Source organism: Tasmannia lanceolata, unplaced genomic scaffold (assembly GCF_043159265.1).
Source record: "Tasmannia lanceolata isolate RefF3 unplaced genomic scaffold, GAP_Taslan_0.1 ptg000013l, whole genome shotgun sequence".
In the NCBI taxonomy this organism is placed as follows: domain Eukaryota; kingdom Viridiplantae; phylum Streptophyta; class Magnoliopsida; order Canellales; family Winteraceae; genus Tasmannia; species Tasmannia lanceolata.
In genome coordinates this window covers 20592637-20736815 of record NW_027518690.1, presented here as the reverse complement: position 1 = coordinate 20736815, position 144179 = coordinate 20592637, and the positions used below count along the sequence as shown (strand labels likewise).

General features: G+C 40.1%; 2 protein-coding genes and 2 long non-coding RNA genes across 14 annotated transcripts; 1 reads left to right on the top strand and 3 right to left on the bottom strand.

Moving 5' to 3' along the window:
- Positions 1 to 36796: 36796 nt before the first annotated feature.
- Positions 36797 to 37237, bottom strand: LOC143891065 (zinc finger BED domain-containing protein RICESLEEPER 2-like). The gene has a single exon (XM_077395717.1). It carries the CDS (start codon positions 37235 to 37237, stop codon positions 36797 to 36799), a length of 441 nt encoding a protein of 146 aa, XP_077251832.1.
- A 9033-nt stretch (positions 37238 to 46270) lies between these two features.
- On the bottom strand, positions 46271 to 58837 carry LOC143889940 (protein MEI2-like 4). Of its 5 annotated transcripts, none has more exons than XM_077394348.1 (15): positions 58522 to 58837; positions 57510 to 57705; positions 57211 to 57256; positions 54642 to 54998; positions 53971 to 54410; positions 53712 to 53870; positions 52624 to 52740; positions 52391 to 52542; positions 49960 to 50057; positions 49367 to 49813; positions 48164 to 48824; positions 47868 to 47952; positions 47696 to 47764; positions 47333 to 47512; positions 46271 to 46969 (listed from the first exon to the last, which is right to left on the bottom strand). In XM_077394348.1, the coding sequence occupies exons 2-15, from the start codon at positions 57588 to 57590 to the stop codon at positions 46817 to 46819; spliced, it is 3045 nt and encodes a 1014-aa protein (XP_077250463.1). In that variant the 5' UTR covers positions 57591 to 57705; positions 58522 to 58837; the 3' UTR covers positions 46271 to 46816. The 5 variants fall into 5 exon arrangements, with proteins under 5 accessions (XP_077250463.1, XP_077250464.1, XP_077250465.1 ...); XM_077394349.1 differs by lacking the exon at positions 58522 to 58837 and adding an exon at positions 58255 to 58461 and having other exon boundaries at positions 57510 to 58081; XM_077394350.1 differs by lacking the exon at positions 58522 to 58837 and adding an exon at positions 58255 to 58461.
- An 8476-nt stretch (positions 58838 to 67313) lies between these two features.
- Positions 67314 to 73211, bottom strand: LOC143889939 (uncharacterized). Of its 6 annotated transcripts, XR_013255006.1 has the most exons (5): positions 72465 to 73211; positions 69187 to 71937; positions 69017 to 69087; positions 67851 to 68920; positions 67314 to 67712 (listed from the first exon to the last, which is right to left on the bottom strand). It is a non-coding gene; the product is annotated as an uncharacterized LOC143889939 (long non-coding RNA). The 6 variants fall into 6 exon arrangements; XR_013255008.1 differs by having other exon boundaries at positions 67851 to 68373; positions 68557 to 71937; XR_013255004.1 differs by having other exon boundaries at positions 67851 to 69087.
- A 33839-nt stretch (positions 73212 to 107050) lies between these two features.
- LOC143889938 (uncharacterized) lies at positions 107051 to 126797 on the top strand. 2 transcript variants are annotated; one of them, XR_013255002.1, is made up of 3 exons: positions 107051 to 107619; positions 116128 to 116606; positions 125417 to 126797. It is a non-coding gene; the product is annotated as an uncharacterized LOC143889938 (long non-coding RNA). The 2 variants fall into 2 exon arrangements; XR_013255001.1 differs by lacking the exon at positions 107051 to 107619 and having other exon boundaries at positions 115691 to 116606.
- Positions 126798 to 144179: the final 17382 nt, after the last annotated feature.

The following is a 144179-nucleotide window of genomic DNA, read 5'->3' as shown; positions in this document are numbered from 1 at the left end:
AATTAATAAATGAATTTTCATATCAGTTGACAAATACGACAATTATGGTTTCCATACGTCCAGTCAATGACGTCATTCTCTCCAGAGATACTATTGGAGTTCCACGCAAAAGCAATAGTCCCACATCGGACATGTCACATGTGAGATGGATGTGGATGGGTTATAAGGGAATGAGCACCCTCCCTCTAACGGTTTGATTCCCAATAGCTTTTAGGGGCGAGTTCTACCCGGTTTGATTCCCAGTAGATACGTATTCACAATGAGATTTTTTATCATAAAGGTATGCCTACAGGTGTGGATGGAACAATGAAATCTAAAAAAATGAAAAACAAAAAGAATATGCATAATGACATAAAAAGGATGTAAAAAGACAAACAACCTAAGTTGTGCATTTGAATGCATTCACATCTAGACTGAAGGAGCAAGGAGAATCTAAAAGAGTATTATACAGAAAAATGTAAACCAGAAAAGAAGGAATCAAAGCAAGATATTTGATAAAAAGGTAGTTACTAAATAAAAAGAAGATGAATAGTTGCCCATTGTTTGACTCGTAGCAAGATACATGGTTTTGGATCATATGGACATCCCCTAGCAGAGACTGCAATGGGGCATTGACTCAACACATATGGGGCATTGACAAAGAAGATGACTAGTTGCCCATTGCTTGAATCATAGCAAGATACATGGTTTTGTATCATATGAACATCCCCTCGCAGAGACTGCAATGGGGCATTGACTCAACACCTGAAATGAATGCATTCACATCTAGACTGAAGGAGCAAGGAGAATCTAAAAGTACTATATAGAGAAATATAAACCAGAAAAGAAGAAATCAAAGCAAGATATTTGATAAAATGGTAGTAACTAAATAAAAGGAAGATGAATAGTTGCCCATTGCTTGAATCATAGCAAGATACATGATTTTGGATCATATGAACATCCTCTAGTAGAGACTGCAATGGGGGATTGACCCAACACATGAAACATGCAAAACCTATGGTCATGGATCAGATCCCATGGTAGCACGTATGAAGTATACTGAAAAGAAGAAGGAAGAAAAGCAATAGCCATTCTCAAATGTAAGGTCACGAATCAGTCATCTTAGAATTTGTTCAAAACCTAAAGAAAATCGACCCTTGAAACTCCCATCTCAACCCCATTAAAATTAAACCACCTCTCTTCACCCCATATTTTAGGCTATGTTTACACCGTCTTCTCAACGATTTACCCACCGAAAACTTCTGTTCTTAGTAATCCTCTTGCCACCCGAAAGACATCTTTATACGGTCAATTAAACATTCCCAACCTCCATATTCTCCTTTCCCTTTAAACAGACAAGAACTTCACCCAACACCCAAACCATTTTCCATCACATCTTTAACCAATTAACCGATTAGCCACCTCACACCTTACGTTAAACCAACCCAAGAATACTTACACCTTTGTTAATTGAAACCTATCTAAATTTGTTCCCATTTTTAATTAACTGAATTCAATTCTTGATATCTTTAACCTCCTAACAACTTTTCGTGATTCTTTTAAAAACCTTCTTATTAGTTTATCCATAGGATTCCCTACACAACAGCTTCCCTTTAATAACATTAGTTTTGACCCCATTTTCTCCTTTTCTAGCCCTTTCCCCCATCCCTTTTCCTTTTCTCACATAACTTCTCCTTCCCTATTCCTTAGTTTTTCCTATTTCCCTTTCTTTCTCTCAAGAAATTAAAACTTCTACCACGAGATTGTGCATCAGGTAGCAGAGCTTCTGTTACTATGCTACCCTGCGCCAATTGGTATCAACGCTTCCGCATCGATACCCTACTATGAATTAGTAAAATTAATTGAAAAACTTATGCACATTTTCTGCCTGGTTTTATGATGCACAAAAACAATTTAATCTAGAAAAGTTGCATAAAATCGATCGCTACACGTATTGCTCAATTACATTCTGATCTCTGATTAATTAGATCCAGTCTTGGCTGTTCATTACGTTGATTGCCGATGACAATAGGGGTTTTAATGGACCCAAACAGTCAGATGGGCTCTATGATCCGAACTTGGATGGGCAGTGGCACATCAATGGCATTTGTAGTCACATTATGATCCTCATCATAGGATCCCAAATGTTTTTTGATTGGATTTAGAAAACTCCATAGAATCTGTTGGATAGTTCCATATCCGATTAGAATATGCTGATTTGCCAAGGGACCATCATTTTGTTTTGGGAAATGATTTCTGAACTCCAATGTTTTGATATAATTAAGGCGCTTCAATTTTTATCGTGTAGTATTTAAAGGGCTGTCAGAGGAATATTATGGTTTTCAAAAAGCTCTGAAAGACCTTTAAATACTACATGACAAACAAGTGGAGCGCATGCTTACCAAAACAATGGAGCGCTGAAATCATTTCCCTTTTTTTTTACATTAATTATTTTTTCGAAGGGTTCTTTTGTAAAAGTAAACCTTATAGTATACTAAAACACCCTTAACATCAAGTCTCCCTCTCCCTCCCTCTCCTTTTCCATCTTCCCTCCTCCTCTCTTGACGCCATTTTCTATCTCCTCAGAGAGCTTGCCACTCGTTGAAAATACCTTGAAATAATGTATTTAAAACCTTTGTATTGCTTCTTGGAATATTCACCTTAAGGCATATTGCATCATTCAAATAGGCTAGTTTTTGAAATGAGTTGATGAGATTGCTTTAGGATATTGAAGACGGAAAAACTGATCATTATTTTTATAAACCCCCTTTGGATGTCGACGAAATTGACGGCCATGTGTGAACAAAATGAGGTATTTGTAGATGACCTTATTTGGTAGTATCTGAAACAACCGAATGTCGAAGCAAATAGACCATAAAATGTTGGCACCTGACAGACAATTAGAGTCTAGAATTCCGATTTTTTCAAATACCTAGAGACCACAGTCATAAAACTATGTAGGGATTTGAGGATGATGTATATAGATTTCGTTCTCTCGGGGATTCCTAAGCCTAGAAGGATTTTACGTTCACCGCACTATTTAATTACCTTAATTATTGTAAATCTATCTTTATGTTTAAAGAAATGTATATAACTAAAAGAGATTGTTTAAATACCTTATAAATGTATTTTTTCTATAAATATTAAATACCATATCCGAAAATCTATATACTATTAGGAACTATAGCATAGTGTGGTGAAATGAATGCAACTAAAAGTAAAAAGGAAAAGGGAAAGTGGCTCTAGGCCGATGTCTCATGTTTATAGCCAGATTCATTGATATGATGAACAACAATGAGCCATTCCATTGTTAAAAAAATTTTCAAAATCAAGTGTTTTGTGGTCAAAACAAATTTTGGAAAATATTTTCTTTTAGATGTTTTGGGAAAGGAAAAACTATTCTTTGAAAAAACTGCTTTTTGCTTTTGCTTTTGGAAAGAGTGTAGAAGTACATTGAAAAGATAGTTCCACATTGCCCCGGAGAAAAGTTGGTGATGGGCATACATTAGTTCACCCATTTCTTTCTCTTGTTTGTGTGCATGTGGGGTCTTAGCCATGGGTCAAACCACGGGACGGTACAACGCACCGTCCGCGCTCGCGCACGCGCGGCTTGGGAATGGGTTATAGGGCGCATAGTGACGCTTTATTGGCGCTTTTTTAGGCGCACTTTGTACTTCGACACTATTCAGGGGTGCTTTTCACACTGAAAAGTCCCCAGAGGCTCAATAAAAAGTGCAGAACCAGCCATTTCAAGATAGAAACAAATTTTCTTATTTATGGGTAATTCTCAAGACTTTCAGTACAATTATACTCTCTTTCCTCACTCCCACCAAATTTGTTTTTCATACTGTTTTCATTATTGTTTATCTAATTACCGTTATACTGCAGTAACAGTAATTAGGCTGATTCTCTAAGGCTTGTTATTCTCTAGGGGCATTTCGAATTTGACTCCGCTTGTGCTTAGCGTCGTCAAATATAGTAGGACATTCCTACTAGCTTCATTGTATCTTGGAGGCAGTTCGCCGATCCCCTTTGCACACTTTTAGTGGGGGGAAAATCTGTCTTAAGGAAAGCGATTTTGTACCTTGAAGCAAACCGGTTACTATTCTTTCTTCTCCAACAGATACAAATTATCCCCAACAATCTTAAGACAGATTTATCTTTGCTTCAATGGCGTTGTTTTCAATCTGACAAATGTCCCAAGACATTGTCAAACTAGAAAGTTTTAACGAAGGAAATTTTAATCGATCGTAAAAGAAGGTGCATTTCATCCTTACTTCGCTCAAAGTTGTTCAAGTTCTCACAACCCCAAAGCCGGCAGCAGTTGAAAATGAGACATTAGCGCAGGCTCATGCAAGAATGAAATGAGAACAAGATGATTACATCTGCAAAGGGCACATCCTTAACGCTATGTCGGATACTCTATTCGACATATATCAGGGAATGGTATAGATCATACATCAACCAATGGGTGGATTTTCACCCTTGGTGGGGGAGCAATCTCCTGGGCCTCTAAGAAACAGACATGCATAACAACTTCAACTATGAAAGCAGAGTTTATAGCTCTTGCAGCATGTTGTAAAGAGGCGGCATGGCTTCAGAATTTGTTACTGGAAATTCCGTTATGGCCTAAACCTATGCCATCGATTTATGTCCATTTTACCATCGATTTATAGCCACCATTGTGGCGCTTCCAGTGCAATTATACTCTCTTTTCTCACTCCCACCAAATTCTTAAGAACCCTGTAGGCAGGGATGGAGCCAGTAATTTGCTTCACGGGGGGCAAAGAATGGCATTATAGCATGTTGGAGCCCACCATTTTACACTTCAAATTTTTGTTGGTGGGCCCACCATATCCCCCTATCCCATGCATAAGGTGGAGGCCATAATTTAAACCTCATATTTTGATATAATAGGGCTCAATATTTACACCTCATGTTATGATGAACAGAGCCTACTAATTTACACGCATGCATAGCATAGCCCAAGAAAAAAAAGATCTCTTTCTGCTATGAAAATCCAAATAATTCTCCAAATTTTATATGTTGCCCACACATGTAGTCCAACATTTTTCAAAAAGTACTGAGTCCACTTCATAGGATGATCCACACCTTTCATTTGTCGGGCCACAACATAAATGGGCTGCAACGCATAAATAATCTCCATAGGATGATCCTATGAAGCAATCACATTGTAGATCGGAGCTTTAGTATCATCCTATGGAGAAGATTCAGGGAGTGCAGCCTATTACATTGTGGCCTAACAAATAAACTATTTGAATCATGCTATGAAGTGGGCCACAGTGCCACACAATAGTTTTTGAATAACATTGGATTTCACTTGCAGACAACATATAAAATTTCATTAATTACCTATCTCAGTTATGAGTTTTGTGTTAGGATGTATGGTCCACCATTTAACAAAAAGGACTGTACAGCCCACTTCATGGAATGATCCAAAACCGTTCATTTGTTGGGCTCACCCATAGATAGGTTGTGCCCCAAAACTCATTTCCATATGATGATGATTACCCTCTGATCTGTAGAGGTTGTCCCTTTTAGATTGGAGGGTTAGGATCATCCTATGAAAATGATTTATGGGGCACAAACTATTTACATTGTGGCCAAACAAATGAACGATTTGGATCATCCCATGAAATTGGGTACAGTCCTTTTTGAAAAACATATACCGTCACACAATATAAAATCTCAATTATTTCCGCTTTTGGCCCTTAAATTTCTAAGATATTTATTTGTTGAGAGAGAGAGAGAGAGAGAGAGAGAGAGAGAGAGAGAGAGAGAGAATGCTATAATATAGGTGCTTACGAAAAAAATGCTTAATAAAACTCACTTCACGGATAAGAATCCTGGGATTTACCAAAAAAGGCTTTTAAAAATTTCCCAATTTTTAGGGGAGCAATTGCCCCCCGTGGACCCCCCTTGGCTCCGTCCCTGCTCATAGGCTAGTTTTTCAATTTTTCTCGGATTTGGAAGATTTTTTATTTTGGAAAAATATTTCATGAAAAATAAGCATACTACCAACCACTAGAAAATTCATTTTCCAAGGAAACAAAATTATTAGAACAAATTTTCCATTCAGCTAAACACCCCCCCTCCCGTCTCACTACGCAAAAGGGGGGTTCGGAGGACTACAAATTGGAAGAGAGTTGAATAACACGGCCATGAATTGAATTATTTTCTTAGGAACACTATGGGTATGATCACAAGGCTTCTCATGACGCCTTCTACTGATTTTTTTTAGGTGCGTAACTGAGGAAAGCGAAAAAAAAATTCTGAAAATCCTGTTCGTAAGCATGACCCGAAAAGCTCGTTTCCATGGTTTCTCCTTTTTGGGAAACTAAATAATGGGATTCAACAGAGAGATTTAGAGTCATCTCTGCAGATTCTCAATAATCCCCGTGTGTTATATATGGAAAAAACATCTTCTTAATAGGGAATGAAATCTTATTAATTATGAGATGACATCTAATGAGAATCCCTTAATAGGGCCTACTATTGTATGATCTTGTCCACTCATCGAATGGCCCCACCAAAGCAATGACATACCTTTACTAATTACACATGTTGCACATCCCATTTTAATATTTAGGTACAAATATTCTTCCCCTTTTATTGTACTCATTCTATTGCAAGATAGCAATAGGACAAGACCAGGTGCCTTGGACGAACTTGGAGCATATGCTTCAACTATTCACAATGAGCAAGTCGACTGGGGGGATTGAGAGAATGGAGTATTTATTTGGCCCGAAACGGCGGGGGGCAACATGTTGGGGGTAAAATCCGAGTCAACCTAAATGCTTGGCTGACCACCAACATTGATCGAGAATACTCCATCATTGGCCGAACACTATCGACTGAGCACCAATGGCCAAGAACCAGTGGCTGAGCACCCTCGCGCGACTCCATATGGCCGAACACAATTGGCCTAGACCAGATGTCCGAGCACCATTGGTCGTGCACCATTGGCCAAGCACGTGGCGCTCAGGAATATATTCTCAGTTGAGTATCATTCTATAAACAATTACATATTTATGGACATCACAATTATAGAATCCCCTGATTAGGAAAAATCAAATAAAGAGAATATTAGCCTAACTAAGTAATAATCTAAAGATGGAATATGGGAAACTGGCAACAAGCAATACAAGGCAATATGCTATACAAGGAAATCTATCCTTTGCTTGCCGTTAACACATACAACCCTCCTGGCTCAGCTTGACCACAAAAGTGACTTTTTCCATACTAGGTCGGGTTTTCAGGCTTTGATATTTAGGCATGAGCCCTACGTGGGGCTGTTTATTCGGGGTTTCCATATGTCTTAGTTCACCTTTTAAGTAGGGGTGTCAACCGATCTAGTTAGGATCGGATCCACCTATGTCTTAGTCACGATTTGTTAAGATCCCATATCGGTCGAATCCTTTTCGAGGTGCTTTTCGGATCTTACTTTTTTGTGTCTGGGTCACAATACATTTCGATTAGGACCCTCTACCAGAGTATCCTAAGTCCTACTTAACTTGTACACAATTAGGACTTAAGCTTAAAGTAGAGAATGTAGGAGAATCATAATCAAAACAAAAGGCGTTTGTTTTGAGTTGGGTATTCTAATGTTAGAACGCAACCCTTATGACCAAACATAAATGAACAAAATATGAAGGGTATTTTTTGTACCTTGGTCTCCATTCGGATCTACGACGCTCCATTGGATTTTGAGGCTACTTTGAATTAGGATCCAACCTTAGGATATTGATCCCTTGAATACATTCGAATCCAACTGCTTTGACCGAATATGGACCCATTGGGCTGTTTGGTTTGGGTTCCCATTGACAACCTATATTCTTCCCTTTTTGTTCGCTAGGCACCCTCGTGTAGTGTAAAAGAGCGTGGAGGGGGCTGGACTAGGGAACAAAAGGGGATAGATATATTAACAAGCCGACTTCTAACATCTATTTATATGCCAAACTACAAGTTCATTTTTGGCGATTAGGGTTTTGGATTTCCAAGGATGGGAAACCCTAGTTTCGTAGGTATGTGGAAGAAGAGGTGTAGAAGAGAAGAAAAAGGGCGAGCAGGTTCGTTTAGCAAAACCCTCTTCGTCGTTTGTTAATCTCCTCATTTTCTTCTTATCGTCGTTTCTCATCCAGTTTTTGGTAGTTGGGTTTCATGTTATATCTCTTTCTATCTAGGGTTTCATGTTATATCTCTTTTTCTCTCCTCTCTCTCTATACAAAACCCTAATCAGTGTACATGCATGCTATGAAACTTTGCTAACCCTATTTTGTATTCGAAACTCCATGTCTCAAATCGTGAGAGACCAGATATAAGAGAGGGAAGAGGAAGTGCGAGGTTATATTTGTTTCTGCATACATCTATATGTTTCTTTCTCGATTTCTGGTTTGTGTGTGCGTGTGTGTGTGTGTGTGTGTGTGTGTGTGTGTGTGTGTGTGAGAGAGAGAGAGAGAGAGAGAGAGAGAGAGAGAGAGAGAGAGAGAGCTTTTGGTTATCCTTGTTTCGACGTACCTCTGTATGGGTTTCTTTCATTTTCTGGTTTAGGTCAGTTACCTATCCAATATGGTCTATTCTTTGTTTTTTTTTTTAAACATTTATCTCTCTCCCCCTCTCTCGTGTTTTGCTCAATAATAATTTTCTATTTTATCTGGATTGTTATTTTCACTTTGGCTGTTCTTTTTTCATTGATGTATGTGGAGCATCTACTCTGTCTTTGCTTCTTCATACCCCTCTCTCGCATTGTGTATTAAGTCGATTTTCTGTTCTACTTAGGTTTTTTGGAAGATTAATGTTTTTAGAACAATTTAAACGATGAAGCTCACAAGATTGTATTGTTTTCGATGTTCTAACAAGCAGGTACACAAGATTATAGGCCTGCAAAGTCATGTATGCCAAGAGTGAAAATGGAGCAGGTGCAATTGCTCTATCAATGGAATAGGTGCAATTGTTCCATCAATGGGATGGGTGATATAGGAAAAAATAAAGGTAAATTCCTAAATAAGATTGTAATGTAACATTTAATAAACTCGATTTTGCAGTTATTATACGGGCTTTGTCTTTTATATGTTTTTTTTAACTCATGCTTAAAAATAATTAAAGTTGACACAAATTGCCCATATATTGTGTATGTATACATCTATAATATATATACTAAATAGCTAACTTTCCATGTATCATTCATTTTTTCGAAGAACAGTTTTTTCTGTAAAAGTTATCCTCTTGAAATTCGGTAGAAGTATTTAATTAGTCGGTTTTTGAATTCAACTTCATTATGTTAAATCAGTAGTTACATGCGAGAAAATGTCACCCCTTAGTCGGTTTTTAAATTTTTTCCTGCATGGCTGGATTGAAATGGGAAGAAAAATATCAAGAGAACAAATCTCCTGAAATCTCATTGATATTTTTAAGTTTGTGCAGTTACGTGAGAGAAAATCTCGCCGCTTAGTGGGGTTTTTAAAATTCTCCCGTGGCTGAGTTGAAATGCAAAAAATCTCCCCATATATTAGTTATTACTATTTTTAGGTCTCTCTCTCTCTCTCCCTCTCTCTCTCTCTCTCTCTCTCTCTCTCTCTCTCTCTCTCTCTCTCTCTCTCTCTCTCTCTCTCTCCCATTTATTTGACTACTAATTTCTCATACCATTAGTCATTGCGGTATTTATTGCGAAGAATATATATTTTTTGGAAACTTTTTTCCTAAAAACTCACTCACTGCTAATTCTGCTTTGTTCAACTAATTTATCTTGCCTTAATTACAGGATTTATTGCCCCACTAATTTTACTTGCCATTATTCACGGGATTTATTGTTAGACATCCTTACCTTACCTTCCATGCTTTTTGGCATTTTGGCCATATCAAATTGTCACCTTCCTTCAAAATTGTCCTATTCCACTTCTTTTTCCCGCTCCCAACAAAAGCAAAACATCTCTAACGATCTAAAAACCCGAATCTTAGAAGATGTAAAACTGCTGAGAAAAATAATGGGCAAACTTCAAAGCTTAGGTTTGAGTTTTAGGTTTGCTCTCTTCTTTTGTTGTGATATTTTATATTCCTATCTATAGGTTTGCACTCTTGTTTTGATGTGATTTTTTATATTCTTGTCTATAATCTAGAGACATCTTTTTTTTTGAATGAATAATCTTGAGACATCTCTCTCTTTCTCCTTCCGAAAGAGAGGGTCTTTTGCTTTTAAAATTTTTTTGACAAATAAGAAATAGAATATTTGTAGGGTGTGTTTATTCGAATATAAATGAATTGGTGGGTTAAGGCTATGATTTAGCCGACACTTTGAATTTATTGCAGACACACGTGTCCTGCCATATGCCCGACATAACACACGTGTCCACAAGTGTCTGCACTCCTTTGGACACTTTTAAATGCACTGTTAGGAGTTTTCTTAATGTGGGAGTGTAGACACGCTTTTGTTCCGTGTCAAGTATGGCATTCTATTTTATTATTGGATTTTGTGTTTACCTCATTTATAATTAACTCTTCTTTAACTAATATTTGTTATATCCCCTCCCCTAAACTTAAAACCCTAAACAAACTCTTATTCCAATGCTATATTCATTGTATCATATTCGTCTCCCTTTCTTGCTATATATTGTAGACAGAAGAGAACTAGGTTAAATTGGTAAATGCATTGTTATTTGATTATCTCATTTTGTTTTAGATTATAGTTGATTAATGCTAAACTTTATTAGTTTATTAAATGCGTAGGATATTTATATTGTTTCGTATTATGATAGTAATGAATAGTTTTATCCATATGCACATGTCACCATTTTTAGATTTTTAAATGTTTCCATATTACTATATTAGACAACAGACAACCCGTATCCATATTAAAACTCGACATGAATCTGTATTGACAAGTTATGATTATATATACTTTCTATTTTATCTGTGTCCCCGTTTCTAAAATTTGGGGGGTTACTGTGTCTGACACTCCTTGTCAGTGTCGACACGCGATACTCATGTCCATGTCCACACATCATTACCAGGCTAGGTCCCACCCAGTCCCATACTTAGGCGGGCCCCCACTTAGGACCGTAACATACCACCACGCTTCTGAATCCGCCGTCCTCGGTGGCCCACTCTGTGATGGCTTTCACTCTGGCCTTTCCAGGTAGCCCTTTTCACAGATCGCCCCTTCCGTGACTCGAACACGGGACGTGGTGGTTGCTCGGATACCAAATGTTAGGTACCTTACCTATACGCGAAAAGCTCCAGAGCTGATGGAACGCGTTAGGCAAGACGCTTTAAACCTTTGCCATACCAGGCTGGGTCCCACCTAGTCCCATACCTAGGCGGGCCCCCACTTAAGACCGTAACATACCTAGATAGATGGGTCCCACTTAGAGTTGAATAAATTAGGATTTAGCAATATTTAAACAGGAAAAGGATTGTACGCTCGAGCGTACCAAGCTTATGGTACGCTCGAGTGCCCAATCACATGGGTCCCACATTTTTTGTGGTGATCCAAAGCATTCATTTGCAAGGCCTTACCATAGATAGGGTGTGTACCAAAAATTAGCTCCATTGAATCATCCTAACCCCTCCAAAAGTGGAGGGCAAAAATGGGCAGATTTGTGGACAAACAGTGTCTGTCCATTTTGACCTCCACAAATGGATGGGTTAGGATGATCCTATGGAGCTGATTTTTGGTACACATCCCATCTATGTAAGGGCCTTTCAAATGAATGCTTTGGATCATCCTAACAAAGTGGGCCCACATGTGATTGGGCACTCGAGCGTACCATAAGCTTGGTACACTCGAGCGTACAGTCCTTTTCCTCTATTTAAATTGGCTTTTAATATTAATGTGGCTGCTAGCAATATTTTTAGCCCTTATTTATATTTAGTAGGATATGGAGATTTGATATAACACTTAGTATATTGGCTACTCTTAGAATTGAAAGCTATTTTTTAATTAGGAAGTAGATTTGGGTAGGATTCTTATTAAGTAGGAAAGTTGAATAGGATCTATAGGTTATAAAGAAGTTGTAATCTTCTATTTCATCAATGAAGAAATTATTCTAGAAATTGTGTTTCTGCACAAAGGAGGACCGATCCTTCCCTCGAAGTGGATCAAGAGGCTGATCTTCCCTCAAAGAAGATCGAATCACGTTACGAACTAATCTAGGTTCGTAACAATTGGTATCAGAGTGGCACGATCAGTTATCATGTCGAAGCAAATCGAAAGAGCACTGGATCAAAGGGATGAGAATATAAGAAAGATCCTAAGGCATGTAGCTTCTATGAAGGCCAAGTTCAACGAGATAGTATTATCATTTGGTGTGAAGTCAAAAGAACCTCCATGTCTGATGGAAGAGTTGAGCGAGAGAGAGGGCTTGCACAATGAAAAGGAAAGACAGAACAGAAAAAGGAGAAAAAAGAAAAGGAGAGACAAGAAGAAGAGAGAAGAAAAGACAAAGAAGCCACAAAAGAAAGGTTCTCGTCGAAGAGTCTACCGTTCCACTCAACCTATCCAACGCCAAATTGAAATCTGGTTGGTTTTGAAAAAATGTAAGATTCCACCTAAAATTTTGAAATTTTGTCCGAAATTTCAGGATTTAGTCTGAAACACGTAAAATTTCAACTTAAAAACCGAAGTTTCTAATGAAATGTCGACAGTTCGATAGAAACCCTTACAAAAATCAACTCCACCTGCAGAAAAGACAAGAACAACGAGATTCCTTTATGGGTACATTTGGCTCCAAATATTAGCTTATCCAATGGTGGAGGCTAGGAGAGGGTCCGAGTGAGGAGGGTAAGAGGCGCCTGAAAAACAAGAAAACAAAAAAACTCTCCCCAAAATATGATCTGATTTCCCTTGTTTTTCAGTCACTTCTCACCCTATACTCATTCGTGCCCTCTCAAGTACCTCCTCCCACCCACACTACGCCTCTCTGGCCACATTGAAAGATAATTTATTATGAAAGATGATTCATGGTTATTAGACATGGCCTAAGTTATTTCTAAAAAAAGACTAAAAATAAAAAGAAAAACTAACGGTGAAAAAACTTACCAAAATTGGAGCCATGATTTTGTATCAAAATGTTTCCATAATTTTATAAGATTTCGGTTGAAATTATGTACAGAAATTGAAATGTTTCCATTTCCTTGACGATCGAAATTGAAAGTGAAAGTGAAACTGAAACCGAAATTTAGAACCTTGCATTTTCTGCAAAATAACTGACATGCTAGAACACCTGAAACAACTATAGCCACTCAAGTGTTTGCATTTCAAGAGAACAGTCAAAAGGTGGAATTAATTTTACCCTTTCTTTTCGCCGAATTCCTGTGTCCCCTGATGAGCATCTGAATAGCTATTTGCTTTTATTGCTGGCAAAGGAGATAATATCAAAAAGCAGAAGCCCACGTGAATTCACAAAAGAGTGTGAGAGGTTCTGAAAGAAAATGGAAACGGGCTTTGAAAATATTAGTCTCCTAAAACAACAATATGGACTGAGCAAGGAGGATGCAAATGAAGTAAAGGTTACAAAATCTCAAAAGAGGGCCTGCAGACCATGTCGTTGGAGAGCGCAATGGAAAAACACATTTATTCTGATTGATAGCTTATTGGAAGCAACTTTCATTGTTGCTTATGTTTGTTTCCTTCTTACTTCAACCCGTCATTTTCAGAGATCGTTTCACATGAACTTCCAAACACAATGAAAGAAAATAAAAATCACTAACTAGAATGGTGGAAGATGGAGAAATGAAGTACTTTCACAGTAAATCCCACGAAAAACATAAATTGTAGATATATTTTCAATTTTTAGGTTCCAATTGATAAATCAACCTTAGAAAAGCTAGAATCTGAGACGCGTATAACGACAAGGGAGGGGGGAGCTCTATTTTTTATAGAGATTAATTAGCTTGATTCAGTTGAACAATTTGGTGTGCAATTGCAGTTTTGTGGGCCAAGCTATTCTAGCTAATCCCCTCTGCATCGTATATTCAAAGTAGTTGGATTTGCATTTTTTTCTATTTATCATGTGTCAAATTCTTGAGCTTGTGTTAGTGGTAAATTGATGGTCTGCTTGTTTAGGAATTAATGTGTATTTATAGGAAATGGAAGGTTGGCCAAGCATTTGATTTAGTATGCAAGGTGGGTAACATATCTATGTGACTTCTTATGCACTTGACAATTGGCATTTATATTGAAAGGAATGAAGAGACAAATCTAATAATGATCTTTGCATGGAATGGGTTATAGTCTTATAAGTTTACAAGTATTAGTTAATTTGATGTTCTTTTTTGTAATCATTGTATCATTTGTAGAAATCAAACCATGATTCAATCATACTTGTACATGCATGTTTGAAATTTGTAAATTAAATAATAATGTGCACCAACATATTTTTTTGTCTTATCTATGCATGGATCTTTGTTGTGAGGTTTGGACTTGGAGTCTAGCCATTTCTTTTTGAGTGAGTTACTCAATTTGTGCTCCAATTATACCCTGGTGGATTCATATTTTCATGAGTGGGAGAGGTAATGCCAAAAATCATAATTAGTCACTAAAAAGGTTAGTATTTTGAAAACTAATTTCTAAAGCATCCTTAGAGTCAACTTTTGTAAAGTATCTTTGCTCTTATTTTTGAAATGAAAATATTACCCTTACGTTAAAAACTTGAACTTGCTTTTCTTATCATATCGAACTTACAAGTCAGACCTCGACTTTCTGTCTTCTCATAAGATTTAGTATTCAAAATCTTAAAAAGTCACTTTGTCCTTATTATTGTGTTGTTTTTTTTATTATAGCCAAAAGCTGAGGATGTCTACTATTCTGGAAACTCAATCTTTTAAATTTTTGGGATATATGAAACTAGGGATTTGCTATGGCCCATTGCAGAAGGCATTTCACTGACTGACTGTTGCAGGAGACAGCAGCCACATAGGCTTACTGTTCAACAGATTCTGTCTTATTTCATTTAATTCATCTGATGTGGCTGCTCACAAGCAACAACCGGTCCACAAAATGCCCTCTACGATTATCCCTAGCAAATCCCATGAAACTATATATTGTTTGAAGTCTTTAACCTCCTAATTTTCCACGGAGAGGATTCCCTCTATGTATGAAACTATAGATTGTTATTTTTGTGTTTGGCTAGTTTGGCTTTTGGAACAAACGAGCATCATCTGCATGGTGCACACGTTTTGATTTGTTGGGCTATGTTAGTTGACCCGAACCCAATTGATATTCTCAATGAAAAAAAATCAATCATCTCTTTATAACATCTTTTTACTAGGTTCACATATTAGATGCATAAGTAACCCAAGAGGGCTACTTGAGCTTTATAGCCTGAAATCTTCCTCTGATGGAGCAAAAGCCCGAGCATCAGTAGCATCATTTTTACCGCCTTCGTCAAATTCAATGTATAATCGTGTAGATTGACAGAGTTGTTGAATGTTGTGGACTTGCAGGAATTGACTGGGGTTCAAGTTCCAAAAGAGTAAAAAAAGAGGTGCAATCAGAAAGGACACCGCAAGGTGATGGAAGTGATGTTGCCTAATGGTGAAAGTCTCACCCTAAAAGATAGGTGGAAAGGTGAAGATGTTGCCTAAGGGTCAAAGCTCATAATGGTGATGATTCAAGGTGAAGATGTTGCCTTAAGGGTGGAAAAGGTGACGAGGCAGTATTATGTTTTAATAGTTGTACAAATTTAAATGTAATAACTTTAAATAATAAAACACAAAAAGATGAGTTAGTGTAATTATCCAAATATGGTTCTGCCAATATCATTTGCCTAAAAAAACAGATTTTTGTTTTGTTTTTTATTTTGCAGGCAAGTACAAACAGTAAATTGTTGATTTTATGGAATAACGTGAGCGTATGTATTGATCCCCCAAATCCAAGTTAAATAAAAGCCCAGTCAAATGCAATTGAGTGGAGTTTTAGTGAGTACGGTGTGTTTCCTTGCATGCCAATGTCACCGTATATCTTTATAAATTGTTATTAATATCAAAATTTATTTGGGTCAAATTTCCACTTCTAAAATATTGCCTCGTTAAGGAAAATCATGTGCAGCCCCAAAAGTATAGCAAAATTGGGAACATTGTCAAAATAAGTTAGATCTCTCTCTCTCTCTCTCTCTCTCTCCATATGTTGCCATCCCCATTCTAGACCTTCCCCTCCCCTTACTCGTCTTCTGGTTCTCCCATGTCCAAGAATGCTTTAAACACATTGTTGCTTTTGTTTAACTTGAGCACTTCCCCATTTTTCACTTGGGCTCCGTTTCTTTAAATGTAAAATGGGCTTAAAACAAATTAACAAAATTTACGTCCAATTTTGAACTTAAAAGTTAGTGAGAAATTTTTAACGCCGTTTTTGCAACAAAAGGGAGTCTTAATCTTCCCCATTGCAATCAATGATACTTGTGCTAGTAGTGCGCACGCACCCGCACGAACATTTGCGCGATGGATGTGACTTGATATGGTGCACTAGACAATATTCACAAGCTCCTGGCTTGGCTGTGCCTCGAGAGAAGTGGTTTTCCTTGGACACTTTCTTTTAATATAAAATGGGTGTAAAACAAATTTTATGCCCTTATCTATATAGGTACAGTGTTTCTTTTCGATCAAAAAAAGAATTTTATGACCTGTATCTCATAAAATTATCAAAACAGCATCAAACAAATGCAATATATTTTTTATACCCAAATTAAAAGTTATTTTTTTTCCAACAAAATCTGATCGGGTGATCAACCCCTCTTCTTGAACTAATTATTTTTAAATTTTTTTCCAACAAAGTCAACATATCTTCTTCGTGAAGATTGGCAAAGACTTTGAATTGAAGAAGTCATTAGCAATGTACGAAATTGTCAAACCTTGGGTTGTATGTGAATCCACCAACAACAATTGGTGAATTAAATTAATAAATGAATTTTGATATCAGCTGACAAATATGACAATTATGGTTTAAATACGTCCAGTCAATGACTTCATTATCTCCAGAGATACTGTTGGAGTTCCTCGCAAAAGCAGTAGTCCTACATCGGACATGTGACATGTGAGAGGGATGTGGATGGGTTATAAGGGAATGAGCACCCTCCCTCTAACGGTTTGATTCCAGTAGCTTTTAGGGGCGAGTTCTACCCGGTTTGATTCCCAGTAGATACGTATTCACAATGATATTTTATATCATAAAGGTATGCATACAGGTGTGGACGGAACAATGAAATATAAAAAAATGAAAAACAAAAAGAATATGCATAATGACATAAAAAGGATGTAAAAGGACAAACAACCTGGGTTGTGCATTTGAATGCATTCACATCTAGACTAAAGGAGAAAGGAGAATCTAAAAGAGTATTATACAGAGAAATATAAACCAGAAAAGAAGGAATCAAAGCAAGATATTTGATAAAAAGGCAGTTACTAAATAAAAAGAAGATGAATAGTTGCCCATTGCTGTCATCGTAGCAAGATACATGGTTTTGGATCATATGGACATCCCCTAGCAGAGACTGTAATGGGGCATTGACTCAACACATATGGGCATTGACAAAGAAGATGAATAGTTGCCCATTGCTTGAATCATAGAAAGATACATGGTTTTCTATCATATGAACATCCCCTAGCAGAGACTGCAATGGGGCATTGACTCAACACATGAAATGAATGCATTCACATCTAGACTGAAGGAGCAAGGAGAATCTAAAAGTATTATATAGAGAAATATAAACCAAAAAAGAAGAAATAAAAGGAAGATAAATAGTTGCCCATTGCTTGAATCATAGCAAGATACATGGTTTTGGATCATATGAACATCCCCTAGTAGAGACTGCAATGGGGCATTGGCCCAACACATGAAACATGCAAAACCTATGGTCATGGATCAAATCCCATGGTAGCACGTATGAAGTATACTGAAAAGAAGAAGGAAGAAAAGCGACAGCCATTCTCAAATGTAAGTTCACGAATCAGTCATCTTAGAATTTGTTCAAAACCTAAAGAAAATCGACCCTTGAAACTCCCATCTCAGCCCTATTAAAATTATACCACCTCTCTTCTCCCCATATTTTAGGCGATGTTTACACCGTCTTCTCAACGATTTACCCACCCAAAACTTCTGTTCTTAGTAATCCTCTTGCCACCTAAAAGACATCTTTATACGGTCTATTAAACATTCCCAACCTCCATATTCTCCTTTCCCTTTAAACAGCCAAGAACTTCAACCAACAACCAAACCATTTTCCATCACATCTTTAACCAATTAACCGATTAGCCACCTCACTCTTTACGTTAAACCAACCCAAGAATACTTACACCTTTGTTAATTGAAACCTATCAAAATTCGTTCCCATTTTTAATTAATTGAATTCAATTCTTGATATCTTTAACCTCCTAACAACTTTTCATGATTCTTTTAAAAACTTCTTATTAGTTTACCCATAGGATTCCCTACACAACAGTTTCCCTTTAATAACGTTAGTTTTGACCCCATTTTCTCCTTTTCTAGTCCTTTCCCCATCCCTTTTCCTTTTCTCACATAACTTTGCCTTCCCTATTCCTTTGTTTTTCCTATTTCCCTTTCTTTCTCTCAAGAAATTAAAACTTCTGCCACGAGATTGTGCATCAGGTAGCAGAGCTTCTGCTACTATGCTACCCTGCGCCAATTGGTATCAACGCTTCCACATTGATACCCTACTATGAATTAGTAAAAATAAATGAAAAACTTATGCACATTTTATGCCTGGTTTTATGATGCACAAAAACAATTTAATCTAGAAAAGTTGCATAAAATCGATCGCTACACGTATTGCTCGATTACATTGTGATCTCTGATTAATTACATCCAGTCTTGGCTGTTCATTAGGTTGATTGTCAATGACATTAGGGGTTTTAATGGACCCAAACAGTCCGATGGGCTCTATGATCCGAACTTGGATGGGCAGTGGCACATCAGTGGCATTTGTAGTCACATTATGATCCTCATCATAGGATCCCAAATGTTTTTTGATTGGATTTAGAAAACTCCATAGAATCTGTTGGATAGTTCCATATCCGATTAGAATATGCCGATTTGCCAAAGTACCATCATTTTTTTTTGGGAAATGATTTCTGAACTCCAATGTTTTGATATATTTAAGTCGCTTCAAATTTTATCGTGTAGTAATTAAAGGGCTGTCAGAGGAATATTATGGTTTTCAAAAAGCTCTTAAAGACCTTTAAATACTACACGACAAACAAGTGGAGCGCATGCTTACCAAAACAATAGAACGCTGAAATCATTTCCCTTTTTTTTTACATTAATTATTTTTTCGAAGGGTTCTTTTGTAAAAGTAAACCTTATAGTATACTAAAACACCCTTAACATCAATTCTCCCTCTCCCTCTCTCTCCTTTTCCGTCTTCCCTCCTCTTCTCTCGTCGCCATTTTCTACCTCCCCACAGAGCTTGCCACTCGTTGAAAATACCTTGAAATAATGTATTTAAAAGCTTTGTATTGCTTCTTGGAATCTTCACCTTAAGGCATATTGAATCATTTAAATAGGCTAGTTTTTTAAATGAGTTGATGAGATTGCTTTAGGATATTGAAGAGGGAACAACTGATCATTATTTTTATAAACCCCCTTTGGATGTCGACGAAATTGGCAGCCATGTGTGAACAAAATGAGGTATTTGTAGATGACCTTATTTGGTAGTATATGAAACAACCGAATGTCGAAGCAAATAGACGATAAAATGTTGGCACCTGACAGACAATTAGAGTCTAGAATTAAGAAATTTTCAAATACCTAGAGACCACAGTCATAAAACTATGTAGGGATTTGAGGATGATGTAAATAGATTTCGTTCTCTCAGGGATTCCTAAGCCTAGAAGGATTTTACGTTCACCGCACTATTTAATTACCTTAATTATTATAAATCTATTTTTATGTTTCAAATAATGTATATAACTAAAAGAGATTGTTTAAATACCTTATAAATGTATTTTTTCTATAAATATTAAATACCATATCCGAAAATCTATGTACTATTAGGAACTATAGCACAGTGTGGTTTAAATGAATGCAACTAAAAGGAAAAAGGAAAAGGGAAAGTGGCTCTTGCCAATGTCTCATGTTTATAGCCAGATTCATTAATACAATGAGCAACAATGAGCCATGCCATTGTTAAAGAATTTTTCGAAATCAAGTGTTTTGTGGTCAAAACAAATTTTGGAAATTTTTTTCTTTTAGTTGTTTTGGGAAAGGAAAAATTATTCTTTGAAAAAGTTGCTTGTTGCTTTTGCTTTTGGAAAGAGTGTAAGAGTGCATTGAAAAGATAGTTTCACATTGCTCCGGAGAAGGTGATGGGCATATATTAGGTCACCCATTTCTTTCTCTTGTTTGTGTGCACGTGGGGTCTTAGTTCACCGTCTGCGCTCGCGGAGTGGGTAATGGACTATAGGGCGTATAATGGCGCTTTATTGGCATTTTTTTAGGCGCCCTTTGCACTTCGACACTATTCAGGGGTGCTTTTCACACTGAAATGTCACCAGAGGCTCAATAAAAAGTGCAGAACCCAGCCATTTCAAGATAGAAATGAATTTACTTATTTCAGGGGCAATTCTCAACACTTCTAGTGCAATTGTACTCTCTTTTCTCACTCCCACCAAATTTGTTTTACATACTGTTTTCATTATTGTTTATCTAATTACCGTTATACTGCATTAACAGTGATTAGGCTGATTCTCTAAGGCTTGTTATTCTCTAGGGGCATTTCGGATTTGACTCCACTTGTGCATAGCGTCATCAATATAGTAGGACATTCCTACTAGCTTCATTGTATCTTGGAGGCAGTTCGCAGATCCCCTTTGCTCACTTTTAGTGGGGGCGAAATCAGTCTTAAGGAAAGCGATTTTGCGCCTTGAAGCAAACCGGTTACTATTCTTTCTTCTCCAACAGATACAAATTATCCCCAACAATCTTAAGACAGATTTATCTTTGCTTCAATGGCATTGTTTTCAATCCGACAAATGTCCCAAGACTTTGTCAAAGTTTGACAAAGGGAATTTCAAGGGATGGCAAAAGAAGGTGTATTTCATCCTTACTTCGCTCAAAGTTGTTCGAGTTCTGACAACCCCAAAACCGGCAGCAGTTGAAAATGAGACATTAGCGCAGGCTCGTGCAAGAATGAAATGGGAACAAGATGATTACATCTGCAAAGGGCACATCCTCAATGCTAGTCGGATACTCTATTCGACATATATCAGGGAATGGGATCGGGAAGCGAGATTTGGAATGCACTCGAAGCAAAATACATGGCGGAGGATGCAAGCAGCAAAAAGTTCTCTATGAGTCGTTTCCTGAATTATCGCATGGTAGATGATAGGCCTGTTATTGATCAATTGCATGAAATTCAACAAATGGTAAGTCCAATTCATTTGCAAGGCATTTTACTTGATGATTCCTTTATAATTCCGTCGATTATTAACAAACATCCGCCAAGTTGGAAAGACTTTAGAAAAAGTCTTAAACACAAGAAAGAGGAGATTTCTTTTGATGACTTGGCTCAATGCCTCGGGATTGAGGAAGAGTCAAGAATTAGAAATCATAAAGAAGATCATGTAAATTCTTCGTCTAAGATACACTTGGTGGAAAATGTCAATAAATCGAACCAACAAGTGAAAGGTAATCGGAAGAGAAACAAACACCCTGAAAAGAAGAATAATAAGAATAAGAAAAAGAAGGGTGCTTGTTTCAATTGTGGCAAACCAGGCCACTACAAGAGTGAATGTCGACTTCTTAAAGATAAGAAGTCGGGAACACCAACAGACAACAACAAGTTTGTGGCCATGATTTCAGAGGCGAATATCCTTGAAGATGGCAATGATTGGTGGATTGACTAGGGTGCGACGAGGCATGTCTGCAAAGACAGGAATCTGTTTTTGACCTATGAAACGGTTGAAGGTGGAAGTGTCCTTTACATGGGCAATTCGTCGACGGCAGAAGTCAAAGGAAGAGGCAAACTAGAACTGGAATTTATTTTCGGCAAGCGCCTCACTCTTACCGATGTCTTTGATGTACCTGAAGTAAGAAAGAATCTAGTTTCTGGAAGCATTCTTAACAAGAATGGTTTCAAGCTTGTATTTGAATCTGACAAATTCATTCTTTCTAAGGGTGGTACCTTTGTTGGAAAGGGATATATGTATGAAGGGATGTTTAAACTCAATATTAATAAAGTGAATGTCTTTGCTTATGTTTTTGACTCTTTATGTTTATGGCATAATCGTTTAGGAGATGTTAATAATAGGAAAATGAATGATATGGTTAAGTTAAATTTAATTCCAAAATATGAAATTGATTTAGTAGATAAATGCAAAATATGTATGCAAACTAAATTAATCACTAAACCATTTCCTATAGTAGATAGAACTACTAATCTTTTAGACCTAGTACATAGCGATGTATGTGATATACATAGTGTTCCTACCAAGGGAGGTAAAAAGTATTTTGTTACTTTTATAGATGATTATTCTAAGTTTTGCTATGTATATTTACTTAGTCATAAAGATGAAGTGTTGAAAAATTTTAAGGTTTATGAAACAGAAGTAGAAAACCAGTGAGAAACAACAATTAAATGCCTTAGATCAGATAGGGGTGGTGAATACCATTTTCCTCTTTTCTGTGAATCTGTGGGCATAGTTCATGAAACTTTTGCCCCTTATACACCACAACAAAATGTTGTAGCAGAAAGAAAAAATAAAACTTTAACTGAAATGGTTAATGCTATGCTTGTAAATTCTGGTTTGAATAAAAGTTTTTGGAGTGAAGCATTACTTACTGCTTGTTACATATTGAATATGGTACCAAGTAAAAAGTCTAATGTAACCCCTTATGAGTTATGGAAGAAAAGAAAACCAAAGTTGAATTATCTTAAAGTTTGGGGTTGTAGGGCCATAGTTAAAGTTCTTAAACCTAAATTAAGGAAATTAGATGAGGAAGGTATAGGGTGTATCTTCTTAGGATATGCTAACCATAGTGAGGCCTATAGGTTTCTAGTTATAGAACCTAATGATTTTCTAGAAATGAATACAATAATTGAATCTAGAGATGCCTTTTTCTATGAAACTAGGTTCACTTCAATTCCAAAAGAAGTTCAACCTAGTACTTTTGTAGAACCACAAACTGAAGTTGGTGAACCTAGTGAAATTCGAAGAAGCAAAAGAGATAGAAGGGAAAAGAGTTTTGGTCATGACTTTGTTACATACCTATTAGAAGGGACAAGAGAAAAACTCAAATCTTCTATAATGTTAGATTTAAATGTAGAAAGTGACCCTCAAACCTATGAGGAAGCCATAAATTCACAGGATGCCACTTTTTGGAAAGAAGCCATTAATGACGAAATGGATTCTATCATGGGTAATAAGACTTGGTATTTGGTTGATCCACCACCTGGATCTAAACCTATAGGGTGTAAGTGGATCTCCCAAAAGAAGATCAAAGTAGATGGAACCATAGAAAAGTTTAAAGCTAGGTTAGTTAACAAAGGGTTTACTCAAAAATCCGGAATTGATTATTTTGACACAGATGCACCAGTTGCTAGTATTTCTACCAATAGAGTCTTGATTGCTCTTGCTTCCATATACAAACTTCACATTCACCAAATGGATGTTAAAACAACATTTTTTAAATGGTGAACTTGATGAAGAAGTGTACATGGAACAACCTGAAGGTTTTACTTTACCTGGTCAAGAGCATAAAGTCTGTAAGTTAGTCAAATCTTCATATGGCCTAAAGCAAGCTCCTAAGCAGTGACATGAAAGATTTGATAAGGTATTAGTTTCTAATTGTTATAGAATATATGAGCCAGATAAATGTGTATATAGTAACTTTAAAGGTGGCAAATGTGTCATTATATGTTTATATGTTGATGATATGTTAATTTTTAGTACAAATATTGAATGTATTCAAAGTACTAAGTTATTTTTATCTCAAAACTTTGATATGAAAGATATGGGTGAAGCAGATGTGTTCTTGGGTATAAGAATCATAAGACATAACAGCAGTTTGATTCTGACCTAGTCACATTATATTGAAAAAGTTCTTAAAAAGTTTAATCATTTTGATTGTTCACCTGCTTCAACTCCTTTTGATCCTAGTGGGAGGTTATATCATAATTCTGGAAGGACTATTTCTCAACTAGGGTATGCTAGTGTGATTGGTAAGCTTAGTAGGTTTACCAGTAGTCCAAATTTCTCTCATTGGAATGCAGTCTATAGAGTATTAAAATATTTAAAGAAAACTATCGACTATGGTTTATGTTATAGTGGGTATCGAACTATAATAGAAGGATATACTGACGCTAGTTAGATAGCTGAGCGTATAGATCATACATCAACCAATGGGTGGATTTTCACCCTTGGTGGGGGAGCAATCTCCTGGGCCTCTAAGAAACAGACATGCATAACAACTTCAACTATGAAAGCAGGGTTTATAGCTCTGGCAGCATGTTGTAAAGAAGCGGAATGGCTTTAGAATTTGTTACTGGAAATTCCGTTATGGCCTAAACCTATGCCATCGATTTATGTCCACTGTGCAATCGATTTATGTCCACTATGATAGTCATGCCACACTATCTTGGGCATATAATCACGTTTATAATGGTAAGTCCATCCATATAGGACTTAGGCACAGTACTGTGAGAGAGTTACTTACTAATGGAGTAGTAACTATTCATTATGTGAGATCAAGCCACAATTTGGCTGATCCATTCACTAACGCTACTGTGAGGTCTGGTGTGTAAAACATCATTAGGGATGGGGTTAAAGCCATTACCAGCTAGTCACCAATGATGGAACATCGACTCAATACTTGAATAAATATCAAGTCTTGAGTTCAATGAGTCAAAGTATATCATATTGAGTGATTGCAAGCACTATAATATATTATATTTTCATCCCAAGGTAAAGTGCTTGGTACCTGTAATGTATAAAAAGGGAAAGGCTGAGCATTTGAGCTCTTAATAGACTTATAACATAGTGTTGGAGTGTTATAGTTACAGGGGCACTCTTGATAAGTCTGCCCATGTGAGTGTGGGAGTGGTGCCGCTTCTTATAAGACCTGGCTAGTCTCTAGAGCGCTCCTTATGTGTCGGTTTTTTAGAAATTGCCAAAAGAAATGAATTCTTATGTGTGAGACGTGTCCGATTAACCAAATAGAATCGCTAGTTCAAAGATAGGTCTACTATGCAATTCTGGTTAACTTTGATGTGTTTTCACTAAGTAAAGGTTCAAATCGAGAGATACCTTTATTTATGCATAAAAATTCCAAGCCTGATGTGAAAATTTTCTTTGATTTTAAATATGGTGGGGGATTGTTAAAGAATTTTTCAAAACCATGTGTTTTGTGGTCAAAACAAAATTTGGAAAATATTTTCTTTTAGTTGTTTTGGGAAAGGAAAAACTATTCTTTGAAAAAGTTGCTTTTTGCTTTTGCTTTTGGAAAGAGTGTAGAAGTGCATTGAAAAGATAGTTGCACATTGCTCCGGAGAAAAGTTGGAGATGGGCATATATTAGTTCACACATTCCTTTCTCTTATTCGTGTGCACGTGGGGTCTTAGCCATGGGTCGAACCGTTGCACCTTCCACGCAAGCCCGGCGTGAGCAATGGGCTATAGGGCGTATAGTGGCGCTTCTAGTGCAATTATACTCTCTTTTCTCACTCCCACCAAATTCTTAAGAACCTTATAGGCAGAGACGGAGCCAGGAATTTGCTTCACTAGGGGCAAAGAATGGCGTTATAGCATGTTGGAGCCCACCATTTTAGACTTCAAATTTTTATTGGTGGGCCCACCATCTCCCCCTATCCCATGCATAAGGTGGAGCCCAAAATTTAAACCTCATATTTTGATATAATAGGGCCCAATATTTACACCTCATGTTATAATGGACAGAGCCTTCTAATTTACACGCATGCATTGCATAGCCCAAGAAAAAAAAGCTAGGGTTAAGAAAGAAATAGTAATTCCCAATGTGAGAGCTCTCATTTTTGGCTTGTTTCTAATTTTCCCCTCTTGCTTGCTTTCTTTCTTGTTTCCAAATTGGATTTGATTCCAATCTTAATTTATTGTCAATCAAGACATGCTATTCTTTATTCCACATTGCTTCTTTGGAAGAAAACATTTTTTAAGCAATCATTCCTCTTTTCCTTCTTTCCTTCTTTTTTTTTATTCTTTTTATTTTTCTTTTAACAAATATGATGTCACAATTGTGACATCATCAAGGTTGGATGCTCAATTCATGTGGGTCAGCCATGTGGGGTGCCCACCATGGTGGTCGACCCATATGGGTGAACCCACATGAGCTCCATCTTTACAGGCTTTAACCCAATGGGCCATTTCACACGAGTTTCGGGTTTTTCCGTAAAAATTCAATAAAATCTTTCTAAGTTCAACATTCTATATATGGACCCAACCCATTTGACATTTATGGTGCATCCCTCACACATGATCGAACCATCTTTTTTTGGGAAAATAATTTTTCGGACCAAAATGCCCCTATTTGACAATTACACATCTAAATGTGACCAAAATAACCTTAAATTGGTTCACCCCTAAAGGGAAATGTTAAAAATGGAAAGTCTTTGTGATCAAACTTCAAAAATAGAAACTTTTAAAGTTTGGTCCTTTTGATGAGCAACATCAAACATGATCATTTGGTACCCCCTGAAAATACCCAAAATGCCCTCAACACTTAGAATTTTCAAATTAAGCGAAACTCCTGAGAAATTCTAAATTTAGCAGGTTTTCCAAAATTCAGGAAATCATTCATAATCTCTCAGACATATTTCGGGGATCAAAAGAATTACACAGGAAAAGACCAAATTACCCCGAGGTGCTAGAATTTGGCGAGACTAGGGAAAACTTTGAGAAATTCTAAAAATAGCAGATTTTCAAAAATTTATGAACAGACTCACAACTTAGGGACTAAATATGATATGTTTGGAAATGTCTAAAATACCCCCGAAGTGCAAGACTAAGAGAAAATCTTGAGAGATTAAAATTTAGCAGGTTTCCCAAATCTTACGAAATTACTCTTAATCCATCAGCCGTACCCTCGAGATGGTTTTGGACATATGAGAAATGATTGAAATATCCATAAGATGATGAAAATGTGGAAGCCCCATGAGTTTCTAAAAATAGCAGCTTTTTCAAAACTTGTACAATCACTCAAGATTTCTCAAATATAACTCGGGGGTCAAATGAGACACATCGGGAATGACCAACATACCCCTGCAGTTCAAAATAAGCAAAAATGAGGGAAACGCCGAAAATTCTAAAAATAGCAGGTTTTTTTCATTTGCTTGGAAACTTAAACTTTCATCTTCCAGAGGCCAAAGGAACCCCCTAGAGACCTTCAGGATCGTGAATCAACTTCAAAACTCCCATAATGAGGTGAAATCTACCCTAAAATGCATGGATGTCTAATCTATTGCTGAATACGGATTCAAAACTCGATGATACTACCGAATCTTTTACTTTTTAAAGCGTAGCAAAATGGGGGTGTCTACATCTAGAAACGCCTATGACTCCAACACCTATGAGATAACGCTAAAACAACCGAACCCTTCTGGAATTAGATTTTTTAAAACGAATATGAGGGGCCCCACCGAATGATTGATTTGGTCGCCCATCCAAAAATCAATTCCTTGGGACGATCCAAACCGTCCAATCGATGGGCCTCAATCTACATGGCTTGTCCCCCATAAATCATCTCCGTAGAACAATCTGAACTGTCCGCTTTAATGGGCCAAAATATAACTTGGCTGCGCCCCTCAAATTGTTTTCGAAGGATGATCTTAATTGTTCATTTGGAGGATGACAGCGTAAATTGGTTGAATACCCAATCCCCAAAATTAAGATTTTTAAAGCACTAGTGAGCCCCATTATAGATCCATAGATATTCACGCTCTTTCTAATTGTCCACAGAAAACGAACCCCTAAACAATAAGACATGAGAGGAAAACTAGAGGGAAAGTGATGGAAAAACACAAGGACTAAACTCTAGAATGGGGAAACTAATGAAGGCTTTTGTTGGCTATAGCGGAACAAAATGGGGTGTCTACAGTTCCTTGCTAAAAGGCACCTTGCGAGACCAGATGATCGACTTCCTCAGAGCCAACAAAGACATGTTCGCATGGTCCGCTAAGGACATGCCCGGGATACCCAAGGAGTTGGCCGTTCACAAGTTAAACGTGAACCCAACCCTTAAACTCGTCCGGCAGAAAAAGAGGAACTTCGCGGTAGAACGTCAAACTCACGTAAAGGCCGAAGTGGAGAAGCTACTACAAGCCGGGTTTATCAGAGAAATCCGGTACCCCGAGTGGCTGTCCAACGTCATCATGGTCAAAAAAGCTAGTTGAGGCTGGCGGGCCTGCATAGACTTCACGGACCTAAATCGGGCTTGCCCGAAGGACCCCTAGCCCCTCCCGCGCATAGACCAGCTCATCGACGCCACATCCGGGCACGAGCTCCTCACCTTTTTAGATACCTTCTCGGGTTACAATCAGGTGAAAATGCACGAACCAGACATCCCAAAAACAGCGTTCATTACCGATCAAGCGTCTACTGTTACACCGTTATGCCCTTCGGGTTAAAAAATGCGGGCGCCACCTACCAGCGGCTCGTAAATAAGCTATTCCGGGCGCAAATCGGAAGGAACGTGGAGGTGTATGTTGACGTCATGCTGGTAAAAAGTTTGGAAGCCTCCAAACACATCTCCGACCTTCAGGAAACTTTCAACACCCTGCGATGAGCCCGGATGAAGCTGAACCCCGCAAAATGCGCCTTCGGGGTAACTTCCGGAAAGTTCTTAGGGTTCATGGTTAGCCAGAGAGGGATCGAGGCCAACCCCGAAAAGATCCAGGCCATCCTAGACATGGAGCCCCCAACAACAGCGGCAGAAGTACAGAGGCTCGCGGGGCGAATCACCGCCCTCGGCCGATTCATGCCCAAGTTGGCGGAAAAATGCCAGCCCTTCTTCAAACAACTGAAAAATATACGAGAATTCGAATGGACCCCGGCCTGCCAAGAAGCATTCGACGCCTTGAAACAGTACCTCCAGATACCGCCCGTACTCGCCAAACCTGAGCCGGGAGAAGAACTATTCCTGTATCTGGCCATCAGCCCCACAGCGGTAAGTGCAGTATTAGCCAAACAAAGCAATAAGAAGGAATACCCGGTGTACTATGTGAGCAAGACTCTCCACGGTGCGGAGGTCCGATACCTAAACATGGAGAAATTTTCCCTCGCAGTCTTCAGCGCCGCCCGAAAGCTCCGCCCCTACTTCCAAGCCCACCCCATAGTGCTTCTGACTGACCAGCCCCTGAGGAAAATTCTCCAAAAACCAGAGACCTCGGGCAGGATGGTAAGTTGGGCGGTCGAGTTGGGAGAGTTCAACATACAGGTGCGACCGAGGCCGGTCATCAAATCCCAGGCCCTCGCCGACTTCATAGTGGAGTCCACAGCCCCTGCCACGGAACCAGCAATGTTGGAAAATGGCGCAGGCCCCACCGAACAGACGGCTCGCGAGGACATGAGGCCAGACTCGGCGGAGCAAAGCGGCAAGATTAACTGGACCCTGCAAGTCGATGGCTCGGCAGGTAAAACGGGGCACGGGGCGGGAGTGGTCCTCCACAGCCCCGAAGGATTCACACTGGAATACGCCCTCCGGCTAGATTTCAAAGCCTCCAACAACGAGGCTGAATAAGAAGCCTTACTAGCGGGGCTAAGCCTAGCCACAGAACTCGGTGCAGAAAAGTTAAAAGTGTATAGCGATTCACAGCTCGTCGTCAATCAAGTGAACAGTGCATACGAGGCCAGGGGCCCCAGGATGAAGCGATACCTCCAGAAGGTAAAAGAAAAACTGCAGAGAATGGGAGAAGTTGAGATCCTCCAGGTACCACGAGACATGAACAACCAAGCAAACGCATTGTCAAAAATGGCCTCGGAAGAAACCCATGACTTCGGCACCGTGCTCACAGAGATACTGCCCCACCCCAGCATCGATGAGGTACAAGTCTTGGAGATTCCACCACGACCAAACTGGATGGACCCCATCATGCGATACCTGAAAGACGGGATACTACCCGAAGACAAGCTGGAAGCCCGGCGCCTAACCGCAAGAGCTACCCACTACGTGGTCCACGGACCTAGGCTGTACAAACGGTCGTACACTTGGCCGTACCTCCAATGCCTGGTACCCTCCGAATCGGAGTACGCACTACGAGAAGTACACGAAGGAATCTGCGGAGACCACGGAGGCAGCAGGATTCTAGCTCAGAAAATCATGAGGCACGGCTACTTTTGGCCTACGATCCTCAGGGACGCCAAGGAATTCGTTAAGAAATGCGGCCCGTGCCAGAGGTACGCAACCACCCCCCATCAGCCGGCCACCCCAGACAGTGCAATGGCAGGGCCCCTGCCCTTCGCCATGTGGGGTATGGACCTGCTCGGGCCGTTCCCAAAAGCCCCCGGGGGGCACACGATGTTGTACGTCGCCATCGACTACTTCACCAAATGGGTCGAAGTTAAAGCCGTAGCAAAGCCCAATTCAAAAGCAACGGAGAAGTTTTTCTATCATGACGTGGTCTGCCGCTTCAGCATTCCAAGAACGCTCGAAACAGACAACAGGCCCCAATTCGCAAGCGCTGAGTTCGGCAAATTCTGTGATAACCTAAGCATCGAACACCGTTTTGCCTCCGTAGCACACCCGCAGGCCAACGGGCAAGTGGAGGTAACTAACCGGACCTTGCTCCAGAGCCTACCGAACAACGCCGCGGACCGCAACTGGGGAATCCCCTTTCAGTTTAACCTTCGGGGCCGAAGCAGTCATCCCATTGGAAATCGGCCTCTCCAGTTTCCGCACGGAGAACTATGACGAACAAGGAAATTCTGAGCTCCTCCGGAACACTCTCGATCTCGTGCTCGAGAAAAGAGAGCAAGCCCTCCTCCAAACCGCCTCCTACCAGCAAAGGGTGGCACGGTACGACAACGCCCGAGTAAAAAAGCGCTCGATAAAGCCCGGAGACCTGGTACTACGACGGGCTGAGGTATCCAACCCCCGCAACGCCGGGAAACTCGCACCTAAATAGGAAGGACCTTACAGGGTCGTTCGAGCACTCCGCCCCGGGGCCTACCAGCTAGAGCGCCTCGGCGGGACCCCAGTCCCTCGAAGTTGGAGCATGGATAACCTCCGAGAATTTTACCAGTGAAAAGGTAGGGTAAGGTCCGTGTTTTTCTGTTAAGATATGACAAATGTTTTGTTTGTTTCCTTTTTGTGGTTACTAGAAGCAAAGCTGTGTTTTTCCTTTTACAAAATCAATGGAATAGCGTTTCTACCTGAGCCATGCGCATCTCCACTTTCCGGCCCACCACGATAAATAAGGGGTCCGAAAGAAGACAGGGAGTGAGATAGAGGTAGCATCGGGGTCAACCACCACGAGAATACCCTAAAACGCTCCCCATGAAAAACAAAGACAGGGAGTGAGACAGAGGTAGCATCGGGGCCGATCCCCCCGAAAATACCCTAAAACGCTCCCCATGAAAAAAAGACCTCCCCTTTAAGGGCAGGTGGGACCCATTAACCCCGAACCGATCACTCGAGGGGAAGATAGTCCTTCCACAGACAAGACGCCCCACGAGGTGCACCAGAAATACTCTCGCCGATCAAATTGAAATTCAATACCAAAAGGCTCGAATGGCCTGGAGCACATTGTATATAAAAAAAAAGAAGGAGAGAAGAAGAAAAGAAGGAGAATTCAAAAAGTTATTACAGACCCAACGTAGAACCATAAAGAAAAGAAGAAACATAAAATCCAAAGGGCATCCTGGCATCACTAAGCCCCCTCAGAAGTCTCAGCGACTACAGGATCTACCAAGGCAGCCACCTGCTCCCCAACCGGGTCCGGTGCTTCCACTGGTACCGGCAAAAGATCCTCCGGAACGCCTTCCTCGGCCTCGTGCATCAGCTTGTCGAGAGGGAAGGAAGGATCGACCTCGCGAACACGCCGCCGGCATTCAACAAATGCGTCTATCTCAATATCCACGCTGAACGTGGCCGCGGCCTTAAGAAACTCCCCGGAGTCGCGCCACTCCTCCCGCGCCTTCGACAACTCCTCGGCATGCTTTCGTCGAGCCACCTCCAATCTATCCTCCGCACGGGTTCTCCCATCCACGGTTGTTCAGAGGTCCGCCCGAAGTTGAGCAACCGTATCTTCAAGCGCCACCTTTTCCGCTTGGGCCTTCTCCAAGTCCTCGCTCAGCCTCCGGACTCACTCCTCGAAAGCACCTATCTCAGACTCATCCTCGAGCAGGTACTGCACCATCTTCCTGGCATAACTTTGAGACTGCAAAAAGCAAACCATCAGAAAATTTCCAACTTGCGATCTCAAAAACAACAAAAAGGGAAAAGCACAAGCAGAAAAACCGGCCACCCGGTACTTATGCAAGATGTCGACTGAAAATACTGAGCCCCCAGGGCCCTACGATCAAAGCCCTCTAACTCAGCCTCGTCGCCAGGAAGGGCGGTTGTCACCCCTAGCTCCACCCCAACCCGAGGATTCGCAAGGACGCCATCATCGACGCCAATCTTCCAGTCAGGTTTAAACAGCTCTCCCCTCCCCTGGAAGCACTGCGAAGGAAGCTCCACCCGCTCCAAAAGAAGCTTGGTCATAACCGCCCCCTCCATCCGACTTGGCACGACCTCCGTAAAGGCAGGAGGACACGCCGCACGGCCAGCATCCCCCTATCCAGCGCCAAAAGGGACAACCCTCTTGGTGGAAGGCTCCGACTCTCTGCGAGGAGACATGGCCGTCCCCTTTTCTCCAATCAATCGACCAGAGGGGCTAGATGCCGCGGATGCAGGAAGCCTAGCCTGCAACCGGCCCAACCTGGCTGCGGCCATAAAATCGGAGGGGATCTTCCTGCGGCTCACCAGACCCTTCGTCGCTGCCGCGACCCCCTTTCCCCTGCCAACATCACCAGAAGAAGGCATACTTGCCGCCAAAAACAGAAGAACAACAACCACTCAAAACAAAAAAAAGGGGAATATATGCTCAAGGCGCCTATGGACAAACCCAGGGAAGAAGGCTCACCGCGACGGCTGGCGGAACTCTCCCCCGTTCCCTCGCCCGTACAGCGGGCCCTCCTCTCCATAACTCCCAGCAAACCGAGCCTCCTCAGACCCCTCTCCCATCTAAACTCGGAAACATCGACAGCCTCCCCAGAGGCGAGCTTCCCCAAGTCAAACTTGCTACAATCAGACTCGTCGGGGAGGGACTTCCTTCGCCACTCAACGGAGCGCCTCCAAGAACGAGGAAAGCCCCAACCAGCATCCGATGGAGGAATGATGAACACATACTCCTCCTTCCACTTCTTAATGGAAGAGGGCAAGTTCGCTGCAATTTTCACCTGAGGACGCTGGGTCAGATACAACCAGCTGTCCTCCCCCTTCACCAACGGGCTAAGGGCAACACAACCCCGGAGCAAAGCGAGGGTAGGCTGAATCTGGAGAAGACCCGCCTCGGCCATAAAGGCCAAAAGAGTGCGCCAACTATTAGGCGACAGTTGGGAGGGGGCCACCCGGTAAAACTCGAGGGCCTCCACTATAATACCCAAGAGCGAAAACCTAATCCCCGCCCGGAAAGCCTCCACGTAGAAAGCTACATCTTCCTCCGTGATACCCTCACACACCCCCTCTGCAAAGGAAGGAACTCTAAATCCATAATCAACGGGAATGTGAAACAACCTCCTAATCGTCTCCGCCGCCCCTTCTCCCAAAGTGCTCCTAAAACACGCCACCCTACCGGGACGGATAACGGCACCAGACCGAATGTCCCTAATCTCCGCTTCACGAGCAGAAGAAACTCGAACAAGAGATTCCGAAGGAGCGGCCCCCACCGATGATCCTAGGGGTGTAAACGAGCCGAGCCGAGCCGAGCTTGGCCAGGCTCGGCTCGGCTCGGCTCGGCTCGTTAAGCTCAAAAGCTCGGCTCGGGCTCGGCTTGGGCTCGAACCAGGCTCGGGCTCGGCCAGGCTCGCGAGCCTTACCAAGCTCGTTAACAAGGGCGAATTGGGCTCTTTTTTTACCTATTGCGATAAATGTGTAAAAGGGAACACAATAAGCATGGTTCACAAACTCCATGTGCATTAAGTCATCAAGATAGCTCATTGCATACCAGTTTGCTCTCATATAGTCATATGCCATTCAATAAATGCCACACATGCATGTCAACAGAGATAGGCATATCTGCCCACATGTAGAATTAAAAAATATTTAAACAAATACCCGGTGCACTCTGATCAAAAACACCAAGTTGGTAACAGACAATCGATCCATCATCCCGCCCGATCACCAGGCTACCCAACGTTGCTTCCACGCACGTTATTTTTCTTAACTGCGGATGTGTTTTCACATCAAACTCTACAAGCTCATTTTGAGGGAAGACAGAACCAGATAAATAAGCACCTAAACTTTTCAGTCTGAAAACATAAGCAACTCCTGAAATTGTCAATGCATAGAGCAAATATGTGTTCCCGACAGTGCTTTGAAGCTGCAATAGACAAAATCTTAATTTAGAGGCCCCCCAAGTTCTTAAGGTATCTAGAAACCCCATTAAATAGAGATATCTCTCATAATAAGAACCATGTGTCTGGAATATTGAAAATTAAACAAGTGAAAACTTTGCAGTAAAGTCCTAGACCAACCTCATTTCTGCATATGAACGCAAATGGACAGAGAGCATCTTGAAATAAGAGACATAGTCCACTCTTAGGAAGTTCTTTACAAGGTGAGAGTTCAACCAATTCAAGTGCATTTGGAAGATTCTGGTGAATTCGGCTGTGGAATGGCAATCAATGACAGTATTAGATTATCAAAATCAGGGAAGAAACAGTGATAACAAAAAACCATATAAATAATTTGTGCAACAAATCTGGAAATTTAAAATTAAAAACCAATAAGCAAGAAAATATCTAAAACGGTAATGGCTGTTAGGTTCTTTACTAACAGTCACTTTTGGGGCCCCAAAAGTGACATTTGAACGTGATTGGGACCATTGGGGATTACCCATGTCAGATGGAGGATGGCATTTGGTTAATTAAGTAGCAAGCAATTATGACAACATCTGCATTCTTAGACCTTATTATTAAGGAATTATGGGGTAATGGGGGTGGCAAAACCAACTCATCAATCTATGTTGAAATATGTCATAATCTTACACTAAATCAAGTACTAAGCAGGAGGGGAACATAATCAAATTTGTAAGGAAAAAACCCAACTCATCAACAACAATTTTTATCCCTACAAGCTACAAATTAACACCCATCATAATCAAGTTCATGGGTGTAATTGCATTCTAAACAAGAAATGAGACAATACAAATACATTGTCCTCATACTAAAACACTGGAATCTGCAGAGATTTTACCAATTAGTCTTCAAAGCTTACAGGCTATATCAAGTGATAAAAAAGCCCTTCCCAACTTGTCTAATACCAACTACACTTCACAATCCCCACAAACAAGCACATGTATTGTTCAATTACAACTTCAAAACAAAAATCACTATGCATGCATAGAAAATCACTATAAATCTTTCAACATAACCAATACTTCAGAGGTTCCCATAGGCCATAACCAAAAGCCCCACCACCTACAAAACAAATAGAGAAAAATTATTAACGAAACAACATTATGCAATTAAAGTGGCACCTCTAAAATAATAAAGGCCAATGCAACAACATTATGCAAATAATGTGTCACACCTAAAATAACAAAGGCCACAAATGCTCATTAGCCTCATTTCATTACATACCCACTATTCCAGAGGCATAACCCACTCCATAGAAGGTTGCATGAGCATTGAGAGAAAACGCACCACATATAACCCAAAAAAAAAAAAAACCATATTCCTGCAAAAAATAGATACATGTGGGTATATGATCAACTTTAAGAGAAACCCACCACAAAAATGAATGATTACCTGAAAATAACAACAATACAACACAACCTGAATAGATAATTAGACCTACAAAAGTAACAACATACCACAATCTATTCGGCACCATCTGGAATAACAACTCTCGTATCTTCCTCCTCGACATAATCACACTACAAAATTTAGTGTTACATAAACAAGTAATATATAAAATAATGAAACAAAAAAATTGCAAGTTATGATATGACACTTACCGAAGGGGGAGAGATGGCCTTCTGAGTAGCTCTAAGCCAACTACCTGAACCAATCAAAGCATCCACTATCTTTGGAGCTAGAGAACTTCTATACTGGTCCAATACCCTTCCTCCCGCACTAAATGCAGACTCAGAAGCAACTGTAGTGATTGGTATAGTGAGTATGTCCCTTGCCATTCTTGAAAGGGTAGGAAACTTGAGTGTATTCATTTTCCACCACTCCAAAACATCAAAAAATGTTTTGTCGCATTTTAAACGAATTTCCTCCAAATAAGTGTCCATCTCTGACTTGGAAGATCTAACGGTTTCCGTAGATTGGCAAAATTCTTCAAATTCATCAATTCTTTGTAAACTTTGAAATGATTGTGAATTTTGTTCAATGGTAGATTGGCGCTCGTACTCGACTACATAAATATCATACAACTCATACAACGAGTCCCGAACTATTTTGATGTGAGTTTCATAATTGAAGACTGAATAGATTTTGGGGAAACAAAACTCAATTAATTTCATCTTGTACCTAGGATCAAGGATGCTGGAAATAGCCATAAACAAATTGCAATCTCCCCAATACTTATTAAATTTTTCACCCATAATCTTTGCCATCTATACCATATACTGATCATCGGAAAGTAAGTGGGTAGTCAACTCCTGTTTAATTTTCCACACTTCAGAAAGAAAAACATTTGCAGTGGTATAAGATGTTCCTGAGAATAATTTTGTCACTCTATTGAAAACTCCCAAAAACTTGCAAATTTTTTCTACCTTGCCCCAATCAAGTGGAGTGGGAAGCCACTTGTAATTTGCATCTCTAGCAGCATATTGACTAAAAACATGCTTATATGTGAAGGCATAGTCAGGCATCAAATAAGTAGAGTTCCAACGAGTAGGAACATCTATGCGCAACCCTTTAGAAGTAGGAACATCCAATTGTCTTGTAATTTCCCCAAACTTGAAAAGACGAGATGGAGATTTCTTTAAATATTTCACACTTTCCCTTATCTTTTGAATGATTGAATCAATTTCCTTAAGACCATCCGGCACCATTAAGTTAAGAATGTGGGCACAACATCTAATGTGAAAAATCTTTCCCTTGTAGTGCAACTTATTCCTTGACTGGAAATTGATCTTCAATTATCGACAGCCACATCATTATTCCGTGCATTATCCAATGTGATGGATTGCACCTTATCCTGAATTCCCCACTCTGTTAGACATGCAGAAATGGCATCACTTATGACAACTCCAAAATGGGGTGGCTCCAAATCACAAAAGCTAATGATGCGCCTCTGTAACTTCCAATCCGAATCAACAAAATGAGCAGTTAAACACATGTATCCAATAGTTTGGTTTGATGTCCGACAATCGAATGTAAGGGAAATTCTACCAACACCCTTGAAATTTTTTTTTCAACTTCTCCTTCTCAGTTTCATAAACCTTCATGCACTCTAGTTTAATTGTGTTCCTTGACATCTTCTCATAACTAGGATTTAAAGACTTACATAAGATGTTGAACCATGTGTGTTCAACCATCTTAAACAGGTACTCATGCACAATGATCATCTTGGCAATGATTTCCCTAATCTTCATTTGGTCATAGGAAGTTATAGCAAAACCTCAAAATTCAATCCCACTACCATCAGCAGGTGGAAAAGAAATTGTAGATTGTTTTGGTCTTTTCCAACTCAAAGCTTTACATGAACCCATATGCCTTCTAAGGGTAGATGTGGTACCACCTCTCATCTTAGTAAATATTGATCGACAACCCTTGCATTGATGTTTTGTAACCGTCTTTCCATTCTCCGTAAGTTCTGTATCCTCAAAACAAACCCAAACATCAGATTTTTTTTTCCTCTTTTTGTCTACATCTGTTTCAATCTCTTGAGTCGTCTCATTCTCCCAGTCAGAAATCTGCAGATTATCATCCTCATTCACATTCTCACCAGACACTACTTCTTTAGGATTTGGGGGATTAGTTTTATTCACAGATTGTTGAGATGATGGCAAAGAAGACATCTGATTAAAAAAAGACATAATAACTTCAAGACATATAATATGTTTCCTTCAAAGATTTTTTCCCATAATAGCTGCAATTTGCTACTGCAAATTCACCAAGAGAAGGAATATAATGCCCTAGCCAATGAAACTCAATTGGCCAACTGTGGCTGTAAAAAACTAATGGGTTCCGAAGGCTTTGCAATCTCCGCTTTTGAAAAATCGATGTATACTTAGGTAATCTGATTTTCTGGGGTGCAACTTCGGTTGATTTTTGAAAATTTGGGTTGAGCTTTTACAATAAAATGGGCTCGGTTTCAGGTTGACTCCAATTCAATTTTTAGCAAATGTTGAACCTAAACCCTTGATATTTGATCCAACAGCAACTTGGGTTGATTTTTGAAATTTTGGGTTGAGCTTTTACCATAAAATGGGCTCGGTTTCAGGTTGATTCCAATTCAAGTTTTAGCAAAAGCTCAACCTAAAGCCTTGATATAATGATATTTGATCCAACAGCAACTTGGGTTGATTTTTGAAAATTTGGGTTGAGCTTTTAGTCTTTTACCATAAAATGGGCTCAGTTTTAGGTTGATTCAATTCAATTTTTGGCGAAAGCTCAATCTAAACCTTGATATTTGATCCAACAGCAGTTGCTGTTGGATCAAATATCAAGGTTGGTATTTCCACCGTAAGGCCTTGCACAGTTGCACCAAAGAATTTCTCTTGAAAATGAAAATTTGGGTTGAGTTACCATAAAATGGGCTCTGTAACCTCTGTTTCAGGTTGATTCCAATTCAGGTTTTAGCAAAAGCTCAACCTAAACCCTTGATATAATGATATTTGATCCAACAACAACTTGGGTTGATTTTTGAAAATTTGGGTTGATTCAATTCAATTTTTGGCAAAAGCTCAATCTAACCCTTGATATTTGATCCAACAGCAGATATCAAGGTTGGTACTTCCACCATAGGTCCTTGCACCATATAATTTCTCTTCAAAATGAAGAGAAAACCACCTAGAAGGGCAGTGATATTTCCCCCCATAGAAAACCCATAAAAAGCCCTAAAAAGATTCTCAAAATGAAAAAAAAAAAAAATGAACCAAAATAACTAACCTTGCTTCGAATGATCGAATCTGAGGCGAGGAGGAGAAGAAGGTGACGAAGAGCACCGGCAGGGAGCGAAGATTTGGAGAACACCGAAGGGGGGGCGGAGATTTTCTCCTTCTAGGATTCCGTCAAAGAGAGAAAGGAGATAGAGAGAGAGATGTTGGAGTATGGATGGGGTGCCGGATTTAATGGAGCTCGCCGGAGTTAGAGATGGTGGAGAAGTGGAGAAAATGGGTTTAGATATGTTAAGAAGATGGTAGAGATGGAGAGGGTTAGATCTAGGGTTTAGATGGAGAGGAAAAGATGAAGAGGTGGAGATGGAGAGGGGGATTCCTTAAAGGTGGCCGGATCTCCGGTGGATGGTCGGAGAAGATGAAGAGGCGGATCTCCGGTGGGATGTTTTTTCGCCCAAATGAAGATGTCGTGCGGCTGATTTTCTACAGAGAAGAAAAAGTTAGAAGATAAGGTCTAACTCATTACTCATAGTCATAAGGCTTTAAGCCTTTAACCTAAATTACTCATTATATTTTTCTCCCCAGGCCACCCTCTTTGTGCACATTCACCCCCCTCTTGTAAAAACGAGCCTTAACGAGCCGAGCCGAGCCGAGCCGAGCCGAGCCTGGCCTAGCTCGGGCTCGGCTCGTTAAGCTTAACGAGCCGGCTCGGCTCGGCTCGTTAAGGATTCGAGCCGAGCCCAAACCGAGCCAAGCCCGAGCGAGCTTCCAAGCCCGAGCCAAAATTGACACCCCTAGATGATCCAGAAGCCCCGGAGCTATCTTTCAACTCTGTGGGCTGCTGTACATCTCGAGAGTCGCCGCTCCCTCCCTCTACCAACAGCCGCCTCCTTTTTCTTGGCGGAGCCCTCTCCACTACTTCTACCGACTCAGAAGAGGGACTCTGAGAAACGGTTGCGACAGACATCGTAAAACAATCAAACGTCGGATGGAATAAAAAGCACAGAACTCACCAGGGCAGACCAAAGAAGAAAAATCAGAAGAAGGTTGGTGAAGAGCAATACGTAGAAAAATCGCCGCGGAAGAAAGCCCGCTTCACCCGAGGAAGACGAAGAAATAAGACAAAGAATGAAATCTCCAAAAAGGCTTTAAAAGGAGCTAGGGTTTCGACAGCGTCGATTGATCTCCCTTCCTTTCTAATCCGATGGGACACGCACACGTGGCACCGATTGGGAAATTCAAGGGAACCGCCAAAAATCGAAGCGCCATACTGAAAAGACGTCGCTACCCCTACCGCTAAGTAACTTCCCCAGCAAGCCATCCCTAAATCCTCCCCACCTAAGGGAAAAAGGAGGGTCCGAATGGAAAATACCACGTACGATGGCAAAAGGCTCGGGACCCATCACAAGAGCCCGGCATACAAATCCACAAGATGGAAAATACCACGTACGATGGCAAAAGGTTCGGACCCCATCACAAGGGGCCGGTATACGAATCCACAAGATGGAAAATGCCGCGTACGGTCAAGAAAGGCTCGGGGCACATCACAAGGGTCCGACGTACAATACCACCAGACGAAAAAATACCAAGCATAGCGAAAAGGGCTCGGGTCTCACGGGAAAGCAAACATGCGAAGGGAAAGCAAACATAAGATACAAATCATAAAAAGCCGAAAAAGAGCCATTCATAACTATTTCCTTCTGGCCCACGGGCCTACAAAGAGGGGAGAGTGAAAACAAAAAGGCACGCAGGCCCGGGCCCCCAAGGCCCCCAACAACAAAAAAAAAAGAGAGAGAGGGGGAGGGGAAAAAGCCTCCTCCAAAATCCCGCTCACCCCACCGCCTCCAGCTCAGAGCGACTGGCCGCTGAAAGAGTTTTCCGCATCGGAAAGCTTCTTATCACTATGCTCCTCCTCCGAAGACCTCCCCCAACACCGATTCTCAGCAAATCGGGTCTGGTCATTTAACCACCGCACCCGATTCCTCAACAAATCATTCTCCGCACGCAAGGCCGCTATCTCTCGATCCATGTCGATCATCCGGCTACAAACCTCCATTTCCCTACGATGGACATGAGAGAAGAACGAGCGGTGGCGATGAACAAAAGCTTCATGGGACTCCCTCTCGTAAAGGGGAGAACGAGGAGAACACTGAGGAAGCCTTGGAGGCGAGTTCCTCTCAGAAATTCTTCGCTGAGGCCCCAACCCATCAGGGTTTGTCTCAGGACTACTGGGAGGACTCCCTTCAGTAGCAACCCTCCCCTCGCCACTTAGAGAGAGACCCTAGAAAGACGACGACATCCCTGACAAACCCGAAGAAAGGCCGAAATAAAGCAAAGAAGGGGAAAGGAACGGAAAGGTAATCTGCATACAAAGCAGAAGAACTCGCTCCTTATAAACCCTATGGGAGACCCTTGGGTAGGAAAACGAAGCGACTTGCCCTACACGTGTCCGTTTCCTATTGGATGACCGGCCAGCACCGCGTGATGGCACCACAATTCCTCGGGAAGGAACCGTCGGACGAAACAGCACGTCCTCTCGTATCCCAAAACTCCCATAAATGCCTTCGTCACGATATTCCTTAACCAGATAAACAAGCCTGCTCCCCTGGACCATTCAATGGACCAAAGGTATTATTATGATGAGACATAAAAACGGCGCTGCTCTCAGATCTAGCCACGTGTCGCCCATGCACCCATACAGCCTAATCTTTATTAAAGGCAATGGGAAGCGGCAGGCCCGAACCTCATTTATCGCAAATCACTCCCAACTCCTCCCCACCGAATGAAAGGGAAGAGTCCGGGGGTAGGAAACGAAGCAGAGAGGCCCGACCTCCATCCCACTAGAGAAAAAACGCGCGCCCAGGCCCGGAGCCCCGGCACGAGACCGCAACGCACAAACACAAACGGGCAAAGGAAACTAAACGCACCAGGGAAAAGCTCGAAATCCCGCACAGGTTCAAACAAAGCGCCACAATTTCTCGCAACAGAGATAATTCATGCCAAACAAATGAAAAAAACAACACAAAGAGACACGGCACAAACTCATAAAGATCGTCCATTCACATCCTCCTGGCCCACAGGCCTACAAAAAGGAAGGAAAATAAGAAACAAAGCACAGGGCAGCAGGCCCCCAAAATCCCCGATAGGAAACAGGAAGAAAAAGCACGCACGGGAAAAACAGCTAGGGCCAGAAGCTAATCGAAAGACGACTCCTCCCCCGAAGGGTTCCCCTCCTCCTCCCAGGAGCTCTCCAGCAGGGGGTCCACCTCATATTCATGCAGTTGCTCGTTAAGGGAGTGGACCTTTTTCTGCAAAACCTCGTTCTCCCGCTTCAAGTCATCGATCTCCTGACCCATCCTCGAAACACGGCCACGCAGTTCCATCCCCTGGTGATAGGCTCGGGAGAAAAAAGACCACTCCCTGGCAACGCGGGACCTAGACGACTTGTCCTCCTTAGGCAAAGAGGAAAGGCGAAGAGAGGGAAAGCCCGAAGAAGGGCCCAAATCCCTCCTAGCCTTCTTCCGACGAGCCGCAAGGTCCTCCTCCGGATCGGAGAACAAGTCGGGGTCACTCGACGATTCCTGGGAAAGACAGGCCTTGCCCCTGACTCGTGAAGGAGAACCAGACATATCGTTGAAAAAATGGCACGGGGAACACCTACCTTAGGAAATAGAGGGGGAGAGAGGCCACAACAGAGCGCCAGGACAATCTTCCTTTTTCAAAGCTCAAGAAAGAAAACCTCGTGCCTCCAAACAAGGCGACCCACCTAACGACGCTACCGTTTCCCGGCGACGGCCGCCGGATAAAACGGCACGTCTCCTCGTACTCCAGAGCCCCCATAAATGCCCTCATCATGACGTCGCTCGAACAGAACGTTACTCCCTTGGCCCATTCAATGGACCAAAGGAGTAATGGGGAGTTATGATGGAACACAAATACGGCGCTACTCTCAGATCTCGCCACGTGTCGTCCATGCACCAGTAAAGGCCTAACCGTCATGAAGAAAGGCGTTGGGAAACGGCAAGACCGTATGATCACGACACGTGTCGCTCTCTCGCCGTCCAGACCTCATCTTCACAAGTTATGGAAGAAATTATCCGGCAAAGCCGCGCGCGCCGGCGGAGCAGAAGAACGGCCCAATCCTGCAAAGGAAGGGTTTTTCTCCATAATGATGAAAAGGTCCGCGCACCTCCCTTTAAAGGGGAGGGAAGGGAAGAAGAGAGAGGGACAGGTCCTTTGAAAGGAGCCAAGGTCCTTTGAAAGACATCATTTTCTCAGCTCCCGCAGAACAACCGGAGAAAGAGGTGAGGCAACAACAGAGGAGACTATGAACTTAATCCTACTCTCCCTGCTAGTCCCCTCCGACCCACTCATCCACACGCCCAGAAAAGAATCCGCGCGTTGCCCTGGTAACCCTGATCAAACCCCCTCCTCCTCTCGCTGTCCTTTATATTGATTGGTCGAAGGATCTGACTTGGGTGTCAAAGTGGTCGTCCGGGACCCACCCCGGACCCCCTGACCCCCTTTGTTTGTGATTGCAGACCCCGCGGAGGCCCTCTACCGACCGCACGATCGCAGACCCGGATTCAGACGCCATCACGCAGTTTATTTTTCTTGCTTCCCTTGTGTAAGTTGATTTTCTACATTGGTCCACATGATTATGAATTACTGTTGAATTTTATGTATGTTGTATATGATCGGCACAAAAAATAGACGAGTTTCACCATTTATATCATAACTCTCAAAAGATTTGGAATTTTTCGGTGCCATTTCTTTCATTAGAAACTAGACTTCGATCCGCTCGATTCGGTACCAAATTCACTGAATTTCAAGTTGAATTGAGTGAGTTATGGTCGATCATTCAATCAAAGTATGCTAGAAATCAGCACGCCAGAAACTGACGAGTTTCACCATTTCTATCATAACTCACAAAGTACTGGGAATTTTTCGGTGCAGTTTCTTTCGTTAGAAACTAGACTTAGAGCGGCTTGATTCGATACCAAATTTACTGAATTCCGAGTTAAATTGAGTGAGTTATGATCGTTCAATCAGAGTAGGCCAGAATTCAGCACGCCGAAAACAGACGAGTTTCATCATTTCTGTCATAAGTCTCAAAATATTTGGAATTTTTCGGTGCCGTTTCTTTCGTTAGAAACTAGACTTCGATCTGCTCGATTCGATATCGATTTCACTGAATTCTGAGTTTAATTTAGTGAGTTATGGTTGTTCAATCAGAGTAGGCTAGAAATCAGCACACACAAAATAGGTGAGTTTCACCATTTCTATCATAACTTTCATAATGCTTGGGATTTTTCGATGCCGTTTCTTTCGTTAGAAACTAGACTTCGATCCGATCGATTCGGTACCAATTTCATTGAGTTCCAAGTTAAATTGAGTGAGTTATGGTCGGTCGTTCAATCAGAATATGCTAGAAATTAGCTCGTTGAAAATAGAAGCATATGTTCGGTATGAGATACAAACAAGAGAAACTATATGATGAATGAGTGTATAAACACATAAAGGGAGTACGATAGAAGTACCACCCTTGATATTTGATCCAACAGCAGCTCCTCAAAGTTAGATCAAATATCAAGGATGGGATGATGAGTACATGTTTATACGCCCACTCATCATATAGTTTCTCAACTCAACTCAACAAAGCCTCTGTCCCAAACTAGTTGGGGTCGCTAAATGAATCCTTTAGAGGAAAAAAAAAACAAAAAACAAAACCATTCGTGATCGAATATTGCATTGAAGAAAATGACAAAAATACCCTTATTACAGTGTTAATTTTTATTAACATCCTTGTTACAGTGTTAATTTTTTTATTAATATCCATCGATCCCAAATCTACTAAGATATTACCTTGGTTTCTTGGCAGCGACGGACCATCTTTCACCAGTCAGAATCTCATCTGGGAAGCATTTTTTTCCTTTCCGATCGCCAACAACGGCTTTAATAGTGATGTCATTGTGTGAAAATTTGGTCCTTGGATTGCGTATTATAATCATTTTTACTTTTGTTTTTTTTTTTCCTCCAAAACAAGATCCATCTTAAGGGTTTCCTATGGTTAATATGGAGGGTTTAAAAGGGATCTACTGTCCTATTTGCAAATACTAGAACGATTAATTTGTAAAGAGTAATTCTTTTATGGACCCTTTTTGCAACATTATTACAAACATGATAATGTTATATAAAGGAAAACATCAAAATAATGTAATATACAGGAAAACATCAAAATAATCTCTAATGGTAGCCACAATATTTTAAGTTGTAATGATGTTTAGTGATAGAGTCTTACATGAAAATGTACTTAATTAAACCATGATTATTTGACAAGACTTGAGACTGATTATGACTCAAATCCAGTTGAATGACATCATACATTACCATTAAACTATGAGATATGGTTTCCTCGACCCATATAAGGAAGCATTGATATGTCATTGATCAGTTGGAATAAGGTGGTCAATTGGAAATCAAAACAAGAGACATTTCTATGAAGTTATCTTTATATATGAAATCTAACAGTGTAGTAAGTATGTTAGTTATTTTGTTGCAGTTATGTGATCTGCCATTCTAAATAGTAAATTCACTAGTATCATGTTTTTAATTGTTGAAAATTTTTCAGAATGTATAGATAAGATTTTGCTCACATTAGATTGGATGGAGAAGATATAGTGTCCAATGTGAATGAATCACCCATTCTAATGAAAGAAAGTACGCATTCTGCTTTTTTGATGTTTGCTTATTAGGTTTTGTTTTAGCCCGAGTAACACCCACATTAAAATCCATTGAACTTTAATAAGGCCAAGTGCATTTTTATCAAGAAAACTCATTATGATTCTAATTATAACAGATTTAACAAATTAAGGATTTATAAGTAAGCATTGCACAGATACTCTCCTGTATGAGATTGCAAAGGAAAAATGCCAGATTTCCAAACAGTACTGATGTTGGAATATATAAAGGAAATCAATCACAAATCACATACAAGAAGGAATAACAGAAAACACTCAAAAGGAGAAAAGGGAAAAACCTTTAGTAAGCGGATGACCCATCATCTCCTCTTTCAATAATACAAACAGCACTTCAAAATTTCACATAGATAGACAACACCATGGTCTCTCAACAATAACCCCTCTCCCACTCCAAAAACAGAAGCCCAAATGGGCTTCCAAAACTCAAAAACAGAAAGCAGAAGAGGAATTTTTTTTTGAAGAGAAGCCTTTTCAAACTGCATCGAAAAACATTGTACTCCCTCGCTCATAACTCCTGTACATTTATGTCTCGACCGTCTGACAAAATCTCGAAGATCTGTGTTTCCTCCATGTCTTTCATCAGCCTCAACTACAACTCAAAGCCAGAAAAAACTGAATGCTCCTATACTTGTTTGGTTATGTGCTTTGGTTCAAAATGAAAAGGCTTCTCGGAATCACCCAAAAGAATCCTTCAGGCCCCTCTTCTCAATATTTAGTTACTAGAAATTACAGAAAAAATAGAAAGTGGTGGGAATGAAATTGTGGTATGGCTTCAGTTGTAAGGTTAGTACCCGTAAAAGCTGCTTAGTCAATGCGAGTCCTTTGATGAAGAGTCTGTTCCATTGGAAGATTCCTCCCCATTTGCAGAGGTTGATGGGCTTCCTTGATGGCTCTCCTCGTTGCAGTTGGTTCGGGATTTACCAGGTCGAGACCTGATATTGACCCCCATTGGGAAGGGTTCCTGCAAAAACAAAGAAGAGAGCTTTAGTATTGGTTAGACAGTTGAGGAAAGCAAACAGAAGGACCCAACAAAACAGTATTACTTGGGCAGAATCATGCTTAAATAAACAAACACAGACACCTTTCTGGCACATCTAAAGCATCAGTCTCATGTACATCAGTAATCAGCTATCCAAAAATTTAGGCCGCAACCGATTGCTAGTCTAAAACGGTAAAACCTATTATTGGACTCAAAATTAACGTAATTTTGAGTCCAATAATAGGTTTTGGACAATTGGACTAACAATCGGTTGCCATAATCTAAAACAAACAGGGCCTTAAATATCTGAGAATAGAATTTACTGTATGATGTGATGACTTATACCTGATTCCCTGCATTTGGGCCTTCAGAGTGGAACAGAATAGGACGACAACGTTTATCTTCATTCATCAAGCTTGAATTCTGGAAATGAGCAATGAGAGAAGCCTTCCCCTGGATCCGAGCATATGCAAGTGATGCCACCTTTTCACTGTTGAACTTCTCCCATTTCTTACCATTAAATGCCTGCAGAAGGTTTTCTTCTTTAGCTAAAGATTTTTTAGGGCAAAAGGAAGAAATAATGCAAAATGGACTGATGATACTAGGAACTCCATCTTGAAAGCAGAATAGTTTTATAATATAACATTATAACTTCAAAAAATCTCATTCCTGGATTAACTCAGACAGCATGTACTGAATAGACCAAACCTGAAAGAATGGAGCAATCTGCATAGGATCAATCATGTTGATAAAGGCATAACCCACATTGCATTTGTTCTACAGGAAAAATACAAAATCTGCGTCAGTGAATCGATGACGCAGAAACAGAAAAAAATAACACAATTAACGGGAGGTTCCACAAAGTCAAAAATTCACGAACCTTAAAATCAATTGGCAAATAAATGAAGTCATAAGTTCCACGATGATGTTCATCAATCGCAACCAAGAGCATCTTTGATGTGTACCTGAGACAATACCAAGATCAAAACCAAATGACGACAGGAAAAAATAAGTAACTTATGCATGAGTCTGGAAGATGTCTTCTAACAAGGGTAGAAACAAAACCAGATTCATAATATTAAAATAAATTTAATGAGCAAAATAAATTCATGGTTACATTTTCCAAAAGGATTGCAATAAAAGAGAACAAAGAAGCAAGATCGACCAATCACATACTTGTTAGGAATGTTTTTTATCATAAGGGTTGTTCTGGTGTCTTCCCCGAGCAAAATGCGGTCAATATCAAGATCATACAGTTTCTTGTTGTCAGCTTGATTAGAATTAGCTTCATTTCTCCGGCTCCTAACCCGCTCATTGGGAGCATCAAAAGTAGGCATAGGAATCAAATGGTTTCTGTCAGGGAACATGTGGCACCTTGGCTGAGGGGAAGGCACTCCAACATTTAGAGAGGAAATTGAAGGGTCCATACAATTTCCACCGGTAGTATGAGGAAAGATGTTATGAGAGGCAAGCTCCAGTGGATGCAATGCAGAGCTGCTGGAAAATCCCATACTTCCTAGAGAACCGGGGTGGAATGCAGATGCCTCAACAGAGCCTCCTAAATAGGTGTGTCGTCTGTCCCAGATAGAGGGATTATGAGTGGGTGCCGAACCCATATGGTGGTGGTGTAAGGGTAAACTTGTGTTCAGCATATGAGATGGTGCTCTAGGAAGTCCGTGCATTTGATGCGGGGGATGAGGATGAAGTCTGTTCATAAATGTTGGCGAGTTAGTCCACATCATGGGGCCCGGGGGATGAGGATGATATGAGTTGGAGTTGCTCCACGCATAAGTATGTCCGTGAAGAGGGCAACTTCCATTTCCGGAAGACCCAAAAGCTGTGAAAGAGAGGATCTATTAGTTTTATAGCAGTCAACCCCATCAGCAATTGAAAATTCAACAAGTAATTCTATGCTAAACCAAAAATCAACCAGATCCAACCAAAGTTTAGTCTCCCGGTTCAATCTGGCCATACCGGATTAAATCAGGAGATTTTCATTTCAGACCCAAATAGTCCACGCTAACAGAACTGGTATGAGTGAAACAACCAATTACTCCAAAAGCTTAAGCTGTTGGACAAGGCATTAAATCTTCTATACTTTAAACTCCCCCTCACGTGTGGCCCCTCTTTTTTAGGGTTGGCCTACACGTGGCACTTGTGGCCCCACTTTTTTGGGTTAACCATTGCATGTGGATTTTTAATATCAAGGAGATTTGAACTCAGGACCTTTAGCTCTGATACCATGTGAAACAACCAATTACTCCAAAAGCTTAAGCTGTTGGAGAAGGCGTTATTTAATGTTTTATAATTTAACAGATTTAAAGTAGCTACTTCTAATTACAGAATAGAAATGAGCAAAGTGCATATCATTGCACTTACCGCCATCATTGAGCTCAAATGAATGATTGTTAAGCCCAGCCGAACCTACTCTATATATTTGTCTGTTATCAATTCCTTCAGCTGGTCTGGAATTTATGCTTGATGTCACGCCAGATATGGTGTCCGGAGAGTTGTAAGGGACACCGTTGGTTAAACGATCATGATACTCTGGAAGTGAATGGGGATGAAAAGTTGGCACGGACTGAAAGCCAAATTTCATCTGACCCAGCGAGTGACTGGCCTCGACAAGGCCAGGTTGATTGCTATGATTGCCTAGACTCTGGGCAACTCTAACTGGAGAGGATAAGCTATGAGGTATGGTAGAAGAGAGCCCATGAAATGCACTTTCAACAAATGAGCTAATAGGTGCTCTGATTGCAGAATGTTGACTGTGGAATGCTCCGTTCTCAAGGCAATTGGATGTAATCAGCCCATTGGGAACTGATCCTGAAAAAGATACCACGTAGTAAAGGATTTAGCAAATCAACAACAGAACCCAATTGAGCCCTTCACCAAAACCAAAAAGAAAGAAAGCAAGAAAGAAAGACATAACCAATTGATGACAAGGTGAGTATATCAGTTAAGCATCATACCGTAGCACCTTGATGGCGAGCCATTAGGAGGGCTTCCCTGTTGCAGGCATCCACTGGATTCTTCGTGTTCCAACTCCAGTGAAAATTGTTGCATCACACTGGTAAACAATGATTTTGTCAGAAATTTAATGCAAATAGGAAAACAGATCCTATACATGACAGATAAGAACAAAATGATAATAGACAAGAAAACTAAGACTGCAGAGCTTCAATCGAAATATAACATGCTGGTATCTGGAACAGAGCGACTCAGATCTCCAATTCCATAAGGCAAAATGGCCTCCTCATACAAATCACCAACAAAGAAACATGAATGTAACTGAGGCAGACAACTTGAAACCTCAGTCCAATCTAACCAGCATATGAAAATAAAACAATGATGGTTAAAGTTATTATGGACCTAACACAAACTCACTCAACTGAAACAATCATCAGAGAAGTGAAATCAAGTTCCAAAATCATACACCCTCACCAAAAAACTCTAAGAACCATTCCTGTGCACCTCCATTTCAAAAAATAAAAAAAGAATGAAAGAAAGAAAGAAAAGAAAACATTTATGTGCACCCAAATGAAGCAACGAAGATTTTATGTGCATATGCTGCATTCCCTTTCCTCCCCCTCTAAGTATGGAGAAACTCCTTAAGCTTTTACGGAAATAAGATCTCTTCTCAAAATTTAGATGCATCAAGCGTAATCAAGTTCGGGGATGTTTGACCTCGCATGTAATACTAAATCCGCTGTCCTCACAGAAATGAAGGATAATGTCAGCTTTGATATGCACATAATTACATTCGCAAAATAATGACAGGGAGAGAAGAATTGATGGTCCATTCCTCTCAATCAGTTACAAGATGTTCAGGAAGGTTATTAGTGAAAATTAGATCCACACTATTGATGAGACACAAGATCTGAGTAGATAAATGGACACATATTTTTGGTATATTTAAAGAGAAGTCAATGGCATAACCAATTCTCTAACTAGAGAGATACGCAAGGACATACTTTACTACAGGGAAACCTTAGCCCTTACTATTTTTTTTCTTTAATTAAAATTGTGAAAACTACTAGAAACCCCCTAAATAAAAACGTATCTACAAGAATCCCCTAAGATTTTTTAAAGTACCAAGGTTACGTTTGTGTGCCTTATCTGTTCTTTTACCCATTTTACCCTTGCCCCTAGTTGTAGATAATGTAGATTATGAAGAAACCCCTAAAATCTCTCACTTCGTCAATAAAGGCAACAAAGCGTTTGAAAATCTCTCTCAAATAAAGGTAAGATTTCATATAGTGTACATCCATATAGTCCAATATTTTTCAAAAGCCGGGCCACACCATAGGATGATCCAAACCGTCCATTTGATGGGGTCACAACGTAAATAGGCTGTTGCCCCAAATCATTTCCATTGGATAATCCTACCCCTCCAATCTATAGAGGAATACCATATTATGGATATGGATACCTTTATAGATCGGGGGTTGGGATCATCCTATGGAAATGATTTTCAAGCCACAGCCTATTTACGTAGTGGCCCAGCAAATGGACGGTTTGGATCATTCTATGGTGTGGCCCGTACAGTTCTTTTTTAAAAATAATGGATTATACGGGTCTGCACCATATAAAATCTCATTTAAAAGGGAAAGGGAGAAATGTTGCCTTTATTTGAGAGAGATTTAAACAATTTAATAGAAGAGATTTTAGGGATTCCTACATTATCTATAACTAAGGGTAAAATGGTTATTAAAAGCTATTTAATGCACAAAACGGTACAATTGGAAATTAAGAAAATTTCAGGGGGATTCTCGTGAATAAGTTTTGATCTAGGGGGTTTCTAGTAGTTTTCCCATTAAAATTTTCCATTAAAAAACAAAATAAAAGGACACACATAAGAAGTTGGAATGATGGCCCTCAAATGCCATAATTAGTTAATTACATGATCATCAAAATTGCTTATGACAGTCAATTAGACATAAAAGTTGAAGAAAGCAAATATTTCCTGTGGTATGACTCAATGCCCTGGCAGAAAAACATTAAATCCTAATTAAGCTAGAAGAATCACATGCCAATAGTGCAAGAATATACTCAATGATAATTTTAACCCACCAACAGCTGTGGGCTGTATCAGAGAGGCAATTTAAGTAAAAACTGAGTATCTAGAACTCTTATTAAGTAGGTCGTCACCAGTTTCCCATGTTTTCATATGCTACAACAGATGCCAAGATCTATAAGGGCATTATGATGTTTGGGAAGAAGTACTGAAGGAAAAACTTAAAACTCATAAGGACTCAAAAATCTTGGCAACACAACACAAAAGGATGGCAGAATACACAAAATCAGATAAAATTAAACCATAATTGAAGAAACTTTAAAGCATAAAACTTATGTCAATAGCATGGCCGGAAAACGTAACCAAATGATTGTGTTGGGCAATACCACCGTCTTGCACCCCCAGGGCGGCTAGGCTCAAGCTTGATCCGTTTCCCTGCAATATCACTCCTGTTCAAAGCACGAAGAGCTGCTTCAGCAGCTCTAACATCAAAAAACTCAATGAATTTATGATGACGCTTGTGTGGAGTTTCACGGATCTGTTCATCAGGAATAAAAGTTAGCATCACCAAGCAAAATTTAAAAGGTAATTGCAACCCTCGAAGGCCACTCCAGCTCACCTCTTTAATTTCTCCATAAACACCAAAAATCTGCCGAAGATCATCATATGAAACCGATGAGTCGAGATTAAATACAACAAGTGTACCCTGATTAACATCTTTCTCTGAGGGATTATCCTAAAAGAAATAAACCACAGTAAAAAATACCATCCACCCAAGCACTGCATGAGCATTAGAACCTATGTCACAAATATCACCGATATTTTCAAAATATAGTGATTTTATCGCTATATTTTGAGAAAGGGAGATGATTCCCCCCCCCCCCCCCCTGTAGGATTATGCGCCTCTCTTTTAAAGTGAATTGTGGCAGACTTTAACAAATCACTTTAAAAGGGGGGCGCATAATCCTACGGGGGGTGAAAAAATCATCTCCCTTTGATAAAACAACAAAATCCCGAAATAATCCCAAGAATTTAAATAATATAGCGATATTTTCATTTACCATGATAATATCAAGATATTGATATGACATTTTATATTTTATATTTTTTTCTTAATTTACATATTTTTAAATAATTTTATTTTATAGTTTTCCCCGATATAAACCCAAAAAAAATAAAAATAAAATTAATATATCCCGAGATTTTCCCTTGCCAAAATGATAGCATAAGAAATGAAAAATAGAACAATGTGATGATCAGATCTGGAATGAAATTACAACATTCTTTTTTTTTCTTTTGAATGATTAAATTACAACAATTTTTGAGAAGAAAATAGTGAAGTTGACCGTGTTGATTGTTGAGCATAGTTCGATCTGAAGTTTTAAACAAGCAAAGTGAAATTTCAATCATGTCTTCAAGAAAACATTATCATATTTCCTTCTTCTTTTCCTGGTAAACATGCAAATTGTTACCAACAATGTCTGAAACACAAAAATTGAACACAGTATGTGTGCTTACGCGCGTGTGCTTTCACTTTGTGAAAGAAACATAATCAACAAATTAGGTATAGAAGCAAATTTTAAAATAAACATTGCTCCACCATCTGATAATGGCGGAAAAGAGATGGACAAGTAAAACTTCCAACAAATTGGAATCATATATTCGAAGTCAAAATATAAAGGCAGAGAGGCATCACACTTTGCATACCTTTGGAATTGAAAAATGAATGTCCAGCTTCCTCCGCCTTAGGGGCTTGTTTTGAAGCGCTCTCATGGCATTGCCTGCTGCCCTTATATCATAATAAGAAATCATAACAAAACCGCGATGTTTGCAGGCAGTGTAAAGCGTACGGATATCTCCATATTGCTGAAACAGACCAAAACAATGTCAGGAATCAGGAAACTCAAAACTTGATATGATAAAAATCAACCGAGTCCAAGAACTAACAGATAAAAATTATTAATACCTCAAAAAGAAGCCTTAACTCAGAATCTTCAACATTGCTATTTATATTCCTCACAAAAAGTGTTCTAGAAGGATGTTCACCATAAGGGTGCTCTCCTGCGAAAGGGTTATTTGGTCCGCCTTGCTGGCTATTTGGAATCCCCCCGATAAAATCAGAATTTTTGCCTTCAAAGCAACTTAAACCATCATCTCCTTCTAGTTCCATCCCTCCTACACTGCTAAAAAGATCAAAATCCTCAGTGTCATCTCCAGTATTAGGTCGGGCAATGTACTCAAGCTCATCAATGACTCCAGAAAGCAAATCATCATCATCAGGAAGGAGGTTTCCAATGGTTTGAGCCTCAATTTCTTCAAGGGATTCAAAGGGCTCAGTTTCTTCAAAGTGGGAGGTAAAGGTATCGACAGACTGGCCAAATAGAAAATCATTTGATGATAGTCTCACTGCACCAGCAATATAGATTATACGCATAAAAAAATTAATCAATTTGCAGGATATTTTGCTGTGAAATAAACAGCTAAATAAATCCAACTAAAGGAAAACAAACTATTAATAGATCCACAAAGTGATTTATAATCCTTATCTATTAACTGTTCAAGTACCCAACATGGCAAGAGTAGATAAAATTGATAACAAAATTAATGTCAACATTGAAAAAGAAAAGTCTAACTTACACTTTTTCGTAAATATTTCTGACAAAGAGCTTGAGAAGAGACCATTCTCATAATGGGGCCCATTGAAATCAACCATGTTCCCTTCAACAAATAGAAATCCAGGCTGCATATATTTTGATCGCGATCCTGAATCCTGATCTATAACTTTCCAAGAATTAATGGACAGGCTGGATGTCCTCTCAGTTCCCACCAAGTGCCTCTCAAGATTAAGCTTCGCTTTCTGGTCTTTAACAATATAAGTCTGAGGAATTTGTAAGCTGCCCGCCGAATGCACCCCCATTGGGTGTAACTTTTCCAGAGCAGATGAGGCATCTGACTTATTGCCGGACGCTGGTGATACTCCCTCCATTCCTACTCCTGAATATAAATTAAGAAAAGTTTCATATTAACTAAATCCAGTGCACCAAGAATAGGAAAATTCAGAAAACATGATTTAAACAGGGAGAAAATAAACTACATAAAGTTATCCCAATCTGTAACAGAGAAAATTCAAAAATAAAGTGACAAGTTAAAAAATCAACACAACAATATCAGTGCATCTGAATCAGGGCATGGCCGCAGGTTAGTAAACCTTGTAAATAAGTCACTCTTGAACATCTCCTGCTCCAACCCAAGAGCCATGTATTTTATGGAAGATGTAAAGTTGTGGCAGGGACCACATCTTGTTACAAGCCAAAAAGAAAGTCTAGAGGGGCCCATGCCCATAAGAGGGATTCATTGTCTTTTCTCTTTTATTTGTAGAATTTTTATTGATGGTTTTGAGTGATTTTAGGTAAATTTGGGGAGTAGAGTCTTTCTCCATCTAAACCATTTAAGTCACTTGAGTTTGTGGAAGGCTATGATTTGTGGACACGGACAAGAGTGTCGCGTGTCGACACAGACAAGGAGTGTCGGACACGGCAAACCCCCAAACTTTAGAAACGGGACACGGCTAAAATAGAAAGTATATGTAATCATGATTTGTGGATATGGATTCGTGTGTCTAGTTTCGACATGGATATGAGTTGTCGAAATGAGGTAAACACAATATTCAATAAAATAAACAGAATGTCACACTTGACACGATACAAAAACATGTCCACACACCCACATTACGTCTAACACTTCCAGAAATACAAGTAAAAGTGTCCAAAGGAGTGTCGACACGTGTGGACACGCGTGTCGTGTCGGACACTGCAGGACATGTGAGTCACATGTGAGTCGGCAATAAATTCGAAGTGTCGGCCAAATCATAGGGGAAGGTTTAAACAGGCCCACACATTCATTACAAATTTTACAAAAAAAAGTTCGCGTGGCGCTTGGTTTCCTTATTTTAATGTAATCTTCTATTTTTAAAGAAGAGTCCTTGTTAGGATTTGTTTCCCATTGAGTTTATTTAAGTATTTTGTTTTATTTAAGTCTGTTTCAGAATTGGAAAGTTTCTAGCGTTAGGAGTTTTACTTTGGGAAGCTTTTCAGGCCATAATTGAGCAAACATATGCTTTATATAAGGGGTTCTTTAGAATGGTTGAAGTATGATTATGAAATTATGAAATAAGGTTGAGCACTTCGAAGCTTTTCTTCAACAACCATGTGGATTCATGGTGGATCAAAGGTGGATTCCTTTCATAAAAGAGCAGGCCCTCTAGGTAGATTCCTAGAGATTGAAGTTGGATTATCAGAGTGTTCTTTTCTAGGTGGATTCCTAGAGGCCCAAAAGTGGATCTTTTGGCAAATTTATCCCTTTAAATCTATCTTAGTTCAGCTATCTAGTTTTTTTATCTTATGTTTTCAGTCATAGTAGGTTTTATCTTGTGTTTTTAGAAGAGTAGACTTAGACTTTCATTATTAGTTTTGTTTCATCTTTAGTTCATTTTTCATCTTCGTCTAGTCTTGTTAATTTTCTTTCTAGACCCCATCAGTTTTCCCAAACCTATGTTTCTTTAAATCTGCACATTCATTACCGTTGTCGTTAAAAGTGGGCATATTTTTCTGAACAAGATTGTTACAAGTATTCTTGTAAAACCCCAGGTACCTTTAAGTTTCAGATCTATAATTTCCTGCAATTTTCTGAACTTTCTTGAATTTATTATCTTTTCCATAGCCGGTCCTACACCAAGTTGAAAAACAAAATAAGGTTACAAAGGCTCTCTTAACTTGAAAATTTATAGACACTATCTAATCTTCAAGTGAAGCAAATCCAATTTCGCAAACTCAAAAATGGAGAGGAGATAAACTAAATTTCAGAGAGAAAGTATTCAAATTCAAGCAGAGAATTACTAATTGTTCCAGCTTGAAACAGAAAATTAGGTGGAATCATTTTAGAAGGCACCTTGGTGCAATGACATAATCAATCATATCTGACCAAGCATTAGCCCTTGGTGCAATGAAATAATCAATCATATATGAACAAGCATTAATTCCCAGCCAGTCAATCATTGATTCCACTAACTGGACATAATGTTTTGCAATTATTGTTGGTTTCCAAAACTTTGAATCTGTGATAATTGGTAATTATAACCAATCCAACGAGGCCCGTCTTGGACCAAATCAATCAGACCTTAATGCAGGAAAAAAAAAAGGATACTCACCGTGATGACCTGGCATGGGCTCAGGCTTCCAGAATCCAATCTGTCTCTGCAAAAGGAAAGGAATGTATTGGGGAAAAAAAAGGCAAAACACACAGAACACAAATTGAAATTTCTGTAAGATGAATTACGATAAAGTGCGTCAAGGACTTTTGAGTGGCAAAATAAAAAGAAATGCCAATAGGTGATGAAGAAATTTTGATTAAAAAACACAGATAAGTTCAGAAATTTTTTATTCAGAAAAAAAAAATGCATTGTAATTCAATACAACTGGCTATCAAATGCCTCTATAGGAATCATACCTCCGCAGGAAAGTGAATTTCCTCAGAGAAAAAGGATGACTGCACTGATGATCCATACAGAGAAGAAACCCTTTGATCCATAATTTTTTATAGCATTCTGCAATCCTAACAACATAAACCCTAAGAAAGAACTAAAATCAAAAGTTCCTCATCTCACACTTTCAGATTCAAATCTGCACTAACTTTTTCTGTGGCCCTGTAAAAAATAACGCCAGAATAGCGAAACGCAAATTCAGCTCTCACTAAATTCAAATAGATCAAACAATCTAAAGCGCTTAAAAAATTCGAATTTGATGAATAGTAGCAAATTCCATTCCCACATATAATCCTATCTCAGTGAAAAAACCCCATAAGAACCCAAAAAAAAAAAAACAAAGAAAAAAAGCTCAGAGCATCATATGAGTTAACAGAATAAAATTGCCCAATTCTATGCAAAAGAACCACAAATTCAAACACAATATCATAGAAAAAAAAGGAAAAAGATTCTCCCAAGTGCGAAAAAAAAAAAAAAAAGAGTAAAGAGATCCTAAATCGAGAGGAGTCAAACAGTGCTCGATCAGAACAGAATCAATCTGCAGAGAAACAAAGGACACAAAAACCCTAATTCAGACACTGATCACGCAAGGGAGCTAAAAAGATCAGATCATCGACAGGAAAGCAGAAAAAGACTAAAATTGGAAGATCAGACAGAAATAAGAACAGAAAGAAAGAAAAATCCAAAAAAAAAAAAAAATTCCAAACTAACCAGATCACACAGCCTTGTAACATCAAACTCTCTGCAATTTTTACTTTGAGGGAGAGAGAGAGAGAGAGGTGTAAATATCAATATTATACGTCCATAAATCGAATGAATTAGGGCTTAAGATAAGGGAATTGAAGAAAGGATCTCGGCATTTGTGCCGTGCAAGAATCTCCAAAGCGATACCTTTTTTTCCCTCCATTGCAAGAAAACGCTGAAATAGAGAGAGTGAATATTATATTATTTTATTCATTCGAAACAAAAAGAGCATACCGTATCGGATTGGATCGGATCGATGTTTCGGTGTCGGAATCTCTGAGAGAGAGAGAGAGAGAGAGAGAGAGAGAGAGAGAGAGGAGAAGAGAGGAATTTCGGATCCGAAATTCGAAACCCTCTCTCGCTCGCTCGAGAGAGAGAAGGGAGGGAAGAAGAGAGGAAAAGAGAAGAGAAAGGGGTGTGAAGATATAAAAATAGGGGGTGGGGTAGGAGAAAAGTCGGAGAGAAAATAGGCGGGGGTTTGAGGATAAATGGGGAAGGAGTTTCAGACCGGTATCTCCTCCTACAAACACGAGGACGAGAGTAGACGGAGAGAGAAACGGCGATGACGTTTGCCGTTAACTATTTAACGGCTGGGGCACGTCTTATTTGTCTGACTGGAGAGTTTTTTTTGGTCTGGGTTTGGTTTGAGTTGGGTGAGACGGCTTTAGTCTCGGCTCGCCGGCTCGGGATGCTGGAAGCTGGATTTATTTTTTTTGTAGAGCCGGGCGGGTTCTACAGGGGGACGAAAAAATCATCCTCCTGTATATCATGTAATATGCTCAGTCAAAGGCTTGCAAATATTGGGGAGGTGAGTGAGCTCTCTTCTGAGATAGGCTGTGCTTAGGTTAGGTGTGTCTCATCCATGGTTTTAAATTTCAACCAAAATCCGAAATTTTTGATTTCGGTGGGGACCGAAACCGAAATTTCCTGAAATTTGATATTTCGCGAAATACCAAATTTCGGTCCAAATTTTCGGTTTGAAATTTCGAAAAAATGGCATTTTTTTTTAAAAAAAATTGTAACAAAATTTCGGATTTTTGGACTGAAATTTTGGATTTCGGTGGGGTCCGAAATAGGTACCGAAACTGAAATTTAAAACCTTGGTCTCATCGAAGTTGATTTTCACATTGGGCGGTGATTTTTCACCCCCTTGTAACGTGATTTGACGGCAAAAAGGTTAAAGTTTGCCCACAATTCACTTTAAAAGGGGGCGCATAATCCTTAGGGGGGCAAAAATATCATCGCCCTTTACATTTCATACAAATAGCAGAGATTCTGTATGGTCCTGTATTTTTTCTGAAACTATTGCACAGCCTGCACCATAAGATGATCCAAACCGTCCATTTGATGGGCCATCATTATCAAAGACGTGAAATTACACCAACGTGAGTCTCGGCTACCTGGTTGGGGTCCCGCCGAACCCCAGCTTATCCATTGAAAAATAAAAGTTCTTGGGAGTAGAGAGTCCTCCAACCAAAGGGGTTCCTAACTTTACTGAGCACTTTTTAGAGGGAAGTGTTTTTGTTCCCAGGGCCACCTCTGTAGTGTATATATGAATTCTCTTTTTACACTAGAAGGGGTGGCACCGAGAAGAAAAGGGGGACGGATATATCATTTCCATTTCTTTAATTGCTTATAAATAGTTCTTTGGAAATTGTAAACCCCTCTATGTAAAATGAAGAAAGTACTATTATTAAGACAACCAAGCGGGATATCTAATATCTAATACAATAAACTGGGATGAAAAGAGGAGAGTTTTTTCGATTTTTTTGAAAATTACGTGAGAATTACACCTCAAATTTTTGACTTTTTTGAACAAATGCACCCATTCAACTCGTATAATTTCAATCCTACCCCCCCCCCCCTACTTTATGCTTTTAACAAAGGCACCCATTGAATCATATAATTTCAATCCTACCCTTACTTTATGCTTTTAACAAAGGCACCCATTAAAGCCGTATAATTTCGATCTTACCCCCCTCCTTTATGGTTTTTTAATTAAAAAATTATAGGGTGATCTTAACCATCCGATTTAAGATAAGAGGAATTATGGAAACATCTATAGATTGGAGGGCTAGGATCAGCCTATGGAAATGATTTTTGGGGCACAACCTATTTATGTTGTGTTCCATCACATGGACGGTTTGGATCAACCTATGACGTGGTCCGTACCGTTCTTTGTCGACCCGTGCATCGCACGGGTTTTTTACTAGTTTATTATATTCCGGAAGAAGAATAAGTATATTCCTTTATGACTTGTTCGGCTTAATGCCGGATTTTTTATATTTTTTCTGAAAAGGAAACATATTTATGAAATTTCTTACTTTTCTCACACGAAAAGAAAGAAAAAAGATAATTTGAACCAGCCCAATTCAATTTTTACTGAGAGGGACCTTTAATTTATGATGATATCCGTCTAAATTAACCATAACTATATTGTTTCTCTAAATTGAGTTCCATCAGAACTGTTTTTCTTGCAATCATCTCAAATAATTTGTTGGGAAATGATATTTCCCACGCCCCCTCTGATGGATAAAACCCCCCCTCTAACTGTACTCGTTAAATTTTAAAGGCAAAGAAAAACCGTTAGGGGGGTATCATTTCCCTAATTTATTGTTACCATGTCACAATTAAATTGTACTTTCCTACTTCCAACAAGCGAATGAGACACATAACAGTATACAAGTACCATCTAACTTCCACCAATAAGGGTTTGCTCATTACAACAAGCTGCTAACCTTCTCCAAAGGGTCATTTTCAGATTTTCACAACTCATAAGTTGGTGTTAAATAGTCTTTAAATGAATCGACTTACGACATGTTGCTCTCTTTTCAATCGTACCATGCATTTCATCACAGTAACAAAAATTAGACCCCTATTTAAGTTAGAATGAACATGTGAGCTTTGGGTTGCTTGGATTCGATAGGAAATAACCATGGACTTTAATTCCATAGAAGAAAACGTCCACGATCCAACAGGGTTGCAATTTTCCAAGAAAACGTGGATTTTGTTCTTCCCTATTAGTAGCTATTTGGATGCTGGGCAACAAATTTTATGGAAATCTTTTATCCATGAAAAAATAGGCTGTTGGATATCTGCATGACCATATTTTAATAATGGGGCGAACTCACCTTGTTTTACAAATAAAGTAGAGATCTAATCGCCTTTGACAGCTTGTTAATAATGTAAAACAAGGTGTTTTCCCTGTTATCAGAATATGGTCGTGCATGTATCAAATAGCCACTAAATATTCTATGGAAAATACCATACGGTTAAGTAGGAATGCAATTTCCCTGTAATATACGATTTTTTTTCAATTTTGGGGGAAAAAAATCAATGAAAATGAGTTGGCCAAATGCTAGAAAACTCATTTTTAAAGGAAAATTTTTCAAGATAAATTTTCCTTACATCAAAGCGACCCCATTATGGATAATTTTTTACATGAAAATTCAAAGATCATGTAGGGTTTCAATTTTCTTAGAAGACAAAGAAAAAATTTTATCCTTGGAAAAACGTTTCCTTGAATGAGTTAGCCAAATCATGGAGAACTCATTTTCCACAAAAAAAATATCTGTTTAAAGAAAAATTATCCTGTTTGGATGTTGGGAAAAATTTTATTGATTTTTTTTTCAAGAGAAATAGTTTTCTAGTGTGTCGTTAGCTAAAATTTCCATGAAGTTTTTTACCAAATTAAAAGGGAAATGATAAATGTGCCCCTTTTCATTACTTGGGACACCCAAGTGCAGTGTGCGATGGCAATCAGATCCCTTCAATCCTTCTCATCTGATATACAACCGCCTCTTTGCAGTAACATATAAATGGGTGTCCCAAGTAATGAAAAGGAGCGCATTTATCATTTCTCAATTAAAAACTATCTTTACCTTTTAGATATAGTGAATTTTTTTTCGAAATTAGTTTTCCCATAAAAAATGAATTTTCTAGGTGTTTGGTAAAATCATTTTTGAAGGAATGTTTTTACAAACTTAACGTTTTTCCCTGTTTTCAAAGGAAATCTCCAACACGGCTGGAGCCTGAGCCTGAGCCGAGCCGAGCCGTATCTAAAATCTTTCGCTCTCTCTCTCTCTATAGTCTATACCCCCCGCGAGAGATTCGAATGCTGTTGCCGGGCTTGCAAACAAATAAAATATAGTATTTACTCGCCTGTCTAGATTTCTATACACGTGGCATTCAGTTATACGTCAGAGCACTCAGGACACCGAAACCAATACAGAAAGCTAATGATATTATGTGGACCCCTTTTATTCATCTCGAGGGGGAGACCCTTCTTTTGCTTTTTTTTTCGTACCAACACTCGAGTTTTGTCTTTTGGCAATGATAAATTCGTACCCCCCACGATGATAATTCGCACCACTTTTAACCTGATTTGGCGTCAAAAAGCGTTAAAAGTCTGCCACAATTCACTTTATCAGTGGAGCGAATTATCCTATAAGGGATGCTGATATTCGCATCCGCTTGTTTTAATATTAGCACCCCCAACTACCGGCTGTTGGCCTGTTGCCAATTCATTGGGTAAGAGGTTAATGTTCGCTTTTATGGCAATATCTGTCTATCTACACTATATCATAACTCATAAGTAATAACTAGGAAAATATCTTTCCTTTGTCTTGGTTTTCTACGGTGGATATTTTACGCCATGCATAGCAAGGGTGAGGCCACCATCTTACCATACAGGTTTTCACATGCTCATCATTTCTACTTAACCCATGCTTATAGCGGGGCCCACCATTTTACACCGTGATTCGAAAGAGTGGGTACCACTAACTAGTCTAACTCCACCAAACCCATGCACAGGGTGGGGGCCACCATTTTCCTAATATTTTAATTGGGGTGGGTCTCAAATCTCCTCACAAGCCCATGCATAGCGTGGGGCTCACCAGCTTTTCACCCCATTTTTTTATGAGAATAGGCCCATCATTTTACACCTGTGCATAGCTTACACGTTAATCATCTTTTCTTAGCATCAAATAATGCCTTTTTGGAAAACAGTACACATTATTGGATGTCTGAATATTTTGGAATTTTCAACTTTTCTCATTATCTTCACTTGAGAAAAGGAAAAGGCCTTTTAAGAATGGTTGTTGAGCAATGTTGTTGCTGAAAGCCGACCGGAGACTAAATTGGACCCCAGCTGGTGGCACTCTCGAAGTGGTGATTTGTGCTCATGAACAAACAGTTAGAAAGCGCCCGGAGTTCTGGGCCTCTCCAATGCTAGAGTCAGAAATCAACAACAGTGTGATACAAACTTGGCTATCCTAAGAGAACTCTAGAATTGAATGAATGAGAGAATCAAGGCGTACCTTGGAGTTAGCCTCTCTTTTATAGAATAGAGTCCGCCTATGAGGAAACTTACTCAGTTCATGAGTCTTTTCAAGCTAGGAATCTTACTAATTGTGGATCAAGCTCATTCCCAGGATTATTTCCTTCCAAGTTTATCTTCCTTAGGCAGTTGCGTGTGATTGGTTTCTTGAAATAAGGCGACTATACGTATGGGCGGTTTTGGGAAGAACATGGGTTTGAAATTACCCTTTTGCCCTGAACCGAGATTGAGTTACAAATTCCACGAGTCAGTTTCTGATTGGGTCAAGTGTAGGCCTCTGAAGGTCCATGCGTCGACAGCTTAGTGGCTTTCGGATTTTACCCCCAACTGAGTTCTTCGACGTTCCCATTCTTCATTTAGAACAAAATCACACAAAATGATGCCACTTTGTTTCCAAAAAATAGTGCCGCAGGCCTTCTTTGGTTATATATTTGCAGAAATGGTCTTTTACACACCAAAAAATGATAACTTGTACCAAGCCTTTTCAATTTTTTTTTTCGTTGGTGTGACCTTCAATTTACGATAATATCCCTCTAGTTTAACTATAATCATTATCATTTCTCTCTAAATTGTGGAAAGAAAAAAATCTCCAAGAAAAAAATTTCCATAAGAAATGGAGGACATGGGTGCATCCGATTTGCAATGTGGATCCGTGGTCCGTGGACGCACCTAACAAAACACGAGCTAAAATCAGTTCGGCACGAGAGCTTTTTCTAATCCCCACCCCCTTTTTTGTCGCCTAGTGCGGCCTTTCTCCTAACGGGGGGGAGTGTATCATCCTTGGGGGGGGGGGGCAAAAACTCATCTTCATCTATTTTACCCATCCGGCATTTCGAATAGTGGAGCTGGCGTACAGCTAGCAGTACAATGCCAAATAAAATAACAGGAAAATCGATCTTATCCATTTGAAACTTCTAAATATAAACTCATATTTAAAGGGGATTTATTAATGGTAATACAATAATTAAGTGTTTAAATAAATCGTTATTATATCCCAATCCAGATAAAAAGATTGATATTCCAAACAGGTGTCTTTGATCGGGCACCGTACCACGTGGCAGATTTTAACGATCTACATTGAAAACAAAAGCAAACAGTGGGGCCCACACAGCACTAGCTTTCCACATGCCTCTAGGGTAGACGACAAAACACTTGTCGACAAAAGTAAGAAGTTTCGGTTTTGCTTGTGCATTTTTATTGTCCGTGACGCGACAAAAGAGAGAGAATAGTGGGGAAGTTGTAACGGTTCACCGACGAGTAACGGAGGAACCGCCATTTGGGGGTTCCAAAACGTGACACACGTGCCGGGCGATACGTTGCTATTTCGGACGACACGTGTCGGGTTCTGAGCTGTTGCTTGAAAAGAGCGAGTATAGGCTCTAGGTGGTCCCCACAAGGTTTATTTAAAACCTTACAAACGTAAAGCCCTATTTAAGTGTTAAACATATGATATCTAATACTCAATTAGCCCAAACGTGGGGGACGTTTTTGGATGATCCAAACCATTCATTTGAGAGGCCCCGACATTGATGGGATGTGACAAAAAAATCAGCTCCATATATCAAACTAATCCTTCCATTTGTGGTGGTTAAAAATGGACAAATTTGCTGAGGTTTATACCCATCCATTTTAAACTCTACAAATCCAAGAGTTGTGATGATTCATTTGAGACGGCCTGACAAAGAGACAGTTTGGATCATCCCATGGAGTGGGCCGTAACATAATTTTTTGAAAAAATACAAGTTCATACTGGCCGCTCATCAACTCTCCAACTGTAGTGCTCATTTCCATCACTCTCTCAATGAATTTCAAGCTTGTTTCTTGAAATCCTTTTCATCCTTCATTATGAAAAAAAAGTGTGGGCCCCTAATCCAATCTGATAATTTTTCAATTGGTAATCCAAGATTTCTGTTTTCAAGTGATAAAATGAATGGTTAGGATCATCCAATGGCAGGAGAGATATTAGTTTCACTTGTCCAAAAAAGTGGGCCCACTTGTACTATTATCGCAACAAATTATTCCTAGTAGATACTGAAAGGGGTCGTCTCCGGTTATGATTTTCGTCAGCAAAATCCATGCAGAAAAAAAAAGAAAAAAAGGTACACTTGTCAGCTGAGGAAACAAGACGTACTGATGCGTTTGTGGGTCCATTGTAAAAAGTGCATGTATTTGTGAGATCTCAGAATTGAGAATCGATTTAGATGTGACGAAAAAAAGTCGAAAGCCTTCTGCTACGTGTACACCCCTTACCTTTTTCAAATAAATGCGTCTGAAAGTTCAGATGGTAGTATTCAAATGGGTGATCTTTAGTGGGAAAAATTAAGGCTTTCTTTGTTTAAGATTACGACAAGTGATTGTGAGTCCAAAACCAATTATTGGACTCAAAACTAAACTTCTTGGATGAATATGATGCGGGTGCAGCTTGGATCGGGCTTCAACCCAATTTTGGCTCGAGTTGGGTTGGCATTTCCCGCGTTAGGCTTGGTTTAAGGTTGGGAAAAATTAAACCAATTTAATTTCGGGTTATGTTAGGGTTGAGGCCTTGGGCAACCGATCCAAAGAGTGTCTTCCTAATCTTATTGAGATTTTATCATAATTTTATTGAGATTTTATACGGTGGCCGACCGTCAGGTCCTGTGAGAACTGTACGGGAGACCATCCACCCTCAAAATCTCATCCGACGCCTATTCACTTTTCTAAGAAAGATGTCTAAGAAAGATGTCGAAGAAAGAATAGGTAGGTGAATAGGTACAGGCTAAGAAAGATGTCTGACAAGCCTTTTTATCTCTCCTCTCTCCTCGCTTCTCTCTCTCCTCTCTCTCTCTCTCTCTACATCCATTTTCTCTTTTCTTCTCTGGAACCCAGAAAAAAACGAGTAGTAATAAAAAGGTTCTCCTTATTTTTTCCAGGAAAATATTTTTCTTGCAATCCAATGGGCAGTTTAGTTAATCTGCAACACTTCAAATGGGTGGAAGCTGAAAATTGTATCTACTAAATGATCCTGGCTGTCCAATCTTGTGGCATACATTTGGTTCTTCAACTGAAGGAGGCCTTAAAAACGGCAATCAATCCAACAGATAGGGTTACTGTGAAATTTTTTGTACTTTGGTTGGTCCAATTGGATGGTTGGATCAAAACAAGGCAGCCCACATGGTACATCCCACATGTAAATATATGACACAAAAAAATCATCTTGGCAAAATCTTAAACAAGGCGTCTGGATAGGGAGAATTACATTGAGAATTTCGTCTTTACTGGCTGCAATTAAAAGCTTTCTTCAAAATCAGTTGGTACCTACTAGGGGTGCAACTCGGGTCGGGTTGAGGCCAAACCGAACCCGATCCGAGTTCCGACCCGACCCTTTTTGCCAACCCGAACCCGACCCGACCCGACCCGACCCGGGTACAACCCGATATTTTAAGCTTAAAAAATAAAAAAATTATTAAAGATGTCGGGTTCACTTGGGTCGGGTTACCAAAGCCCTCAACCCGAACTCAACCCGGGTTGAGAAAACCCAACACGAACCTGACCTGAACTCAACCCAACCCGACTTTTTTCTGGGTTGAACCTGTTGAGTTCGCCCAAGTTGCACCCGTATTACCTACATATTTGGTGAACTTTCTATTCCTAAAGTTTTAAACCATGGAACTCTTGTATTGCAAGAAGAAATCATGTTCAAATTGCAAGGATCACATGGTGGTTTAGAAGATCTGAATATTTTGCTCATTTGATACAATTCTCTACATTGAATTCATCTTTTGCCTTAAATTCTACTAGAGAACTCAAAACTTGAGCAGAAACATCAATTTATGGTACAAATATGATTTCCAAGTGATTTTGTGATCAAATTGTGTTGCATGTCTTAGTCTTTTGATTGTGAAGACTTTATGTAGAGTTAAAGTCATGTGCCCATGTGCCCATACCATTTTAGCATCTTGGTGATAATGGCCAAAGAGGCCCTTGCATAACGGTGCACTTCTTGGTGAGAGCTTGCAATGATGCCCACCCAGTAAATGGCCATCTCACGTCTGCTTGGTGCAAGCCCTAAAGAGAGACTCTAATTGCAATGGCCCCAAAAATTACTAGACTGCAAAATGGGAATTTGAATTGTAAAATACCACTGCAACAAATATCAGTAATTACTTGAAGAGAAACAAACCAAACACCATTTTCAACCAAAAAAAAAAAAAACCACAAACCAAACACATGAATTCTTCTCTCTTACCCTCCACAGATGAGAAAACCCAATCATAGTTCCCAGTACAAATAAAGAATGATGAAAAACCCAATCTTAAGTTGTCTCCTAATACCATTCTGCATCTTCTTTCTCCTCCCATTCAATGTGATGGCTTGCAAGCAAATATGTCAGTCTATCCCAAAGTTAATCCAAAACTGAGATAGTGGTTAGTAATAGCATAAAGCAGAATGGGCCTATGTCATGCAATTTTAATCTCATCATCCTCATCTGCCCTGGTTCTGACGATACATCAAGCACAAACCTATGTAGTCCAAGAAAAACCAAAACAAATATAAGCATTTTCAACGTATACTGTATGCGGAATTCAGTAAAAAAACAGAACAAGAAAGGCTTAGAGGTTATTTGATGCTTTTCCTAGTTCAATTTTTTTGCATCTTTATGTCCTTAGCTCTTGATTTATTCATGTCTGTATCATCTCCACTAGCTAAGAAAAGAAACACCATACGCCACTACGTATTTAGGGACCAATGACAAAATCATCTTCAATTCACTGCGAAAAACAGACAAGAATTTTACTCCACAAACCCTATAAGAAAACCACCCATTGATGTTTTGGTATGCAATTTAGAACGCAAGTTTACAAACAAATTGCAATAAACTCTTGAGCAATTGAAGAAGTTTACCAACATGACCAATTGTAACATTGTGTATGGAGTCTGAAGAACATTGTTACCTGCTTGAAGAACATAACTCTAGTAGAATGGGATCTTCAACACAAGTTAAACATTTGTGCAACCATTCTATAAATAAATAAATACATAAACAGCTGTGAATGAAAGGAAAGATCAGGAATGAAAGGAAAGATCAGAAACCATGTCCCCAAGAAAGATGCCCAATATGTGATTACTGTGTTCCAAAAAGTGGATTACAAGTAGCTATCAGTGAAGTTTCTGTAACAAAAAATGGATTGTCATGGACCCAAGACAGTTTGCCAAAAAAAAATAGTTTTTTAACTATAACAAAAAATGGATTGCCATGGTAGCAAGCGTCTGTAATTGTCAAAATGGATTGCCATGGCAGCAAGCATTGTAATAAGCCTGAACATAGACATGAAAGGGAGTTAAATATTAGCATCCAACATGAGAGCCAAATATAACAAAATAAACCATAGAAATATAATAAAGGAGACCTACCCTAAAATTAGGGCTCTTGGAACGTGTGTTCAACATTAGCATTTTGGTAACTTTGGGAGGACTGTGTATTCCTTAAAAAAAAGAAATGAATGAAACAAGATAATTAAGAATTGCCAACTAAAATTAAGCATAAATAACAACAAAAACTATTGTACACATATTTCAATTACCTTGTTCCTTGAACTTGAGGACATGTGCGTACATTGTGATCATGTCCTCGACAAATGCTACAACTTTTCTTTGACCGCTTCTCCAAATGGCCTACAATCCTTGAGTTAGAGGCTCGGGTACGTCCTTTAGTATGCACGATTTGAGGATTCAATATGATGGTTGGAAGATTAGCGGTCTCTGTTTGGCTATGGAATATGGTATCATCGAATTCTACACTGGCACTGGATGGTACATTAACATTGTTCTCTTTTCCAACCGAGTTTTTAGGCCCACAATTTCATCTAAACACCTTTGCATACTATTGCATGCTTCCGAGTAGATGTCAAGAGGTGTTGTGGCTTCTTCTGCAATTTTACGTGCTCGGGACATAAAATCATTGAATCTTAGCATTTCTGAATTTCTCCAATCATCTCTTAGGGGAATGCCAATAAAATCATTCATAACATTGGTCCTCACATTCATCGTCCACCTTTCTAAGATGTATTTGTGAGGAAGGACTATCATATTATTATGAACCATCGCTTTCACTGCATGTCTACATATAATGCCTTCAGATTCAAATTTTCTACATGAACATCTTACTTCTATTTCGGGTGTTTCTAAAAATATAACATTGTACCATCAACCATTTTCTTTAGTATGGTTCTTCAACTTATAAAACCTGTTGAATCCATCATTTTCAATCTCATCAATTACATACTTAAAATATTGTTCTATTTCCCTTTCAAATCGAAGATAATTTGCTATTGTATAGAGTGGTGCAACCTGTTGGAGCATAGGCATTATGATTCTTGTTGGCGGTTTACCATGTAGATTTTTACAATTGAACTCAGTCTCTTGGTGGTATCTATGATCAAGTGCTGCATCATAAGAATGAAGAAATTCTTGCAACGTACTCTTCCTTCTCAAATACTTGCCAAAAAAATGCATTTATAGTCTCACTCCTTTGAGTTGTAGACATTCCTGCCATGAAATACCCTCGTGTATAAGTAGGAATCCATATATGGCGTATCTCATACAATGATTTTAGCCATTCATTGTCATGAAGCGAATATTCATCCATGAGGGTATGACATTCTATTTCAAACTCCTCAACTGTTACATTGTCACTGTGACATTTTTGAAACTCACCTCCAAATTTTTTATGCTCATACACGCCCCAATTTCTCTGGAAGTTTTTTCAAGATATGCCACCTACATAAGTGATGAATAGTTGTTGGGAGAACTTGTGCAATTGCCTTTGCCATAGCTGGATCTTGATCTGTCAAGATAACAATCGTAGGTTTTCCGGACATTGCTTAAAGCCATGTACTAAATAACCAAGAGAACGATGACTCTTTCTCATCACAAAGCAATGCAGCACCAAACATCACAGTCTGTCGATGATGATTCATTTCTACATATATAGCAAATGGCATGTCAAGTACATTTGTTCTATATGTTGTATCAAATGATACAACATCTCCAAAATTTTTATATGCCATTATTGATTGAGCATCAGCCCAAAAAAAATGACTGATGCGACCTTCTTCATCTACTTGAATGGAGTGAAAGAAGTAAGGATTGCTACGTTCCATGCCATTACAATATTTTATCACTGCTTGAGCATCTCCAGGTCCAAGGGCTTTTCTTCGAGACTCAGAAATATGATTATACAAGTCACGATCATTAAAATTAGCATTGTTCACCCCTCCGGCCACATTTGAAACAAAACGATAGATGTCCCCTCCAGGGATATTTACGGCTACCATATTATCAATGATGGTACCATACACTGAATTAATACCTCGATGTGATCGAAGAGAACGTACTTTTGTTGGAGTAAGCAAGTCGTGGTTATGCTTCTCTTCAAATCTATCGATCAGCCATATCTCATTTTCTTGTTCAAACCTCCTTTTAATATAGACATGTGCCTTGCACCATGACCTTGTTTCATCCTGCTCTCTTTCCACTCTATCTTCTCTTCCCGAGTGTTTTTTGTCACGAACACCTTCTTTGCAACATGAAACTTTTTAGCTATAACTGAGTTATCTACTCGTGACCTTTCTGAATTACCCCTGCGGATGCCAAAACCCTTATGCCTAGTATAATTGTTATAAAGTTTGTAGGCTTCCTCAATAGAATTGAATTTCATCCCAACATAAGGGTCTTCTATAAATAATTGTCTTGCCACCGATCTACATTCTTCAGTGTGAAATTGTTGGTGAATAGAAGTTCCCAAATTATCATCTTGTTGCCCACTGCTAGATGCCATTATCTAATCAAAACATTTGAAGAGTTATGCATGTTGTGTGTAACGAACTAATAATAAAATATTAACCAAATAGACATCACATTTATAGAATAATAAAGGAAATAAAACTTAATACATTAGAACACTAAACACCAAGAATCATTTAAATGAACTAAGTAATGCAATGAAGTAAGTATTGAGGTGTATAAATGCCTTCAAACACTTAGGATTAAATGACCATACATTGTCACATAGCAAGCTAACTCTCTGAATGCACAAGACATGAACAGAAATGGTGCTATTTTGCGCTCTTTCTAACGTTTTCACACCCATGGTTTTAAATTTCGACCGAACCGAAATCGAAATCGGGTATACCCTTAGATGTTGGTTGAAAGTTGAAAGATAAAGCTCCTGTTGCAGAAAACTAGCGGATAAAAGACCCTTAGATGTTGGCCGTATGCAATCTTTCCATGGAAATCGCTCGTGCCAACGGAAGTTGTTGCTCGCTAGGCGCAACCTGCATCTTGAACAGTTTTTGTTCAGAAAAAATGGAACAATAAAGGTTGGATTCTACTGAAATTTAAGGAATTTCACCCCAAAAATGAAAAATCTCAATTTCGTTCGTTATTTAATATTTTCCCAAAATCTCTGCCGAAATTTTGTGTGAGATAAAATATTATTTTAATTGATTTCGTTGGATTTCGGCTAAAATTCCAAAATTTCGATTTCGGTGAGGACCGAAACGCATTCCGAAACCGAAATTTGAAACCATGTTCACACCCTAGCAATTAAAAACAAGTTTCAAAATTCCAGACCTGAGAAGTGATTCTTAGCTGGTCTTTTGATTGTTGCAATTTTAAAAACCCTAGATCTTTCAAAGATCGGTTAAAGTTACATAAACGGCATGATTCTTCAAGAAAAATAGGAAAAAAAGATTCGTTTAGGGTTTACAAACCCTAGATATTCGTGGGGTAAAAAAACTTCACAAAAATGTTTCTCTGTAAAAATAACATAAATGAAAAAAAAAAAACAATAATGAAACACCTGAAATTTTTAAGTCCGGAGAGAGATGGCGAGATAGGTAGAGATCCCCGGTTCGATTTCTTCTTCTTCTTCTTCTTCCTGCTGTACAACAAGAGAGGAGAGGGTCTTCCTTGTTTTTCCCAGCTTCTGATTGTAGAGCTGAGAAGAGAAAATGGATGGAGATAGAGAGAGAGGGGACAGAGAGACTTGTCACACATCTTTCTCACCGTATACCTATTCACACATTTAAAACCTCTGAAACAAGTACAAGTCTCTGACTTTTTTTATCTCCTTTTCTTTCTTTCTTTAAAATCTTCTTACACTCAAAAAGCCTATAGGCGTTAGATGAGATTTTGAGGGTGGATGGTCTCCCGTACCATTCTCACGGGACCTCACCATATAAAATCTCAATTTTATCATAGAGTTGGTAAACATAGAAAAAAAATGGCGTGTTTAAAGTCGGAATTTTATTTTCCTTGTTTTCCAACCCCATGTGACATGCTCTCCTCACTAACCTCTCCTCAAATCCTCATTCTCTTCCACCTCTCTTCCTCCCTCTTACATCAGGGCACGTTTGGCTACCATGAATTTATTTTCATGATAAATTAGCTTCCTAGTGGGATATGTTTTCAGGAATACGAGAGGGAATCAGTGAGGAGAGGACAAGAAAAGCCTGAAAAATCAATAAACAGAAAACTCTACTCCAAATGTGATCGACTTTTTCTGATTTTTAGCCACTTTTCACCCTCAACTCATTCCTGCCCTCTCAAATCTATCCTTCTCTCACTTGCCCTACCCCTAACACACCACTTCGAGACACTGATTTATCATGAAAAAAAAAATTCCTTGCTGCCATAGCCTTAGGTAAACAAATACTCCACGAAATCTATTTTTCCACGAAATCTATTTTTCATGATTGCTGAACATGTCGTTTGAATTTTATTTTTTTTCTATTTTTTCCTCCCAATAACTCAATCTTATTTAGAAAAAATGGGCTCATATGGGTTGGATTATGGTTTAGAGAGGTGGGTTGGGTTAGGGTTACCCTCATCGACATAAGACTTGGGTTGGGTCACTTGGGGTAGGGCTAACCCTCCTCGACCTGAGAATTGTTGGGTAAGGTTAGGGTTGAGATAATGCGACGTTGGGTTGGGCTAGGGTTAGCCTCAACTCAGCCCGACCTGCACCCCTACCTAAAGTAATACAATGTGGCCCCACTATGGCATAGTGGGTCACACCTTTTACTGATCCGAACCGTCCAATTGATACTGCCCTTTAAAGCTGACTGTTGCTATAGTCCCCGGTGGGTCCAACTGTAAACGTCAAAGACGACAACTGTCTGTTTTTTTAGTGTGTATTTGGATACGTGTGGTGGTCACAGGGAACGTGTTTTGAGAGTTGGTGGGGCCCACTAGAAACATGTCTAACCCAGAAAAAGTACAGATAGTATTAAAAAGAGAAAAGTACAGAATGGGGGCTTATGTTTTGAGAAATTACAGATTTCTGGCACCTTTTAAAACAAGAATGAAACACGGGCTAATTTTCAAAATTGGGTGGTGAAAAGGCCCTGATACCCTTTTGACATCGACAGAGTCCTCCTTTTTTATTACTGCCTATAAATTGGCGCGCTTCACAAGGCTTCTTTTGGTTTGTTTGAATGTGTATTTGAATTGACAAAACCTTGGGTTCGTTTCTATCTTGGCCGTCGGGAATAACTAGAGATAGATGGATGCTTGACACGTTTTGAAAATTTTTTTGGAACGCTGACGTTGTTGAATACTTTTTAGAATGCTTCCGTTATATTTTCTCATTTCTCTTGGTAACGTTATTGAATATGTCTCTTTTGGCTTAGAATCTTGTCATTTTTCTTTTGGTCCTCATTATTTACGCTGCCGGCGTACCCACTTTTTGCTTAGAATCTTTTCCCTTCTCTTTTGGTCATCATTATTTACACCGCCGGCGTACCCACTTTTGACTTAGAATCTTTTCCCTTCTCTTTTGGTCATCATTATTTACGCCGCCGGCGTACTCAAAAGTAAGTACGCCGGCGTACCCACTTTTGGCTTAGAATCTTTTCCCTTCTCTTTTGGTCTCACTATTTAAGCCGCCGGCGTACCCACTTTTGGCTTAAAATCTTTTCCCTTCTCTTTTGGTCTCACTATTTAAGCCGCCGGCGTACCCACTTTTGGCTTAGAATCTTTCCCTTCTCTTATGATCCTCATTATTTACGCCGGCGTACCTATTATTTTCGCCGGCGTACACCCTATTTCCGCTTACACCATATTTCCACCGGCACACCCCATTATTTACACCGGCGTACCCATTATTTTGGCCTACGTATCCCTGAATTTCGTCGGCGTACACCCTATTTCCGCTGGCATACCCCTTAATATTCTGGCGGCGTTCTCAACTAAAAGAGACGTGAGACATAATAAAATATTCAATAATGTCGCCGTTCTAAACCAAAAGAAACGTATTCAATAACGTTACCGTTATAAGCCAAAAGAGAAGTGAGGACCAAAAGAGAAGTAAAAAGTTTCTAAGCCAAAAGAGAAGTATTCAATGGCGTTACCGTTCTAAGCCAAAAGAGAAGTATTCAATAACGTTACCGTTCTAAGCCAAAAAAGAAGTGAGAAAAGATAATGATTGACTTTGGGTTGTCAGCGTTCCAAAATTTTTTCAAACACGTGCCAAGCATCCATCCATCTCTAGTTATTTCCGACGGCCAAGATAGAAATGAACCCAAGGTTCTGTCGGTTCAAATACACATTCAGATGAACCAAAAGAAGCCTCGTGTAACACGCCAATTTAATGGGAAGTAATGGAAAAGGAACCTGAATGACGTTTCTGTTGATGTCAGAAGGGTATCATGGTATTTTTCCCACCCGATTTTGAAGATTAGCCTGTTTTTTATTCTTGTTTTAAAGGGTGCCCACAATCTGTAATTTTGCCAAAATCAGCTAATATTCCGTACTTTTCTTATTTAAAAAACAACTGGAAAAGTAATTTCTCGGTAGGATGATACGAAACGAAACATGTGATCTAATAATAGAGTCGCACACGTCTCTCCTCTTTATCCGTGTACGTCGCCTCTTTCTTTTTTATGGGTAAGCAGGGGTTAGGCAGGACCCCTACCAGATTTATTAAATAGAAGAAAGACAGAGAGGCACAACATGAGAGGGTTGGTAGCAAAACGGGAATACGTTTTGTACAAAAGACGATTTCAGTCTGTGACACGTGCACAAGAAAACAAGTAATAGAGCTCGAAACCAACCCCAATCCCACTATGAAAATTGAAATGAGCAAATAGTCCGCGATTTTCACTCTTACATCTTTATTTTCGAAACCGATTCCCGGTTTTGAAATGGTTTTCCACGTTTAAAAATCACGGTGATATTGACATCCCCATTTTTAAACCAACCCTTAAATTTCTATTTTTTGATTGAGGGGTGTTGCAATTCCAAACAAACCAAAAAATGATTTCAGCACCCAAGTGTTTTGATAAACATGCGCTCCACTTGTTTGTCGTGTAGTTTTGATTAATTCTGCTAAACAATGACATTAATCGATTTTGCAGCCCTTACACTAGAGAAGTCCGACATAAATTAGGGACAGGCAATTCCACAGAAATTCAATTTTATGGCTCAATTTTGAAGGTGTTGAAGTATAAATGATTAAATAACACAGTTTAAGCTTTTGGAATAATTGGTTGTTTTACAGAAGGAGAAAACAGCCATCTCAGATGAAATAAATAAGTAAGACAAAATCTGATAAAAAGTGAACTAGAAAATTAAATACAAAGAAATGATATATTCACCCTATCTTCTTTCTCGGATATCCCTCTCGTGTATTTGTTATTTTTACCACAATTAAAGAGAAGGGGAATAATACAAATTCAGCTATGATGCGATTCTTCTCTATTGAAAAGGAGGGGCCGCGAAATGGATAATTCATGGAAGGCAACTGAATTTGGTGTTGGGTATATATAATATAACCCATTTATGTTCTAATATAAGCCCAATAGGTAATGGACCAGGTGTAGTGGGCCCATTTGGGCTGGAGCCCATTAACCTCTCTTAACCCTAGTGTATCTCTATATATAGGGGCTGGAGGCAACAAACTTGGTATTCCAAATTAGATACCTTGGGTGTAATGCTTTAAGCATCCTTGCTTAAACCCTAATAACCTTAACAATCTTAAAGCATTATTGTTTTAGGGTTTCATCAACGCCCACAAAAGGAAGAAGACGGATTTCTCCCACAGCCTCCATCTCTTTCTTTCACTCGACAGAGACTGATGTTCTTGCGTTTTTATTTTTGAGAGAGAGAAGCATACGAGAGATCAAAACCCTTACCCAACTCTCGTTACCAAAAATAAAAACAGAGAACCCTCGTTGGAAAACAAGATTGTGGGTGTGCCTCTCTCTACTGTTTGAATCAAGGGGTGGCCAAATCGTCAATCGTTTGGAGAAGGGCACGAATTGGCCGTGGGTTATATTACTCGTCTGCCTTATTTTCTTTCTCGTGGGTTCAAGACAGAATCCAATATCACATAAACCGTTTTGGCCAAGATTGACTTTATCAAACGGTTTGAATCTTGATGTTGGTGGGCGAAATCCTTGTGCCTCTCTATCTCAGAAATAGGAACAAGTGTGGGCCTTTTTCTCTCCAGCTTGTACATCAACGGCACCTTGATCTCTTTTTTCTAACATAGTCAGTGAGATAGGTTATGTTTCTTGGCCCACAAAGCAGAGAAGGGTGACTCGACCATCTTGTTTTTTCACTCCCACAGTAGTTGTTTGGAAGTGGGTTTCTCTCCATAGAAATCTGGCAGTGGAAGCGAACCCTCTTTGACGTGGTTTTTTCTACAACCCTCTCTTAACCCACTTCTGTTGGACCTTGTATTGGGTTGAAAGTTCTTATGGCCTGCTCTTGATTGTGGCTTTGCATATCTTTCAACGCTTGTTGAATCCTCTTTGGGAGAACAACCGGTTGGCAGAGCGCACCTTTGGCCTTATTTTTGGAGCTCGGCTTTGACTTGGTTCTTGGATTCGGTTCTTGATTTTCGTCAATCAGGTGCACTCTTTCTAATTTTTAATTTCACCTAAATATTGCAATGGAAAAGATTTCTATGCCTTTTGAGATGGTCAAACTTCACTCCTTTGGTGGATCTGAGTTTACCTCATGGAAGCGAAAGACTCAATTCAGTCTAAAATACATGAACTGCTTTTACACTGTTTTGAGTACCTTTGCTGAGACGGATGAAGACGTTGATGAATCTCAATGGCTTAGGGATGAGGATTTCTGCAAAGACTACTTGTTGAATTGTCTTTCAGATCGTCTTGCAGAAACCTATAGTAAATTTAACACTGCTAAAGCAATATGGGACAACTTAGATGCTCAATTCAAGAAGGAGGAGGAATTGTCCAAGACCCATCTTGTGGACAAATTCATGGATTTCAAGTTTCAAGAAGACAAGGAAATCACTCATCAAGTTACTGATCTAGAGAATTTGAGATCTAAGTTGAATAATGAAAAAATAGTTGTCTGTGATTCATTTCTTGTGGGTGCAATTATATACAAATTACCATCTGCATGGTATTCTTTCAAAACCGAGATGTATCGGAAAAAGGTGCAAGTGGGACTGGATGATCTCAAACGATTCATTCGAATCGAAGATGAGAATCGAGCTAGGAATAACTTGGAGATGGTTAGACAGCAACAGTCTGCTGCTAACGCGGTAACATATCCCAAGAAATTTCCTCGGAAATCCAAGTCACCTAAAAGTGACCATCCCAAGTTGGAGGCCAAAAAGACTATCTTTCAGAAAAAGAAGGGCAAGTGCCACAACTGTGGGAAATGGGGTCATTTTGCTGCAGAGTGTAAACAACCTAAGAAGGCTAAATCTGACACACTACAAAAGGAAGCTCATATGATGGTGGGCAGTGCTGCGCCTAAGAGCTTTATTGCCATGTTAGGCAATGGTAAGGCCAGTACTTCTTCAGACTGGTGGTTAGATACAGGAGCCACCTGCCATGTTTGCAACTCGAAGAAACTACTTACGGATGCTGTTGGTGTGAAAGAGACCGTTACAGTGGCTAGTGGAGCTGAGGCAAAAGTGACTCACACTGGAACTGCGAACCTGGTCATTTCTTCAGGTAAAATACTAACTTTAAAAAATGTTAAAGTAGTTCCTGCTATTCAAAAGAATTTAATTTCTATTAGTCTTTTAGACAATGCTGGCATGTGTTCATCTTTTTTGGGTGGTAGAGTAACTTTAACTGTTAACTCTTATTATTTTGGCTGTGCTTTCTTAATCGATGGTATGTATAGACTGAGTTTAGCAAATGAAACCGTTAGTCAGGTTAGTTCCACTTTGATTGATCCTAAGTTGTTACACACTAGATTGGGACATGTGAACTATAGAAAAATGGTAAAACTTGCTAACACTTATAATATACCATTAGATACATCGATTAGATTTGACAGGTGTGAAGTGTGTGCACAAACCAAGATCACTAGAAAACCCTTTCGTTCGGTTTCTAGGAGCACACACCTTCTTGAGTTAATACATTCTGACCTCTGTGACTTTAAAAGTTTCACTACTCGAGGTGGTCGGAAGTATTTAATCACTTTTATAGACGATTTTTCTAGATTTTGTCATATTTATCTCCTAAAATCGAAAGATGAAGCTTTTGATAAATTTAAAATTTTCAAAAATCGTGTTGAAAATCAATTGAACTTGAAAATTAAGCGATTTAGGAGTGATAGAGGAGGAGAATACACTTTGACAGAGTTCAAGGAATTCTGTGCCTCTCAGGGCATAATACTTGAAACTACTGCTCCTTACTCACCTCAATCTAATGGCATAGCTGAACGTAAGAACCGGACGTTAACTGAAATGTTAAACTCTATGTTATTGACAGCTGGCATGCCTACTAGCTATTGGGGAGAAGCAGTTTTAACTGCAAATCACATCCTGAATAGAGTACACCACTCTAAGTTGACCACTACTCCTTATGAGTTATGGCATAAACATCCTTGTAGATATGACACTCTTAAGACTTGGGGCTGTATTGCTTATGTGAGGATACAAGGCCCTAGGAGACCTAAGGTAGGACCTAGAACAAACACTTGTGTTTATCTAGGTGGTGCAGAAGATAGTGCTGCTGATCGGTTTTTGGATCTATCTACCAATTTGGTTATAGAATCTAGAGATGCAGTATTCTTTGAGAATAAATTTCTCAGAGATCATGGTTTGAACCTACCTGGCGATACTGAAATGGTTACAGAATCCCATGTAGAGTTTGAACATAATACTTCTGACACCTGTCCTACACTGATTTCTACATCAGAACCTTTAAGAGTTTCTACAAGAGATAGAGTACCCAAGAACTTTGGTGAGGACTTTGTGACCTACCATGTAGAGAATGATCCATCAACCTATAAGGAAGCGATGAGATCTAGGGACTCTTTGTTGTGGGCAGAAGCCATTGATGATGAAATGAGCTCTCTGCTACAAAATCAAACTTGGCAGCTAGTCGATTTGCCAAAAGGGGCTAAGACTGTGGGCTGTAAGTGGATTTTGAAGAAGAAACTTAATCCTGACGGATCCATAGCTCGGTATAAAGCACGTTTAGTAGCTAAGGGCTATACTCAAGTCAGTGGGATAGACTACTTTGATGTTTACTCACCGGTCTGTCATTTGGCAACGATAAGAATTCTTCTTGCTTTGGCTTCTATTGAGAAGTATGTTGTGCATCAAATGGATGTAAAAACGGCTTTCCTTAATGGAGACCTCACAGAGGAAATCTACATGAACCAACCTGAAGGGTTTGTCATGGAAGGTTTCGAGAACAGAGTTTGTAAGTTACACAAATCTTTGTATGGTCTTAAACAAGCACCTAAATTGTGGCATCAAAAATTTGACAAGGTAGTAAAGAGCTTTGGTTTTCAGACCAGTTACTCAGATAAATGCCTTTACTATCGTTCTGTGTCGAATAAGGTTGCGATTATTTGTTTGTATGTAGACGATATGTTGATTCTTGGTTCCGATCTCTCTGCAGTGAGTGACGTGAAAACCACTTTGGCTCAAGAATTCGACATGAAAGATCTTGGTGTGGTTGACACCATTCTTGGTATGAAAGTAAGTTTTGAAAGGCAAGGGATTACTCTTAGCCAAGCCCATTATCTTGAAAAACTACTTTCTACATGGGGATACAGTGAGTGTAAACCGATTGAGACACCATTTGATTATACCAAGAAGCTGATCTCTAATGAAGGAGACAGTGTGAATCAGTTAGATTATTCTAAACTGATTGGTAGTCTCATGTATGCTATGAGTTGCACTAGACCAGACATAGCCTTTACAGTTGGCATGCTGAGTCGTTTCACTAGTAATCCTGGCCATGAGCACTGGGATGCCCTTATGAGGCTGATGAGATACCTTAAGGGTACTCAAGGATATGCTCTATGTTATACTGGCCATCCTCCTATCCTGGAAGGGTATTCTGATGCATCATGGGGCTCAGAATTAGGAGACAGTAAATCTACCAGTGGTTATGTTTTTACACTGGGTGGAGCCGCTGTTGCATGGAAGTCAAAGAGACAGACTTGTATTGCTCTGTCATCTATGGAATCAGAACTTTATGCTTTAGCTTCTACAGGAGATGAAGCAGAGTGGATAAGAGATCTGATCCTGGACATTCCATTGACCCATTTAAAGATTAACTCTTTAAGTTTGTTCTGTGATAATCAAGCTACAATTACGATTGTGAAAAACTCACTCTTTAATGGTAAGAGGAGACATGTCAGGCTGAAACATGCCACGCTGAATTATCTTCTAGAACAAGGTATTATCACTTTGGTTGATGTGAGATCGAAGGATAATATGGCCGATGCTCTTACGAAGGGACTGAACAAATATCGAATATTCAAAACTGCGGGGGAGATGGGGTTAAAGACTGTGTAGACGTGTCTTAACCTACATTCCTATTATTTTGAATTTTTTCGAATCTCCCTATCTTGGCCAAGATAAGCACTTGATATGTTTCAATGATGTTTACAGTTATCTTTATGTCATTCCACATTTGATGACATGTCCTTCTTGGGAAAGGTTGTTTCATTCCAAACTTGATGATACAGCTTAACTCAATTTGGATATGATGCCTGTAACATTCCAAATGGAAACATGGAATGGTTCTTTGTAAAAGAAACTATTTAAGTCTTGTTCTTGATTGAAACTTGACATTGATGCTTATTGATATTAATATTTGTTTTTCAGCCATTATGAAATTGTACTAAGTTCTTCTGGTAGAACTAGATACTTTTAGTAAAATACACAAATGATTGGATTCATTTTTTTTTTAATGAAATTCATATTTGATAATTTACAGGAATTGGCGAAAATGGAGGAGATTGCCTCAATTTGGATCTTGATGAGGATGACTTACTTGATGAGTAAATCCTTATAGCGCAGTGGGAACTATTATTTTCTTTTCCGTTGATTAAATAGTTCACTTACATATGAAACTGCTTATGTTTGAGTTTAGATTATTTCTAAAACTTTTGGTTATTCTTTAAAGTATTTTGTTTTCAATTGGATTACAAATCTTTATTGATATGGTGATATGGGTGCTTCAATAATCTATCTATTGGATTGTGCTATATGTAGAACATAGGAGGAGATTGTTGGGTATATATAATATAACCCATTTATGTTCTAATATAAGCCCAATAGGTAATGGACCAGGTGTAGTGGGCCCATTTGGGCTGGAGCCCATTAACCTCTCTTAACCCTAGTGTATCTCTATATATAGGGGCTGGAGGCAACAAACTTGGTATTCCAAATTAGATACCTTGGGTGTAATGCTTTAAGCATTCTTGCTTAAACCCTAATAACCCTAACATTTGGCACCACTATGTTTTGATACTTGGTCAAGCTCACCGTATCTATTGTTGGGGTTCCAAGTGAAAGCAAGGATCCCACGTCGGTAAAGTTGAAGGATGTGGATGGGCTTATAAGGATTCGAGCACCCTTCCCTTAACGGCTAGCTTTTAAGGGTGAATTCTACCCGGGTCCCAACAAGTGGTATCAGAGCTGGGCCATGGTAAACTCCAGCGTTCCTCCCATGATGAAAAATCCCTCAGGGAAGAATCTCGTAACCCGGTATGCCTCATAATTTCCCTCAGGGAAAAATCCTCTGGTAAGAGCTCATAATTTCCCACGTTCATGCCGCGTGGAGCGGCGAGTTGTCCACATTGCTTCCACATGGAGGGGAGAGATTGTTGGGGGTTCACCTAGCAAAGATCCCACGGTAAAGTTGAAGGATGTGGATGGGCTTATGAGGATTTGGGCACCCTCCCCTTAACGTATAGCTTTTAAGGGTGAGTTCTACACTGGTCCAAACATCTTTTATCATTTAACGACCATGCAAAAGTTCTTACAATTGCCAAAAACCTCTCAGCAGCGAATTAAAAAAAGAAACGAAAGTGGGAGTTCGGCCCTCTGTGAGTAACTTTTGCAATGAGAACAACCACCTCAGTAGTAGATTTTGCCTTAATCAATAAATTCGTCTGAGGCAAGGTTTGCGTTTCGGTCCTCACCGAAACTGAAATTTTGGTTTGAAATCTATTTCACGGCAAAATTTTCTCCTAATTTATTTTGACTGAAATTTCCAAAATTTCGGCCGAAATTTCGTTAATTTCAGCTGAAATTTCTGGATAATATTAGATAATTATCAAAAGTCCAGATTTTTTTGGTGAAATCCCTAAAATTTCAGACGAAATTTCGGGGTAAACAAAATTTCGACCGAAATTTCAACCAAAAAAACTACCATTTCGTGTATGATTGATTACATAGGGTTTCGGTCGAAATTTAAAACCTTGGTGTGTGGTTGCTGTTCTCTCTTACCAAATTAAGCCCCGAAATGGCTTTTTTGCAAAATAATAGCATGGACAATCCCATACGTTACTGGTTGGTTAAGGGACGACCCTTGAAGGACGCGTACTAGGACTAGACCTGGCAAACGGGTGGGCCGGGCCGGGTCAACCTGCGGGTGATGCGGGTGCGGGTCAGACGGGTCGGGTCAGGATATGACCCGCATTTTTGCGGGTCAGAATTTACGTGACCCACGCGGCCCGCCGGTGGGCCGGGTCAACCCGCAGGTCACCCGCAAATTCAAACAGTGGTTTACTGGTTAAATTCAAACGATTTTTTTTAATTTAGGAAAATGTTAAAACTTAAAAGTAGGGTATGGCCGGCACCGTGGGATAATCCAAACCGTCAATTAGATGGCCCACAGCCTAAATAGGTTGTGCCCCAAAAATCATTTCAATAGGTTGATCCCAACCCTCCGATCTATAGAGGGTTAGGATCAAGTGATCAACCAATAGTGCGTGGCTTTTTCAGTATCGAAAACAAAAGAAAGATAAAAAGGGCAGACATTGGGAGCGATGTTGAACTGAAAAATGTGGCCGATCTTCTCTGCGACCTTCTTTCCGGCATCGGAGGTGAGATGGAGCTTCATCTGCTCCATTAGAGTGGCGGATTTTAGCTGACTTGTGCCTGCCATTTTCTAAGATGCGCGAGGGGTGCAGTTTCCTGGTTTCAGAGGAGGAAGAAGCATTTTTTATTTGTATTTATTGAGAGGGTGGGCGGGTCGGGTAGGTGAGGAAAATAAATTCTGAGTTAGTTACGAGTTTTTATGTGGTGTGTGGTTTTTCCAAAAAAATATATTTTACGGCATTCTATATACGATGATCCAACCCGTCCATTTTCTGGGCCACACGATGATCCAACCCGTCCATTTTCTGGGCCACACGATAAACAGATCCTAACGGCTCTATTTATTGATACCACACACCATATACACCGTAACACCATATGTATATCAAAAGGGGCGGATATATCAAGATATGGGGTTTGCCAAAAAGCTACCAGCAGCCTATTAAAATGGAAAAGACAATATGAGTTTGCCTCATTATCAAGATACGGCGTGGTGCAAATAATATCTCTCCACATTCTTTTTCGCGGGTGCCCGCGGGTTGACCCGACCCGACCCATGTTTTTGCGGGTTGGGTCACCCGCGGGTTAGTTTTGACAGGTCACTAAAACTCAGACCCGTGCCCGCAAATTTGCAGGTGGGTCGGGTCGACCCGCGGGCACGGGTCGAGTTTGCCGGGTCTAACTAGGACTGCCAATCATAACATATGTTTGGTCCCACTATGAGGAAACCGAAAGTTACTAGGAAAATGGGAACCCATTTTTTCCAAGAAAGATACCTGTATTAATTTAGGGCTGAATTTGACTTTTAAATACCCTATTTTAGGATTAATTTTTTCATTAGAATAACTAGTCTCTCGTGGCCGAATGAGATCAATACTAACCGAAGTCTCTTAAACTATATAAAAAAATATGGTTCAAATTTGTAAGACAAGTTTTACATGTTTAATTGAAAGCCTATCAGCACACCAACACTTTTCAGTAATAAGGCTCCGTTTCTTTCAAAGTAAAACAGGTGTAAAACAAAGTTTACACCCATAACGCTCACTGTTTCACTTAAAAATGGGTGTAAAATTTATTTTACACCCCCATTTTACGTCAAAAGAAACAGAGCCAAGGAAACTAATGGAAAAGAATGGAACCACAAGAAGGATCCTCTTTTAAATCATAGCATGGTGAGTGTGCTATAGTATTTGACATTTGTATCCCTGAGATCACGTATATGCAGTCAATTTGTCCATGGCATTTAGGCTCAGTGGGTAAAACAAAATTTACACCCATTTTTTAGTGAAAAAATGGAGATAAAATTGGTTTTACGCCCATTTTATGTCGAAGATTACAGGCAGAAACATTAGAAGATAACTGAAAGGTTCTCTTGATCATTGGCTGTTCTATCTGATTCAATGGAGTGGAAATGTCTATATGGAGATGTAAAAAAATGAAGATTGAGCAGGATATCACAACACATTATGATTGGTTTTTGCATCATGGTGGATAGTTGTCTGGCTTCTTAGAGTAGTAAAAACATGCAGTAGATCAATCCAATGCAGTGTGGAAGTATAAATGATTAAATAGCACCAACTCTAACAGCTTAAGCTTTTGGAGTAATTGGTTGTTTCACATGGTATGGGTTCAAAACCCAACAACTCTTTTTTTTTAATGGTAAAAGATTTTATTCCAACGAGAAAAGACAGAGGAGGTCTATACAAGGAGTAAGGAGGAAAAACGAACATAAAGATAAAAATACAAGGCCGGCAAAAAGAGAGGAGCAATTCGCGCAGGGGGCGTGGAACGTGGGGGCGTGGGTTGGGTGGGTGGGGTGGGGTGGGGTGGGAGTGGAATCAAACAACTCCATCTCCGAGCTCGGGATACCCACCCTTCCTAATCTATCGGCCATCCCGTTAGCTGGCCATCGAACATGACCGAAACATAAATTAGCTCTGCCCAACCTACAACTTCATCTCCAAGCTCGGGATACCCACCCTTGCTAATCTATCGGCCACCCCGTTAGCAGGCCATCGAACATGACAAAAAGATAAATTAGCTCTGCCCAACCTATCCTGTATCTCATCGAAGAAAGAAGCAAATGCCCAAGGGTGCGAATGGACCCCAAAAGCCATCTTATGACATTAAGTGAATCCCCTTCAATCACTACTTTATTCAAATCAACATTTTCCAGGAAATTTATTCCTTGATGAACCGCTCGCACTTCAGCTTCATTTGACTCTGCTACTCATAGGACTAGTAAAAACCCATCTCACTGAACCCTGGTCATCCCTAAGAACTCCCCTAATACCATAATGTCCAGGATTTCCCAAGCTAGATCCATCAAAATTAAACTTTAGAAACCCAATCGCAGGGGGCTCCCAGTCTTGAACAATCTTAGATTCCCGCTCTGAGTCAAAACAAAACTCCTTCCATCCATACCAAAGACCATGAGCTGACACAAATTTAAAAGAAGGTACAATCCTCACCCAAGATATAGTTGTTGGAAAAATCCATTTCTTTTTTTTTAAAAGATGACATATTTTATTGATGCCATGAAAGTTACATTAGGGACCAGGAGTCCCACTTGACATTACATAGTATCAAATAAAGCTGGCCAGGGCATTCCCTAAGCCAACAACAAAGTAGTAGCAGACTAGGCCATTACTTCCTGCTTCCTCGACCATGCCCAAACATTTGTCTTGCACTACCATGATTCCGACCTACAATCATCAACTACAATCTACCTCCAAAAAACCCCAGAACCTTTCTAAGATCAATGTCTCCATATTCCATTGCTAAGTCGATTAAAAGAGTTTCCAGGCAGCAATGCCTCGACAAGCGAAAGACCATGGTCTCTCAAGCTATTGAGGATCTACTTTTTGTTGGAGCACCTGAAACATGAACTCTCATTTTACTATTCCGTTGTGTCCCTTCCTTTTCGAGACCATCTTCAACCATGTTTAGAAATAAACCTTCACCATACTTTAACCTTTCCTTTACGTTACCCACTCCATGGCCCGGAGAGATTCAAAAGCTATATACTTCATGTACCAGCCCTTGTACAATAGACATCGCTGAGCATTCCGAAATGACAACCTAACTATACACTAAAATATTAATTTTCCCCATCCCTCGGTATCTAGTTCCATCTTCCAAAAGATCGTTTATCAAAACAAAACTTTAAGGACACCACACACCAAAAAGTAAGTTATCCCAGGACTGGAGTGTTACGCACACTTCCTCAAATCCATCATTAGGATCCCAATCTGTAATTCCAATTCCATTTCTTTGAAAAAGAAATCTAAGGCAAACTGTGGGAAAGGAACCTCTTCCACTAGATCCAAACAGATAGCTATCAGTTCCTTTACTTTCTTAATGCAGACAATCTGCTTGGCCTCCCATTCAAAATGTCGCAATTTGTTTTCATACTCCAGACGACCTCTGAAGTAAGGGAGCTTATAAACCGGAGTACAAATATCCTTGACGTTATAAGTACCTGTTATAGGATAAAGCTCTTCCACGTTGATCATTTGCCCTCCTGGAATTGCTTCCACTGCCTTTTGATAATTCTTTTTACCAATTCTGCTATGGTGGGATCTTCCTCCGAGGCCTTCGCTTCATTGTATCTCAGGCTTCTAGCCCAACGGCGATGCTGAAACCATTGCGAACAGTCGGGGACCTCCCTTCGCTTCCGCTATATGTGCGAACATCCGAGGAAGAGGGAGAGGAAGCCATTTTCCTAATTGCAAGCAAAGTTTTTACTCGCCTTTTCTTGAGGAAGACCAACAGATTTTAATCTTGTCTTCATTACCCTTATTTTATATTTATTAGTGTAACCGCCCAAACGTGTCTATACTTGGGCCCCACAACCTGGATACCTCGAATGAAGCGGGTATTAAGAATGAATTTTCTTTCCCAACAGACCTAATCATGATAGCCTAGAAGCTACAGGTGCCGTCACCGCCCTTTCCTTGCACTAAAAGGACAGTTGTCATCCCAAGCACAATCCCCAGTAAATAGATATGACTTTTCTTTGCTTGAGATCTTCGTGGATCTAAAAGCTATCATTGTCGGAGGCAAGGGCCAATCCTTCCTAGTTTGGCAAAGGATTTGAGGGTCTTGAATAATCTTTTCTTCCTTGATCTACGAGCCAAGGCCAAAGCCAAAGCACTCTCCAGAACTTTCATCGTTATGGAGTGGTGAGATTGCTGTCACTTGGCCCACAACTTTGAGACGCCTTGCTCGCCAACAGGGACTCGGAAGTCAAAAAATTTCCTACCTCTTAGATTTCAGCCAGCTGTCTTGGGATAAGCATTCAAGCCACCAACCTTCTGACTAGTTTTGGAAATTGCATGACAGACCGACTGGTTTCCTGGGACAGGACAACCTTTCTCGATAACCCTGCTCTCAGGTTTAGACAATTTGAAATTTGAAATCCCTGCTTGATACAACGGTTCACCGGAGAAAGAAACCCTGATCCCCTGAGCTAGATCCTTCATCGCTCCAGTAGTCAAGACAAGGAGCTCAATCCCAATAGTATAGGTCTGGTCAAGAACTTTGATTTTAAAACAGGATCTAGGGAGATACCAACATGGGTGTTAGTCCAAGGGTTCTCATGAGTCTTTTATGGACTGATCGTTTGCCTTAAGTGTTGTGCTATAGACAGGTAATTCACAGATCAATCCATGATAGCACACGCCATTGATGGCCTAATACCTTGGAGGATCAACTAAGGAGAAGCTCAACATTAGTCATCTCAAAGGTTTGAACAAACAAAGGAAGATCAACGAAGGCCAAAGCTTGTGGATCAACAACTTGCAAATGAGCTTGAATCAAATGGTGGCATCATCCTTGGAAGAGCAAAGAAGCTCAACCATGAAGATCCCAAAGCAAGCCATGCACTCAAAGAGAAGGTCAAGCAATGACTACCTCAAGAGTTCATTTAAGAGAGTGGTCAAAATGGTAGAATGTATTCCTCTCTCTCTCTCTTGTGTTTTCTCTTGATCAAGGCACACTTAAAAATCCCGTAAAAATATATTTTCAACGAGACCAACAAGCTTAAAATGGACTTAAATGGATAAGTGAATGGCCATGGTGGTGTACTGTAAGCCCAAGGGTTCCCATGGGTTAATCATTCACCTTACCTTCTTCTTTTAATGCTAGCAAACCAAATTGATTAACTTTTATGAACTGATAAGTTGCTTTGAGGTGTGCTGTTGTATACAGGAATTTCATGTCATAATCGCCATTACACAACTCTTCACAACACATGGCTTGTGAATCAAGAAAGCAAGGAACAAAGAGCTTGCACATACATTGGAGTCATCACCATTTGAAGATGATCAAGTCAAGAAGCTCAACATGAAAATCCTACAAGTTCCCAACATGTGTCAAGAAGAAGCTTGGAGTTGAACAAGCCATCGGTGACTTCTCATGCAGTGAAGATTGGAGGAAGTCACAAAAGCCAAGATAAAGTTCAAGATGTTCATTTAAGCTGAAGAAGTCCAAGGAAGTGCAAAGAGCAAAGACATTCTAAGATGACTCAATGGTATACACTTTAGAATATAGTTTAGAGTCCTCTTGATTTTATGTTTAAATGCACTTTCAAATGGTTTTCATACTCAACTTTTTACATCTTTAAAAATTATACACACACCCAAATATGTGTTTAAAAACCTGGAATTCCAGGGCATCTCGAAATTTATCGGGCCGGTCGACCGGGTAAGCCGGGCGACTGCGGATATATTTTCTGAAAATCCAGAAAACATCCAGGTTGGGCTTTGAGGTCGACCGCCATAGGTCCTGTCGACCGCGATAGTGTTTTTGAGCTGAATTTTTATTCAAGCAGATTGCCCTCGCCGGGCAACCGCCATAGGGCCGGTTGACCGCTCCTGTATAAAATTTGAAATTTAAAAAGAGAGCCTGATAAGGGCGGGCGATCGCCGTGCCTCAGTCGACTGCCGCGACACGGAAATAGAGCAGTTGGGGCTTGCGCAGGTTGACTTTTTCAACCCTGTATTTTACAGTTTTACCCCCAAACGGTCATATTTCCTTGTAGGCTATATATAGATTATTTAAACCTTTCTAAACAATATTTTGCAAAATCAAATCCTATCTTCTTGAACTTAAACTTTTACATGAGAGGTTAAACCTCTTTGAACTTGTATTTTTACATTATTTCAAGAGGATCTCCGTAGGCTTTACATTTGTATCCATTTCTTGGAGAGTTCGTGAGCTTTCAAAGTTGTAATCCGCCTAATCTAGAGGCATTGAGAGTTCTTATCTTTTAATTCTTAATTTGTAATTGAGGGTCTTCTCTTCGGCCCGTTAAGAAAGGTGAAGACGTTGTGAGAGTCTAATGTTCGGCCCGTTAAGAAAGGAGAAGACATTGTAAGAGGGTGTGATCCCTCATCAAGGCTTCGTGCGAGAAAGGGTGTGTCCCCTTTGGAGTTGGAGAAGTTGGTGTACGGCTTGGAGATTCGCCCGTTGAAGAATCTCATATTTTAGTGGAGATCCTAAGGAGGTAAACTTGGAAGAGTGGAGTAGGTCTTGTGATAGACCGAACCACTATAAATCGTGTGCTCCTTGTGGTTGCTTCTCTTCTCCTTCCTCTCTTACACATTGGTAATTGGTAATCTCTAACCCTATTTGTGTTTATGTTTTAACTTAACAAGGGTTAGTAAATATATGTAAAGTAAGATCTAAACCCTAGCTTCCATCATATTGAATATTTGAACAAGGGTTAGACCATATATGCTTAATTAATAACTTGATTTAATAATCCATTTAATTAAGCTCAAAATTTTTAATTGACCAATTCACCCCCCCTCTTGGGTTGTCACACCCGTATTTCATGTACCAACATCTTGAGACCCATATGGAATTCCATCACATTTGAACAAAAACCGAGTTCCGAAGGCCAACTGGATCAACAACTAAATCCTATCAAAACTTATTTACAATATTTTCAAATATTTTTAGAAATATTTTTAATAGAAAGATCTCATTATTTCCATTCAAATCAAGTATAAGAGCGTCAAAATCCAACAAGAAACGAGTGAGTTATGAATTTCACAAAATCAAAAAATCCTGTTGAAAATGTCCTTCTCGGAATTCAGAGAATTTTCCTCGGAATTCTGAGAAACAACTTGAACTCAAAAAAAATATAGCCGTTGGGGGTCCAACGGCTAGTAGTTTTTTTACCCGAAAATGACCGAAATACCCCCAAAACGGTCATATTGAGTTGAAACTCTATATATACACATTGTATGGACCTAAAACTTGATGATGAACATGTTCCAACCATAAGAAACCTTAGAAATTCCTTTGCAACTATTTTTGGGTAAAATCTCTCTCCAACCTCATTGTGCCTTGATTAGGAAAAATCTTTTGAGATTGGTTTAGGCTTTATTTGTATTCATCTTTGAGAGTATCTTAGGAGCTTCAACTTGCATTCTAGGCTACTTAGAGGCAAAACTATTTTCTTCTTCTTTTTGTATCGGTGGCAAGGGCATCCGTTTTTAATTCCCTTCGGTTGATCGGTGGAAAGGGCATCCGTATTTAATTCCCTTTGGATTGTAAAGGTGGCAATGGCATCCTAGATTAATTCTCTTCGGTTGTAAAGAGCCTTGGAGCCGGGCGTGGTGCGGTCTTCATTAGTGAAAATCCTGAAGTGCGACATTGAGAAGAGTAGAGTAGGTCTTGGGTTTAAGACCAAACCACTTAAAAATCCTTGTGTCACTTGTGTTGGTACATATCTCTCACTCCCCCTCTCTCTTATTTGTGCTTGCATTTTCATATCTTGTCTTGTGAGAGTAATTAGCATTAGCATTAAACATAAATATCTTAACCTTGCTAATTAAGCCATCAAGCTTTTTAATTAAGTATGTTAAACAACTTGTGTTTTGAGCTTGAAAAATTAAAATTTGTTTTTAGCTCAACTAATTGAACTTAATTAAGAAAGGATAAAACTAGGGTGATTTTGGTAAAAGTTTTTAAAAGGCAAAAGTTTTCTAAACAACCTATTCACCCCCCTCTTGGTTGCCAAACCGAGACTCACATCGCATTTCACTTGGTTTCAGAGCTTAGGCTCTTATAGAGGGTTCATTAGAAAACATACAAGAGAACAATCTATTGGCAACTTAAGGAAAATGGGATTTGAGGAAAGTTAATCAAATTCTAGTCTTCCACCATTTGATGGATCCGATTATAGGTCTTGGATGACCCGTATGAAAATCTGTCTTAAGGATCTAGATTTTGAGCTTTGGAAAATAATTGAAATTGGATTTTCTTTATCCTCTAAAATCAAAAGATGGAATGAGCATGATAAGAAATTACTTTACTTAAATTCTAAAGCCATGATTATCTTGTGTTGTTCTTTGCCACTTTATATTTATGATACAATATCATCATGTAAAAATGCTAATGAAATTTGGAACTCAATTGAAAACTCATACAACAAAGATATTTGCTTAATGGCATTACAAGAAAAAGATAAAGAATCTTTAAGTGAAGAAAGTGAAGTTTCATTTGATGAACTTCAAGAAGAATATGAAAAGGTTTATCATGCATTACAAAAGCAAGTTTTGAGAAATAAAAAACTTAAAAATTCACTTGATTCTATTTCTAAAGAGTTTGAAAATCTTGAAAAGGACTTTAATGATTTATTGTTTAAAGAAAAGAATTTGATTGAAGAAAATGAAAAATTGAAAACGGATAACTTGATTTTGATTGAGAAATTCAAATTCTTAAAAGAAGAAGAAGAGTTTAAAATGAGCCCATCTCATGAGATTGAAAATTTGAAAAATAATATTGAAGAGATAAAAGTTAAAAATAAAAATCTTGAGTTGAAAAATTAAAATCTACAATAAAATACAAAACATGTTTGTCATTATATTCATTCTTGTAGATCATCTTGTTCATCTTGTCCATCTACCTATTCATATTTTTCTTGTGATTATTGTGGTAGATATGGACATTACAAATTTAGATGTAGGTTTAGATTTGTAAAAATTAGCAAGTTTGTTTGGGTTAAAAAAGACTTATCTTATAGAACAAACTTAAGTGGAACCAACATGGTTTGGGTTCCAAAAACTCCCAACCTGAATATATCTTGCTTATCTTAGATTCAGGGGTATGTGCTTTAATTTGAAAATCTTTTGAAAAATGTAGTATAGATACCATGAGCTTATCTTTGATTGATGACCATGTATCTATGTGTATATGAGCTTAATTGATGAATATCTTTTTGAAAATTTCAAAGTCTATATGCTTAAAACTTATTTATAATAAGACTTTGATGCATTACACTTAATTGAATATTATTATGGAATCTTTGTGTCTAAGTGCTCACATTTAATCTAAAATCATCTTGCACTTAGTACTCATCCATATGACAACCTCAAATAAGAATTCATTGTGAAAACCATAATTGTTTCCTCTTGAAAAATCAACCACTTCATTGCCCAGGAGTTGAAGATAAACTAATATGTACATTTCTGTGGGACCCGATCCCGCGAGAGGGGTGGGGCGCGAGCCGCCACGCTCTCTCTTGGTCTCTCGTACCCACGCGATTGGCGTGTGCATTTTATGATTGATTTTAATTCGTCTTTTATGTGAACTTGAGATTACTAAGGCAATCCGAATTCCACACAAAAGAAGCTGACAGAGTCGCCACCTAGATGTGAGATCTAGGACTCGTAATTAACCAGAAATCTAGACTCGCTACCTGGTTACAAGAATTGAAGGTATGGGGATTTATCCACCACATGCACCATTCCTGCTCGATAATCGGTTTTCGATTCCAAAAGCTAACTCTTTTAAATTTATTTTAAATGGCTCATTCAACTCTCTTTTAATGTGCTAACTATGGGACATGCATCCTATGATCTAATTTCAATGTGAATCCTAAATGTGTATCTTGATTTCTTAATTTGTCTGGATTCAATCTAAGTGAAAGTTCTCCTAAAATTCTAATTTCATGGAAAATCCTAAGTGATTTGATTAAGCATTTACAAGAAAATTAATATACAAAACACCACAATTTGTTGTGGTGCCGACTCGCGGTTGGTATGCCATCAGACATCCAAGCTGCCTACGTACCCAAGCCTCACTGGGATCAGAGTCGACGTAGTTCGGTGCACTTAAGCTAAGCTACTTATGCCTAACTCGACTAAGACACCGACCTAGACGGGATTGACTGTTTCAACAGTTTTAGGAGAAGTTATTTAATTCAAGTTGAGGATTTTATTATCCTAGGATTTCATCTAAGATGCTATATGATTCTTATCTAAATGCAAGTTGTTCCTTAGACTAATGCAGGTTAGCCTACATCCTAGTTCACTAGGCTTGTCCTAGGGAAAGATTGGGTGACTAGTGTAACTAGACCTATGGCACGGTTGCTATCTATAGCAAACGTACGTGATGAGGCTGGACTCCTAACTCTAGGACTCCCTAAAACCTAAGACTCCCTAAAACTTAGGACAAGACACGACACCAGTGTTCCTAAATTGGGCTCTAAGGGTTCTTATGACGGAAACCATAATCCAATGGTTCCGAGAGACATGAGATGAATCGATTTCAGTTCTTGAAGTTAATGAATTTCAGATTTTAAGGATTTTCAGTTTCTGGACATTTAAGGATTACCAATGGCTCTAGGGTTCACTAATTTCGGCCTAGAATAACATCCAAAGAAGGGAATCGTGCGCTCTTTCCTTGTGCAATTTAATACTTAAGTTATAGCATCTTATTGCCTGGCATATCTCAGGATTTTCGTGGACAGTAACCTCGGAGCCAACAACATGCTATAGCTTAAATGTTCAAATTGTCAAAGATCGAGTGCAATAGGGATACGATTATGGATGCACTGGCCATTTTTTCAGGGAAATCTAAAGATCCTAAAATTTCTGTTTCAATGGATTTAGGAATTAATATGTGACAAAAATTCAAGGTTCTTTAGAAACTTTATGATGATTTTTAATTAATTTCGAATTTTCAATGGATTTTATCAATTTTAAACCATATGAGTGATTTTACAAGTGAAATTATTGCAAATGAATTCGAAATGAATTGAAAATTCTACAGCAGCAAGACATGATGGGATGTAGCTTATTGGAAGATTTTTGCAGATTTTTACATTCAGCTCATATTTAATTTTGATTTAACAATAACGAGACCAGATTGCAAAAAATAACCCAGAAACTACTAGAAATAGAAATCTAAATTCATTGAAATTTCTACAGTAGTAAGATATAAGTATAAATAGCATGATGTGAGATTTTCATGAATTTTAGAAACTATTTACTATCAATTTCGGATTTTTCAATTTGCAGACCAGATTATGAATTAACACTACATCCCATAGGAAACAAGATCCAAATAAATTGAAAATTGTACAGCCGCAAGACCTATGAAATATAAGACTACTGTAAAAATTTTGTGAATTTTAATGGTGATCGGATATCAGTAAAAATTCTCACAAAATCTGATAATTTTCAAAGAAAGCATTAAATAATATATCAAAAAAAATCCAAAAATTCTTAAAAATTCATGGTAGAATTTATCAGTACCATATTATTTTTCCACGAAATTTCATTAATTTTGGAATCCATTTAGTATATATTTTATTTTTCTTTGTCGAAAAGATATTTTTGAAGAGTTTTCCATTTTTAAAACACGATTTTCGAGGAAATTACGACTCCGGAAAACATCCTTTAATCTTGTTCTGATATGATGAACACAAGAAAAATTTAAATTCCAAAAAATAGATCATCCTGAGATGGCTATTTTTTCAAATTTTGTAATTTCTCAGCCATTATTTTAAATAAAATTTCACTCATCACTCAAATTTTCGAAATCCTTTGATTCAATGTCCGATCCAATCCGATGGTTATTTTAGTCTATTTAAATAAATCAGTGTATTAAATTTCGGGACGAATCGGAATTGAAACACTCATGTAGATCGTGATTTTGAGCACACACAAAGAATATTGAATTAAATTCAATTAAATGCTAAAAATCGTGCAAAAATACATAAAAAAATATCAAATAATCCTGGAAAAATCTGAGAATAGTGCACCTATCTGTGATGGAGATTTTGGGTATCCTTTGAATATGACAAGATTTGAAGGCGGGGATATGGAGGATTTCTCTAGTAGTTTTCTTTGAGTCTTCTTCCTCTTTTTTTCTCCCTCTTTTGAAAGAAGAGAGCATGGGTATTTATAGGTGAGGGATGAGCCAGGTTGCCATCTTTAGGGCCTAGAGGTGTAGGGTGGAGATTGAGTGATGGAAAAAGGAAGGGGAAAGAATGGCCAAGATCGGATTTTTCTAGAATATTCTCCCTCTTCTTTGGCATCTTCCATTTAAGCCATGGCTATGTTAAAAATGGCAGGCACTTATGCGGCCAGGATCAAGTACTAAAGATTTATGAACAATTCAAGGTCCAAGATGATGCCATTTGTCCTTGGAATCTTTGTAGATTTTGGAAGCAAATTTCAAGGTAAGGGAAATGTCCAATTTGGTTGCCTTTGTAGAGAATGGCAACGATTTGGATGATTGCGATTAACTGCAATCTCCATGTGATCGAAAGAACGGGCGATATCGGGTCTCCAAATATCCTGAAATCTTTGCAATGATATGGAATAAGATTGGGTGGTTGAGATCAATTTCGATCGAAAGAATGGACGAGATGATGCCTCCAAATCTCCTAGAATCTTGTAAAAGATTTTTCAAATATTTTGAATGTAAAAATCGAAAAACGCAGTTTTCAGGAGATTTTGAAGTCCGATTTCGATAATTCTTTCGCCATTAAAATCGTTGATTTTTCCTCTTTCATTTAAGCCCAATGTTGCCATAGAAATATTATTTTCAGAATTTTTGACCAATGCGAGCCGTCGGTTTTTAACAGCGAATCATTTTTCCAACCGTTGATCAAATTGACGATTCGATTGATCCAACCAACTTAATCAATTTTTGATGAATGATCCTAACCTTTGAAATATGAATTTTGACAACAATTAAAGTACTGAAAGCACTGTTGTTGATAATTTGGTTAAATTATTTCGACGGCTCTCGTTCACCCACATTGATCCGTGATTTTTCACTGGGTTTTTGCTCAATTAAGTGACACAATGTTTAATCTGAATTTGAGATTAACCTTGATCGATCCTATTTTGACTAAATGATCACAAATTCTTAGTAAGGAAAGACACCCAGGTTAAGATCTGCCCTTGATCTAACGATTTACGAAAATCGGGTCTCGGAATGGAATCAGGTCCCGGGCTGTGAAGTGACCCTAGCTTATTTTGTCCCGATTGATGATCCGTAAAGTCAGATCGAGATATTAATGACCTAAAACATATAAATCCATGATAGAGGGGCTCTCACATGGATTTAACACACTAAATTCACCAATCAGGGTATTTTTCAATTTTTCGGATCTAATCATCTCACCAAGTACATCTCTTTATCATTTCGGTTTTCAGAAAATTTGAGGATGCATACTTTACCAATGAAATTCAACGGATCAATATATTAGGTTATTGTTGGTTAAAGTGTAGCAAAATGAGGGTGTCTACAATTTCTTTCATATTTGAGCTCTCATTTGGACAAACTTGACTTTTGCTAGATTATAAAGTACGTAAATTGCTTTGTAAATCTTTTCTAGCAAAATCAGGGGATTAAATGCCATGTGTAGGAAAATTTATTCAAATCCTTTCTTAGACATCTCTTGTGCCCTAGGTGAGCTAATATGTTTACAAATTATTATGCACCTAGTGTCCTTCAATCCCATTCACAAGACTTTTCTATTATGTGCTAAATGATTATCATTAAATGTAATAAGAAATCCTAATGGGTTAAAGTAGATGTGTTCCAAAAGCTTAAAGTGGATATCCTCTCAGGACTAAGATGAACCTTGAAATTTAGATGAAATTATTTAGTCATGGTAGTTCATCTTGGAATACATGTGTCCAAGGTGTTATCACTTGATGAATATTCTCTAAGTCCTTGGATTATTCCCTAAATTCATATAAGAATATATTCGTTGGGAAGTTGAAAATGAGTCTAGGTTCAATATATGAGACTTACTTTAGTCAAATTGACAATATCATGTGAAATGAAAATTGTTGAATTTAAAATTGAATTTGAACATTTAACTCACTATGGTGGTTGGTACACTGTACATTGTGTTGGGAACACTTGTCTCCCACACATTTTGGTTTTAAATTGGCTTATGCACTTTGTGCTTAATGCCTCATCATTTTGTTTGTGGTAGTGGATGTACGTGTAAATGTTCAGACTATATACCTTATGTGTCATGTTCTTTGTGTCCAAACATAGTAGACTATCCATGGATGTTGTGATATGGATCATCTTGCATTCCAATCATTAATATCCATGTGATCTACATGATATTCACATAGAATATTTAAACTTGAAAACTGCAAGTATATGTGAACCTATAATTAAAGAGAGAACATTAAAAGTAATACTCATTAAAACTATTTAATTAAAGGCATTTGGATCTAATTGACATATTCCTTGCATATTATGTATATTTGATCTATGTATATCATAATAAAATACTCTCAAGATAGATCTCTATACATATTTTATGAGTTTGAGTAATTTGAAACTTTGAACATATCTAAAAACTCTCAAACTTGTATCTCATGAAATCATTTGATTTAAATTGAAAATTTCATCTAAAATCATGAGATTATGGTCATATAGCCCAAGCTATGCTTAAAAGTGAAGATATATAGCTTAAAAATATTTAAGTGACCTTAAATTAAAACTTTATACCTTGGGCTAGGATGTCTTTTGTTGATACAAACTTTCAAACTTCAAATTCATCAGAGCACAAAATGAACACTAGTCTTATCACACTTATACAATGATGATGTAATGCATGAGACTAAATGACTTAATATTGTGAGGGTAATAAAACTAAAACTTAAAATTTGAAAGTGTTTGACTATTCCCTCCATGTAAAACTAGTTTGCTTTTAAAGGAAATTTAAAAAGGACTAGTTACTTTCACACTATGATAGAGTTACTTACTCTAGGTATGCTACTTAAATTATAATATCTATCATCCTACAGTATCATATAACTTAAATTTAAAAAGGTAAGCTTGTTATTTGAGTCTATTATTTTGATCTCTAATCATATAGTGTATCACCCCCGTTTGTTAGTATCTACATGTTTGAGATGTCAAATCTTAATGTTAAAAGCTATTCAATCGGTACTTATGCCCTCTTGAGGGAACGGTACCTTCACATTAATTAAAATACTTAATCATTTGTGATGGGACACAAATACGGCTACGCTCCCAGATATCGCCATGTGTCATCCATACACAAGTAGAGCCCAACCGTCATGAAGAAAGGCGTTGGAAAACGGCAAAGACCACACAATCATGACACGTGTCGCCCTCTCGCCGCCCAGGCCTCATCATCACAAGTCATGGAAGGAAACGGCCGCCAAAGCCACGCGCGCCGGCGAGATAGGGAGACGGGCCAATCCTGCAAAGGAAGATTTTCTCTCCATAATGATGAAAAGGGCCGCACACCTCCCTTTAAAAGGGAGTGAAAGGAAGAAGAGAGGGGGGCTTGAAGGCTACAAAAAAAGGACTTCCACCATTCTCCACTACACAACACCAGAAAAAGAGGCAAGGCAACCACAGAGGAGGCTAGGAACTCAATCCTACTCTCCCTGCTAGTCCCCTCCGACCCACTCACCCACGCACCCAGAAAAGAGGCCGCGCGCTGGCCCTGGTAACCCTGACCGAAACCCCTTCCCCCTCTCGCTGTTCTTTATATTGATTGGTCGAAGGATCTGACTTGGGTGTCAAAGTGGTCGTCTAGGACCCACCCCGGACCCCCTGACCCCCTTTTGTTTCTAATTACAGACCCCGCGGAGGCCCTCTACCGACCGCGCGATCGCAGACCTGGATTCAGACGCCATCATATTGGCGCCATCCGTGGGACTCGTCGAGTACTGAACGCCTTATGGCGATGAGAAACCACACCTAACAGCAAGAAACAAGGGTAATAACCCGGAGTCAGGCTCAGCGCGCACAAACCAACACCGCAAGCTCCCGAGAGCCCAACTCACCACTCTCGGGCCGACACCAGCCCTCATCTAGCACGCCGCAGATGGTCCCCACCATGGAGATGTTCAACGAACTTCGCCGAGAACTACTCCAACGCTTGCCTCCTTCGGCCCCGGAGAGGCCCCTGACAACACAGGACCAGACAGAAGCCTATGATGAAGGCAACGAGGAACAGCCAGGGGAGCGTCATCCCCGACGAAAGCGAGCACCGACTCGCCGGACGCCGTCCCCATCAACGAATAGCCCTTTGCCCCCCACAGCCAAGGGACACCAGCGAGACAGCGGGAAGCAGGCTATACTAAGCCACGTCCCACCTGTCCAGGCAGCCCGTCTCCAGGAACCGCCCCTGGCTCGGGTAGAAGAGGTAGCAACCTCAGCGCAACCGTTCAGCGTGGATCCGATAGCCGACCTGCAGAGGCAGATTCGAGAGGTGAAACTAGAAGTGAAGAAGCCCTACACCCATGGCATCCTCGACAAATGGGAAAGAGAAACCGCATCCCCATTCACCTCGGAGGTCTTGAAAACCCCCGCAGAAACAGGCATAGACCTCTCCCGCTTCGGTCTGAACGATGGAAGCATGGACCCCCTCGAGTTCCTCCAAACCTTCAAAAGGGTAATGACGCTCCGGGGCGCGACGGACGAATTCATGTGCAGAGCCTTCGCCTCCCTACTAAGAAAAACCGCTAACGACTGGTACATGAGATTGGAGCCCGACTCCATCGCATCCTTCCACGAGTTCGGAAGGAAGTTCAGCGCAAGGTTCGCCAATAACCGCCTCCGCCAGGATCCAGCAGACGCCCTCCTAGCCCTCCGGCAGGGAAGAAACGAGACCCTAAGAGACTTCATGTTAAAATTCAATGCCGAATTGGCCCAGCTTTCTAACATGGACGTCCAAATAGCGGTCGCCACGCTAAAGCATGCCACCACCGACCCGAATCTCAAGCTACATCTCACCCTCAAGCCGCCACGGGACCTGCAGGAACTTGAGTCCAAGGCTGATAAGTTCGTACAAGCAGAAGAAGCCTGCGCCCGAGAGCAGAATCAGCCCGGCCCCGATGAGAGAAAAAATGACGGCCGAAGGGCCATAAGGCCACGCGCCGACGAGAGGCAGGCGGGCCGGAACCTCGTCGCCGTCTTCGAGATGCTGGGAAACGCCCCACTAAAGTTTCCTCTCTCCCACATTCTACTAGCCATCAGGGATCAGGGTCTCCTGACCCCCCCAAGAGAATGGCCATAGACCCAAAGAAGAGGTCCGCCAGAAAATTCTATGAATTCCACGGGGACCACGGCCACGAAATTGACCATTGCTTCCACCTCCGCCTCCAGCTGGAAAAGTTGGCCGAAGAAGGGCACCTAAATCAATATCTTAGGAGCCCTGACAAAAGCTCACGCGATGTCCAGCACCAACCGAAGAGCCCAGAGTTAGGCATCAGTCACCTAATAGACGCCGGTTCAACAACCGTCGCCGATCCACAAGCTGACACCGATCCCCTAGCAGGCATCTCTCACGAAGCAGACTCGATCCCGCAGCAGACACGACGCGCACCGCCACCAGCGCCCCCGGAAAGAGGAGCCCCTCGAGCAGCCGAAGGCCCGCGAACAGCCGCCCACCATTATCGAAAAAATCAATATCATCACGGGCGGGCCGGCAGCGGGAGGGCCGACAACCGCCGGTCGGCGGGCATATGCGGAACGAGTATTCTACATGGATATGCCTTCCAAAAAGGCCCGAACAGATCCGCCCCGTGAGGACCAGGTCATCACTTTCTCCAACGACGACCTCGACGGGCTACAAGTCCCGCATGACGACGCACTGGTCGTCAGGCTAGTCGTCGCCAACTTCGACATAGGAAAAATCCTAGTCGACACAGGAAGCTCCGTGAACGTGCTGCACCCGGCACTTTCGAAGAAATGAAACTGGGCAGGGAAAGGTTGGGGCCCGCAAAGTATTCCATCTACGGGTTCTCCGGTGCGTTCGTGCGGGTCGACGGCAAGATCGACTTACCCGTGACCTTTGGGACGTACCCCCTCCAAAAAAACCATCCTGACCACCTTCATGGTTGTGGATATACCTTTTACTTACAGCGCCATTATTGGGCGACCCGCTCTAAGAGATTTGGGAGCAGTAGTCTCCATCCCCACCTCAAAATGAAATTCCCCACCCCAACCGGAGTAGGGGAGGTCCGGGGACAGCAAATGGTAGCGCGCCGGTGCTACGCAGCAAGCCTGAGAGGAACCAATGCCCCGGCCGAAAGTTTCACGATCGATAGCGAAGATCCCCGGCAGCGGGCCCGCACAATCAGAGGAGAGCCCGCCGAGGAGCTAGACTCCATCCCCATAGCCCAAGATCAGCCGGAGAGAGAAGTCCGGATCAGTTCCCTACTAAAAGAACTCCTGCGAGACCAGATGATCAACTTCCTCAGAACAAACAAAGACATGTTCGCATGGTCCTCTAAGGACATGCCCGGGATACCCAAGGAACTGGCCGTTCACAAGTTAAACATGAACCCAGCCCTTAAACTCGTCCGGTAGAAAAAAAGGAACTTCGCGATAGAGCGTCAAACTCACATAAAGGCCGAAGTGGAAAAACTACTACAAGCCGGGTTCATCAGAGAAATCCGGTATCCCGAGTGGCTGTCAAACGTCGTCATGGTCAAGAAAGCTAGCGGAGGATGGCGGGCCTGTATAGACTTCACAGACCTAAACCGGGCCTGCCCAAAGGACCCCTACCCCCTCCCGCGCATAGACCAACTCATCGACGCCACTTCTGGGCATGAACTTCTCACCTTCTTGGATGCGTTCTCAGGCTACAATCAAGTCAAAATGCACGAGCCAGACATCCCGAAAACAGCGTTTATCACCGATCAGGGCGTCTACTGTTACACTGTTATGCCTTTCGGTTTAAAAAAAGCGGGCGCCACCTACCAGCGGCTCGTAAATAAGCAATTCCAGGTGCAAATCGGCAGGAACGTAGAGGTGTATGTCGACGATATGCTGGTAAAAAGTCTCGAAGCCTCCAAGCACATCTCCGACCTTCAGGAAACTTTCAACAACCTACGACGAGCCCGAATGAAGCTAAACCCCGCAAAATGCGCCTTCGGGGTAACTTCCAGAAAGTTCTTGGGGTTCATGGTCAGCCAGAGAGGGATCGAGGCCAACCCCGAGAAGATCCAGGCCATCCTAGACATGGAACCCCCGACAACAATGGTAGAAGTACAGAGGCTCGCGGGTCGAATCACGGCCCTCGGTCGATACATGCCCAAATCGGCAGAAAAGTGCCAACCCTTCTTCAAACAGTTAAAAACATACGGGAATTCGAATGGACCCCGGCCTGCCAAGAGGCCTTCGACTCCCTGAAGCAATACCTTCAGATACCACCCGTACTAGCCAAACCCGAGCCGGGGGAAGAGCTATTTTTATACTGGCCGTCAGCCCCACGTCGGTGAGTGCGGTGTTGGCCAAGCAAAGCGACAAAAAGGAACACCCGGTATACTACGTGAGCAAGACTCTCCACGGTGCAGAAATCCGGTACCTAAACATAGAAAAGTTTGCCCTCGCAGTCGTCAGCGTCGCCCGAAAGCTCCGCCCCTACTTCCAGGCCCACCCCATTGTGCTCATGACCGACCAACCCCTGAGAAAGATTCTCCAAAAACCAGAGACCTCGGGTAGGATGGTAAGTTGGGCCGTCGAGTTGGGAGAATTCGACATACAAGTCCGCCCGAGGCCAGCTATCAAATCCCAAGCCCTCGCTGACTTTATAGTAGAATCCACGGCCCTGGCCGCGGAACCAGCAACAATGGAGAACAGAGAGGACCCCACCGAACAGACGGCTCGCAGCTGCGTGGCGCCAGACTTAGTGGAACAAAGCAACGAGATTCGTTGGACCCTGCACGTTGACGGCTCAGCAGGCAAAAAAGGGCACGGGGAGGGAGTGGTCCTCCACGGCCCAGAAGGATTTACACTGGAATACGCCCTCAGGTTAGATTTCAAAGCCTCCAACAACGAGGCTGAATACGAAGCCTTACTGGCAGGACTGAGTCTAGCCGGAGAGCTCGGCGCGGGAAAGTTAAAGTCCACAGCGACTCCCAGCTCGTCGTCAACCAAGTGAACGGAATATACGAAGCCAAAGGCCACAGAATGAAGAGATACCTCTAGAAGGTAAAAGAAAAACTGCAGGGAATGGGAGAGGTAGAGATCCTCCAGGTACCACGAGACATGAACATTCGAGTTGATGCATTATCAAAAATGGCCGCCAAAGAGACCCATGACTTCGGCACCGTGCTCACAGAAATACTGCCCCACCCCAGCATCGACGAGGTGCAAGTTTTGGAGATTCCACCTGGACCAAACTGGATGGACCCCATCATGAGATACCTGAAAGACGGTATACTGCCCACAGATAAGCTGGAAGCCCGGGGCCTAACCGCAAGAGCCGCCCACTACGTCGTCCACGGGCCTAGGCTCTACAAACGGTCATACACGTGGCCGTATCTCCGATGCCTGGTGCCCTCCGAGTCAGACAACACACTACGAGAAGTACATGAAGGGATCTACGGAGACCATGGAGGCGGCAGGACTCTGGCTCAGAAAATCGTGAAGCACGGCTACTTCTGGCCTACGATCCTCAGGGACGCTAAGGAGTTCGTCAAAAAATGCAGCCCATGCCAAAGGTACGCGACCACCCCCCGCCAACCGGCCACACCATACACCGCGATAGCAGGGCCCCTGCCTTTCTCCATGTGGGGCATGGATCTACTCGGACCTTTCCCGAAAGCCCCCGGGGGGCATACAATGCTATACGTCGCCATCGACTACTTCACCAAATGGGTCGAGGTCAAGGCCGTGGCAAAACCCAATTCGAAAGCAACGGAGAAGTTCTTCTATCACGACGTGGTTTGCCACTTCGGTATTCCAAAGACACTTGTTACAGACAACGGTCCCAAGTTCGCAAGTGCCGAGTTCAGCAGATTCTGCGATAACCTAAGCATCGAACACCGTTTTGCCTCCGTAGCACATCCACAGGCCAACGGGCAGGTAGAGGTAACTAATAGGATCTTGCTTCAGAGCCTCAAGAAGCGATTGGGAGAAGCCGGGAAAAACTGGGTGGAAGCGCTGCCTAGTGTCCTCTGGGCCTATCGAACGACGCCGCGAACCACGATTGGAGAATCCCCTTTTAACTTAACCTTCGGGGCCGAAGCGGTCATTCCGCTAGAAGTTGGCCTCCCCAGCTTCCGCACCGCGAATTATGACGAACAGGGAAATTCCGAGCTCCTCCGGAACACCCTCGATCTCGTGCTCGAAAAAAGAGAGCAAGCCCTCCTCCGAACCGCCTCCTACAAGCAAAAGGTGGCACGGTACTACAACGCCCGGGTAAAAAAGCGCTTGGTAAAACTCGGAGACCTTGTACTACGGCGTGCGGAGGTATCCAACCCCCGCAACACCGGAAAACTCGCACCTAAATTGGAAGGACCGTACAGGGTCGTTCGAGCACTCTGCCCCGGGGCCTACCAACTAGAACGCCTCAACGGGACCCCAGTCCCTCGAAGTTGGAGCATGGACAACCTCCGAGAGTTTTACCAGTAAAAAGATAGGGTAAGTTTCGTGTTTTCCTTTAAAACTATGACGAGTGTTTTTGTTTCCTTTTTGTGTTTCTAGAAGCAAAGATGTATTTTCCCCAACAAATTAATAGAAAGGAATTTCTACCAAAGCAGCGCGTATCTCCACTTTCCGGCCCATGATAAAAAAGGGACCCGAAAGAAGACAGGGAGTGAGACAGAGGTAACCTCAGGGTTAACCACCCCGAGAATACCCTAAGACGCTCCCCATGAAAAACAAAAGACAGGGAGTGAGACAGAGGTAGCATCGGGGCCGATCCCCCCGAGAATACCCTAAAATGCTCCCCATGAAAAAAAAAGACCTCCCCTTTAAGGGCAGGCGGGACCCATTAACCCCGAACTGATCACTCGAGGGGAAGATAGTCCTTCCACAAAAAGACGCCCTACGATGTGCACCCAAAGAGCAATACCGAAAGCGCAAAGAGCTCGCAGCACATCATATATATATATATATATATAAAGGGAAGAGCAAAATTCCTAAGGCATCCAAACATTACTAAGCCCCCTCAGAAGTCTCGGCGACTACACGATCTACCGAGGTAGCCACCACCTCCTCAGCCGACTCTACTACTTCCGTCGGTACCGGCAAAGGATCGACCTCAGACTCATGCATCAGCTTGTCAAGAGGGAAGGAAGGATCAACCTCTAGAACGCACCGCCGGCATTCAGCAAAAGCATCGATCTCAACGTCCACACTGAACGCGGCCACGGCCTTAAGGAACTCCACTGAGTCACGCCATTCCTCCCGTGCCTCCGCCAGTTCCCGGGCATGCGTTCGTCGAGCCACCGCCAATTTGTCCGCCGCACGACTTCTCCCCTCCATGGTTGTCCGGAGGTCATCCCGAAGTCGAGCAACAGTATCATCAAAGGTCGCTCTCTCCGCCCGGGCTTTGTCCAAGTCCTCGCTTAGCTACCGGTTTCGCTCCTCAAAAGCACTTATCTCAGCCTCATCATCGAGCAGGCAGTGCACCATCCTCCTGGCATAGCTTTGGGACTGCAAAAGCAACTTGTCAGAAAATCTCCAACGTACGATCTCAAAATAGCATAGAGAGAAACATAGAAAGAGAAAACCGGCCACCCGGTACTTACGCAAGATGTTGATTGAAAATACTGAGCCCTAAGGGCCCTACGATCATAGCCCTCCAACTCAGCTTCGTCGCCAGGAAGGGCGGTCGTCACACCCAGCTCCACTCCAACCCGAGGATTCGCAAGAATGCTGTCCTCAACGCCGATCTTCTAGTCAGGCTTAAACAACTCTCCTCGCTCCTGGAAGCTCTGCGGGGGAAGCTCCACCCGCTCAAGAAGAAGTTTGGTCATAACCGCCCCTTCCATCCGACTTGGCACGTCCTCCGCAAAGGCAGGAGGACGCGCCACACGACCAGCTGTAGACACCCCATTTTGTTTTGTTTTAATCAACAAATAAATTAGTGTGTTAAATCCATGTGAGAACCCCCTCTATCATTGATTTATATGTTTTAGGTCATTAATATCTTGATCTGACTTTACGGATCATCAATCGGGACAAAATAAGCTAGGGTCACTTCATAGCCCGGACCCTGATTCCATTCCGAGACCCGATTTCCGTAAATCGTTAGATCAATGGCAGATCATGACCTAGGTCTAACCATCCAAAACCACCTAACCTCTCCTCTCATCCTAACCATTCAAACCTCACCTAACCTCACCTAACCTCTCCTCCCATCATAACCATCCAAACCTCACCTAACCTCACCTAACCTCACCTAACATCACCTAACCTCACCTAACCTCACCTAACCTCACCTAACCTCACCTAACCTCCTATCCCATTCTCCTATAAATACCCTCTCATCTCACCAAAGAAAGGAGGGAAAAAAAAAGAAAAGAGGAGAGAACCCCTCTCTTAGAAAATTCAAGCCCTCTCTCTAGACCAAATCCCTCTTCTCCATAAGTTTGCATGGAATATCGTCTACAAAAAGGTATGTCTTTTGGAATTTTATTTTCTTTTCTATATTTGTAGGATTGAGTGTTGTTTTGCGTATATTTTGGTTGATGTCATGTTTAATTTTGTACTAGTTTGGCCTTGGTCATGTTCTCACTTATGCTAAATATAATTAATGTGTTAGGGTCATTAGAACCTATTTGCAATGGGATGTTGAAATCATTGGCTTGTTAGGGAATTTAGATTTCTTTTGGGAAAACAATTCATTAAAAATTTTGAACATTTACAAGAAAGAAAACTTGAATTTTACATGAATTATCAAAACCCATTTAATTTGGCTTACAAAACCTCCATCTTTCAATTGATAACAACAGCCCCCACTCCAATTTGATAACAACAGCCCCCACTCAATCTCAAGAACCCAATATCCATACCCCACCTTGCCAAGTAGATAAAAACAACCCCTTTTTCAAACATCCCATTTGAATCTAATCTCAGGCCCATTCAAGCCATTTTTCATATTCACCGTCTTTTAATCACTAAAAAAATAAGAACTATCAAAAGAAAACATGGGGGTGCCAATATCATTCCCGTCATAGTGCTAGCTGTTAGACTTTAAACAGATTTTTCGACCTCTAAACAACAGAATCGTGGGAAATGGTTAACTACAAAGTCGTAGATATTTTCGTGCCGTTTCCAACGAGTATTCGTGCTAGATCAGACAGCGAGCGGTTAAAAAGTTAAGTCCAAAATGGTTGCGGCACACCTTTAGGCATTTCCAGTTTAATGTTGCTGTCCTTTTGTTTGCAACACAAATTCGAACCTCTAAATCACAGATTTACAAACAATGGAGAACTACAAAGTTGTAGCCCTATAAAAGATCTTTCCAACGCATGTTTGTACGTTGAATTTGGCCAAGCGGTTAAAGAGTTACGACAGTTTTAGTGGGCTGCATTTGTCAGATCTTTTAATGGTCAATGGTTTGTCGAATTTGTGCAATTGTCAAAACTTGGTTGTGTTAACGTCATTTTCCAAACCAAAATCGAAAGACATTAATCTAAAGTACATCCAACCTAAAATTAACAAAACTAAAATTCACCCATTTAAAATCCACTGATAAAAATCCGTTAAAAGCCATTAACCAAAAGACCACTAAAAATTTCAAATGAAACTAAAACCTTCTAAATAAACAACTTTAAAAGCTACCAAACACACTAAATACCTTCAGATAATAAAAGCTTCAAGAAAACTCTAAAAGTTTCCACAAACCCAAAAGAATTCGAGATTCCTAAGAGCCGGTGGATTCAAAATTCCTTTAGGAACCCTTAGAGCCCAATTTAGGAACACTGGTGTCGTGTCGTGTCGTGTCCTAAGTTTTAGGGAGTCTTAGGTTTTAGGGAGTCCTAGAGTCAGGAGTCCGGCCTCATCACGGACGCTTGCTATGTATAGCAACCGTGCCATAGGTCTAGTTACACTAGTCACCCAATCTTTCCCTAGGACAAGCCTAGTAAACTAGGATGTAAGGCAAACCTGCATTAATCTAAGGGACCATTTGCATTTAGATGAGAATCATATAGCATCTTAGATGAAATCCTAAGATAATAAAATCTTCAACTTGAATTAAATAACTTCTCCTAAAACTGTTGAAACAGTCAATCCCGTCTAGGTCGGTGTCTTAGTTGAGTTAGGCATATGTAACTTAGCTTAGGTGCACCGAACTACGTCGACTCTGATCCCAGTGAGGCTTGGGTACGTAGGCAGCTTGGATGTCTGATGGCATACCACCCGCGAGTCGGCACCACAAACAAATTGTGGTGTTTTGTATATTAATTTTCTTGTAAATGCTTAATCAAATCACTTAGGACTTTCCATGAAATTAGAATTTTAGGAGAACTTTCACTTAGATTGAATCCAGACAAATTAATAAATCAAGATACACATTTAGGATTCACATTGAAATTAGATCATAGGATGCATGTCACTTAGTTCGCACATTAACATAGAGTTGAATGAGCCATTTAAAATAAATTTAAAAGAGTTAGCTTTTGGAATCGAAGACCGATTATCGGGCAAGAATGGTGCATGTGGTGGATAACTCCCCATACCTTCCATTCTCGTAACCAGGTAGCGAGTCTAGATTTCTGGTTAATTACGGGTCCTAGATCCCACATCTAGGTGGCGACTCTGTCAGTCTCTTTCGTGTGGAATTCGGATTGCCTTAGTGATCCCAAGTTCACAGGAAAGATTAATTCAAATCAATAATAAAATGCACACGCCAATCGCGTGGATACGAGAGACCAAGAGAGAGAGAGCGGCGGCTCGCGCCCCACACCCCTCTCGCGGGATCAGGGTACCACAGTCTGGCGACTCTGCTGGGGACCACCTAACTTCATTAAAATTTCAAAAGATAATTCATTTGAATTTAATTTAACTGGCTCATAAAAACTCTATACTTGTTAGATTAGTTTGTCTTGTTTTATTTTCTCATCACATTTTACTCGAACTTAACCTAACAAAACCTGAGGGCATCATAGATTGCGCAAACATATTGCACACACTTACATCACTTGCATCTAAACTCTTGCATCTCACGTGCACACACGTCCTATTTTAGGAACCCGGAGTGTTATCTAGCATGGTTGACTGGGATTTCATCACCTGGTGCCTCTGTGCTAGAGAAGCATTCCACCATTAGCCTAGTACCTTTATGGTACGTAAACGGATCTCTTGTTCACGTACTGATACGCCGGACACTGGTACAGTATATCGAGCAGGGATTCGCGCTAAGGGAACTCTTGGCCTTACCCCTAGATTAACCCACACATGCATGTAGTATACGAACACATGTGCATCATGTGTGTGAGCCTAGTTTAGGATATCCTACCCATTGGTGTCTAGATTAGGCCGTGGTCCATCTTCCAATGGTCACGATCGGTCCTTAGATACACGAACAAAGTCATGAGTCGAGATTCTCTCTCCACTCCGATAGATTAGGATTAGGGTTGATGCCTTCAGGTAACACTGATAAAATGTGAAAAAAAAAAAAAAAAAAAAATTTCCCTTTGGGTTAGGATATAAATCCCATAATTTTCAAAGATCTCATAGGATTAGTCATTCATGATCTATCCGTTGAAAGCAATCTTATGCTATCTCATCTAATCTTTTGATCGTGCGTCTTTCGTTCTTCTGTCATACGATTCGATCGTATCTTCATGCCATCCCCTAACTGGCAGATGCAGAATCTCACAATCTTTCGATTATGCGTTCTCATGATCTGATCATGCCTGGTCCAGATAATCCAATCTTGCTTGTACCCCTGGTCTGTTCCTCCTCTAGGGGCTACCTTTTTCAAGATTATTTTGCTAAGTCCTTCAGAGTTCACTCTCAGAATCATTGAGCTAGGGGCATTTCCCTATGCGAATCAGTCATCATTGTCCAAAATTGAAAGTATCAGCCATGATGATGTTCAGAACGAACCAGCCTTCGCCGAGCCTTCAACGCCAAACAGTTGCAGCAGTTAAAGTTTTAGTCACTTACTATTTTATGTTGAGTCAGTCATCATGGTCAGTATAATTGTTGAGTCCGGTCTTACAGTTAAAGATCAATGCCTAGTCCAGGCAAGTTATCTTCTGTTTCTCTTTCTTATTTAGAGTTGTGAATCGTGAGCATGTTCAGGATAGGTCGTCTGATGTAATAGCTTTTCTTTAAATAAAATTTCAGTCAGTTCCAAAAAGTTCACTTGTGTCTGTTCTTAAGTTTGCTTCTGATCTTAAAATAAGACTCCCTCCTCAAATGAGGACAAAATTGACGAAACTCCACTTGAGTCACAGCAATTACTTGAACGAGAGGAGGAGCGCCAATCCCAACCTTTCAAAGATGAAATTGAAATGATAAACACTGGCACTGAAACTTTGATTCAGTGAATGCCGATTGAAAATACATTACCCTCTAAAGAGTGTGAAGAATTGATAAAATTATTTCAAGAATAAGAAGATTGTCTAGAAAAGCTACAACCGATACCAGGGGCAAGACATAGATGGAAAGCTCAAAGAAAATGAAGAAAGTGAGAAGATATATGATATACAAGGGGCATAGAGTGGAAACAACTTTCATATTTCCAATCAATGACCTTGGTTCTCAAATTCATAAAGCCAACAAATTCAAGATGAAAAGTTCAAAAGCAAACAATGAAAAGTGATCATCAGATATCGAGAGTACGAATCCATAGATGGAGGATGTCAAAGAACAAGTTTCGCTCTATGAAAGTCAAAAGCACGTATTAGAATCTTGAAAGAAGAAGATCCATTATCTCTTACCTGGAAATGCCGTCAAACTCCGCGAAAAAAAAAAAATAAAAGAGAAAAAAAAATAATCAGTACCAGAGGGACTCTAGTAACCTAGATCGATTCCCAATCTGAACATCGAAAGGCCTCCTTTGGCCGATTAAATCCCAAAATCAAAACCCAATGTCAAAAGAATACCGATTTGCAAACCCTTCGAGCCTAAATCAAATTTTCTTGAAAACCCATCAAACTTGGGGCATTCCCCCGAACTACGCGAGACCTGATCCCTATACTGGGGTACGTAGGCAACTCGGTTGAACCGAGTTCGGTCGATTCAAAAAGGAAAAGAAATTCAATCCTTTCAAAAAAAAAAAAGAGAGGGACAAGTTCCAAAAGAAGAGAAGTTAATTGTTCCAGAAAGAAAAGAAAAAAGGAAAAAAAAATCAAACAATTTATCTTCAAACTAGGGGCATTCGCCCTGAACTACACACGACCTGATTCCTACCTTGGGATATGTAGGCGACCTGTTCACAGGTTCGGTCGAAATCTTTGTTGAGCCTTAAGCCATTCTTTGAAAAGCCCTATCCTACCTATAAAAGTCCTTCTGGTGTTCAGAACTAATGAGCTAGGTCCTGAGATACAATAAAAAAATGAAATGATGATGAATAAGAAAAATAACGGAGTTTGAAGATCTGCTAGACTGAAAACCTGAAAGGGCGGTCTAGGCAAAATTTAAGATCATTCCCCTGCTAAGTTGAAAACCCGAAAGGGCGGCTTAGGCAAAAGCTAAGGGGATAGCCTGCTGGATCGAAAACCTAGAAAGGTGGTTCAGGCAAAAGTTAAGGCTAGCGCGGTCCGCCAAGTTAAAAACCCTGAAGAGGTGACTTGGTCACGGTAAGAGAATCAGTATAAGAAGGCAACAGCCGGTATCAAGACTGAAGATCAACTGAAGTTCAAGCAAATTCAAGTGATATCCTCAAAACTGGGGGCATTGAAGCTAAGCAATCTTAGGGGTCGTAATTAAATTCTTGAGGCATTACTGTTTCGAGGAAGAAGTCCGGTGTTTACCAATTGAAAAACTATTCCTTGAAAGGATAGACTTACCAAACAAAACATTAACTAAGTCAGAAGCATCACTATGTTTGTCAGTATAGTCAGTCAATCTTTATTATTCTAAGTTCACTCCTTCAGGGCTGCTCAATCCTTTGAGTAGTGCCTTTCATCTAAGTTTTCTCTTTAGAAAGAGTCAATTGTCGTTCCTATGTCCAAATGATGTAACTGTCTTGGTGAAGGAGGCCAGGCCTAGGCAGCTCCCTGCAATTATACCTGAAAGAGCTCGAGAATTTAGTCAAACAACTTCATTTCAAAGAAGATCAGCTCAGAAAAATTCAGAAGTAGAAACATCAGAAAGCCCAGCTTCCGTAAAAAGATCATACCCCAGGAAGGCACCTTAAGCTTGGAAGAACCTCAGATGCAATGGTGGTTGAGCCAATTTCTCAGAAAGATGAACCATTCAAATTCATAATTCCCTTCCGGTTAGTTATCCTGGTCAAGAAATGTTTATCTAAACACCTGTCAAGAAGCAGATCCCGCTTTTCCATGTTAATATCCAAGAGAGTCGTTGTTCTAAATTACCAATCTCAAATGTCTTGTTCAAGGTTTCAGTTATCAAAATCCCCAGAAGACAAGACCAGCAGTCTCTTTGAGAAAAATCTTGTTGAAGTTTCATAAAAATGTTCCTAATCCATTCTTGCTAGTAATGGTTCTTCGTTCCAAAGGTTTGCCGTTTCATCATTCGTCAAAGTCCTAGTTTCCAACATCTTTGTCGGGCACGATCCATAATATCCCCGATTTCATTGAGTTCAAAAAAATAAAAAATTCATCAAATCCAATCTTACGTCAAATTCAAGTTCATGGAAAATCTCTAAATTCTTCGAGCCCGTTTGTGAACGGTACCTCTTTTCTCGAGCCCATTTGCAAATGGCCTCGTCTTCTCCTTGAGCCCGTTTGTGAACGGTGCCTCATCTCTCGAGTCCATTTGTGAATGGTCTCGTCTTCTCCTTGAGCCCATTTGTGAACGGTGCCTCATTTTCTGAGTTCATTTATGAATGGTCTCATGTCCTCCTTGAGCCCGTTTGTGGACGGTGCCTCATTTCTCAAAAAATCAAAAATTCATCAAATCCAATCCCCAATTCAAAAAATCCAATCCTACGTCAAATTCAAATTCATAAAAATCTCTAAATTTTTCATTGTTGAATTCATCAATCAAAGCTATCTTGTGTCGTCGAGCCCGTTTGTGAACGGTGCCTCATTTCTCGAGCCCATTTGTGAATGGTCTCGTCTTCTCCTTGAGCCCGTTTGCGGACGGTACCTCATTTCCCAAAAATAAAAATTCATCAAATCCAATCCCCGATTCAAACAAATCCAATCTTACGTCAAATTCAAGTTCATGAAAAATCTCATGTCCTCTTTGAGCCCTTCTGTGAAAGGTGCCTCATTTCTCGAGGCCGTTTGTGAATGGTCTCGTCTTCTCCTTGAGCCCGTTTGCGGACGGTACCTCATTTCCCAAAAATAAAAAATTCATCAAAACCAATCCCCGATTCAAACAAATCCAATCTTACGTCAAATTCAAGTTCATGAAAAATCTCATGCCCTCTTTGAGCCCGTTTGTGAACGGTGCCTCTTTTCTCGAGGCCATTTGGGGATGGTCTCGTCTTCTCCTTGAACCCGTTTGTGAACAGGTTTCTCATTCTCTGAGTCCATTTGTGAATGGTCTCATGTCCTCTTTGAGCCCGTTTGTGAACGGTGCCTCTTTTCTCGAGGCCATTTGTGAATGGTCTCATCTTCTCCTTGAGCCCGTTTGCGGACGGTACCTCATTTTCCAAAAATAAAAAAATTTATCAAATCCAAATCCTTAATTAAAAAATAAAAATAAAAATCCATTCCTACGTCAAATTCAAGTTCATAAAAAAATCCCTAAATTCTTCGAGCCCGTTTGTGAACGGTGCCTCATTTCTCGAGTCCATTTGTGAATGGTCTCGTCTTCTCTTCGAACCCGTTTGTGAACAGGTGTCTCATTCTCTGAGTCCATTTGTGAATGGTCTCATCTTCTCCTTGAGCCCGTTTGTGAACGGTGCCTCATTTTCTGAGTCCATTTGTGAATGGTCTCGTGTCCTCTTTGAGCCCGTTTGTGAACGGTGCCTCATTTCTCGAGTCCATTTGTGAATGGTCTTGTCTTCTCCTTGAGCCCGTTTGTGAACGGTGCCTCATTTCTCGAATCCATTTGTGAATGGTCTTGTCTTCTCCTTGAGCCCGTTTGTGAACGGTGCCTCATTTCTCGAATCCATTTGTGAATGGTCTCGTCTTCTCCTTGAACGGTGCCTCATTTCTCGAGTCCATTTGTGAATGGTCTCGTCTTCTCCTTGAGCCTGTTTGTGAATGGTGCCTCATTTCTCGAGTCCATTTGTGAATGGTCTTGTCTTATCCTTGAGCCCGTTTGTGAATGGTGCCTCTTTTCTCGAATCCATTTGTGAATGGTATCGTCCTCCTTGAGCCCGTTTGTGAACGGTGCCTCATTTCTCGAGTCCATTTGTGAATGGTCTTGTCTTCTCCTTGAGCCCGTTTGTGAACGGTGCCTCTTTTCTCGAATCCATTTGTGAATGGTATCGTCCTCCTTGAGCCCGTTTGTGAACGGTGCCTCATTTCTCGAGTCCATTTGTGAATGGTCTTGTCTTCTCCTTGAGCCCGTTTGTGAACGGTGCCTCTTTTCTCGAGTCCATTTGTGAATGGTTTTCTATCCTCCTTGAGGCCGTTTGTGAACGGTGCCTCATTATCCAAGTCCATTTGGGAATGCTTCTTATCCTCGTTGAACCCGCTTGTGAGCGGCGTCTCATCTCCTTCTAAAAACTGTTTGAGAGCGATCTTTGTCCTTTCCCTTCAGAATCCATTCGAAAATGATATCTCATTCTCTAATTGCCCGTTTGTGAACGGCGCCGCATCGAGTTTTTATTATTATTCAAGTTCTAGGGTTTCATCTAAGGTTTTGCATTATGTTAAGGTGCGTTGTGTCTAGAGAGTCCTTTGTCGATTAAAACTACGCAAAATGGTTCTGTCATTTTTAACTTTGGTATTCAATGACTACGTCATCTCTACCAAAGAGGGGCATCTGTAGACACCCCATTTTGTTTTGTTTTAATCAACAAATAAATTAGTGTGTTAAATCCATGTGAGAACCCCCTCTATCATTGATTTATATGTTTTAGGTCATTAATATCTTGATCTGACTTTACGGATCATCAATCGGGACAAAATAAGCTAGGGTCACTTCATAGCCCGGACCCTGATTCCATTCCGAGACCCGATTTCCGTAAATCGTTAGATCAATGGCAGATCATGACCTAGGTCTAACCATCCAAAACCACCTAACCTCTCCTCTCATCCTAACCATTCAAACCTCACCTAACCTCACCTAACCTCTCCTCCCATCATAACCATCCAAACCTCACCTAACCTCACCTAACCTCACCTAACATCACCTAACCTCACCTAACCTTACCTAACCTCACCTAACCTCACCTAACCTCCTATCCCATTCTCCTATAAATACCCTCTCATCTCACCAAAGAAAGGAGGGAAAAAAAAAGAAAAGAGGAGAGAACCCCTCTCTTAGAAAATTCAAGCCCTCTCTCTAGACCAAATCCCTCTTCTCCATAAGTTTGCATGGAATATCGTCTACAAAAAGGTATGTCTTTTGGAATTTTATTTTCTTTTCTATATTTGTAGGATTGAGTGTTGTTTTGCGTATATTTTGGTTGATGTCATGTTTAATTTTGTACTAGTTTGGCCTTGGTCATGTTCTCACTTATGCTAAATATAATTAATGTGTTAGGGTCATTAGAACCTATTTGCAATGGGATGTTGAAATCATTGGCTTGTTAGGGAATTTAGATTTCTTTTGGGAAAACAATTCATTAAAAATTTTGAACATTTACAAGAAAGAAAACTTGAATTTTACATGAATTATCAAAACCCATTTAATTTGGCTTACAAAACCTCAATCTTTCAATTGATAACAACAGCCCCCACTCCAATTTGATAACAACAGCCCCCACTCAATCTCAAGAACCCAATATCCATACCCCACCTTGCCAAGTAGATAAAAACAACCCCTTTTTCAAACATCCCATTTGAATCTAATCTCAGGCCCATTCAAGCCATTTTTCATATTCACCGTCTTTTAATCACTAAAAAAATAAGAACTATCAAAAGAAAACATGGGGGTGCCAATATCATTCCCGTCATAGTGCTAGCTGTTAGACTTTAAACAGATTTTTCGACCTCTAAACAACAGAATCGTGGGAAATGGTTAACTACAAAGTCGTAGATATTTTCGTGCCGTTTCCAACGAGTATTCGTGCTAGATCAGACAGCGAGCGGTTAAAAAGTTAAGTCCAAAATGGTTGCGGCACACCTTTAGGCATTTCCAGTTTAATGTTGCTGTCCTTTTGTTTGCAACACAAATTCGAACCTCTAAATCACAGATTTACAAACAATGGAGAACTACAAAGTTGTAGCCCTATAAAAGATCTTTCCAACGCATGTTTGTACGTTGAATTTGGCCAAGCGGTTAAAGAGTTACGACAGTTTTAGTGGGCTGCATTTGTCAGATCTTTTAATGGTCAATGGTTTGTCGAATTTGTGCAATTGTCAAAACTTGGTTGTGTTAACGTCATTTTCCAAACCAAAATCGAAAGACATTAATCTAAAGTACATCCAACCTAAAATTAACAAAACTAAAATTCACCCATTTAAAATCCACTGATAAAAATCCGTTAAAAGCCATTAACCAAAAGACCACTAAAAATTTCAAATGAAACTAAAACCTTCTAAATAAACAACTTTAAAAGCTACCAAACACACTAAATACCTTCAGATAATAAAAGCTTCAAGAAAACTCTAAAAGTTTCCACAAACCCAAAAGAATTCGAGATTCCCAAGAGCCGGTGGATTCAAAATTCCTTTAGGAACCCTTAGAGCCCAATTTAGGAACACTGGTGTCGTGTCGTGTCGTGTCCTAAGTTTTAGGGAGTCTTAGGTTTTAGGGAGTCCTAGAGTCAGGAGTCCGGCCTCATCACGGACGCTTGCTATGTATAGCAACCGTGCCATAGGTCTAGTTACACTAGTCACCCAATCTTTCCCTAGGACAAGCCTAGTAAACTAGGATGTAAGGCAAACCTGCATTAATCTAAGGGACCATTTGCATTTAGATGAGAATCATATAGCATCTTAGATGAAATCCTAAGATAATAAAATCTTCAACTTGAATTAAATAACTTCTCCTAAAACTGTTGAAACAGTCAATCCCGTCTAGGTCGGTGTCTTAGTTGAGTTAGGCATATGTAACTTAGCTTAGGTGCACCGAACTACGTCGACTCTGATCCCAGTGAGGCTTGGGTACGTAGGCAGCTTGGATGTCTGATGGCATACCACCCGCGAGTCGGCACCACAAACAAATTGTGGTGTTTTGTATATTAATTTTCTTGTAAATGCTTAATCAAATCACTTAGGACTTTCCATGAAATTAGAATTTTAGGAGAACTTTCACTTAGATTGAATCCAGACAAATTAATAAATCAAGATACACATTTAGGATTCACATTGAAATTAGATCATAGGATGCATGTCACTTAGTTCGCACATTAACATAGAGTTGAATGAGCCATTTAAAATAAATTTAAAAGAGTTAGCTTTTGGAATCGAAGACCGATTATCGGGCAAGAATGGTGCATGTGGTGGATAACTCCCCATACCTTCCATTCTCGTAACCAGGTAGCGAGTCTAGATTTCTGGTTAATTACGGGTCCTAGATCCCACATCTAGGTGGCGACTCTGTCAGTCTCTTTCGTGTGGAATTCGGATTGCCTTAGTGATCCCAAGTTCACAGGAAAGATTAATTCAAATCAATAATAAAATGCACACGCCAATCGCGTGGATACGAGAGACCAAGAGAGAGAGAGCGGCGGCTCGCGCCCCACACCCCTCTCGCGGGATCAGGGTACCACACCAGCATCCCCTTGTCTAGCGCTAAAAGGGGCAGCCCTCTTGGCAGAAGGCTCCTGCTCCGGAGGACAAGGCCTACCCGCCCCCTTTTCTCCGACCGCTCGAGCAGAGGGGCTAGAAGGCATGGATGCCGGAAGCCTCGCTTGCAGCCAGCCCAGCCTGGCTGCGGCCATAAAGTCAGAAGGGATCTTCGTGCGGCTCGCCAGACCCTTCGTTGCGGCCGCAACCCCCTTCCCCTTACCAGCGTCACGGGAAGAAGACATGCCTCCTGCCAAAAACAGGAAAACAACAACTGCTCAAAACGAAGGAAAGCAACAACCCAAAAAACAAAACAAAAAGAAAAAAAAGAGGAGAAAAAAAGAGAGAAAGAGGGGAGGGGCTCACCACGATGGCTGGCGGAACTCTCCCCCGTTCCCTCACCCAGGCAGCGGGCCCTCCTCTCCACAGCTCCCAGCAAGCCGAGCCTCTTCAAGCCCCTTTCCCATCTAAACTCGAAAATGTCAATAGCCTCCCCAGAGGCGAGCTTCCCCAAGTCAAACTTACTGTAATCAGACTCGTCGGGGAGGGACTTCCTTCGCCACTCAACGGAGCGCCTCCAAGAGCGAGGAAAATCCCAGCCAGCGTCCGATGGAGGGGTGATGAACACATACTCCTCCTTCCACTTTTTGATGGAAGAAGGCAAGTTCGCCGCGATCTTCACCTGAGGACGCTGGGTCAGATATAACCAGCTGTCCTCCCCCTTCACCAACGGGCTAAGGGCAACGCAAGCCCGGAGCAGCGGAAGGGTAGGCTGAACCTTGTGAAGACCCGCCTTGGCCACAAAGGCCAAAAGAGTGCGCCAACTATTAGGCGCTAGTTGGGAGGGGGCCACCAGGTAAAAATCAAGGGCCTCTACTATAATGCCCAAGAGCGGGAACCTAACCCCGGCCCGAAAAGCCTCCACGTAGAAAGCTACCTCCTCCTCCATGGTACCTTCACACACCCCTCGGCGAAGGCTGAAACCCTAATCCCATAACCATCGGGAGTGTGAAACTCCCTCCTAATCTTCCCCGCTGCCCCTTCTCCCAAAGTGTTCCTGAAACACGTTACCCTACCAGGACGAATAACGGCACCAGACCGAATGTCCCTAACCTCCTCCTCACGAGCAGAAGAAACCCGAGCGGGAGATTCCGGAGGAGCAATCCCCACCGAGGACCCAGAAGCCCCAGAGCTATCCCTCAGCTCCGTAGGCTGCTGTACATCTTGAGAGACACCACCCCCACCCTCTACAAACAACCGCCTCCTTTTTATTGGAGGAGCCCTCTCCACTACTTCTACCGCCTCAGAAGAAGGGCTCAGAGGTACAGTCGCGACAGACATCATAAACTATCAAATGGCGGATGAAATAAAAGACATAGAACTCACCAGAAGAAGGTTGGTAAATAAGCAACGTGTAGAAAAATCGCCGCGGAGGAAAACCCGTTCCACCCGAGGAAGACGAAGAAATAAAGAAAAGAATGAAATCCCCAAAAAGGCTTTAAAAAGGGCTAGGGTTTCGACACGCGTCGTTTGATTTCCCTCCATTTCTAATCCGATGGGACACGTACACGTGGCACCAATTGGGAAACCCGAGGGAACCGCCAAAAGTCGAAGCGCCATACAGAAAAGACATCCCTACCCCTAAATAACTTTCCCAACAAGCCATCCATGAACCCTCACCGCTTTCAATAGCAAAAGATTCGGACCCCGTCATAAGGGCTCGGCACACAAATCCACAAGATGGAAAAGGCCACGTTCAACAGCAAAAGATTCGGACCCCGTCATAAGGGCCCGGCACACCAATCCACAAGATGGAAAAGGCCACTTTCAATAACAAAAGATTCGGACCCCGTCACAAGGGGCCGGCATACAATACCAACAAAAAAAAGAAAAAGAAGCCATTCACAACCATTTCCCCTCTATCCCGCAGGCCTACAAAAGAGGGGAAGGAAAGCGAAGATAAAAAAGATAGGGCGCGCAGGCCCGGGTCCTGAAGGCCCTCCAAAAAACCCCCCACATCCGGCCTAAAGCGACCGGCCACTGAAAGAGTTCTCCGCGTCAGAAATCTCCCTATCAGTATGCTCCCCCTCCGAAGAGCTCCCCCAGTCCGGATCCGCTGGGCCCGCCGCCCTCTGGTCATTCAACCACCTCACCCGGTTCCTCAGCAAATCGTTCTCCGCACGCAAAGCCGCAATCTCCCGATCCATGTCGATCATCCGGCTAAAGACCTCCATTTCCCTACGATGGACATAGGAAAAGAATGAACGGTTGCGGTGAACAAAAGCTTCATGAGACTCCTTCTCGTAGGGGGGAGGAGAATGGAAACGTGGGGAAAACCGTTGAGGCAGACTCCTCTCAGGAACTGGTTGACGAGGCTCCAGCCCCTCAGGATCTGTCTCGGGGCTGCTAGGAGAACCCCCCACCGAGGCAGCCCTCCCCTCGTCGCCGATAGAGAGACCCTCAAAACGCAGTGACATCTCAGACGAGTCCCGAAGAAAGGCAGAAAAGTAGCAAAGAAAGAAAAAGAGCAAAAAGCGATCTGCGTAAAAAACAGAGAAAAGTCATCGTTTATAAAGCCGACTGAGAAACCAGCGGGCAGGAAAACGAAGCGACTTGCCAAACGGCACCACGGTTCCTCGGGAAGGAACCACCGGGCAAGACAGCACGCCTTCTCGCATTCCAAGGCCCTCATAAATGCCTTCGTCCCGATATTCTTTGACTAGACAAGCAAGCCTTCTACCTCGATCCGTCCAACGGACCAAAGGTATGATGGGACGCAAAAAAAAACGGCGCTGCTCTCGCCACGCGTCACCCATGCACCCATACAACCTAATCTCCATTAAAGGCGATGGGAAACGGCAGGCCCAACTTCATGATCACAAGTCACTTCTGATCCCTCCCCAACAAATAAAAGGGAGGGGTCCGGAAGCAAGAAGCCAAGCAGAGGGGTCCGACCTCGGTCGCGCTAGAGGAAAAACTCGCGCCTCGGCCCAGGACCCCGGCGCGAGGCCCCGGCACACGAGACGTCATAATCCATCGCAATAAAGACAATTTATATCAAACAGATGAAAAAAGCAAAGAGACACGGTACAAATGCATAAAAAATTGCCCATTCACATCCTCCTGGCCCGCAGGCTTACAAAAAGAAAGGGAAACAAGAAACACAGCACAGGGCACGCAGGCCCCAAAAATCCCCAACAAGGAAAGGGATAGGCAAGCAGAAAAGCAAGAAAAGCCAAAGCTTAATCGGAGAAAGACTCCTCTCCCGAAGGGTTCCCCTCCTCCTCCCAAGAGCTCTCCAGCAGGGGGTCCACCTCATATTCAAACAGCTGCTCATTGAGAAAGTGAACCTTTTTTCTGTAAAGCCTCGTTCTCCCGCTTCAAGTCCTCGATCTCCTTGTCCATCTTCAAAGCACGGCCACACAGTTCTGTTTCCTGGTGATAGGCTCGGGAGAAAAAAGACCACTCCCTCGCGACCTCAGACCGAGACGATTTGTCCTCTCTAGGCAAGGAGGAAAGGTGAAGAGGGGGGAAGCCCGAGGAAGGACCCGGGTTCCTCCTAGCCTTCTTCCGACGAGCCACAAGATCCTCCCCTGGATCGGAGGACAAGTCAGGGTCACTCGACGACTCTTGAAAGAGACGGGCCTTGCCCCTAACTCGTGAAGGAGGACTAGACATGTTGTTCAAGAAGGCACGAAAAGAACCCAAAGAAAAGAAGAAGAGCGACGAAGAGCCACAACAAAGTGCCAGGGTAATTCCCCTTTTTAACTCAAGAAATTAATCCTGGTGCCTCGAAACAACGCAACCCCTTTGACGACGCTGCCGCTTCCCGGGGATGGCCGCCGGATAAAACGGCACGTCTCCTCGTACCCCGGAGCCCTCGTAAATATCCTCATCATGACTTCACTCGAACAAAATGTTACTCCCTTGGCCCATTCAATGGACCAAAGGAGTAAGGGAGAGTTATGATGGGACACAAATACGGCTACGCTCCCAGATATCACCACGTGTCATCCATGCACGAGTAGAGCCCAACCGTCATGAAGAAAGGCGTTGGAAAACGACAAAGACCACACAATCATGACACGTGTTGCCCTCTCGCCGCCCAGGCTTCATCATCACAAGTTATGGAAGGAAACGGCCGCCAAAGCCACGCGCGCCTGCGAGGCAGGGAGACGGCCCAATCCTACAAAGGAAGGTTTTCTCTCCATAATGATGAAAAGGGCCGCACACCTCCCTTTAAAAGGGAGTAAAAGGAAGAAGAGAGGGGGGCTTGAAGGCTACAAAAAAAGGACTTCCCCCATTCTCCACTACACAACACCAGAAAAAAGAGGCAAGGCAACCACAGAGGAGGCTAGGAACTCAATCCTACTCTCCCTGCTAGTCCCCTCCGACCCACTCACCCACGCACCCAGAAAAGAGGCCGTGCGCTAGCCCTGGTAACCTGACCGAAACCCCTTCCCCCTCTCGCTGTTCTTTATATTGATTATCGAAGGATCTGACTTGGGTATCGAAGTGGTCGTCCGGGACCCACCCCGGACCCCCTGACCCCCTTTTGTTTGTGATTGCAGACCCCGCGGAGGCCCTCTACCGACCGCGCGATCGCAGACCCGGATTCAGACGCCATCAATTTGGCCTTGTGCCAACATCTCAATTATAAATAGGTATATGTATTTGTGTGATATCCCTAGCTTGTTTGTATGCTATATACTTAGGGAAGTAAATTTGACATTGTAGAAAATGATATCACACTTAGGGAGAGCATGAGCCAAAATTTGCCTATCTTTTGTGCTATGCTTGTTTATCATGTAGAGCTAGACTATGGTTATTATTTTAATCATGATAAACCGTCACTTAGAGTGTAAGTGTCATTGTAGCCCAATGGTTGATCTTAAATTGTTCATTTGAAGATCCTTGGAGTTTATGTATGTACACTCATTTGGAGCATGGTTGCTCCAATTGTGTTTTATTTCGGGCTTGTCTTATGGCTCTTATCTTGAGATCGTTTGTCATATTTGATATAAGACAAAAAGCCCATAGCCTAGACCCTAGTGTCATATTCTTTTAAACTTTAGACTTATCTTGGATAGTCTAACATGTTATCATTTATTCAAAGTATTAGTAATCTATTCTAGAGCTCTATCTTGTAGATTCTCTAGAACTTCCTTCATAAGACCATACCATAGTTGATAATCCTATTCTATATGAAAAAAACTCTTCTTATCATGTGCATTTAAAGCTATTTTGCTAAATCTCCATAATAAGTTTTATTGGTCAAGCATTCATTGTCATATTTTTGGCCTATTATGTCTTGTCATGCCTTGATTCATAGGTTTTATTCAAGGCCAATGACAAATACTTAGGGGGGAACTAATTATTGCTATCTTTATATTTGTATGGATCATTGTAAGATGCTTACATTGTCTATTCCAACATTTCCCCACCAATTGTGCTTTATGTTGCATATCTTAAAAAAAAAGGGGGAGCTTAAATGATATATCTTTTTAATGTTTTCTAACAAGAGCTAAACTTGCTTATCATTCTTTATCTACATTCATAGAAGTAAATCAAAGTTGCGTATCTCAATTTCTATGAATTTGAGTGCTTATCATGTGCATCTCCACTTGTGTATCTATATATTCATGATTGGACTTACAGTCATGCCATGAAAGTACTAAAAAATTATCCTTATGCATGACAAATTAATGGAGCTCTTAACTTGAAATATATCTATTCTTGCTTATCTTGATAGGTCTTACATCATATTAATCCATCACCTCATGATAAGATTCTATAAGGAATTCAACAAAAAAATTGAGGGCTTATCATGCTAAACTTTAAACTTGCTTTATCTCTTTCATGATAAGTATAACATGAGCTTTAAATTATCATATTATTATTATTTTATGGGTTATAGGGTTGATTTACAGTAGGTTTACTCATATTCACCCTAAAAATTGAGTTAAATGGCATGTCTCCTTATTTTCTTAACATAGGCTTGATTTATCATTATTGATTCTTTTCCTATGTTGTTTGTCTCTTATCATGTCATCTAAACCTTGATTATCTTATATTCATGATAAAAATTTAGGGGGAGCATCTATTCTTATTGAATATCTTTTATGCTTTATGCAATGCTTAACTGTTTATCCTCTCTTTTTGCCGACGCCAAAAGGGGGAGAATTTGAGAAATTGATTAGATGTCCATATTCATATGCATTTTATACTATAACTTGTTAATTCTAACTTGTGCATATGTTGAGGGGGAGTTGAAATTATTATCTTGTTTATCTAATCCTCTTAAGAGGTTCCTCCACCTATCTAATCAATTTAGTTTGTCATCATAAAAAAGGGGGAGATTGTTAGCCCAAGGGTTCTCATGAGTTCATTCAATCACCTTGTTTTAATGATTAATAAACTCAAATTGATTAGTCTTTTATGGACTGATCGTTTGCCTTGAATGTTGTGTTATAGACATGTAATTCACTGATCAATCCATGCTAGCTCACACCATTGATGGCCTATGCTTGAAGATGGACCAAACACAATGCAAATGAGTTAACACATACTTGGATCAATCATACCTTGGAGGATCAACCAAGGAGAAGCTCAACATTAGTCATCTCAAAGCATTGAACAAACAAAGGAAGATCAATGAAGGCCAAAGCTTGTGGATCAACAACTTGTAAAGGAGCTTGAACCAAATGGTGGCATAATCCTTGGAAGGTGTAAAGCAAAGAAGCTCAACCTTAATGATCCCAAAGCAAGCCATGCACTCAAAGAGAAGATCAAGCAATGGCTACCTCAAGAGTTCATTCAAGAGAGTGGTCAAAATGGTAGAATGCATTCCTCTCTCTCTCTTTCTCTTGTGTTTTCTCTTGATCAAGGCACACTTAAAAACCCCTTAAAAAATATTTTTCAAAGAGACCAACAAGCTTATAAAGGACTTAAATGGATAAGTGAATGGCCATGGTGGTGTACCAACATGTTGTGATCCATATGGTATTCCATCACATTTGAACAAAAATCGAGTTCCGAAGGCTAACCTGGATCAGCAACTAAATCCTATCAAAACTTATTTAAAAAATTTTTAAATATTTTTGAAAATATTTTAAATAGAAATATCTCATCATTTCCATTCAAATCGAGTATAAGAGCGTCAAAATCTGACAAGAAACGACTGAGTTATGAATTTCACAAAATTGGGAAATCCTGCTAAAAATGGCCTTTTCGAAAATTTGAGAATTTCCCTCGCAATTCCGAGCTTCGAATTCCGAGACTAAAAAAAAATATAACCGTTGGGGATCCAACGGCTAGTAGTTTTTTTACCCTAAAATGACCGAAATACCCCCAAAACGGTCATATTGAGTTGGAACTCTATATACACATTGTATGGACCTAAAACTTGATGATGAACATGTTCCAACCATAGAAAACTCTAGAAATTCATTTGCAACTATTTTTGGGTAAAATCTCTCACTGACCTCATTGTGCCTTGATTGGGAAAAATCTTTTGAGATTGGTTTAGGCTTTATTTGTATTAATATTTTAGAGTATCTTAGGAGCTTCAACTTGCATTCTAGCCTACTTAGAGGCAAAGCTATTTTCTTCTTCTTCATTTGTATCGGTGGTAAGGGCATCCGTTTTTAATTCCCTTCGGTTGATCGGTGGAAAGGGCGTCCGTATTTATTTCCCTTTGGATTGTAAAGGTGGCAAGGGCATCCTACATTAATTCCCTTCAGTTGTAAAGAGCCTTGGAGCCAGGCGCGGTTTGGTCTTCATTAATGGAAATCCTCAAGTGCGACCTTGAGAAGAGTGGAGTAGGTCTTGGGTTTAAGACCGAACCACTTAAAAATCCTTGTGTCACTTGTGTTGGTACATATCTCTCACTCCCTTTCTCTCTCACTTATTTGTGCTTGCATTTTCATATCTTGTCTTGTGAGAGTAATTAGCATTGGCATTAAACCTAAATATCTTACCCTTTGTAATTAAGTCATCAAGCTTTTTAATTAAATATGATAAACAACTTGTGTTTTGAGCTTGCAAAATTGGAATTTATTTTTTAGCTCAACTAATTGAACTTAATTGTGATTTTGGTAAAAGTTTTTAAAAGGCAAAAGTTTTCTAAACAACCTATGCACCCCGGATTTCAGTGGGGCTAGAATTTCAGCCGAGACATAACTCATACAGTCCTGGTAGTTGCCTTCCATCTTAGTTTCTACAACCTTACCAAAGAGACCCCCTTTAGCCTCCACCGTTGAAACTGCTCAAGCATGTAAAGTGATGCCATAAAAGTGAACCCAGTGAGCTTCTTCACCTTGAATAAAATCCCTTTTTCATGGTGAGAGGGAGAGTAAATGATTACCCAAAGCCTCAGGACCCTTAGCAATGATCTGTGATGCCTGTGATTTTGCTTCAAACATAAAGAGGATTTCATTCTTCGCCAATATAGAAGGACAATGTAAAGATGGGATATCCCAATACTTTTGTGCCCATTTCCAAAGCTCCGGCAAGGTCTCATTATGATTTTTCATTTTCCCTATTAGGCAAGCTCTTAGTAAACCCATTCGTGTGTCCACTTTCTTGCCCGAGACAGATAAAAAAGGACTCACAGAGCTTTTGTGGTGATAAATTTTGCCCGAATCAGACCAAATATCATCCTCACCACCATTGGATTCTACCCTAGAAGATGAGCTAGCATGAGGAACCCACTTCGAGGGGATTCTGGCCCGATGACACCAGCGACATTCATTCCGCCATCTGAAATTAAGATATTGACAGGGAGAGCAGAACCAAACCCCAGTACCTTGAATTGGCTTAGAACTCCCTGTAGGCCTTCTCCCATCATCCGGAGGTGAACTAGGTGAAGGGATCGATTTCGCTCTAGCTTTCAAGCATCTTCTACATCTATCTCTGCCTTTTTCTTCATTCAAGATATCCCTAGCTACTGTGGGACCCGATCCCGCGAGAGGGGAATGGCGCGCGAGGCGCCACGCTCTCTCTTGGTCTCTCGTACCCACGCGAATGGCGTGTGTTTTTTATTATTGATTTTAATTACCCAACCAAGCAGGCAGCAACCAAGTCATAGGGTGCAAACAAACGTGCAACCCAGTACCTATAAGGGCAGGGCTAAACCTCCGAGCCTAGCGAGGTGTGATTTAATTCATCTTTTCCGTGAACTTGGGATCACTAAGGCAATCCGAATTCCACGCAAAAGAGAGTGACATGCACCATTCCTGCCCGATAATCGGTCTTCAATTTCAAAAGTTAACTCTTTTGAATTTCTTTTAAATGGCTCATTTAACTCTATATTAATGTGCGAACTATGTGACATGCATCATAAGATCTAATTTCAATGTAATTCCTAAATGTGTATCTTAATTTTCTTAATTTGTTTGAATTCAATCTAAGTGAAAGTTCTCCTAAAATTCTAATTTCATGGAAAGTCCTAAGTGATTTAATTACTTTTAATTTAAGGATTAATGTACAAAACCCTACTTCTGTGTGAAGCCGACTCGTGATTGGTATGCCATCAAGCATCCAAGCTGCCTACGTACCCAAGCCTCGCTGAGATCAGAGTCGATCGTAGTTCGGTGCACCTGAACTAAGCTACTTATGCCTAACTCATCTAGTACACCGATCTAGACTGGATTGACTGTTTCAACAGTTTTAAGAGAAATTATTTAATTCAAGTTGAAGATTTTATTATCCTAGGACTTCATCTAAGATGCTATATGGTCCTATCTAAGTGCAAGACGTCCCTTAAACTAATGCAGGTTAACCTACATCCTAGGCAACTAGGTTTGTCCTCGGGGAAAAGTGAGGTGACTAGTGTAACTAGATCTATGGCACGATTGCTATCCATAGCAAACGCCCGTGATGAGGCTGGACTCCTAACTCTAGGACTCCCTAAAACTTAGGACACAACGTGACGTAAGTGTTCCTAAGGGGCCCTAAAGGTTTATACGATAGAAGACCGTAATCCAACGGCTCCTAAGACACGGATCGAGTTAATTCGATTTGTTGAACTTAATGATTTTCAATTTTGAGGAATTTTATTCCTAAAAATCTAAGGAATACCAAAGGCTCTATGGTTCGCAAGTTTCGGCCTCGGATCGCAACCATGGAAGGGAATCGTGCTCTCAACACTTGTATAATTTAGCACGTAAATTATACTATCTTATTGTCTGGCATATTTCTCAGGATTTCCGTGGGCAGTGGACATCGGAGCCAATATCATACTATAATTTATACACTCCAATTATGCAGGATTAATCGCAATTAGTATACGATTATGGTTGCGATCTCGGCAGTTAAATTGTCACAGAATAGCCAATTTACAAAGGCAATCTATGAATAATAAGGTTTCTATTTCAAAAAAGTTAGAGATTGCATTTATGATGAAAACGTAAGGTTTTTTGGATATTTTTACTGACTTTTTTATTGATTTGCTATTAAATTGTGATTTAATATCATTAAGAGTAGATTGCTAGGAATACACAGTAACCCTAAGCAATCAAACTCCAAATCAGTTGAAACTTTTCCAGTCACAAGATATGGATAATTGTGGCTTACTGGAAAAATTTCATGAATTATCATTAAGATTTGATATCAATTCCTGATTTTTCAAAATCCAAATCAGATTATAGATTAACACAGCAACCTATATAATATCACTTTTAAATTACTCCAAACTTTTACAGAATAAATATAAAAATGATTAAAGCTTACTGAAAATTTTTCATGAATTATCATTAAGATTAGATATCAATGTCCAATTTTTCAAAATTCAAATCAGATTATAGATTAACACAGTAACCTATAGCATATCAATTTCAAATCAACTTAAACTCTTATAGTATAAAGCTAATCATGAACTTAGACTACTGTATGACTTTTATGGATTTTTATGATGATTTGATGCCCATTTAAATTCACACAAAATCAGATGAAACCAAAGAATTACTTAAAAAGCAAACCTAATGGTATCCTAAAATCAAATGAAAAAATTTCAGTAGATATATAATAGATTATAGAATTTATTATCAAAATTTCAAAACTTAAAAGTTAAATATCCTCCATAAAATTGGTTTTTAAATATAAGAGATCAATTTGTTTCCTAGGCGTTAAAACTTGTTTATTAAAATAAATTGTAAAACCTTATCAAATCTTTGCAAAATTAATTTAAAATATTTCTCTAACATTCCAGTAACCAAAGTTACTGGTTTGTAAAGAAAAATTTTGAAAATATATTAATTTAATAAGAAAAAGAATTATGGCACGTAAACGAGGAAGCAATTAGAAAATAATAAAAACCATATTGTTTTAAAATATTTTCATTGGAAACTTCCATTTATTATTAGACTTTAATTCTGAAAAGTTTCATCAATTTTTAAAATGATTTGGTATTTATTAAAAATAGCCGAAATTTAAAATAATTAATAATCCGGTTAAATAAACTCCAAAAAATATAAAATTTTTTGGGTGATCTAAAAACCTTGTAAAACTACTGAAAACAAACTTTCACTAAATTTGGACATGATTTGATAAACGTTTGGCTCCATTCATCAAGAAATAACCCTTTTCGGGGTTATTCTTTGAAAAATAAAATGAAAAATAAAACGGCTGAACCGCGGTTGAAAACTAAGTTTCCAGTAGTTTTGTATTTTATATAAAACTCAGAAAATATCAGTTTTTAAAAAGAACCATGTTTTCAAACACTTGCTTTGATAATCTAATTTAAATCCATATTGAATAAAAACAAAAGAAAACCATTTTTAAATGGAGGAAAATTAATTTTTGGATCAAATTTTGGATTTTGAAAACTCATAATCTATATTATAACATACTGGAATTTCAAAGAAAAACTCGTTGATTTGATCCATCAAAATTAAAATCCTAGCATGCTTTTTCTACTTCACAAAGATGAGGAATCATTACCGTTGATCGCGATCCTTGTCTCTAGGGTTGGTGATCCAAGATATACGCTTTGTCCAACCCTTTTATATGCTAAAAAAAAGGTAGAAAGAACACTCCAATAATTATTGATTGTGTGATGCCTTGGAGAAGAAGAAGGAATTCAAAAATTCCTTTTGTGAAGAACACTTGAGAGAGAGATCACACTTAAAGAGAGAAAATTTTTTATTTTTTATTTTTTTCTTCGGAGGAGAGAGAAAAAGAACGAATTTGGATTTTTCCAATCTTTCTAGGATTGTTTGCTTTGATTTTTATACAAAAAGCTAGTTTTTTTAGAGAAATAGTAATTTTCAATGTGAGAGCTCCCTTTTTGGCTTGTTTTCAAAATTTCCCTCTTGCTTTATTTCTTTCTTATTTCCAAATTGGATTTGATTCCAATCTTAATTTCTTGTCAATCAAGACATGCTATTCTTATTCCACATTACTTCTTTGGAAGAAAACTTTTTTAAGCAATCATTCATCTTTTCCTTCTTTTCATTTTTTATTCTTTTATTTTTCTTTTAACAAATATGATGTCACCATTGTGACATCATCAAGGTTGGGTGCTCAACTCATGTGGGTCAACCATGTGGGCCGCCCACCATGGTGGTTGACCCATATGGGTGAACCCACATGAGCTCCATCTTTGCGGGCTTTAGCCAATGGGCCATTTCACACGGGTTTCGGGTTTTTCCATAAAAAATCAATAAAATCTTTCTAAATTCAACATTCTATATATGGACCCAACCCATTTGACATTTATGGTGCATCCCTCACACATGATCGGACCATCTTTTTTGGAAAACAACTTTTCGGACCAAAATGCCCCTATTTGACCGTTAGACATCCAAACGCGACCAAAATACCCTCAGATTGATTCACCCCTAAAGGAAAAAATTAAAAATGGAAAATTTTTGTGGTCAAACTTCACAAATAGAAACTTTTAAAATTGGGTCCTTTCGGTGAGCAATATTAAACAGGATCATTTGGTATCCCCTGAAAATACCCAAAATGCCCTCAACACTTAGAATTTCCAAATTAAGCGAAACTCCTGAGAAATTTTAAATTTAGCACGTTTTCCAAAAGCCAGGAAATCATTCATAATCTCTCAAACATATTTCGGGGATCAAAAGAATTACACAGGAAAAGACCAAATTACCCCGAGGTGCTAGAATTTGGCATGACTAGGGAAAACCTTGAGAAATTCTAAAAATAGTAGATTTTTGAAAATTTATGAACGGACTCAAGATTTCTTAGACACAACTTAGGGACTAAATTTGATTTGTTTGGAAATGTCTAAAATACCCCCGAAGTGCAAAACTAAGAGAAAATCTTAAGAGATCTAAATTTAGCAGGTTTCCTAAATCTTACGAAATTACTCCTAATCCATCAGCCGTACCCTCGAGATGGTTTTGGACATATGAGAAATGATTGAAATATCCATAAGATGATGAAAATGTGGAAGCCTCATGAGTTTCTAAAAATAGCAGCTTTTCCAAATTTTCTAAAATCACTCAAGATTTCTCAAATATAACTCGGGGGTCAAACGAGACACATCGGGAATGACCAAAATACCCTTGCAGTGCAAAATAGGCAAAAATGAGGGAAACCCTGAAAATTCTAAAAATAACAGGTTTTTTCATTTGCTTGGAAACTTAAACTTTCATCTTCCAGAGGCCAAAGGAACCCCCTAGAGACCTTCAGGATCGCGAATCAACTTCAAAACTTCCATAATGAGGTGAAATCTACCCTAAAATGCATAGATGCCTAATCTAATGCTGAATACGGACTCAAGACTCGATTATACTACCGAATCTTTCGCTTTTTAAAGCGTAGCAAAATGGGGGTGTCTACAGCTACAAGATATTAAAACATATAAAATTGGGATAGATTAGCCAATGCAATTCCTCGCATACTGAAATTCCAAGGGTAGGCCCGAGTACTTATTCTAATGGCAACTAACGAGGAGGTAAAATTAGGTTCCTAACAAGTTTTAATCTTCTGAAAACTCTAACCCAATTTTGAAGATTAAGAGATCAAAAATGAAAATTAAGCACACAAGTTAAATCCCAAGTGCAATGCAAATGTAAAGCAAGAGATAAGAGAGAGTGCACCCGAGATTTAAAGTGGTTCGGTCCTCCAACGCGAGGCCTACTCCACTTCACCAACCAAACCCGTTGATGGCTTCACTATTTGATCTTCTTAACTTCGGCGAAGATCGATGCCGATTACAATTCCAATTGCCTTTAACCTTGGTAGAATCCTCACCACGGAGAGTGGGCTCCGCTTCTCCGAACACTCGCCCGAATACAATCTTCTTGAATAAAGAAAGAAAGAACAAAAAAATCCCTCACAAGGGTTTACAAAGATTTGTAGAAGATGTACAAATATGATCCTAATGATCCAAATCCTAATTCTAGAGGATGAGAGGCATAAACAAGCTTGATTCACTCTTAGAATTTTTCAATAGGTTTTTAGAGTGTTAGGATTGATCATTGGGAAGTTTAGAATACCCATATATATAGAAAAACCAAAATATGACCGTTTGGGGGCATAGTCGTAATTCTGGCAAAAACCCCAACGGCTATTTTTTCTTCCCGAAATAGTGGTCTCGGAGTTTCGAGAATTTCTCTCGGAGTTCCAGGAATACAAACAGAAGTTGGAAAAATGTTACTGGACCATTTCTCGGAGCTCCGAGAATTATCTAGGAGCTCCGAGAATTATCTAGGAGTTCCGAGAAGCCTATATGCAGCTGGTTTTTCAATTCTGTTTTTTATTCATTTGGGCTTCCAACTCTACACAAAGTTGGGATTGTTATGAGGGTTCCAAAGTGTTGGAACACCACAAGGACAATCTCTTAAACATTTAGGGTGTGTGAGATTACTTTATTTATGCCTCTAAACACCTAAACTAGGATTGGATCTTTACATTCTAAAACGACTTCGATCTTCAATTGTGATGCTTCAAGTCTTCATGCGTCTTGGATCTCCGATGTCTTTGACCTTCCTAATGCGGTCCAATGAGAGCTTCTTGGCCATAATCTAAGCAATCTTGTCTTTATACAATCATGATCTACAACTTAGACAATCAAACACATTAGTGATATAAGATCACTTGTGTATTGGAATCATCAAAAGAAGATGGGAATGCCAAGGTGGGAACCATTAGGCTTACAATCTCCCCCTTTTTTAGGATGACAAGCACAAGAGATTTTTCAATAAAAGCACACATATATTTCCTTACACTAGATTTTTCTCCGCCTTTGGCATCAATCAAAAAGATGGGGTAAAAGAAAATCGAAGGGAAAAAATTTCAATTTTAAGCTCTCTCCTTTTTTCATGGAAAAAGACAAACATAGAACTCCTCCTATTTAGAGTTTTTATTCAAAACAAGAGGGGATATTTAAATAACCATAAAAAGATATTCAATTTTAGGTGCAAGCCCCTAATCTAAAAACACATATGAAGAGAATCATATGGGTGCTTTGGGAACCCAAGCTTTCTTGGTTCCACCACAATCCCTAATCTTAGATGCACATTGGAATTGGTAGTGACCATTGATTCCACAATAATGGCATCTAACATGAGGGTTAGATAGACTAGTCCTATCATAAAATACATGATTAGGTTTATGACTAGCATTCTTTAAGATTATATCAATAATTTTATCACCATTTAGGAATCCATGGAGACATAATCTTAACCTTTCATTTTCATTATGAAGATGGGTTATTTGATTTAGAAAATCATTAGTGTCATCTTGATAAGATTTGGAAGAGCTTGCCACATTATGAAATTGTACTAATTGGCAAGATTTCTCATCCAAAATACCCTTAAGGGTTTTAATCTCAATTTTAAAATTTTCAATTTGTGCTTGAGATTTAGATATGGAAGAAGATGACTCATTTTTCAAAACATCAAGTTCATTTTCTAATTTTGAAATAGATTTTTTAAGAACTTTATTTTTTGAAATTTGAGAATGCAAAGTAATGCACAATTCATCATAAGATATGTTTCCACTATCACTACTTGATGAATTACAAAAGGGGTTAGAATTTACCTCATCTTCATGGGTGAGTGCCATGAAGCAAAGACCATCCTTATTAGCTTCCCCTTCACTTGAGCTTTTTCCCGAAGTGCTAGAAGTATCCCAGGCGGCTACAACACCCTTGTTCTTCTTCCAATCCTTCTTTCCCTTGTACTTCGAGGAAGATGACTTGAGAAGTGGACACTCCGTCTTTTGTGTCCCGTCTTCTTACAATTGTAACACCTTATTCCTCCTTCTACTTCACATTTTTCTTTCTTCTTTTTATCCTTTTTGTGCTTCTTTCTCCATAAGCTTTTGAATTTTCTCAAAGCTTCTTCATCACTATCCGCCTCATTTGAAGAAGATTAGTCCGCTTTCACCTTGAGTGCTAAGGATCTACTCTCTTTTTCTTTCTCTTTTGGCTTCTTCTCCTCTTGTCGGCTAGTGAGGAGCATCTCATGAGTGATAAGAGATTCTACAAGCTCCTCAATTGTTAGTGCCTTGAGATCCTTTGATTCTTGTATGGCGGTGACTTTTGGATCCCAATGTGGAGGAAGTGACCTAAGCAACTTACTCGCAAGCTCATCAGAAGGATAAGATTTACCAAGATTAGCTAATTCATTTGATATTTTAGAAAATCGGGTATACATTTCGGATATACTTTCATTTTGACCCATTCTAAACATTTCATATTTGCTCTTTAACAAGTTTATTTTGGAATCATTGACTTGTGATGTTCCTTCATGGGTAACGGCAAGAGTATCCCAAATAACGTTGGCGGAATAAAAAAGAGCTACTCTATTAAACTCCTCCGTAGATAAGGCGCAAAACAAAGAGTTTATAGCTTTGTAATTTAAATTTGCATGCCTTTTCTCTACAACATTCCATTCTTCAAATGGCTTGGAAGGCAAAGTGTATCCATTTTCTACAATATGCCAAAGCTCCACATCTATCGAAAGAAGATAGATGCGCATCCTTGTCTTCCAATGTCCATAGTTGGACCCATCAAAGAAAGGAGGTCTAGTAGTGGAATGGCCTTCCGGAAGTCCGGTTCCATTTATGTTTGCCATTTCACAATTAGAAAGTTGCCAATGATCTTATGATCTTTCCCTTTTTAAAAATTTTTAAAAAAAATTACGAAAGATTTGAAGAAAAGAAAATCTTTTAAGAGCCAAGGCTCTGATACCAAGTGAAATTCCAAGGGTAGGCCCGAGTACTTATTCTAATGGCAACTAACGAGGAGGTAAAATTAGGTTCCTAACAAGTTTTAATCTTCTGAAAACTCTAACCCAATTTTGAAGATTAAGAGATCAAAAATGAAAATTAAGCACACAAGTTAAATCCCAAGTGCAATGTAAATGTAAAGCAAGAGATAAGAGAGAGTGCACCCGAGATTTAAAGTGGTCCGGTCCTCCAACGCGAGGCCTACTCCACTCCACCAACCAAACCCGTTGATAGCTTCACTATTTGATCTTCTTAACTTCGGCGAAGATCGGTGCCGATTACAATTCCAATTGCCTTTAACCTTGGTGGCAATCCTCACCACGGAGAGTGGGCTCCGCTTCTCCCAACACTCGTCCGAATACAATCTTCTTGAATAAAGAAAGAAAGAACAAAAATATCTCTCACAAGGGTTTACAAAGATTTGTAGAAGATGTACAAATTTGAGCCTAATGATCCAAATCCTAATTCTAGAGGATGGGAGGCATAAACAAGCTTGATTCACTCTTAGGATTTTCCAATAGGTTTTTAGAGTGTTAGGATTGATCATTGGGAAGTTTAGAATACCCATATATATAGAAAAACCAAAATATGACCGTTTGGGGGCATAGTCGTAATTCTGGCAAAAACCCCAACGGCTATTTTTTCTTCCCGAAATAGTGGTCTCGGAGTTCCGAGAATTTCTCTCGGAGTTCCGGGAATACAAACAGAAGTTGGAAAAATGTTAGTGGACCATTTCTCGGAGCTCCGAGGAATCTCTCGGAGTTCCGAGCTCGGAGCTCCGAGAAGCCTATATGCAGCTGGTTTTTCAATTCTATTTTTTATTCATTTGGGCTTCCAACTCTACACAAAGTTGGGATTGTTATGAGGGTTCCAAAGTGTTGGAACATCACAAGGACAATCTCTTAAACATTTAGGGTGTGTGAGATTACTTTAGTTATGCCTCTAAACACCTAAACTAGGATTGGACCTTTACATTCTAAAACGACTTCGATCTTCAATTGTGATGCTTCAAGTCTTCATGCGTCTTGGATCTCCGATGTCTTTGGCCTTCCTAGTGCGGTCCAATGAGAGCTTCTTGGCCATAATCCAGGCAATCTTGTCTTTATACAATCATGATCTACAACTTAGACAATCAAACACATTAGTGATATAAGATCACTTGTGTATTGGAATCATCAAAAGAAGATGGGAATGCCAAGGTGGGAACCATTGGGCTTACACATACGCAGTGTGGAATTGGATGACTCCAACAAAACTCACTGGACTCCCATATTTTCTCAGTGATAACCGTTGTCCAGTTCCTTAAAATTGTTCTCGAAAAAATCCATATCTTAAGAAGCACAAATATTATGATTCTTAAGGTTGTTGGATAAAATGGACGAATCAGATTTCTGCAGATCTTATGAAGAAATGATATATGGCTTAGTCGAACCCAAAAATAAAAAATCGAAGTCAAAATAAGTTATTTGAATCCAAAACAGGTTACTTGAACTGAAAACATGTTTACTCGATCTGAAAATAGTGCAAGTCGAAGACAAAAATCCATGTACTGTAAATCAAACCATAATTGAAATAAAACATGGAAAACTGATTGCACTTATCTCTTTTGATGAAAACCGTTTGGAAAAATCAGATTTGAAGAGAGAAGGCTGAGTCGTGCCACATGGTCAATCTCCTTAAGAATCGTATCCGCCCCTACCGGTGCAGCCAGGATTCGCAAATCGACGCTCCAAGATAAAACAGCCAAATATGGCTCTAGTCCACGTGCAATCGCCTACTGGTCCACCCAGAATCACCTTAGAACTGTGCTCAGACACGGAAGGAAGGAGATGAAGCAAAATCAGAAGAACAGAACCCCTTTTCTGTGTAAATCTCTTTCTTTTTTCTGTTGGCAAAAGCCACCCCAAAATGTCTGTCCAGATTCCTTAGCGCCCCCCCCTAGAACGTGTCATCTTCTCCCTTTTATAGACACCAAAGTGTCTGTTGGAAAGAGCCACCATTTATGGGTATGATTGTTGAGAAAAGCGGCCATTAAGAGCCTAGAAATTAATGAAGATAACAAAATTGTGGGGTAAAATTAAAACCGTTTTGGGCATTAAAAAGAATCTTTTCATTTAACCCAAACCCAAACCCAGACCTCGGACCGGCCCAGCGCGCACGTGTTTTTTACACATGGGCCTGTGCTCTTCTAAAAGCTTAGGATCCAACAAATTCTAAAGCCCTTTGAAGGCCCAAGCCTTTCTCCAACTCTCCATCTTATATGGATGAGAAGCATTTTCTGCCAAAGCAATGTGGGACTATTATTTTGCATTTAGTTTAGAGAACACAACAAGCACACACTCCTAGGTCTTGGGTTCAAGTCCCCAAAAAAGCACTAAAAAATCACTAGGTTTTGAAATAAGACAGAAACTAAATTTTGAATCTTTCCCTCTAAATTTTAAAGACAAGGCAAAAGACACTTTCGACTTTTCAAATTCTTTAAAATTTCCAACAATAGTTATGGCAATCACCTTGTTGTATAGGAATGGCGAACTCTTGGAATATCCTTTAAAAATCTGAGCATTTCGCTCCTTCCAAAGAACCCATATAGTTGCCAGGAGGGACACATTCCAAAGGATCTTCCCTTTTTTCTCCAAGGAACCACAGGCCAACATTCCAACAAGTCCATAAGCTTGGCAAGCAAGACCCACGATATCTGAAATCTAAATAAAATAGAACTCCATACTTATCTAAAACCCAACAACTCTTTGACATTTAAAATTTACGCGTAGTATAAATGATTAAATAACACCAACTCTAACAACCTAAGCTTTTGGGGTTATTGGTTGTTTCACACGCAAAACTAGAATGCGGGGGCCATAGCTTCTACTATAGCTGAAATTACCTAGTTTGAAGAAGTGTTGAAGCGTAACTCGTGTGCTCTCTATTGTGACAAGTACAACATCATCAAATTGTTGCCAAATCCATTTTTGTAGGCTAAGACAAGCAAATTGAATTTGACTACCACTTTGTGCGAGAAAAATGTTGAGAATTATGAGATGACTCTGTCCTTTGTCACGAGTTTCAGGTGCTGATGTTTTAGCTGAATTTTTGAATTCTAATCATCACAATCAGCCAGTTATCAAGGTGATAATCACTACAAGAAAACCCCCTTATAGTGACGGAAAATTAACTGTCACTATAGAGTGGGATTTTTCCATTACTAAGGGAAGGTTTGGAAACAATTAAAAAATCACTGAATCTTGATTTACATGGGGTGAGAGAGTGGCAAAGAGACGGGAGAAAGAGACTTGAGAGATTGTGAGTGATGATGGGGCTGGAAATGAGGAAAATAAAAAACCTACTCCAAACAACAATATTTCACTCTGATTTCTAGTCCCATCTCCCCTCTCCTTTCTCAAATCTCTGTCTGCAGCCCTTTACACACTTGTCTCACATGGGATAAACAAACATTCCATGGATTTATTTTTCGTGGCCGACAGACATGCCCTAAACGTTTATAGCAACGGATTTCAGATTTTGGACTTTGGGGACGGATTTTGTATGACAATTGAGCGTATCCCTTGTACTGTAACATTCCGAGGAAAACATGTGACATCATCTCTCATATGTCTGCATATGACAGATGATGTATATACATACATACAGAAAGAGAGACGGACAGACAGACTAGAACAATGATAAACTAATCAACTAATAATCAGCAGTGCAGGAATAACTCATTACCGCAAAAGAAGCTGATAAATATACCATATCAAGTTAAAGATATTATCCACTGTGAGAATAATTTAACTGAGATTGATGAACTTAATATAACCAGTTAAATGAAATTAATGAGTAAATCAATATTGTTTCCTGGATTTGGCTAACCAGAACTTCAAAACTTTGATAAGCTTACCAGCAATCATTATATTTTCCATGTTGACATGGGGCCAGCATGCTATGCAAATAGTTTTAAAATTAGTTCAAATTTCACATAAAAAACAAATGCAAGAAAAGCACTTCTAAAATCAATATGGAAAAGGAGGTTTTTTGGCCACTAGTATACTACCACGAAGTTCACACCTTACACAAGGAAAAATGGCATGCGAAGGGCTAAAACAAAAAGGCACAACAATTGCATAAAGGATGATATCGGTGTTGATGCTTACATTAGCATGCGATTAGTCTCATAATTATCTATACACATACGTTGTTTAATAGATACAGTAAAAACGCCACATCTAATTATAATAGAATCAGGCACTCTGCAAGAAGATCTCCAAAGACATTTGGTGAAAAATGTCATCACTCCCTATACATCTTTTGTAGGTAGTTTGATGTATGTCACACTGTGTACTAGGTCAGAAATCTATTAGTCTGTGACTGGTTAACAGATATTAATCTGATCAAGTTCCTGATAGGGGTGGCAATGGGGCCGGGCGGGGCCGGGCCGGATGTTGCACTCCCCATCCCCGTGCCCGCCTCAAGAAAAATCCCCATCCCCGCTTCTGGGATGGTGGGTTAATCCCCGTCCCTGCCCCGAACACTACGGGGAAAAATTACATGTTTTTTCCCCTATCCCTTTCCCGCCTTTCTATAATAAAAATTTCTCCTCTTTTTAATCTAATTAAACACTTATTAATAAGAATCCAAATTTCTAAACAAAATTATAACAATTTATGGAAAGACAGCCACCTATAGGGATATTTATGTAATTTTATAGATGAGGATTACGGGGCGGGGCGGGTCCAGAGGCATCCCCATCCCCACAGTGTCCCTGTCCCCGCTTAAATCCGGGAATCCCCGTCCCGTATGGGGCGGGGCAGGACGGGGAGGATCCCCGTTTCCGTGGGTTTAATTGCCAGCCCTAGTTCCTGAGCACTAGACGACAGTAAAGCACATATTCAAATACTTCAGGAGGACAAAGAATTACTGCTTAGTCTATGGAGGTGATGGGTATACAGACTTGAACTTTCAGTCTTACATCGATGATATAAAGTCATCTGATTTTGTCTTCACATTAACCAATGAAGCAATGAGTTGGAAAAGCTGCAACCAAGATACCACAACGGACTTTAGAATTGAAGCGGAATGCATTGCTACAAGTGATGCTGAAAGAAAGCAGTATAGAAGCGGAAGTTAATAGATGAACTTGGATTAGTACCCTTTTTCGAGAGGCCCATTACAATATATTACTACGACAGTGGGGTCATTGCTCAAGCAAATGAACCGAGATCTCACTGAAAGTCAAAACACATACTCCAGAAGTATCACATGATACAAGAGATCATCAACAGAAGAGATGTGATCAATTCTAAGATAGTTTAAATGGATAACATGGCAGATGCCTGGACCAAGTTTCTCAGTTTGAAAGTGCTTGAAAAATACTCAAAGAAGATGAGTCTAAAGTGCATGCACCACTGTCTTTGGGTGCAAGTGAGAGACTGTTATAGCCCTAAAAACTGGTATTTTGTAATAAACATTGATTATATTGATTTCATGACTATTATTAGGTAATTACAAGGAATGTGTAACATGCATATTTCAATTGAACGCATGTTTTCTAACAATGTAGAAATATCATGCCCATAGATTCATGGATCCAAAGGGGCACGGAGATATGATATTCTAAATTATTATTGTAGACCTTAAACATTTGCAGTTAGGGTTGAGACTGGACATCTCTTATTGTATATAATTGTCATTAGCCCTTGCCTCTTTATACATAGTAGGGTAACCTACGAGATTAATAGGGATGCCCAACAAAGAATTCACTACGTCGAAAGAGGAGGTATTAGTAGTTCTAATCACAAAAAGAATTGTGTGTATGTGTGTGTGTGTTTATATTTGAAAGGGAATTTACAAATTTTTTTGTGAGCTCAGGCTGATGAAATAAAAGTGATATTTTAGTAGAAGAGCCTAGGGATAATCAATGTTTCACCCTCCATAGAACCCAGCTTGGTAAATGAGGCAAAGTGGACAAATAAATGATCTATTTGTGTGAAAAGTATTTTGGCAATTCAACTGTTTAAAAATGTGGATGTGACGCGAAATGCAGCCGAAGAAAATCCTAGTTGACTCGGCACGACGTGGTCGAGTACTCGGTTGACTCGGCTGAGTACTCGATTGGCGCAGTCATAATTCACTTGAGTCAAAGGAGTTTTTATTGACTTTGTAGGGCAAAACGCAGAACACAGCGGCAAAATGCGGAACATTGCCAAGGTAAAAGGGAGTCCATGATGACGCGGGGGAGTCCACGATGATGCGGGGGAGTTTTAAAACTATGAATTCAACAATTGAAGAACCCAAATAAGTGAGAATATGACATGGAATGAGTGGAAATTATATAAATTTACACCTTGTGAAGTGAGCTGTAAAAGTAAAACACCCTTAAATGTTAAAAAGGAAAAGGAACTCAAGTTAGACTTTAATGTAAAATCCAGAGGGGAAGAAAATATAGAAGGTAGTGATAAAATCATTGACAATGAAGCAACAATAGGCATTGCTTCATGGGTTAGGGCCATGGTGACGTGGGCATGAACAAGATAGGATACGAACACAACGTCCAAAACCTCAGTCCACATCTACTAATTTTGTCAAAAAAACCTAACATTTCTTGTAAAAAGAAAATAGCTATGAACGCATCATATTATGAAGCAGAAAATACCTACTTGATGAACAGATCCAAATAATGGGTTGTGCTATTTACAAAAGCAGATCACCATATATTCAGAAGCAACTTACAACAGAAAAAGTCCAATACGATTGAATTATTTCAAGGTACAGGGAGATAAAGGGTGGTGCTTTTTATTTTATCAATAAACTTAAAAATATTCCGACTATACATTGATCTATTTATTTTTTTCTTCTACTTCTGACAGAAATTTTAGAAAATAGAAAATACAAAACAAATCAAGAGGATGGTATTGTACTCACTTTTTTTAATGGAGTTAGTCTTCCTGCCCCTTTGTTTTTACATGACTCAGAGGCCTTTTATCAACTGGATGTCGTTGTATATTGACCAAAGATGTCATATCCTACACAACCATACATTAATGCAGTCATGTTTTAGCCATGTTAAAACAGGAACCGTTTAAAAACTTGAGCAATGCTGCAAAATTAAACTATTGATATAAATTTAAAAAAAAACTTTTCAAAATAAATGACATATAAATAGAACATGAGATTAACTGGAACAAAAATGCAGTCATATAATCCAAATAAAGCAACTGTTTCAAAAGCAATGATACATAAACTGCAACATTAATGTAGTAATATAAAATCAGGAACCATTTCAAAATTAAACAAATAAATTATAATGCAAATTTTAAGCATTGGTATAAATACAGAAAATGTATCATTTCTAAATAATTTTATAACTATAATAATCATGTTTTGCAAATAATCATACTTAACTTCACAAACATTGGGGCTATCTTGCTATGGATACGAGCAAAGCATTGGGGCTATCTTATTCTAGATTAGAGGAGAACTTGAGAAGCCTATTTCAGCAAGTGGAAGAGAGGGATATTGAAAGGCGGGAGCAGGTGGTCCGGGTAGGCTATAAGCAGAGAAAGGAACTATTAGAGAAAGGAATTGGCTTCAATCTTCTGTTAACTATGAGGGGACCTCCTCAAGCAAGTCGAGAGGCAGGGGAGAGGAAAGCCAAGATGAATACCCAGATGAAGATATTATCTTGGAATGTAAGAGGGTTGGTGATGCAGGTGAAAACTTGCAGGGTGAGACTCTGATCCCAATATGATGTCGAGTAGAATACCAAGGAAACGTAAGAAAGCTGCCCTGTCACTGTTAACCCCAAAAATGATGGGCTGATGGCAAATGTGAACTTACTGTCACTATGATCTTGATAGTAGAGGCTTGCCACTTTTTGAATGCATTCTAATTAAATGGAGGAATGGTAAGGATTTTTTTAAACTTAGGTAGCAGGGACTTTTATTTCAAGCCAACTCTACAACTTTGAAAGATGACCATGAGATCAAAACACCATTGACCAAAAGAGTGGGACCAAAGTTTAACCAAACTGTTAATA

Coding starts and splice junctions, on each gene's coding strand:
- LOC143891065 (XM_077395717.1), bottom strand. CDS start 37,237: ATGGTGCCGGATGGTCTTAAGGAAATTGATTCAATCATTCAAAAGATA.
- LOC143889940 (XM_077394348.1), bottom strand. CDS start 57,590: ATGGATCAAAGGGTTTCTTCTCTGTATGGATCATCAGTGCAGTCATCC. Junction 52,543..52,623: donor TTTATGGAGAAATTAAAGAG/GTGAGCTGGAGT, acceptor CCTGATGAACAG/ATCCGTGAAACTCCACACAA. Junction 50,058..52,390: donor CCTGGGGGTGCAAGACGGTG/GTATTGCCCAAC, acceptor ATTGTTTACCAG/TGTGATGCAACAATTTTCAC.